The following is a 109,161-nucleotide window of genomic DNA, read 5'->3' as shown; positions in this document are numbered from 1 at the left end:
GAAGAAGTGTCAAATGCTTTTGAATGACATTACCCCAAAAGGTTCAAAATGCTTGAATATTGTTCAACTGCTCCAAAGTTAATAAACATGAGATGATGAAAACAAGATATCTTGTCTTTCTTTATGATCATATATTTGTGTTCACAACAGGTGTAAATAAATGGGAACATTTCGGGCATTATTGAGCAAGTAATCCTTATGTAAATTAGAGTGTCTCCTAACAAGTGTATACATGGCACTACAAGCATTTTACTGAACTTGGTCTGTTTTATTCATTTTTTTTTTCTTTTGTTACTTTAAGCAACTGTTCATTTTGTCTTTTGTTTTATCTGTAAGCACCAAATAATTAATATTATATAGATAAACTGCATTTCCTCGATATTATGAAGTAAGGGAATATGTATAGGCTATTATAGTCATTAATACTCTTTAATTATAAAGTAACTTTAATTATAAAGTTTCTGTGCCAGCACAAGTGGAAGACAAAATTAAAGTTGAATTCCCAGTCTTGCATTGATGAAATAAGCAAGAGCAGTTAATGTATAAATGTTGGGGTGAGGGGAAATCAAAGAAAAGCCCATGAATTTTTGTTGTTTGTTGTTTATTAGCACACTGAGTCTAGTCTCTTTTAGACATGCTGAGAGTCCCAGGTAGTTTCTGATAATGTGAAGGAGGCAAAGATGAGAATTAAGAAACCGAAAAGTGCATTGTTCTGTAAGAAAGTTTTCTTCATATCTATCTCTGAGCCATCTAATACTACTTTCTTCAGAGTCCAATAAACAATACATTTCTGCTCCTTAGTAATGTATTCATTTAGTTGTAGTGATAACTGTCCCATTTCACAGGAAAGAGATAATAGCACAATCATGAGAAGGAGAAAGACACTAATGCATATTTTTCACATAAATTGAGATAATATAACTTATTTTCATTTCCCAAGATGCTTTTTAAAATATTTTAATTAATAGTTTTAATAGTATAGTCATCACTGGACAAAACTATATGTGGACTATGAATTTATGGAAAGCATACAATAGATATAGCACTCTCAATTTTAGCTCTACAAAGCCATTTTGATAATCCCACCCATTCAAAGTGCAACTGATTTATCATTGTTCACAACATAAATCTTAAGGATATAGTACACAAAATAAATGCCACAGTTCCTTTATGCTTGAAATAACTATAGTCTTTAAGCTATAGAGTGAGGAGATATGTCTTGTTCTAGTGTTAATGTTTTTGCATCCAGAGAAAAAACTTTAGATACAGTATTTCCAAAAGCTAGCTAAAAATAAAACAACAAATTACTTATTAGGAAGATATTTGGTAAAACATTAGATTTTAATAATTTTATGTGTGCTTGAGTATGAGAAAGTATTATATATGGGATATTCAATCTGGTACTTATTAGCCTCATGTGGATCTTTCAACTAATAAGAATTAAATAAAACTTGGAAATTCAACTTCTCCATCATACACCACATTTCAAGAGCTCAATAGTGATTTGTAGCTAGTGACTGCCAGAACATGCAGTGCAAATTAGAGAATGGTCTCATCATCACATATAGTTCTATTGGACAGCACTATTATAACTAGGGGCCCAGTGCACAAATTCATGCACCTTGAAAGGAACTGTGGGCCGCAAGGCTGCAGTGGGCACAGGGGCAGGTCTTGGCCCATTCTCCGCACCCCCTCCTGGCCCCTCCCGCTGCGGCCCCTGGTCCCCTGTCTGCCAGCAGCCCTGCTCCTGCCGCCGCCACTCCCATGTGCTGATGGCGTCACTCACACCCACTGAGGGTGCAGAGCGATTGGGGCCAGCACCAGCAGCGGGTACGAGTGGTGGCTGCTGCCCTGATCACTTCTCAGAAGCAGGGGGAGGTGGAGAAGTCTTCAGGAATGATTGGGGTTTGCAGCCACCACTCACACCCTTGATGGTACTGAATAATTGAGACCGGTGCTGGGCACCGGCAGTAGATGCAAGCAGTGACTCCAGCTGTGGGTGCAAACAGGGCCAGTGCTGGCAGCAGGTGTGAGCACCATGTGGGACCATGGCGCAAGGAAGCAAAGAATTTTCAGTAACCACCAGAGGCTCTCCCCAATGACAGCGACCGGAGCCCCGCCTTGGTCTGGCACCCCCGCTCACCTGCTCTAACTTCCGGCCGCGGCTGATGCCCACCATGCTCTGCGCTGTGCCACCTGCTGCCAACACCTACCATGTTCTGTGCGCAACCCCTGGTGGTTAGTGCATGTCATAGTAACTGGTTGTTCAGTTCAGTTGTTCAGCTATTTGGTCTATTTGCATATTAAGGTTTTATATAGAGAGATTTCATAATAAGCCCAAAATATCTGTGGTAGGGATAGGATGCTCCAACTAAACTTTGTGCCTCTCTGCATGTCCCAGGTATTTCCCCAACCCCGTTAAGTTAGGTGAAGATCATGTGCCTCATTCTGGCATTTAAAAGTGAGCTTGTCTCGATTTCTCTTATTCTGCTCCAGGGGCACGTGGTGTAGGCACAAAGAGAAGGAAAATGGCTAACATAATAAGGCTTCATATAAACACAAAATAAATCTTAAAGCAAGTAACATTACTAAGATTTTAAAGTTATTTTATTAATGTACTTTTCCTCATTTATGCCAAAATACAATTTGATAGCTTGAAGTAAGGTGCTGCTCTAAGAAGAACCTAAATTGTGGCACAGTCTCAGCAACTGGTTAATGGCAGACAAAGAAAAGGATATCATTGGCTGGAAAAATAAAGAGAAATTTTACAAAGGAGCAAAATAAGTGGTACAACTGACATCTGTTACAGTTCAGATGCAGATTGTGTTTCTCTTAAACACACGGAAGAAAAGGTTGGAAAATAGAATATTGGCAGTATTTTTAGGTTGATGTTGGGTACATATAGCAAAGCATTGCAAGAAATTAATGAGTGTAGGAAGGAAATGGTATCTTAGCAAAAAAATAAAAAGGGAATAGAGTTCAGAAATAGAAAGTCTTGAACTGTTGAAAGAGCTAACTGTTTCTATATCCCAAACACTATAAAATGAAAATTAAAATGACTAAGTGACAGAGGCTCAGTAAATATCAGCTGGAATAAAGAACACAGGGCAAAAGTCAGACTTTGTAGCCTTTAAAGTATTTTCCAGGTAGTATCAAGGCAACTGCTTCTAAGTTGGGGGTGAGGATGCAAAATAATTAAAATTGTGTGTTTTTTAATCTTGGAAGATAGCAAATAGTTGGGAAGCTTTCTAAATTTTTAAAATTACATTATCGCCAAAAAAACTCTAAATGAAAAATGTCTATGACACTTTAAGGCAAAATAAAACTAACCTTCAACTTTGCAAGAGTAGGATGCAACTTGAGAAAACCATACAATCCTCAAGAAGGGACTATTACCCATATAGTGCATAAAATGTGTCTGGGAATAGTGATGAAAAAGCAAAAACCTCAGAAAGGGTGGAGCCAGCAGAAACAATACAATGGGCCAAGGACTCTTCCTAGACATTAGCAGCCCTAATCAAGAAACCTTTTTCCATCATAGGGTAGGGGAACTTTACAATATCTGCTCAGTGAGATTTCAGAACTGCTGAAGGTCAGCATTCTAGATGTTGTGTGTCTCTGGTTCTTTTCAGTTATGAATGGGATTATTGATTGTGGTTATCCTGTCCCTGATCCTCTGCCAATTATTGGATTTGTGGAGGGTGAATAACTTGTCCTTTAACACATGTGTGAATGAAGAGGAGTCACACTGTATCTGATAAAGACTAGTCAGTATCTCTTAAAGAGCTTGTTCTGTATTGGGTGAAGTCAGAGAAAGGGATTTAGTGTTGTCTCTAATGAGAATGGGTTAAGTAGAGTCTATATGTTTAAAAGGAGATTAAAGGATTGACTATGGTTGAGGAAGTGCTCCCAAGTATCATATATACTTCCTAACATTTAGACACCCAGCCTGTCTTGCCAATATTTTGGTGGCAGCCCAAGTGACTAATTCTGGCCAATGGACTTCAGTAAAAGTGACGCCTATCATTTGTGAACTGAGGCAGTTGAAAATTGGGATGAGTCTTCTCTCCCTCTCCTCTGTCCTGGCAATACTGGAGCAAGCAAGATATAGCAACATTCCAGATGATATAGACAAAATAGAAGAGGGTTGTATTACATGCATTGGACTTTATGTTTAGACTTTATTGTATTAGGCCTCTGATATTGGCTAAACTGACTGTGGAAAGGTCCAATAAATCTCTATTCTGACCCTCTGTAGCACCAAACAGTCTCTTCCTCCAGCTATACATGGCTCAGTAACTGGAAACTGCCCTTTTCTTCTAGTTGCTCAGAACAAACACTTTGGAGTCACTTTTGGAACCTGCCTTTTTAAAATACTCTATGTAATATTAAAGAGCATTTTGTTGACTTTTTGTTCAAAAACATATCCAGAATCTGACTCCTACATATCAATTCACTACTGCCAGTCTAATCCAAACTACCACCATTTATCATCTGGGTTATTAAAGTAGCCTCATTAAAGATTTTTCTACATCCATTTTGCCCATCTTTTATAGTACATTATACATAAAACATCAATAATGATTCTATCAAAATTTCTTTCATATCATTCACTTGCTCAAAACTTTCCAGTGAATTCCCTATGATACCTAGTTAAAGCGGAAGATTTTAAAAATCCTGAAGGTTCCCTCCATTCCATCTTTCAGTTCATCTCCTACCACTCTCCTTCAAGCATTAGCTAAGTGACTTAGTAGTTGGGTTATTTTCAGCATATAATTTAAACCCTCTAAGATATAATTTTCCTACCTATAAAATAAGCCTCATAATAGCTATCTTATGGTGTTTATGGTGAGAATAAAATCATAATTCTAGTAATAATGATTAAAATGATAAAAGATTTTTACATACTACTTACTGTACTAGTATGTTAGATATTAGTTTAAATGCCTTTCATATATTAACTTATCAAATCCTCCCAGTGCTCTCATGAACATTATTATTATCATTTGAATTTGGAGCAAAAAAAAAAAAAAAAGAAAGAAAAAGAAGAAGAAGAAAAAGCAGAAGAAGCATAGGAAGGTATATAATTGCCCAAGGTCACATAGGTAGGACATCTCAAAGTTGTTAAAATTTGAACCCAGGTAGTCTATCTCTAGAGCCTATATGCTTAGCCATCACATTTTAAAATATTAAAATATAAAATATCTGGTATGTGCTAAGTGTTTAAAAAATATTAGTTGATCCTCTTTCCTTGTAAAACTATGTTTTTACAGAAGTGAAATCTGGGAAGAGAAGAATGAGTAAAAATAAAATATGCCTTAGGGAATCTTATTTCATCCCATGAAAAGAGGAAACATACATACATTTTTTCAAATAAAAGAACTAATTCAGCAAGAAACAAAAATTTCCCAGGAAATGTTATGAAAAGTTACAGGCGTTCAACAGATGAGTCTTTCTAAAATTAAATGTTATGAATCAAGCCTTGGTCCAAGCATTAAGCAATGAGGGTTGTCCTTATTTATATGAAATGCTCTAAAATTCTGAATTGACTTAAAACTGTATGATTTCTATTTGTAATCTTCCTAGTTTCAGTGTTTAAGCCAAAATGGCAAGAGTAGGCCACAATTTTAAACAATAAGTGTCTATTTCCGCTTTAACCTGGAATGTGTGACCTTGCCACCCGCTGTTAACATGACAAAGCTCAGATACATTCATAGGAGAACACTTTCATTGTAATCTTTTTTTAAAAAATATGAGCCTTGATCTTGACCAGGATTAAGAAATGTCAGCTTAATTTCTTCTCTCTTAGAAATAATTGCAAAAGTAATCTTTTAGAAGTCAGTTTTAAACTTTGAAATGAAAACTTACCTTGTTTATTAGAATGGGAAGAAGCTAGACCAGATACAGCATAGGACATCTCAACAACTTTTGCCTCCATGAGTTGTTCTTTTAGCTTTTCCAGCTGTTAAAAATCAAATATGATCATTATTAGTCTTTAATAGCAACCATGCTGTTCCTATTGAAGGAGATGAAGGAAATATCAAGACAGGAAAAAGAGAATATGAAAGAAAGGATAAAAAATAACTGAAAAGGAAAGAAAAATAATAAAAGGAAATAAAAACAAGAATTAAATAGAAAGAAGAGGAAACTTGTATTGAGAGACTGTCTGGTAAAGGTACACAACTCAACAAGAAATCAGAAGAAACAGGGTAAGGGTGAAAGAAGTCCACCCTAGGTTTAATTAACCCTTTAAGTGCCAACCAATATCCTAGGAACTATGCTAAATTTGCCAAGGCATTTTTGCTGATTTTACAGTTTAGGAAAAAAAATTATGATAGCGCTCCCGGCACTTTTGGCGAAAGACAGGAGGAGCACGATCGCGCTCCCCGGCACTATAGGGGTTCATGGGGAGCCTGTAAACACAGCTTGTATAGTTGGACTTGATTTTATATTACTTATAATGAGCAGTCCTTTTCCAAGGAGCTTCAAAGAGTTATGTGAATACTTTGATTTTCTCAAATATTGTCCTTTCTAACAGGAAGAGAATAATATTTTCAGGTCTTAGAGTTTCTACCCAGAATGCAATCCATGTGAATTTTTTGTAAACTGTCTAAAAGGCCTGATGACAGAACTACAGAGGAGAGTTCAGCCTGGTCTACTATGTCCTCGCTGAGGGCCATAAATCTTTCTCCCAAACAGCCACACAGTTTATAGATTAATGGATTTGCATGCAGTGGTATTGGAAAGAGTTTGGAACTAATCAAATCCTATGATTTTCAAATTTTCTTCTTAGCATTATCAAGGAGTGGGGCAATAGGGTTGCTAAAGGGATTCCTGTCAGGAGGCCAAATGCAAGTCAAGAAGGCAGCAATTCAGGCCCCTGAACCAGCTGCTACAAGCAAAATACATTTTATACGTTTCCTTTTCTGGGACCATATAAAATTTTGTTTGGGAAAATGTATTTCTAATTTCTAAAATAAAAATAACTTTTGAAAACCACCAATCTAATTTTAACCTCCTATTTCACAAATGAGGATAATACTTAGGTCTAGAGAATTTTAATTTGGCCACAGTCTCACAGTTAGGAAATTGGAGAGGTAGAACTAGAACCCAGATTTCTAGACATTTTATCACATGATGACTTCAACTATAAGTTTTACATTATAGTATTGATAATTTTAAAAACTGTTAAAAGACATTGCCTTATAGTTATTATTAAAACTGAATACATAAGTATTTCACATTCTCACCTGCTCAAATTCTTTCAATTTGTTAGCCAATTCTATATCTGCAAGACACATTTGTCAGGTGAAAATGTAAATTGCAAATAATATTTAATTCACTGCAGAACACATAATCAGGATTTTATGTGGAAGGGAAAGTTAATTTTTATAAGATTCATAATATAAAGTACCCAATAATTTTTCAATGTCTATAATATTGAAATGTAATCACTTAGGTCATGAGAAAATATCTAATTTCTAACACTAAACATAAATTTTTCTAAAATAGACAACAAGGAAATTCTTGTGAAGGGATTAAGCAAAACCAAACAACAACAACAAAAACCCTACTAGACAACAGTATAGTGACTATCAGAGGGAAAAGGGAATAAATGGTGATGGAAGGAGACAATACAATATACTAATAATGTATTACAGAACTGTACCCCTGAAACCTATGTGATTTTATTAACACCCCGATAAATGTCACCCCGATAAATTAAATTAAAAGTAGAAAAAGCAGACCACAAAGCTTATTGATATAATTTAATCAAGAAGCAAATGCCCTCCCTGACCGGTTTGGCTCAGTGGATAGAGCGTTAGCCTGCGGACTAAAGGGTCCCGGATTCAATTCCAGTCAAGGGCATGTACCTCGGTTGTAGGCACATCCCCAGTGGGGGGTGTGCAGGAGGCAACTGGTCAATGTTTCTCTCTCATCGATGTTTCTAACTCTCTATCCCTCTCCCTTCCTCTCTGTAAAAAATCAATAAAATATATTTTTTTTAAAAAAAAAAAGAAGGAAATGCCCAAAAATATTAATAGGAACTCCCTCTACATTGTACATTTTGAGTGTGAATTTTCTTTTTCAGAATTTCATTAATTTTCTGCAATGGGCATATCTTTAAGTTTTAAAACCCTGTATTTTTAAAAAGTATTTATTTAGGTATTATTTTGTCAGTACATTGTCCCATGAATAGACATTTAAAAAAAAATAATTCAGATGTTTCCTGAAAAGGTGATATATTGTCATAAGCCACAATATCTGTCATTTCTTGAAGAGTCTGATGCATAATTATACATTGGATTCCCCTCTTCCTCAAAGAAAAAATATCTCAATTGATGTAGCCCTCATTTTTCAATGGGCTCTAATCCAACTATTTCCAAAATTGAAAAAAAAAAAAGCTGATTTTAAAGGCTGATAATTTAGCTGTCACAAAACTGCAGTTAATTTGTGATATCTTTAGTGGAAATTTACAAACAGATTTGAAGCATTTAATAATATTCTTGAAGAATTTAGTAAAAATAAATAAATATTAACTGTACAGTGAAGGTTCTATATATGAGAAGAAAGTATGAGTAGAGATAAGTATTTTATAACTTAATGATTTCTGATCCCATTAGGGCCTTCTAACTGAACAAAATAGGATATTAATATTTTTAATAGTGTATTTTTAGCACGAATATAAAACAAGAAAAACACATAAGCTTTCCATGAAGCATAAAAAAAAATAGTTATTATTTTATTTAATATAAATTAACATTTAGAAAAGAGCAGCTCAGAAACTAGAATAGATCTATTATTTTTTAATTTATAAAAGCTGTACTTTATTGTTAACTCACCAATGTTGGACAGTCTTTGAAAATCAAAAATTTTATTCAGTGGAGTCAGCAATAGTTCTCCATGATTTGTGTCCTATTTATCTAGAAATAATTCATTTCCTGTAATGATTAACTTCATGTAATGAAACTTCCATTTTCAATCTGTGTCACTGAAATTGTTTCTAATGAAATAGGTTTTACGGTAACTATCAATCTGCATGCTCATAAATAAAAGGAGTGTAGAGAGAGATGTATAATGTAAATAAATGGGCTGTTTTAAAGATCATTGAGTGTATATAAACACTCAAAGAGAGATTGAGAGATTGAGAGAGAGAGAGATGATGCCTGAAGTTCCATCTTAAAGTTTACCTGTGACAGTAAAATTGCAGGCAAATTTTACTTTGTTTCTTTTTCATCTGGTTTTGAAATTCTCTACTATTGTATTTAACATAAAAATATAAATTAAAAATTATTTTTAAAAGAAATATATAAATAGCATAAGACTTGGAGATTTTACTTTATATACACATCTAAATGAGACGTTTTGTGTTCTGGGGATGGTTCCTAAACCATGCAAAGAAACCTTGTGGAAGAGGTGGGATATGTACTTTTGTCAAATGGAGACCTTTCCATCTTGGGCTATTTACCTCGCAATCCATTCATTGATCAGATACCAAACTCTTTCAGCACTCTAAAAACAGAAATATCACTCAAATTTTCCTAACCATTTTTATTATGGAGTAGAGATCAGGGCAATAGACTTTATTCAAGCTATAAAATATGAATGTTCAATAAGATATCTATCCTATGTAATAAAAGGCTAATATGCAAATCAACCGAACTGCAGAACGACTGGTGGCTATGAGGTGCACTGGCCACTGGGGCAGACGCTCAATGCAGGTGCTGCCTCCTGGTGGTCAGTACGCTCCCATAGGGGGAGCACCACTCAGCCAGAAGCTTGAGCCGGGCTTATGGCTGGCAGGTGCAGCGGCGGTGACGGTAGCCTCTCCTGCCTCTGTGGCAGCACTAAGGATGTCCGGCTGTTGGCATAGGCCCATGGGGAGCAGGCCTTAGCTGCCAGTCAGGTATCCCCTGAGGACTCCTGGACTGCGAGAGGGCACAGGCCAGGCTGAGGGAACCCCCCCGAGTGCATGAATTTCATGCACCAAGCCTCTAGTTAACAAATAATTCAATTGAAATAATAGTTTAATACAAAAAAAAAAATGAACTTTTGTGAGGTGGCCTGAAAAGAACCAAACCTTTGTATTACATAATCCTATATAATAAAGAGGTAATATGCAAATTAACCATCACACCCTCACAAGATGGCTGCCTACAACCAGGCCAGCAGGGGGGTTAGTGAGGGACAACCAAACAACTGATCAGCAGGCTGCGTGGGGTGACCAGGCTGGCAGTTGGGGGGGACCAGACCAGTGAAGGGGTGCATTGGGGGTGACCAGGCTGGCAGGGGTGGCAGTAAGGGGTGACCCGGCCAGTGGTGGGGGCAGTTAGGAGTGACTAGGCCAGCAGGGAGGAGATGACCTGGCTGGCAGCAGGGGGTAGTTAGGGGTGTCCAGGCTGGAAAGGGGTACAGTTAGGGGCAATCAGGCTGTCACATAGAGGCAGTGAGGGGCAACCAGGCCAGAGGGGGGAGAGGGGCAGTTAGGGGCAACCAGGGAGGCAGGCAGGCAGGTGAGCAATTAGGGGACAGAGGTCCAGGATTGTGAGAGGCCTAAACAGGCAGTCAGACATCCCCCAAGGGGTCCCAGATTGGAGAGGGTGCAGATTGGACTGAGGGGACCCCCCATGCACTAATTTTATGCACCAGGCCTCTAGTTTTATATAATCGTTCTTCCCTCTCTTTTTCTCTTTCCTTATACCAACTGATAGAGGGTGGGCAGATGCTAGATGAGCGAGATTGATGTTTAGGAATGAGAATATTGTGGTTTCAACTAGAGAAATAGCTCATAACTTTAATAGATTCTTTCTTTAAATCATTTATTTTTGTCTACAAATGTCAGTTAATGAACTTAAGTGGCTAATAAAGTAATAAAAATGTTGTTAAAGAAGAAAATGTATGACTTGGGAAAGGGGATAGCATTTTTCTACATTTACCAAACACAATTATTGCTCAGTTCTTCAATTTCCTTTACTTAGTAGATAGAAATTATCTGTGAAATCCTGAGATTATTTTTTCTGTTGTGTAATTATAATGTTAATAGAATATCAGTGGAACTTTTGCTTAAAATCAATTATACAAAGATCTTCAGTTTATTTTAAGAGAAAGACATGACTATGCAATAATGTAATTTTATTACAGTTGTATATTAAAATTTTAAATAATAGTATAAAATATTTTCATTGAAAAGATAAGGTACATTTATAGCCAGATTATAATCAGTATTTGTTTTAGAAAAAGAATTTCTATAAGAGAAAGATATATTGCCCTGAATTTAATTCATAAGAATAGGGAAAGGATAATTAGGAAAGTATAGATTTGAAGCTTTTATTTACTTATTTCCAGTTTACATCTCTGCATATTTAAGTAGAACATTTTTCGAAAACCAAGTTAATATATTTGCCTTTCTTTATAGTTTTGTTTCCAGTGATTACACCTAAATAACTATCCTCACAAATTCTTGCCACTACTTTTTTAAGACAACCATCTTTTACAGGAATCTCTGAAGAAAAGTATTTTCAAGAAATTTAAAGAAAAAAAAATTTCTTCTTTTTTTAAGTTCAGAATGTCAGCATTTATTGATTGCATTCTTTCACCAAGCATAACATTTATTAATTTAAAATAATGTTTGAACTATTTTAGATAAATAGTATATTTCATTTAAATGAAAACATTCACAGTCTATTGGGGATTTTACAAGATCCCACATAGATATGCTGCTTTATTATGATCCAATAAAATATGTTATAACATCAGTATATGTTTTTAAAGTAAGATATTGGCTAAGAAAAATAATAGAAAATAAATATTTTTATTCTTCTTTTCACTTTTAGGTTTTTTATTACAGATAGTATTGCAGATGCTCCCCACTTTTCCCCTCTTTCCCCCCCTCCACCCTGTGCCCACCCCACCCCAGGCCTTCCAAACACTATTGTATGTATCCATGGATTATGAATATATGTATATATGTTCTTTGATTAATCTTGTTCCATCACTCTATCCCCTCTCCCCTCTGAAATAGTTTTCTAAAAGATATAGCTTTGAAAAAAAAAAAGACCACATGTACTTTAAATACATTTCTATCTTTTAAATAAAAGTTAATATTGATAAAGGATATATTTGAATAAAAAAAATACCTGAGTTAGATGCACCTTTAGAACAAAGGATGCAAAGAGTGATTGCTTTTGCAAATACACACACACACACAAAAATATTGATTCATTACTACTTGAGATGTAGCTGTCTCCTTGCCTGCCATTCTAATATGAAACTTTTTACTAGATATGGACAAGAAATTTTGCCAGAAAGAAACCCAGAAAGCCCCCAAACAATAATATACCACAAAATAAAAGCCCCACAATTGTCTTGGTCAAGGTATTTGCTCTTCCACATTTTGTGGTAGGCATTTGCCCATTTCCAAGGTTATTCGCTGTGGCATGTATTTCTGTGGCCTGGACAAATAAAACTTGGCAAACTGTACATTTGTCTTGCATATTGTCTAACATAGAGAAGAATAATGACCCCAACTTTGTAGTCCGTCAATAGACAAATTAGTATTTAAAAAATGTTTTAAACGATTAAAATCAGTCAAACATTTAGTTGCTTTGAAATAAGTGTACATGGAGAGAGGTTCACCCTCGTCTTGAAGAATTTAGATCAGAAAATAACCTAACTAATAACTCAATCTTCTCTATGTACATAGAATGAAACTGAAATCAAGGGGATGCCAGACAGAAACCATTCTAAAATGTTGCTAGTGATGTATGCATCCCAATGTGTGGCATTCTGGGGTTGGTCAGAGGTGTAATTTAATTGTAATCTACCAAAATGCTTTAGAGTTGGATTTTTCTGTATTTCCCATACACATAAAATCAGAATTTAATGTTACCATTAATCAAGATCTCAAGTTTGCAGAATTCTCTGTGAATGCCACATTTTTCTTCACACATTTACACTGTGTTAAGAACATTGAAAAGTCTCATTATTTTACTGAAAAAACAAACAAACAAACAAACAAAAAACCCAACAACAAACAATAGAGGCCTACCAAATGCTATGACTTTGGTCAAAGACAAAATGTGAGTGCCATAGATAACATCCAAAATGATTGATTCCAAGACTTGTATTTAGGTTTTTCAGACAATTTGTTTCTTAATAGGGAATGTCTATAAATAAATAGCAAGGGTTTATACAGCTTTACTTCTACTGCCAAAAGAACTGCTCTAATTTTCATTGACTTTTAAAACCACACTTGAGACAACATGGTCTAGTAAGGTTGAATTAGATCCAAAAGCAAGAAACTAGATCCCTTTTCCCAACCCAGTGTCCTATAAACAATATGACATTCTATTTTGGTTCTTCCAAATAAGACCAAAGTAAAGGTTAGCTCCCTCTTCCTGACAAGGAAGTCAGTTGGATGATAGATAGCCCTAGAAGTTCAAGCTGGAGTGAATATCAGAGAGTACTATTTTAACTTACTATTTTTAAAACATAAAGAAATACATAAAATTTAATGAGGTTAAGTTGTTTGCCTAATAAGCCAGCATTAAATCTAGCTCCCCTGATTCTCACATTAAGAGTAATTTTCACTACAGAATGCACTGAAAATTTTAAAGAAAGATAAATACAAATTATAATATTACAAGAGCAGGAATGTATTTTCCCTAACTCTCTAGGAACATATCTATAGATGTTACAGACTAAATTATTTCATTTTACATAAGTCCCCTAAATATATTAGAAATCTGGTAAACACAGTCAATGCATAATGTGGATGTTAGTACCATCCTTCTGAATGTACTGGGTAGATTTCCCCATGTATTATTATCCTCAAAATTCTTCAAATGCAACTTTCTATCTTGATGTGTTCTTCTCTGAGCCCCACTTATTTCACAAATAGTTTACTAATAATTTCATTGAATTAAAATTTCATTTTTCTTTTCCCAGGATGTACTTTTGGGATATGCAGAAATTGCATGATTGACTATATTACTATTTATACAACCCCCATCTGGAATAGGCATGAGAAAGAGTTGCCATTTGGTTAGAAAAAATAAAGTGTAGTTGAAAGTAATTTAATACAATGTTGGTTAAAGTTAATTTACTTGAGAAAAACAGCATCACAGATTACTTTTAAGTGAAAACAGCAATTACTAAAGGGATGTTTGATGATTGAATTATATTAATGCCTTAAAACATTATTGCAATAATGGCAGAAAAATCAAAGTGATGCAAATATGAAGATTAGGATTAATTTACTAACCTGTAGGATTTTTTGTAAATATATTTTTATTGATTACAGAGAGGGTGAGAGAGATAAAAACACCAATGTGAGAGAGAATCATCTATCAGCTGCCTCCTGCATACCCCACACTGGGGATCAAGCCCACAATCTGGGCATGTGCCCTGACCAAGGAATCAAATCATGACCATTGAGCCATGCCAGCTGGGCACATCTAAAGGATTTTTAAATTCATATATGTGTACCTTGGATAAGATATAGCCATCAATGTGCCAATTCTAAATGACCATACAGGTAACAAAGTTAGAAGTCTAAAGCAAAGAGTGGTTGAAAGGATCTTGTTCCTATTAAAAATCTTCTGTGCTAAGATGTTGCTGATAGGGGTGGTGGAAATAGTAGGGCACTAGTAATGCTAATAGATATTATTAATCACGACTGTTCTGTCTTAATCAACCTGATCTGGTTGCTGTGTTGCAACGCTGACTGCCTCTGGGAGTTTGCCCCAGGAATGCAGTCCCTTCTCTGATTCTGGGAGTGGGATAAGCTGTTTGCCTGCATAAAAAGATTAACTACCTTGTCATTGGACTTCAAGATTCTTTGAGCAGACACACTGACCACAACCCCGCACCCCTCATCCTGCTATACCCTTCCTCCTGCACGTAGCTTTTCTTCCCTATCCTATCTAATAAAAGAGAAACATGGTAATTGGCGTACGACTGCTACCCTTCCCATTGGCTAATCAGAGCAATATGCAAATTAACTGCCAGCCAAGATGGCGGCCGGCAGCCAGGCAGCTTGAAACTAACATGAGGCTTGCTTGCTTCAGTGACGGAGGACTCCAACATTCCCCGCCTGCCACTGCAGGCCTCTGAGCTGCAACTCTAAGCAACTATGTAACAAATATAGAAGCTAAACAAAACACCATAAACCTGCTCTAGTCAACCCGGCTTCAACCAGCAGGATCGCAACATTGTTTCAAATACAGAAGGGAAACAAAGGCCAGAAACCTGCTTTCAGCAGCGGAGGCCTAAGAGCTGGAGCCAAGCCTCAAAGCTAAAGCTGGCCCAGAATAAAAAAAAAGAAAAAAAGGAGCAGTTGGGAGCTTCAGTCACCCGCCAGCCTGAAAACAGCCCTCAGCCCCTCACCCAGACTGGCCAGGCACCCCAGTGGGGACCCTCACCCTGAAGGGTGTGTGACCAGCTGCAAACAGCCATCATCCCCTCACCCAGACTGGCCAGGCACCCCAGTGGGGACCCCCACCCTGATCCAGGACACCCTTCAGGGCAAACCAGCTGGCCCCACCCGTGCACCAGGCCTCTATCCTATATAGTAAAAGGGTAATATGCCTCCCAGCACCAGGATCAGCGGAGCCGAGAGGCCTACCGGCACCGGGATCAGTGTGACAGGGGGCAGCACCCAAACTCCCTGATCGCCCTGCTCTGTTCGTGACAGAGGAAGGCACCCCAACCCTCTGATCAGCCCTGCTCTGTGCCTGATAGGGGGAGCTCCCCAGCCCCCTGATCGCCTTGAGGCTCTGTGTGTGACAGGGTGCGGCGCCCCAACCCCCTGATCAGCCCTGCTCTGTGTGTGACAGGGGGGAGCTCCTCAACCTCCTGATGGGCCCTGCTCTGTGCATGACAGGGGGTGGCGCCACAACCTCCCCATCAACCCTGCCTTGAGTGTGACGGGGGCGGTGCCCCAAACCCCCAATCGGCGCTACCCTGAGCGTGACTGGGGGTGGCATCACAACCTCCCAATCCTCCCTGCTCTGTGCATGACAGGGGGCAGCACCCCAACTCCCCAATCGGCCCTGCTCTAAGCCCAACCAGGGGCTGCACCTAGGGATTGGGCCTGCCCTCTGCCACCCGGGAGCGGGCCTAAGCCAGCAGGTCGTTATCTCCTGAGGGGTCCCAGACTGCGAGAGGGCACAGGCCGGGCTGAGGGCCCCCCCCCCCCCGAGTGCACAAATTTTTGTGCACCGGGCCTCTAGTCCTATATAATAAAAGGCTAATATGCAAATAGACCGAACAGTGTAACAACCAGAACAACCGAACAACAGGTCTCTATGATGTGTGCTGACCACCAGGGGGTGTGTGTGGAACATGGCGGGCATTGGCTGTGGCAGGATGGTGGAGCAGGTGAGTGGGGGTGCCAGACCAAGGCAGGGGACCAGTCTCCTGTCATCAGGGTGAGCCTCAGGTGGTTACTGAAAATTCTTTGCTCCTGCGCACTCCAGTCCCACCCAGTGCTCGCACCAGCTCCACTAACATCCTCAGCAGGCGCTGGAGCTGCCACTCACACCTGCTACTGGTGCCTGGCACTGATCCCAATCACTGGGCAACATCATTGGGTGTGAGCAGCAGCTGGTGGCCATGATCACCCCTAAGGGCTTCTCCACCTCCCCCTGCTCCTGAGGGGGTATCAGGGCCAGCAGCCACTGCTTGCACCCGCTGACAGTACTGGCCCTGCTCACACCACTGCTGGCACTGGCCCCAGTCACTCCACGCCATCAGCAGGTGCAAGCGGTGCCGGTGCTGTCAGCACATGGGAGCAGCAACAGTGGGACCAGGGCTGCTGTAGAGCTCTTTAAAATGGTGGCAAGTGTGCTTCAACTACAAATGATCTGAACAGAGAACAGAAACTTATAAAATGTAACACATTCTGTCAACATGATTCACTACTGGGAGAAGGGACGGGTTTGAAACTCAGTTAATGACAGGAAGAACCTAATCTATATATATCATACCTGCTCATTTCACTAAAAGCAGGCATTTCTATGCCTGCCCATGCACTCAGCACACATACACAAGCGTAAAGCAATAGCTAGGAATGTAGATCATTTGGTTAGATTTTCATAATTTGTTGTTTAACTTCCTGATTTCAAGAGTAATTTAACCTCAAACCAAGAATGAGGGCATGCAAGGCAGGTAAAATGCCTTTCATATGAGTAATTTAGAGCCAGATGGAGGTCCTCCTGACAGCGATGTTATTTGCAACCATCACTTCATTTTAAACAAACAAATAGATTAGAGTTGGGAAGAGCTCAAATTTGAAATGAATGATCATGGGAACATTAATGTCTCACTATATTGGAGAAGGATGCCTTCATTTTGCTGCAGTCAGCACTTTTAAAAATTAAGACTAAATCTAATTAATTCAAAGTTGGCAAATGTCTAGTCAATTATTCTCTTTAATACTTACTTTAATTATGATGGTTTTCTTTTTAAGTCAAAGTCTTTCAGTATATCTCCAATTCCAATTTCATGGCTCTGAATGTAATAATGACCTCTAGCCTTTGCATTTACTTCTCCTATGAGATTTTAGATACATTAATTCTAACACTGTCTTGGTTCCAAATGCAGCACATAATGATGTTAAAGGGTGCAGTGACTAAACTTTTCACTAACTCATTGCTTTAATAAATTACCCAGATAAAATCTGAACTATGTAGCATGCTATTCAAGCTTGTTTTTCCTTCACAGGCCAATTTTTCACTCCATGTCCTTGTCGGCCAGTCACATTAGACTTCCTTTTCAAACTAATTTGTTTTTCAATTAAAGGTTGACATGCAATCTTATATTAGTATCCTGTGTACAACACAGTGATTAGACATTTATATAACTTACGAAGTGATCACCCCCAATAAATCCATATGGAACCATTAATTATTACAATATTAGAGACAATATTCCTTATGTTGTACTTTACATCCTTGTGACTATTTTGTAACTACCAGTTTGTACTTGTTGGTCCCTTCACCCTTTTCACCCATTCCCCCCAGCCACCCTTCCATCTGCCAACCATTCTCTGTCATCTATGAGTTTGTTTCCATTTTGTTTGTCCATTTTTTTAAAATTCCACATATACGTGAAATCCTATGGCATTTGCTTCTCTCTGACTTATTTCACTGGGCATAATACTCTCTAGTCCACCCATGTTGTGGCAAATGGCAAGACTTCATTAGTTTTACGGCTAAGTAATAGTCCATTGTAAATATGCACTGCTTCATCTTAATCCATTTATCTATAGATGGACACTTATATTTCTTCCAAAAATTGTCTATTGTAAATAATGCTTCAATGAACATAAAGGTACATATATCTTTTTGAATTGGTGTTTTGGGTTTCATTGGATAAATAATCAGAATTGAAATTGCAGGGTCATATGGCAGATCTATTTTTAATTTTTTGGAGTAAACTCCATACTGTTTTCCACTGTGGCTACACCAATTTACATTCCCACTAACAGTGCACATGAATTCCCTTTTCTCCATATTCCCACCAACACTTGTTTGTTGATTTATTGATGATGACCATTCTGACAGATGTGAGGTGATAGCTCATTGTGACTTTAATTTGCATTTCTCTTATGATTAGTGGCATTGAGCACCTTTTTATATGTCTACTAGAGGCCCAGTGAACGAATTTGTGCACAGGTGGGGTCTGGCCAGCCCACCCTGATGGTGGCCGATCAGGCCGGGCCAGCCAAGGAGAGGGGCCACAAGCAGTTGGCTGGCTGGCCTGCCCTCAATCGGGGTTGGGGGCGGGGGGGTTGATTAGGGGCCAGGCCAGCCAAGGGGAGGGGCCATGGAAGGTTGGGGGGGATAGGGGCTCTGATCAGGCCGGTTGGCCACTGCAGTGTGTGTCATAGCAACCAGTCATTCTGGTCATTCCAGTCATTCCATCATTCTGGTCACTTGGCTTTTCTATATATAGATTGGCCATCTCTATATCTGCTTGGGAAGAATATCTATTCGGGTCTTCTGCCCATTTTTTTAAACTGTATTTTTTTGGGGGGTGTTAATTTCTAAATATATCCTTCACCTTCTTCACTAGCAGAACTTTGTTGACATATCTCTGTATACCCGGACTCCTTTATTACACCAGCATTTTACCTTCTCACTCTCAAGCCTATAATCAAATGCTACCAGCTCCTTTTAGTCGTCTAGTTTTTTTTGTTTGTTTGTTTGTTTTTTTGTTGTTTTTTTTTATCTCTCTCCTCTCTTTCTTTCATTACAGTATGTGTTTGTATTTCTACCTCCACTATTAAATTTCAAATACTTTGAGAGCAATTATTGTCATAATCACTTCTGTCCCTATTTGCAAGTATCAGACTGATTTGAAATAAAAATAAGTGAAAACATATTTGATTTTTTTTAATAAATAGTAACTGAAATTTCTGATAATTTAAAGGCAAAAATGAGATAATGTTCTTAAATTTGTTATCCGGTTTTAAAGATACACTAGTGGAAAGAATAGTTGCAGTTCTTTATGTTCCTATTTTTCATTGACCCTAAAAATTCAAGAATAAACAATGTCATTGAAACTTGATCCTCAAAGTTTATCACACTACAGTGTTTCAAAACCTTCTGTCATTTAAATATACCTTGATGCTCTCTTATTATTTATTTAATGTTATTTAGATTAGCTTTTAAAAAATATATATTTTTATTGATTTCAGAGAGGAAGGGAGAGGGAGAGAGAGATAAAAACATCAATAATGAGAATCATCCATTGGTTGACCCCTACTAGGGATCAAACTTACAACTAGGGCATGTGCCATGACCAGGAATTGAACCGTGACCCCCTGGTTCACAGGTCTATGGCTCAACTACTGAGCCACACCGGCTGATTAGCTTTTTCAAATCTATTTTAAAAATTCTATCAGTATGAAAAATGACAAATCAGTATCATTTGATAGACAAAAATATATACATATGATGAAAAATAGTATAATTACAAGCTAAAAATTAAAGAAAATGTAAAAATAAGATATAAGATATATTGATAATAAATCTAATAATCCAAAATGAAGAAATGAGAATAAATTACCCAATGGCATGGTAATGTTAAATATGAGCCAATAGTTAAGACATTTAAAAACATTAAAGCTCATGGTTCCTTAATTTTAAAAAAAATTAAATATAAATATGATTGTTCAATTTTTTATTTTGCTACTAAATAGCACAAGAAACCCTAATTTTCATGGGATTTGTCATTTTAAGGGAGGAAAAATAATTCAGATGCCTTATCTGATAAGGTTGAGTAATGATGACTCATTCCCAAACAAAATGACATGTAAGACTTTTGTTCTACAATCTTTTATTTCAGGAAATCTGACGCAATGTCTTGAATTTTTTTTCTGTTATATTTTAGTTGATGTTGGAAAAATGTTGAAAAATAAGTTCCTTATCCATGACCATTTCCATTCTGGAAAAAAACCTGCAAAGACCTTTTATTTGTTTCTTCTTAATGATCAAATTATTTTACCAAGTTTTTCTCATGAGTGTAATACCAAATAAATTGTTCAACTAAAAACACATTTTCAATATTGATTGTATAAGACAGATAACGAAGTCAGAGTATTTGTTTCTAGAGCCCTTAGTATACATGGTAATATTATATAGCAAGGTTATTATTACCTTTTATTGAACAGTTAGCCCATGCCAGGCCTTGTTCTATATATAGTATTTTACTTAATTCTCACAATGGTCCCTCACAATTATAATTTGTGTGTGTGTACTTTTTCACATTTTACCACAAAAAAATAAAAATAAAAATTGGTGGATCCAAAAGTGAAACCTAGATCTAATCAATTGCAGAGGCACACTTTTTACTCAAGTTGTTTTTGCTCATAATTGGGGAAAAGTAGAGTTGGAAAATATTAACTCAATAACAGATGCCCCAATTTTAAAGAAAATTTACAACAAATATTTTAACTTCACATATTAAAGAGCAATCCTTTTTGATCACTTAATCTGTATTTCAATTATAGCATATAAAGATTTCAATTTGGTAAATGAAGACAATATCAACTTGTAGCACAACTAGAGGCCCAGAGCACAAAATCTGTGCATGGGAGTGGGGTGTCCCTCAGCCCAATCTGGGCACTCTCGCAATCCGGGACCCCTAGGTAGAGTCCTTAGACCTGGCCGGCAGTCAGGGCCTATTAGGGCTTTCCTTCCCCAGGCTGCCAGCAGCTGGCCCCACCCCCGCCACTGCCACTGCTTGCCATCTGTGTGGCACTGCCCACCCCTCCCCTGCCACCAGTTGCCTCCCTCTGCGGGTGACAGGCATAGGATGCAATGGCTTGGCTGGCCTGGGCCTCCCTCTGTGGGGCGATTGCTGGCCGTCCCCACACACCCACCACAGCGTCACTGGCCAGTGGTCTGGGCCTCCCTCTGTGGGGCCATCGATCACAGGGTCCCCAGATTGATCGCCCTGCAGAGGGAGGCCCTGCCCACCCACCTCAGCACTGCCAGCTGGGTGGCCTGGGCCTACCTCTTTGGGGTGATCATGGGGCATGACAAGTCCCCCTGTGTGAGTATGTCATAGCATGGTCATCCGGAAGGTCGTCGGGACGGTCATTCTGCTGTTCAGTTGTTCAGTCGATTTGCCTATGATGCTTTTATTATTATAGATTTGCAGATAACACTAAGATTCAGTTACATCTTAACTCTCATAATGAGTGATAAGAAAAGCACAGATAACCAGGGTCCATATACAGTGAATCCATGCTGACTCAAATACATTTGAATACTTACTTCCTGGATCTATTAAGCACTTAGGCTGTTTTCTTCCAGTAAGTAGAAAAATAGAGAGATGCTACCACTGCTGCCACTGCCCCTACTACGGAAGCTGCTGGTGAGGTGAGCTCTGGTCCCTCTGCCCCAGCCAGAAAGCCAATCCAATGCTCTATCTGGTGGTGGTGCCCAAGGGCTCTATGGGGAATAGCAATGGAAATTCATGTTGAGAATTTCTCTGGCTCAGGCAGTAGCCATTCTTCAGAAGCACTGTGCCATCATCAAAATGTCCAGGTTCTCTACAGTGAACAGTCTCCTCTAAGCCATGACCTCATCCTTAACCTGAGAGAGGATGAGATCAAACTACTGTTTGATGCTTTCAATCAGAGACTTAAGGTGATTGAAGTATATTATTTGACTAAAATAAAGTTAAAATATTGTGGAATACATTTTAACTCTCAGGCCATAGCTCCCACCATGGAGCAGATTGACCAGTCTTTCGGTGCAACCCATCCTGGAGTGTACCACTCCACTGAGCAGTTCTTCCACTCAACTTCAGAGGACTGTCTTCCTCTTTTCAGTTAGACTCGCAGACAGAGGCACCCAAGTATGAGCCCAATGTTGCCCATGGTCTGGCTTCTCTCCAGATACCCCACAGATCAACTGTGAAATAAATGAACATCTACAGTGGAAACAGCCTACAGGATACCAAGGCTCCCGTGATGACCCCGAGCTGTTTCCTGGACACTGTGTATGCTGAGAGTGTAGATGTTCTTTGAGATGGAACTGGACCTTAAGGTTTACGACTTTGCCTACTTGTTGCAGGTTGTGGACCTGGCCTGTTAGCAGATGCCAAGATGTGGGTATTTGAACATTCAGTGTATTTTGGTGATTCTTGCCAAGACATTCTTAGCATGCTTGTTTCTCCACACAAGGTCTTCTATAAGTCAAAAGACATGATGAACATTCATTCTCCTTCCTCTCTTAAACAAGTTCCATCCAAGTGCAATGACTACAATTTAAATAACTTCACTCTCAGAGTGGACATGCTCTTTGACTCAAATATGCATGAAGTGAAGAAGTTTGTCCTTCACACCAATTATTCTGGGCATTATAATTTTAACATTTATCACCGTTGTGAGCTCAAGATCCCAATAGCCATAAAGAAAGAAAATGCAGATGGTCTGACAGAAACATGCACAACCTATAGCAAGTGGGACAAGACCCAGGAGCTCCTGGGTCACCCTGTGGAGAAGCCTGTTGTCCTTCACAGGTCCTCCTCCCCAAACAACACCAACCTATTTGGCTCCACATTTTGCTTTGGTCTTCAGCTGATGGTCTTTGAGGTTATGCAAAACAATCACATTGCTTCGGTGACCCTGTATGCCCCGCCTCCCCCGCCCAAGGCCTGGTGCCCATCTGAAAACAGCAGAGCTTCCCTAGGGACATCACCACCCAGTTCTCCCGTGGAACTGTGCATCACATCCTGCTCAGGGGGCTTTTATGTGACACCTGTGGGTTTTCTTGGACACCTTGCCAGTGTTAAAGGGCTGTTGTGATGTTCTGAGATGGAGCTCAGGCTGGGTGCTCTGCCATGGGGTGAGAGACTCAGCTATTCTTCTGTCCATCTTTAGCCTGGTGGTGCCAACAGGGAACACAGACTATACAAAGAAGCACAAACTTTGAGCCTTGATATCTGGGCCCGAGCTTTCAACCAACACTTAAGGAGGCAGGGTTCTGTCTCTCCTATCCTACACACATTGGAAAACTTGGGACTCTGTGGCTGGGGATACAGACACCCAGGACAAAGACAATGCCCTGTCTTTGGCCCAACATTGCCACATGACCTTTAAGGCAAGCAGGTAGCATGTCTATAGTACTTGGTTGCAACTTTTGCATTACATCCATTTTAGTTACTTGAGCCAGCTGTTGCCAGGGTGGCCCAACTGCCCTTCCTGTTCCTTTCTTGCATGCGATCTCTGCCAGGCCCAGTAGACATATCCAACTGGTTGAAACACAGCTTGCTTTCATCCAGGTATGTGTTCAGGCCTGGTTCCTACCCTTCTTGGAGCCAGCCTTCAATGTTGCCTCTGTCCTACTATGCCCCAACCTGGCTGGCAGGGTTGCATGTTTCCATCCTATTTGCCTCTTTTATTCAATGCCAAAGTTTTAGCCAAAGACATCTTCCTCCTTTGTTGTGTTTCGGCATTCTGTTCTGCACTGTGGTCTGATTCCCTTGCCCCAACCCTGGGCAGTTGTCCCCTGGCTGGGCCTATTCATGGCTCAAGGCCTCTTGGGACTCAAGAAAGCTGGGATGCTCAGTTTCTTCATGGGTCTTGCTAAGGAAAGTAGCATATGTGCTTTAAAAATATTAAACTTTTGAAAAGAATTGAGAAGTGAAATGTATAATTTTATCCCATTTTTAATATTTTGGTCTAGCAACTCATGATACATAGATGACAATTTTGTGAGTTTTTCAACTGTGTGTACAGATTTTTGTGAATATGACTCTTTTATAATTAATTCATAAACAGCCTCTGATGAATGTGCAAGGACCTGCCCCAGGTTCCTATGTGATTCCTGGGCCTACATCCAGGCTTGTGTGGCACTCTGTGACTTTTGTGATTGGCTGGTGTCTTCCCATTTGGACTGTGGCCTGGCCAGTAACACCCCACCCCCACCCCACACAGCACACAACTGGGTCAGCCAGGACTGATCTCATCCCCCTGGAATGGAGGAACTTTCCTCATGTCCTGCCCACACCTCTGCTCCAATAAAAACCTATGCCCTCAGCAAAGGATCACCATGCGCTATTGCTGGGATATTTCTACTAAAAAAAAAAAAGAGTAATTATAGTTTGACCTTTCTCTGACCCTGTTAATTCTCAGTAGAATTCCTAAAACATAGTTAAATTAGTGTATGAAAGTAGCAGGCAGAAGGAAGAAGCTAAAAGCCAAGCCAGAACAAGATTTTTTTTTTTTTCATTTAAAAGAATTCTGAATTATATTTGTCAAAATAAAGTAGAAATGTTTATGTAAATACTAGAGGCCCAATGCACATAATTTGTGCACAGGTAGGGTCCCTAGTGGATGTCCCCTGCTGGCTGGGGCCTCCCTTCCCCCGGCTACTTGCCACCAACACCAGCTGGGGCAGGACTGGCTGGGAGGAGGGGCCATGGGGGGTTGGCTGGCTGGCCAGCCCCACCCCCTGGTGGAACTCCTGGTCGAACTCTCGGTCGAACTCCTAGTTGAGGAGAAAATTTGCATATTAGGCTTTTATTATATACTAAAGGTCTGGTGCACAAAAATTTGTGCACTCGGGGGGAACGGGGGTTCCTAGCCCGGCCTGTGCCCCCTTGCAGTCTGGGACCCCTTGGGAGATAACGACCTGCTGGCTTAGGCCTGCTCCCAGGTGGCAGAGGGAAGGCCCAATCCCTAGGTGCAGCCCCTGGTCGGGCTCAGAGCAGGGCTGATTGGGGAGTTGGGGCGCCACCCCCTGTCACGCACAGAGCAGGGTCGATCAGGGGGTTGGGGAGCTTGCCCCTGTCGCGCACACAGCAGGGCCCATCAGGGGGTTGGGGAGCTCCCCCTGTCATGCAGAGAGCAGGGCCGATCAGGGGGTTGAGGAGCTCCCCCCTGTCACACACAGAGCAGGGCGGATCAGGGGGTTGGGGCGACGCAGGGCCGATCAGGGGGTTGGGGAGCTCCCCCCTATCAGGCACAGAGCAGGGCTGATCAGGGGGTTGGGGTGCCTTCCCCTGTCAAGAACAGAGCAGGGCGGATAGGGAGGTCGTGGCCCCGCCCCCTGTCACACACAGAGCCGCAGGGTGATCAGGGGGTTTGGGTGCTGCCCCCGTCACGCTGATCCCGGTTCCGGAGGCCTTGCGGCTCCACCGATCCCAGTGCTGGGAGGCATATTACCCTTTTACTATATAGGACAGAGGCCTGGTGCATGGGTGGGGGCCGGCTGGTTTGCCCTGAAGGGTGTCCTGGATCAGGGTTGGGGTCCCCACTGGGGTGCCTGGCCAGTCTGGGTGAGGGGCTGAGGGCTGTTTTCAGGCTGGCGGGTGACTGAAGCTCCAAACCGCTCCTTTTTTTCTTTTTTTTTATTTTTTATTCTGGGCCAGCTTTAGCTCTGAGGCTTGGCTCCAGCTCTTAGGCCTCAGCTGCTGAAAGCATGTATCTGGTTGCTTGGGTCCTATAATCGAAACACTGTTTCAACTCCAGCTCTGAGATCCCGGCTGGCTGAAAACAGGTTTCTGGGGTTTTGTTTAGCTTCTATATTTATAACAATGTTTCAAACTGCCAGCTCAGAGGCCAGCAGCGGCAGGCGGGGAACTTTGGAGTCCTCCGTCACTGAAGCAAGCAAGCCTCATATTCACTTCAAGCTGCCTGGCTGCCGGCCGCCATCTTGGCTGGCAGTTAATTTGCCTGTCGCCCTGATTAGCCAATGGGAAGGGTAGCAGAGGTACAGCTAATTACCATGTTTCTTTTTTATTAGATAGGACTAGAGGTTTGATGCATGAAATTCGTACAAAGGGATCTGCCCTCACAGTTCCGCCCTGGCTTTATCCAGAAGGTTGTCCAGATGGTTGTCCAGACAGTCATTCTGCTGTTCAGTCTAATTAGCATATTAGCTCTGGTATTATATAGGAAGATCTTGACATTTTTAATAAATAGGATACTTGTCTTTTTATTGTTGTCAGTGTTCTTTATATTCTGAATACTAGTTCCTTATCAGATATATAATTTTCATACATACATTTGAATTGTATTTGCACTGGATTGTATTTGCACTTCTTTAAAGCACAGAAGTTTTTATTTGGATCACGTCCAATTTATCTATTTTGTCTTTTGTTTTATGTATTTTTATTTCCATATCTAAGAAACCATTTCTTAATCCAAAATCATGAAGATTTATGCCTATATATTCTTTTAGAGTTTCATTGTTTTAGCTCTAAAATGTAGACCTTTGATCCATTTTGCATGAAATTTTGTATGTGGTATGAGGTGGTTGTCCAACTTTATTTTTTCACATGGGGATATTTAGTGTCCCAGCACCATTTGTTTGTATAGCTCAATTGATATGGTTTTATTTATGGATTCTCAATTCCATTGTATTGATCAGTTTGTCTATCTTTCTGACTGCACCACACTCTAGATTGATGTAATTTTATAGTAATATTTGGAATTGGGAAGTATAAGATTTTAACTTTGTCCTTTTTAAATATAGTTTTGGCTTTTTCGGGTCTGTTGCATTTCCATATATAAAGGATCAACTTGCTAATTTCCAGTGAAAGAGGCAGCTGGGATTTAGATGGGAATTGCATTCACTTAGCTGGGTTTAGGAAAAACTACCATTTTGAAAATATTAACTCTTCGTATTCATGAAAAAGGATGCCTACCTAATTATTTAATTTGTTTCAAAACTGTTTTGTAGGTTTTGGTGAACAAGTGTTACTCTAATTTTTTTCAGTTTACTCCTAGGCATTTTTACCTTTTATGCTATAATAAATGGAATTGCTTTCTTAATTTATTTTGCATTGTTCATTAATAGGATATGAAAAACATTTTTTATGTTGATCTTATATCTTGCAATGTCATTAAATTCATTTATTAACTCCAACAAGGTTTTCTGTTTGTATTCAGGTTCCTTAGGATTTTCTATATGGAAGATCATGTCATCTATAAATATAATGTTACTCTTTCCTTTCCAGTCTGGGTGCCTTTTCAGCCTAATTGTTCTGTGTGTAGCCTGCAGTACAATGTTGAGTAGAAATAGTGAGGGCAGAGTGACTTGTCTTGTTCCTGATCTTAGGGAAAAAAGCTTTCAGCCTTTCACCTTTTGGTGTGATATTAGTTCTGGATTTTTTGTAAATGCCCTTTACCAAGTTTAGAAAATCCCCTTCAATTCCTACTTTGTTGAGTGTTTTTATTATAAAAGAGTGTTAAATTTTATAAAATGCTTTTCCTCATCTATTGAGATAATACTATTTTGTTTTTTATTCTGTCAATAGGTTGTACTACATTGATTTTTTTTTATATGTTAAACAAACTTTGTATTTCTGGAGTAAATTTCATTTGGTCACGGTGTATGATCCTTTGCAAAAGTTATTAAATTCATTTTGCTAGTATTTTATTGAGGACTTTGCATCTAAATTTATATGGGATCTTGTTCTGCAGTTTTCAAGTCCTCATTTGTGTGGCTATCTTTGCAGAATCACTTTGGTTGACCATGCTCTTCTCATTGAAAAACTCCCTGGTTTCTTCCAATTTTGCTAGGTTTGTTTTGTTTTGTTTTTTTTACTTTCTTTTATAATATCCTCCTCTTCTGACCTTTAAAAGATGAACTTTCTTAGGGTTTGATTCTAGTTTCTCTTTTCATATCATGTGTAATCTTTTCTAGGAAATACATGACTGTGATCACTATCTACATGCCAGTGATTCCCAAATGACTCCCTAGGTCCTCACCCTTCTTCTGAGTATTTACCTGTATTTCTTAGAAGCTTCTCAACCACATCCAAAATGGAACCACTCATTTCACTCTAATGTTTCACTTCACTTCTAATGTTTACTACCTGAGTAACATGGCCATTTACTCAGTTATTCATTCAAGAAACCCCTTTTTCGCCCTTACTCCCCATTGTTTCCAACCAATTACAAAGTTCTTTCAATTATCCTCAAATATTTTTCAAATCTTTTCACTTCTATCTTTCTTGCCACCTCTCTAGACCAAGAAGCTATCATCTGCACTGCTGAAATGCCCTGATTCCCAAGCTTCTTTTTACCCACTGTTGCTCTCTTTAGAGCTATTTTCCATGAAGCTTTAAAAGTAATGTTTTGTAACTGCACATACTCTTACTTAAAACCCCTCAAATCTTTCTGTTACACTTAGGATAAAGATTGAAAGTCATACAATGGTTTCTAAGGTCCTGTGTTATCTGCCTGTAGACACAGTTCTTTAAGAATGTCAAGCTACTTTCTGCCCTCAAGGACTTTGCACCTGTAGGGAGGCACACTCCACCTCTCTCTCTCTCTCTCTCTCTCTCTCTCTCTCTCTCTCTCTCTCTCTCTCTCTCTCTCCATCCTAAGCTTCACTTAAAATTTTCATTTCCTCAGCAAAATCTCTTCTGATTTTTTCACACTGGGTGGGTCCGTCTATCACTGTCCTGCACATTTCCTGAAGAGCTCATGTCCCAAATCTCAAGTCAATTGCTTATGTGTGCTTTTATGCATTGTCTGTCTGCATTACACTATTAGATTCAATATGCAATGGTTTATGGTTGCTTTGTTCATAACTATGTCCCTATCAACTAAAAGAGGCCCTGGACCATAACAGCCCCTTGCAAAATATCTAATGATTAAACAAATGAAAAAATAAATAGGATAGAGTTGTTTTTCTGGTTGTGCTTGGGTTCCTCCCATTATTGTGACCAATTCAAATTCTACCTGTTAAAGGAAAGAAGGTTCCTGACTATTCTAGATGTAGAAGAGGGCTTCTCAAGAAAAGTGGAAGGAAAGTATCTCTAAAACAGGTAGGACTGAGATTTCTAATTCAAAGTCTTGGTGCCCAGAGTAAAAAAGGACAAAAAAAGCAAAAGTTGGCATATTTTTTTCCTCCTAAGTGGAGGAATTTACTGGCATTGAGCAAGTGAGGTGAAGAGGAAACCAAATATGACTTGGATTTAATAGGAAAATTAACTAATATTGTGTGAACACCTTAATGTGTGTATAGATAGGCAATAAACTGTAATGATGCCTGTTGTGCTTGAGAAAGAATGTCAGTATCTGTGAGGAAGAACAGTACAGATGCCAAGAGATGTCAGAAAACTGGGTGGCATCCTGCCTATTCACTTAGGGTCTGAATCAAAGCTTCTTTCCGAGGAACTCAAGAGCCAAAAGCATTTTTCTGTGGTAATCCCTACACCTGCGCCTTTTCTTCTTGTGTGTGCCTTTTGGATTTGGACTGCAAATTAATCTAAAAGTTTTCCCTTGGGAGTATCTAGCTAATAGACTAATACATCTAGGTGTGGCCATCTTCCCAACTTTACTCTTGTTAGGAACTAATCTCTGGAGTCTTTTTGTTCTCTGACCCTAAGTTCAGCTTTTCCCTTTCTCTTATCCTGGCAGCTGGGTTAGACCGTGCCTCACTTATGCAGTGAAGATAGGAGAATACTTTCAAGAGACTATTTCTTTGTTCACATAGTTCCTCTCACCTAGAAGATTCCTATCCTTCATTTAGTCTGCCTAGAAACCTCATTAAAAAAGTCAGAAGTCCAAGATTATATCTTCACATAAGAATTCCTTTATCTTCTCCTAAGTGCAGAAAGTAGTTCCTTCTTCTTCCATACATTTCTAGCATAAATAAGTTGTGTTATTTCATTTGTTGCATTATATTTGTTACTAATTAAGTCAGCGTATGGGTCTCCCACTAAATTTGAGTTCTTGAGGACAAGGATAGTAATTTCTTATTTTTCATTGTAATATACACGTTCCAGTCTGTGGTGAGAAATAATATGTAAAAATTTAGCTTAACATCTGCCACATTGTTTGTGTGTAATTAAAGGGAATAATTATTCCACCGTTGATTATCCTAATTTAAACACTTTCTATTCATACAAAAAATAATTTTGAAAACATTATTCATCATAATAATGCACTTAAAGAAATGTTTACATTGTTATTCAGCCAAGTTAAATGTTCTTTGGTCACCTACTTTAGAAAAAAAATTAACACCTTCTGTCTCTTCCATATAGCAGATTGCCAAGCTCTGGATTTTTGTGTCTAATGTGTAGGATGTTGAGGTTAATTATATCTGATATCCTTTTCCCTTGAACAGTCTGTGGCAATATTCTGCTGAACACTTTCTTATAACTCACTGTTCTCTCATTGTAGCATGTATAATCATTTTTTTAAAAAAGATAATTCAAAATTCTTGCCATACATTTTCACACCTAACATAGTATCTAGTACAAGAACAGATCCACAGTAGCCTCAGGAAAAAATAATTTTTTTGAATTTTGAAAAAGTCACTGCTTTGTTTAACTTAAAATGGTTATCTTTTTTTTTTTTTTTTTTTTTTTACCTCTGTAAACTTTTTTTAAATGTGTTCTAGTTTTTTACTTCCTTTTCTTTCATTTATAGGAGTGACTCATTGCTTATCCACAATATGTCACCTTCTTCTTGATTGAAGTGTTTCCTCTTTTTTTTTCTTCTGTTTTGTTTGTTTGTTTCCTCTTCTTTACATGGATTCCAGCAAGCCTTTTTGCATGGCCAAACATATATAAGAATCTACATAAGCCTTAGTCAAACCAACAGGAAAATTTGTTTCATTCTATATGATGGCCTAAAGATTTGAAGGAAAACAATAAAGTTGCTCAATCATTCTTTGCTTCATATAATCATTTTTGCTTAGTTCTAGTTGATTCACAATGCTACTGTGCCTTCCACAAATTTTTCTTCATTCTTCGCCATAATATTTTTAAAGATTTCACTGTGAGAAACCTTCAATGTTGTCAATACATTAAGAAATAAATGAAGTTAGATATTGAACAATTTAGTTTTATTAACTAAATTCTTGGTGATATAAATACATCTCTAGATCCTCAGTCCAAAGAGCCGTGCTGTAGGTAGATACCATTATCTTAATGAGATTTTCTCCCCCTTCTGACAGAAGCCATTAGGCAGAGTCAATATTTATGAAGCTTTTATCCTGACTTGTGTAATGTGTAACTCTGCCTGGGTATGAATTTTTAGCTCAGCTCTTCATGAGTCCATTAACTATTATAACAGGATGAACTCAGATTTTTAGCACCACTGGGAGCTTTGTTAACAGGTGTAGAAATAATCAATTTTGTTGGCTGCTGGGATTCATTCAACTCCATACATAGCTTTGGTGTGAGACATCTCCATCAGGCACCCCTTACATACCTTAAACAAATGATTCCTTCTGGGAAGGGAAAATTTAAGACAAGAATTTGTAGAGTTATGTCTAGAAACACATTTCCATTTCCTTTTTTAAAATCTCACAGTTAAGCCACAAAAATATCTCACAGTTAATTCACAAGTACCTACTTATCCCCAAACATGTGACCATCAGTGAGCTAAGTGATATAAGGGATAACATTCAAGAAGCTGGGTTCCATTATGAAAAGAGCCCATTAGCAGAATTTATAATGACTAAATTCAATTAGTGATGCTTTGCTCATGAAAGTCATGATGATTGGTGAGTCCTGACTTTACTGCCTCCTCAGCCAGTGTTCTTCATGGTATTTCAGGCTAATGGCACAATAAGCAGTTGACCATGGAATATTACATACATGATTTTGACCTACACCCAAGTCATTTAGGGTTATAGTTTTCTGAGTAGCCAGACATAGAATTGGATGGAGCACACTCATTTGGACGCAACTTGGTAACAGATCCTTTACTAGAGAAAAATGTATTGTGGAAGAGAAAATTGGATAATGAATTTAAAAGGAAATCTAGTACAGCTCCCTAAAACATCCATAATGCTATAAAAGACAGTGATTTGAAAACTATGCTCACTTCCTTGACCTTGACTGGCACAACTCTGAAGGGTGTTCTTCATTGTCACTCCAAGTTCCCCAGTACTGTAGTTTAGTTTATGCTCCAGTTGCCCATGGTGGTAACTTGCTTGATAACAGACTCTTTGGCTAGTTTCCTTTCCCAGGTTCACTTCTATTCTCCCCATCAATGTCTTCTGGTCTTCCTCTCAAATAAACTACTTGTACTTGAATCCTTGTCTCAAGGCGTGCATCTGCAGAAAGCAAATTAAGACATCTCTACTACCATGTGAATATAATTTTCACATCTTGTTTATAATCTCAAAGCTCCATTGTACAGAAGAAACTCACCAAACGTAGGTATGTTTATGTCACTTATATTTTCCCTCAGTTTCCCTATAAGATAAAGAAAGATGGCATTGCTTAAAAGCTACAAAGCACAAGTTAAGTTCAGTGATATATTGAGTTTGCTCACTGGTTTCATCTATAAATTGAGCATAATGATGATTGAACATAGAACATTTTACAATTTGCAAATAATGTATTTGCCTAGTATTTTATTAGTTGATATCTATTCTTGTTTTAACCTTCCCCTCTAAAAAATTGTCAGAAACATACAATAGCAACCAGATTCCATGTTAGTTTCATAACTTGCCTAAAGCATCATAGTGATATTGATAATAGTACAGAAGACCTGCTTGGGGATTCTTAAGCTGCTTGGGAATCTCCTCTGCTAAGAAGGGAAAATTTGCATGCTTGGATTTGCTGTGGATTTCTCATTAATCAATTCCCTGAAAACACTTTGGTTCACCTCTGGCAGACCTTTTTTCCCCAGCACATGAAAGATAGGCCTGACAGGAACAAGAGTGCAGCCCACCTAATTAAATGAAAGAGATTCATAGAAACTATGTGACAAGAGAGAATCAGAACCCTTGGCTCCCCAGTTTAATTAGCTAATGAATGCCTGGACAGGACCCGAGTCACATTATCGATGCAGAATTCTGTTCCTACCACACTATGTGAATACAGAAACATTGATTCTTGGAACCTAAGCTTACACTGAATCCTTAGCTTGACATGGAAATCTGTTCATGATCTAGCCTCAACCTATCTCTACAGTCTTCTTGGTGACCATGTTCCACATGCACTTCATATCCTATCTAGTACACTGTGTTATACCCTGAGTCCTTTAGTAAAAAAGAAACCTGAGGCAAAATTACATGCCAATGCTTTATTGAAGGGTACTGAAGCATGGCAGAAGATGCTGCCTCAAAATATGCTACTTTGACATAGGATTTTTGATCTAAAGACACTTGGAAAACAGTAGTGCAGTAAGGACTCTCTGACCTCCCCCTTTCCCTCCTAAAAGCAGGAGATCAAACTCCCAAATGAAAGATGTCCTCCCTATACCAGAAAAAATAACATTTTCATTACTGAGAGAAATATATAAAAATAAACCTTGTTAAAATAACTTGTATCTTTCTAGCCACTTCTCTGTCCAATTAACTACCCTCTCCAAACCCCTTTGCCTTGTCATATTTTCAGAATCTACTACTTTTTGTCCAATTCAGTACTGGCAGTCAGTTCTCAATGGGTATCTCACATTTCAGCATATCTTGTGAGTAGGAGCACTGACTTCTTTTTTTCTAGGCTGATTATCTTTCAAAGGATGTTTATTTAGAAAACAACTTTGGAAGACAGAGAAAACATGTCCCTTCAGAGCAAATGGTAGATTTGTTTACAGTACAGTTTAAGATAATATCTCCCATCAGGCAAAGGTCTAGAAGAGGGATCCCTAAGCACCAGGTTCCTCTCTCATAACACACTTCATAGACTATGAAAGAATCACCTGGCCCTATATGCATTATCCTGTGTGATTTGGGACTTGGGGAACTGGTACAAATGTTGATGCTCTGTCTACTGCTGTTTTTGTGAGTAATAAAGTACTTTAGTCTTTAACCCAGGAATCTTGTTTTCTGCCAGTGTCCATGAAAGTGTTATTACTTTAAAGTTGTAATTTTACTATTTTCTGTAATTGGATTTTTTTTATTATTTTCTAGTACACAAAACATCTAATCTGTTTTGATTAGATGTCAGTCATATGTTATTTTTTGTAATGGTGCCCAAAGCATGATTCCAAAATAATGTCTGTGTTTGCATGATTCTCTTATGCACCATACAGTCAGAGCCCATAAAAAATAAGATATTGAGACTTCATTAAGTTTTCAGATCAGGTTTCATAACGTTTTTTATACCTACTTGCTAATATATATATATTGGTTGGAATTGCTGGTCTATAAATATCTCAAAAAATTGGCAGATACCACTGTTCAAAAAATCCCCAAATTGAACTTTCATTGCTTAGGTACTTTTTAACAATGTAGCCAATGTATGGATCATCTCAAGAGATAAATAAGATAAGCAATAATATAAAAAAAGAGAAACATTTCAAGAAGGCCTGTAGGATCATATCTACTACATGAAAATAATTAGCCAGTAAGAGAAGGGCTGAGAATTGACCTCTGAATTTGGCAACATGGAGGTCATTGTTAATGCCAATAAAAACAATTCTTTGGACTGGGGTGAGGACAGAAAGTATGATTGGAATGGGTTTAGGAGAGTGGGAAGTAGATATCATATGAATCGGTGAATATGTCTTAAGATCTTATGGAGAGCATAAGAAATGAGGGCAAATTTAGGAAAACAAAGCAGCAACTCTTTGGCATATCTTATGATATCAGCCTGAGTCTCGACAGGCAATAGAAGCCACACTCAATATGATTTAACTGAAAAGAACACAATGAAGGGACTATTTAGAGAGGTGTGGGTACCGTTAAGGGAAGCTGGGAGAGTAAAAAGCCATTACCATTTTAGGCCTGAAAGGGCACTGGAAGGAAATGATATTAGAGACCCATGAGAGCTGGAACCATGGAAGAGAGACCTTTAGACAGGCATTGTATTTAAAAAACAAAACAAAACAAAACAAAACAAAAAAACACGGTAGGGCCAAATTTTTAGCCTAGCATCAGGAGGAGGGGAATGGAATACATAGGTTGACATTGCTTTCCTCCTTGTTTTGATCTTCTGCCAGTGCGTTGCCTTTGTGGAACTCAACAGGAAGCCATAAGGCAAGGAGGCCCTGGTCATGTTTTCATAAATATGAGCCTCCCAGGGCCAAGCATGACAGAGAAGTGGACAATGGATTTGAGAAGGAAAACAGAAAATACAATACTCTCTATGACCACAAGAAGTTTAAAAAAATAGTCACTAGAAGGCAGGGGGCTTAAATATCCCCATAAAAGTACCTTTTAAAAATCTTACCTCTTTCCTATTAACACATTTTACTGGGTGTACTTTCTGTGTAGTGCACGGATTGTTAAACTTTTTCTGAAAAGGGTCCAATAATACATACTGTAGACTTTGAGACCTAAGTGGCAAAGTTGAAAATATTATGCTGTATCTATATAATCACTTAAAATATGACCAGTTAAACACATAACAAGCAGTCATTCAAATGGGGTGGATTTGACCTGTGGGCCATGGTTTGCTACCCTCTGGCTTAGAAAGTTTTCTCCTACATTTTTGCTAGTTTAAGGTCTGCTTATTTTTTCAACGTCAGGTCCAAATAAAATCTCTTCCATGTGGCCTCTCATATTGGGACTCTGAACTGAGTGACAGAAAAATCAACTTTTACCCTCTTAAGATAGTAAAATTACTAGTTTAAATTGTAGGTTCCAGAACCCAGGAACGGCAGGAACCCCAGCTGCTCCAGGGACCTCCTGGCTTGCTACTGTGGTATCATCAGAACATGTCCTCATCTCCATCTCTCTCTTACCTTCGTTACTGTCTTCAGTTTAGCTTCACTTTCTATTAGTGAGTGCAAACCTTCCCCACAGGAAAGAGAATGCTTATCTGTCCCAGTTCATGTAATAAACATAGGGAGGTATTCTGCTTGGCCTGTCTTGGTCGCACACACCCATCCTTAGCTGCAAGTGTGTGGGTGGGAGAGGAAGGAAGAGTGGTGGAGGCTAGAGGTTCTATGATTAAGCAAGCTTGGGAGAGGAGCCACCGCCGAGGCCGGTTCCCATTGAGAGGGCGCATTCTGTTGCCAGGAGTTGGCAGACAGGCGATGTTGCCTATTTCCGGGAGACAAAAGTCACAATGGTAGTCCAATGTGTGACATGCCACGGGAGAGGTTTCTGACACGTGGTTTTACCAGCCCCCGTGCCTAACTTCACATTGGGTAGATATTCCTGCGTTTTTGATGAATGAATGACTCAGTTCCCCCAGCTGGTGTGAATTGGCCCAGATTTTTATCAGCTGCTCTCTAGTTGTATTAGAATTTTTATTTTTTTTTTTAAATGCACGTGTATTATCTTCCCTCTAATCCTACGAGGCCAAGGGTGGGGAGAGAGGCACACAGGAAGCATCTGGGGAAATGGCCCCAGAATGCTGACCACACCGCTGACAGTGACGATTCTATTCTGGTGACCCGGGTGGCCCTCTGCTGAGGCCTCCAGGACACGGAGCCCCCCCTCCAAAGACACGACCCTCGGTTGGGAGCGAGGCGGGGCCCGGGGACGGGGGCGCAGGGGGGCCCCCCGGCCTCAGACGCGTCACAAGGCACAAAGGAGACAGCAGGGAGGCGGCCGCGGGAGCCGCGCTCCGCTCGCCAGCCACTCGCCGTTGCGGTTTCAGACCTGCAGCTCCCCTCCCCTCGCCTCCCCACCCCGGGGCCCGCCCGCCCGCCTTTCTGTCTCCTCTCTCCCGCCGTACTGGACGGCCCGGGTCCATTTCCGGGAGCCGGGGATTTAGTGCAAATCCGGGCCGGGGGCGTGGGAGCAGGTGGTTGCGGCGGGGCAGCCGAGGGCGCCGGGGCCGTCTCTCTCCGCCTTTGTCGCCAGCGCCCGCCCGGCCCTCGCCCTCCTCCCGGCCGCGCGCGCTGCCGGCCGGACTTTGCGCCGCGTCGGGCGCTGCTGGTGCGCGCGGGGCCGCGCTCGGGGCCGGCGGCGGCGGCGGCGGCGGGGAAGCGGGTGGCCAGGGGCCGCCAAGACCCCGGCCAGACATGGCTGAAGTCAGCATCGACCAGTCCAAGCTGCCGGGAGTCAAGGAAGGTAGGGGCCGGGGCGTGAAGCGAGCGCGGGGGGCCCCTCTCCTCCCGCCGCCCGGGTTCCCCGCGGGCAGGGGCGTCGTCCTGGGGGCCTCCGCGGCCCTCGCCTGGCGCCCACCTGGGGCCGGCCTGCCCCGGCCGGGAAGGGGCTTGAATTTAGGCTCCACCGTGGACCTGGGGCAGATCACTGGGGTTCTAAGCCTCGCTGTTTTCCTGTGTGAGGAGCTGGGGGTGGCGGGGTTGATAGCACCACCCTCATCAAGTGGTTGTGCCAATTTTCTCGTGGGTAGCCAGGAGCTGGGTCTCTCCGACTTGTCTTGAGTTCTTTAAAAAATCCAGGCCCAGCCCAGCGGGCTGGAAGGCTAGGACTTGGGAAGGGGTTGACACTCAGTCCTCAGTGGAGCCTTTGTTTTGAAACTTGACTCTTTTTCCCTCCTTCTCTCGACTTTCCCTAGCCCAGCGTCTGGCTGGCTGACTTTACCACCTTCCCCAAGGTTTAAAAGTTTAGGCTTGGCACTGCCCACCGTGGCATGGCATATGGGAAGCTGCTATAAGCATTTTCTGGCAAAAAGCACTGAGCGAGGGGAAACGGGGGACCTACTGGTGACCTTGATTTTTTTTTTAATGGCTCACTATACTCATGTGCAGGAAAATAAAGCTTGATTAGGACTGGTCTGGCTACCAGCAAGTAGCCCTTTGACTTCCCTTGTTTTCATCACCTGACCCAACACCTAGGATTTTTTTTTTAAATGGAGATGTTGGGTGCTGGGTCACCTTAACCTTTCGTGGTTTTTGGTTCTTTGGCCCATGGAAGCATAGACGTTCCAGAGTGCTATCTGGGTTTGCAAAGGTTGTCTTTGTTGTGGCTGTCATTTACTTCAAGGGAGCATTGTGGCCTGAGGTGTCCTGGGAACGTGGAGTTGAAAAGAAGAACCTTTGCTTTCTTGAAACTGCGTGTTTCTTTGCCAACTTGACTTGACTCCCATAGTCTTGTGGGTGCTCGGGTCAGACTCCAAAATCCCGAGAAAGCTTGACTGTTTTGTTTCCCAGAGATCCAAACACCAGGAGGAGACCGAGTGGCTGGTTTAAGTGGGATTTTTAATGGGGTTGGGCCTGGGCCTGTCTTCTTGTTCCTGAAGGATATTAGAGTTTAGGCCTGAAATCTTAACAGTATTTTTCAACCTTTAGTTCCCAGCCTGGCTTTGGTGAAGATTATGGCATTCACATGTAAATGTAGTTTTCACTTCATTGACAAGCCTGAGTGATTAGGAAAGGCAAATCTACACTTTGAAAGTCTGAGATTTTCGCTTGTCTTTAGCCTTTTGGGTCTGAGTTGTTTGTGTGTATGTGACCTATGTCATTGCTGTAAGGAAAATGACCCTTGTTTATTGTGCAGTGCTTCCTTGAGGGCAGGTGATGAGTAGAATGACAATTGGAGTTCCAACACAACCTTAACATGTGAAGTATTAATTATACAGTGCTGTGATTTTGTCTGCCTTCCCCCCCCCCCCCCCCCCCCCCCACACACACACTACATGTCAGTGACCTGGAAGGAACTTGAAACTCACTTGATATGTATGCATTTATACTACTTTTAGATCTTCTGGTTCCTAACCAAGACATGAATTATTTATTCTACTATATTCATTCACAAGGATTTCAACAAACACTTCCATCTAAAATTGCAAGTTTTTCTATTGCTAAACTCTGGAATTTAACACATGTGAATTGACTTTCAAGAGACACAATATGGTGTTTGTCAACCCAGTTTGCGTAATATGGTGAAATGGTTAGGAAATTTAGTGTGGCTTTTTTATTAAGCTAAAATTAAATCTTGGTTGATTTTGAAGGTGGCCAGAAATTGTTGAGAAGATCGTTGTCTTTATAAGCATCTGACTTTTCTGGTTCAGAGATCATCAAAGGAAATTATGTATTATATACTAACAATGTCCTAATGGTGATGTCGTTTTTGATCTGGGAAATATTCAAGTCTAATAAAATGTATCTTTCTCTAATATAACTCTTAATTATGGCCCAGCTACTCCCTAACAATATCTTTGAACCCGAATTAAAGAGAATGAAGCTTGTGCTTTATGATTGGGTAAAACATACACAAACATTGAGACTGTTCTTAATGTTGAAACTCCAACGTAGTTTGAAAAGGAAGTTTAGTTTGCTGGCACAGATTTTTAAACCCCATTTTTAAAAACCCATCTCCTCCACTTTTTCCCATCTAAACCTTTAGTAGGTTTATATACAATTGCAATTTGGGATCATGGGGTTGATTGCAATAGAGATTGAGAATAATAATGCAGTGGCTGTCTGCCCTTTTCCCACTGCATTATTTCTTCAGGAGGGGAAGGGGAGCCCTGTGACCTTTGTTGTGAACATCTCAACAGAGGTCATGGGTAGCAGCTGACATCAGGGGAAGGGAATATTTGAAAATTTTCTTTTCTATGTTAAAGTCCAGAGCTTGTTTATTTCGTTTTAAGGCAATCAAAGATATTCATCATTTGAACAGACCTTAAAAAAAAAAAATTAGGGCAATTTTTTTTTATCTTGGGAAGTCTCTTAAAATAGGAGACAAAGGGATACAGTTGAGTTCATATGCAAGTGAAAAGAATTAGGTCTAACTAAATGTCAGCACACATCATTATTCCTGGCTTAAAAGCATATTTGGAACAGCTGCATACTTTCTACTGTAGAAATATTGTTGCCAGTGTTTATTAATAATGCTTTATTTCTTCTGAAATATTTGAGGTTCTGTGCAACAAGATTTGAAACCCAGCTATTTTTTTTTTTATCAGTAGATATATGTATAACTCAAATGCATCATGCAATGTGTGAATGTTAGACAAATGTATAGTCAGTTTCCAACAATATTCTGAAAGTTTCTTAGTTTAGATCAGAGCTGGGAACATATTTTTCTAAAAATGAGTACTTTTCATCAGTTAACAAATTTAGACATGTGGTCAATTTTAGCTTCCTTGCTGAATTGTTTTTCTGAAACAACAATCTGGACACCCACTTTCCTTTTTGCTCTCTCCACTTCTATTCCCATATCACCACTTAATTTGAATTGTTCACTTATTTTTGTAATCTTGTCTTTCCTCTATCTTTTGGTTTGAGAGTGTTAGCATGTTCATCAAAGCCATTTCTAGACCCCCTTAAACTTTATTAATCTTTTGCTTTCTTTCCTACTTTTAGCCATGTAGCACTTATAATTCTAACCCTCCCATCCTCTCCCAGTGTCTTCATTTTTTTTCCTTACAGCAGTAGGAATTTCATTATGTATTTTGTACTCTTACTGTTCTTCAGAGGGAAGATTTCACCATCTCCTAAGTTAACTGTGTATGTGTACATAATCACATAGCATCTGAAATCCATGCACCTGGCAGTGACTTATTTCTTGAAGTAAAGGTAGCCAGCTCTTCTGAGAGCAAATCCTTTTTTTCTTTAGTGAAAGATACAGGTTAATATCTTTTCAGAAATACGCCTAGAAAGCACTGATTCATTTTAGGTCCAGGACACGCCAGTTGCATAATGGGGCAAATTGAGTTAATGGTATAAATCTAGTACTTTAAGGGGAAAGTTACAAAATCATATCTGGTGCAATATGTTAACCAAGTAGTCCCAGAGGATCTAAAGCTTATCACAGCACACTAGACATTGAATGTGATGGTAGTCTGTGAGATGTACATTATCTGGCTCCAGAGCAAACTCCCTTTTTCCTTTCTTCAGAATTCTACAGCAGATTTTATTCCCTCCCTTCCCAAATTGATTTTTAGAGAGGGTGGAAAGGAGGGAGGGAGGGAGGGAGGAAGAGAGGGAAAGAAACATCTATGTGAGAGAGACACATCAGTTGGTTGCCCCCTGCAGGTGCCTGCCTGATTGGGGCCCAGGTGGAACCTGCAACTCAGGTATATGCCCTTGACTTGGAATCGAACCCAGGACTCTTCATTGCTCAGGCTGACACTCTAACCACTGAGCACACTGGCCAGGGCTGGTTGTTGTTTTCTTACTAGGAACATGGTTGGATCTCCTTAGGTTGGAAGTTTGTGTCTTAGCTTTTTTATTACCATCTGCCTCCAGGTATCTTATTTAGCTAACAAATATCCATCAAATATTTGAATGTGTGAGTGAATGAATACGTTAATAGATGCTCTCTGTTAGTTCAGTTATTTTATATTTGGCAAAATTATTTCATATTCCTACTCAGAGTATAAGCTCTTGAAGGGCAGAGATAATGCCTTTTAATCATGGTTATCACATACAAAGCAGTATTACATTTATAAAAACTTTTAATTTTTTTATGTTTATTTTCTCATAGGTGCATATTATAGCTAGAGTTCATCCGCTATAGATAGGTATAACAGAAAGTAAAAAAGAAAAAAAAAAGAAAAAGTAATTCCATGCTCTTCCTTCTGGCCTTAAAAGTAGTCATTATTAAGGACAAAATTTTAGTAAGAACATTTTTAAAATGCTGTTTGTGGTTTTGATTTTTATTTGAGTTTTAGGTTTTCTTTATTTCCTTAAGGGTAAAGCAACATTACACAATTTGGCAACTAGAAAGAATCTTAGACACATATTTAAAAAAACAGTTTCTGTGTGATGTGCCGTCTATTGAGAGAGGGTACTTTCACAGTAAAAAAGGCCCCGTGGTGCATGGACATGATCTTCACTGTGGGGGAGAGGCAGTCAGAGAGAGTTCAAGGAGACATAAAGAACCCTGTAAATGAGCACGTGAATCAAAAATGCCTCTCACGTAAGGGGAAAAAAATTGTTCAGCTTACTTGCTATATGTAGGTATGCATTATTTTATTACATGAGTCAGTGATTTTTTTAAAATTTTTCTATCCTCATCCGAGGATATTTTTCCATTGTTTTTTAGAAAGAGTGGAAGAGAGAGGGAAAGACAGAGAGAAATATCTGATGTGAGAGAAATACATCGATTGGTTGCCTCCTGGGTGAGCCCTGACCATGGCCCGGGTCAGGGAGGAGCCTGCAGCCGAGGTACATGCCCTTGACCGGAATTGAACCCAGGACCCTTTGGTCTGCAGGCTCTATCCACTGAGCCAAAGCGGCTAGGGCTAAATCAGTGATTTTTTTAAATAATGGATATAGCTGTTATTTACAAAATAAAAATTCTTTAAGCATTTCTGAAACCTTTAAACATTTTGTTTTGTTTGTTTGTTTTTGTTTGTTTTTGTTTGTTTTTAAATATATATATACTAGAGGCCCGGTGCACAAAAATTTGTGCACTCAGGGGGAAGGGGGGTCCCTCAGCCCGGCCTGTGCCCTCTTGCAGTCTGGGACCCCTTGGGCGATAACGACCTGCTGGCTTAGGCCTGTTCCCGGGTGGCAGAGAGCAGGCCCAATCCCTAGGTGCAGCCCCTGGTCGGGCTCAGAGCAGGGCCGATTGGGGAGTTGGGGCACCGCCCCCTGTCACACACAGAGCAGGGCCCATCAGGGGGTTGGGGCGCCGCCACTCTCACACTCAGGGCAGGGCTGATGGGGAGGTTATGGCTCTACCCCATCACACACAGAGCAGGGCCCGTGGGGGGGGGGGTTGGGGAGCACCCCCCTATGAGGCACAGAGCAGGGCTGCTCAGGGGGTTGGGGCGCCTTCCCCTGTCACGAACAGAGCAGGATGGATAGGGAGGTTGTGGCCCTGCCCCCTGTCACGAACAGAGCAGGATGGATAGGGAGGTTGTGGCCCTGCCCCCTGTCACGAACAGAGCAGGATGGATAGGGAGGTTGTGGCCCCGCCCCCTGTCACACACACAGCCGCAGGGCGATCAGGGGGTTTGGGCGCTGCCCCCTGTCACGCTGATCCCGGTGCCAGGAGGCATATTACCCTTTTACTATATAGGGTAGAGGCCTGGTGCATGGGTGGGGCTGGCTGGTTTGCCCTGAAGGGTGTCCTGGATCAGGGTGGGGGTCACACACCTTCAGGGTAGGGGTCCCCACTGGGGTGCCTGGCCAGTCTGGATGAGGGGCTGAGGGCTGTTTTCAGGCTGGGAGTGACTGAAGATCCCAACTGCTCCTTTTTTTCTTTTTTTTTCTTTTTTTATTCTGGGCCAGCTTTAGCTTGAGGCTTGGCTCCAGCTCTTAGGCCTCAGCTGCTGAGAGTAGGTTTCTGGCCTTTGCATACAATGTTGTGAATCTGCTGGCTGAAGTCCCGCGGTATCTGTTACAATGTTTGAAACTGCCCGCTCAGAGGCCTGCAGCCGCAGGCGGGAACGTTGGTTTCCTCCGTCACTGAGGCAAGCAAGCCTCATGTTAGTTTCAAGCTGCCTGGCTGCCGGCCGCCATCTTGGCTGACAGCTAATTTGCATATCTCGCTGATTAGCCAATGAAAAGGGTAGCGGTCGTACGCCAATTACCATGTTTCCCTTTTATTAGTGTAGATATATATATATATATATATATATATATATATATATATAATTTTAAATTGATTTCAGAGAGGAGGGGAGAGGGAGAGAGAGACAGGAACATCAGTGATGAGAGAGAATCATTGATTGGCTGCCTCCTGCATGCCCCACACTGGATCGAGCCTGCAACCTGGGCATGTGCTCTGACTGGGAATGGAACTGTGACCTCCTGGTTCATAGGTCGACACTCAACCACTGGGCAACACTGGCCAGGCTGTTTGTTTGTTTTAACTAACAGGTATTTAAAGGACAATTTCTCAGTTGTGGGAAACTGTAGAGTTAATTGATATTTTTAGAAAGAGTCTCAGAGTAGAAATCATTAAAATCCACTTATCTAGGCCAGCCTCCTCATTTTCCAGATAAATTCTGAGGCCAGGTTGGAGAAGTGAGTTGTACCAAACCACAAAGGCTAATGAGCTAGGAATTGGGACATTGGGGCCTAGACTTAGGAAAGTTTAAAACTGAATATTCACAACAGATCATTCTTCCCACTTCTTTCCTTTTCCACTTTCTCTGTCTTTTCTCACTTTCAACCTCCTTTCTCACCTTCTCCCTGTCTCTCCCTTTCCACCTGCTTCTTCTCTTTCTTTTAAATTATTCTGTAGATAAAGACGAACCATTCCAGATGTGTTTCTTATGTTTAAAACAGCAGAATGAAAATAATGAATTTCTGAAGTTATTTTAGGGATAATGTTTGATGCGAAGGCTAATGAGTTAAGATAGGTTTTATCCTTTTAATTAAAAACTTTATTTATGTTTTATTTTGATTCAGCAAATGAATTTCTGGGTGGTGGGAGGGGGTGCAACTACGGGGGTTTACACTCCAGCCTCAGTGTTTTTTCTACAAAATGCATTTCTTCTCTGGCTCACTCAGCTTGAAGGGACTAGTGTGTAAGGGTATGGACACTTTAAGATGAAATATATTAGGGGAGTCAAATCAAAGAGTCATAGGCTGTGGTTTTTCCTCAGTTCTTATCTCAGTAAAATCATTAGAGTTTTTATTGAGATAAATGAATTTTGCCTTAGTAACAAAAAGCAGTATGATACTCTATTGTTCATGAAGAAAACAGAGATACCACAAAACTTAAGTAAACTCTGCCTGACATTCTACTTCTCTAAGTACAGGAGCATATTTTAAAATGAACTACCCTGCCCTATAGGGGGTAAACAAACCTTATAACACACATATTTGCAATTTCAGAAGTAGCCAATGGAAGGGCTTTGGGATTAATGTTTTTAACTGATAACCCATTTAGAGATGCTCTGTGCTTCAAACTGTAAAATCAGGATATCCTAGATCTTGGGTAAGACCTATAAAGGATAATTGGTTTTTATATTCAGAAGGACCTTGGGGATTGTTTAGACCATTTATTCCCAGATGTTTGAATTTAGAAACCATTATAAATGGGTTTCTTGATATTACTTTTGAAAGGACATGTCAAGCACACACACACACAAAAGAACTATTATTGCCTTAATTTTATTTAAAAAAACACACATCAAAATTTGCAATAACATGGATGGACCTTGAGGGCATTATGGTAAGTGAACTAAGTCAGACAGAGAAAGACAAAGTATGATCTTTATTATACATTGAATCTAATACACACACACACACACATATACATAATCATACTCACTGATACAGAGAACAGATTGGTGGTTGCCAGAGATGTGAAAAATGGGTGATCTGTTTGTTTTTTAGTTTAAATAAATTGGAAAAATCCACAAACTTAAGTTTTAAATAATTTATTTCTGTTATTACAAAATAATACATATATTATAGAAAATTTAGAGTAGTACAAGGAAGAAACTTAAAATAATGCATAATGCATTATCGGGTGGAGCTGGTGGTCAGAGATGACGTCTGAATGAGCCATGCGTCCCAGTGTGCACACCTTTGTGTAGCCCCTCTCCTTGAACTTGGGCTGGCTCTGAAACTTGTTTGCGACCAGTAGGACGAAGTGGAAGTGATGCAGCATGACTTCCGAGGCTCAGTCACCAGGAGCCTGTGGTTTCAGCCTGGGTCTCCTAGAACACTTGTTCTTGGCTCACGCCCCTGTGGAATCCAGCTGCCAGGCGAGGGGAAGCCAGAACCCCGGGGAGAGCCCACATGAACATGCTCAGGGTGACAGCCCCGCTGAGCTCTGCCTACAGCCAGTGCCACCTGCTAGTAATATATGTAATGTGAGCCTCTAGGTGACTGCGGCCTCAGCTGCCATGTTCCAGTGTCCACATGTGAGACCCCGTGTGAGGACCACCCAGCTACGCCTAGTTGACCCACAGAACCATGAGGGTTCATCATAAACTATTTTAAACTACTAATTTTTTTTGGGGGGGGGTGTTGTTACACAACAACAGATAACTGGCAAGGATGCGGGCTAATTTCAAAGTAAACTCATTTTAAGGGAGCATTTTGAGGTAAGAGAATTTGATGAACATTACTGTTCAGTCACACACTTATTAGCTGTGTGACTTTAGGCAAGTTATTAACTACTGTGAACCTTAATTTTCTATATTTTTTAAATGGAAATTGGGAGATTTATAAGTATTCCAGTGTCTGGCACATTCTAGGTACTAAGTAAATGTTAGTTTCCATTAAAAAAAAACCACATATACACACATTATGGTATGTAGGTATGCATATTACAGTTAGTTGGTAACTGTACACGCATAAAAACTGAAAACTTTCTTATAAAGTAGAAGCACTGTATAACCAGTATTATTTATAAATCAATGTTGTTTTCTTTTTTTTTTTTTTTAGTCAAATTCATTGAGGTATAATTTACATACAATAAAAATACATCCTTTTTAGTATATCGTTTCGGGTTTGACAAATGAATAGTCTTGTGACCACCACAACAATCAATATATAGAACAGTTACATAGCCCCCAAACTCCCCCCCGCCCCGACCTCTGCCAGCCACTAATTTGTTTTCTGCTCTATAGTTTTGCCTGTGCAAAAATATCATACACTAGTAAATGGGATCATACAAAAGTAGCTTTTCGAGTTTGCCTCCTTTCACTTAGTGTGATATATCTGATACTATGTTGTAATAGTAATTTTGTTGCTTTTTATTGCTGAGTGTATGACTGCACCACAGTTTGCCAATTTGCTTATCCATTCAGTGGTTGGTTGCACGTTTTGGTGGTTATAAAGTTGATGTAAACATTTGCATACCGTTTTGTGTTTGTTTCGAGAACATAGTTTTCATTTCTCTTGGGTAAGCACCTGGGGTGGGATTAATGGATATAGGAGTGAGTGTACATTTAGCTCAAATTTCAGAGGGAAGGCTGGGATGGGACGGGTGGGGGAGTGGAAGATAGGGGGTAGGAAGGGAGATTATCCAGGTAATTTATGAACATAGACAATAGTGTGGTAAAGGTCTTGGGGGGAAGAGAGTCAATGGGGGGAAAAAAACAAAAAGCAAAGGGGACATCTGTAATACTTTCAACAATAAAGATAAATTAAAAAAAAAAAATCTGCCAGGCTGTTTTCAAAGTGGCTGTACCGTTTTGCATTCTCACCAGCAATGTATGTGAGCTCAAGCTGCTCTGCATCCTTGTCCACATTTTGTATTGTTGGGGTCTTTTTCTTTAAATTAACACTTTACAGTGGCAATGTTTAAAAAAAAGGGTGACATTTTCCCCTCTAGTAATTGAAAACTGTTCCTCTAAAATAGGGATCTGCAAATTATGGCCCTTGTTCCAATTCAGCTCACCCACTGCTTGTTTTTGTAAAGTAGGCAGGTGAGCTGAGAATAGTCTTTACTTTTTTTAATGATTGAAAAGAGGAAGAATAATGGTTTGTGACATGTGAAAATGATATGAAATTTCAGTGCCTACAAGTAAAGTTTTATTGGAATATGTCCTTGGTCATTTGTGTACATACTGCTTATGGCTGCTTTCATGCTACAAAAACTGGATGAGTAATTGTGGCAGAGACCCTGTGACTAGCAAACATTAAATTTTTACTACCTGGTACTTTATAGAAAAATATGGTTTCTTTCTTTTTAAAATACGTTTTTATTGATTTTGGAGGGAGGAAGGGAGAGGAAGAAAGATAGAAACATCCATTGGCTGCCTCCTGCACTCCCCCCACTAGGGATGGAGCCCACAAGCAGGGCATGTGCCCTGACCAAGAATTGAACCTTGTCCTCCTGGTTCATAGGTTGATATTTAACCATTGAGCCACACTGTGCAAAATCTGTTTTCTTTTAAACCATTTTCAATGAAATTTAAAAAAAACTTCCTCATTTAATCTTTTTTTGATATTTCCGTTATCACTGTGTGAGCATCAGTTATATGTTTTATTTAATAGAGTAGTGCTGGTGGGGACTACTGTTGATAGAACTTTTATGATAGTATATTTTATTTTTGTAGTGACTTATAAAAGTATAGACATTTATTTAAGAAGAAGAAATTTATATATTTCTAGAGCCTTCAAAATTGATTAACTGAGTAGAAATCTTATGTAAAGTAAAAGTGTGCCGCACTGTGGAGTTGGATGAGTGATGTGCATGAGTAACAGATTTAGTTTTTTAAAAAAGCTTGCTTATGATTGTTAGTTATTATTATTAGTTATTACCAACTCTCTTCAGAATGTGTTATTGACATTTGCATGAATGAGGTGTCACTTCATCTTCTTGGAAACTTGTATCAGAAGGAACTAGGCTTATTTACCACCAAACTTTGGAGGCTTGTGTGTAATGCTCAGTTCAGTCCTAATACAGTTCCTCAGTGACCAAATACCAGGGGTGTCTCCACTGGGCATTTTTGGTTTTTATTTTTCTAATGACTCATAAAGGCTGAGTCACTTTCCATTAACTTGACTCTAGGACTTTTAACTACATGTGGTAAAAACCGTGAATGACTTATAAGGAGATCTTTTCCTCTTCACTCCCTCATCATCAACAAATTTTGTTTTCTTTATTGACTCTATAGAGGAGTCCATGATTTTTAAGTGTTTTATTCATTAACTTTTGAGTAGCACCTTCTCACCAAATATTTTAAAATACTAGCTTTCTTTTTCGTATTATGAGGTCCTATAAAATATAGACTGTTAGGGTTGGCAAATACTGTCAGAAAATCATTATCTAGATGGGAAACCTGCAGTAGAGAAAGAGAAAGAAGGAACTTGATGAATATCCCCATCCTCCCATCTGTACATTGTGAGTTTGGCCTAACATGTGGGCCAACAGCTTTTTTGGAAAGGACTGTTCACGCTCAATGTCTGCAATTACAAATCACTTTCAGGCTTTGTCTACAAACTGTTTCTTATCCTGTCAGTGATTGCTGGAGTCTAACTTGACATGTCTGCTTCTATTGTTTTCCCAGGTTTCCATGGTCAGACCTCTTTATTTCAAATTAGGCTTAAGTGTACCCACAAAGCATTTCTTGTCTTTTCTTTGTATGGTTACCCCATTAAAGCTCCACAAAGTTATCTTTGAGAGAGATAATTTTGGCCCTGTGTATGTTGGAGGAGACAGGCTGGGGATTTAGAAGAGGATTAGGGAGCTATTGATAGAATCCATTTTATCATGCTTTTAACATCTCTGAATTCCAAAAACTTAGTTTCAAAGGCTCTCAAGCTCCCAAAGTAGGCTAACCACTGAGGTTTAGTGGCAGATTTATTAAATAATTTGTGGGTCAAACTCGAACACTGTGTGAGTGAAAAGGGTGTAATTCTAATAATTTCACCAGAATAGGTGTATACTGATGACCATAGAGTTAAAGGGGACATTGCTGAAATACTAAGGGCAGTTGGATATGATGACTGAGTAGGGTCTTTGTTATAAAACCTTTCTGGATATGTAATGTAAAATTTTCATTGGCACTTAGAACCTAAAGGACACCTGTCTCCCATAGACTGTCTTGAGGTTCTTAATTTACTTTCTATTTAATAATTGATAACTAAATGAAACATGATATCTGTCTTGCAGAATGTGTAACAGACACTAGGGTTTTATTTAGCTATTTATGTTTGGGTATCAGAATTCTATTTTTATTTCGTTTTCTTTTTGATCCCTATTTATGGTTTCTCCTCATGTATTCTCCCCAAATGTGGGGAGCAGATGTTGAAAGGATTTGTGCAATTGAAAGGAGGTAAGAAATTCATGTACTTCTGATTCCTACTTACTTGGCAGTGTGGAATATAACTGTCATTTTCTTTGCTATTTTAAATAGAAAAAGAGGCTACCTTTTTCCCCTGTATATTCTGCTGTGCATCTCTTTTTTTGGTCTGCTATGCATCTTTTCAGTAATTGAGTTCCTTCTAGAATTTTATAATATTTGCTCTAGTTTACTGATACATTAAAGAGTATATCTAAGTTGAAACCAAGCTTGGAGTATAAAACTGAACTTCAGCAGTCTAACCTCTTTGTAAGGGGAAAAACTTGAACCTAGACTTGTGAAACCTGGTTTTACACATCTCCTTTTTACCACTTACTAGGTTTAAGGACTCAGAGAAAACACTAAATATTTCTGAGCTTCAGTTTCTTTATCTGTTTATTGGAGATAATATTTACTGTGCCTAATACAAGAGCTTGTCATGAGAGTTAACTCAAGAAATGGATATCAAAACATTTTGTAAAACACTGTGCTATACATTCAGTCTCTTTTGTTATCACTGTTCAAGTTGCCCTGTAATATTCCTACTTTTCCTTCTTCCAGACCATTGTTCCTGTAAATCCTCATTCTCTGCCTAGAATTTCTGTCTACACTAGCCAAATATAGGCTACCTGTGCCCATGCCCCCTTCCCCTCATCTAGTTCAAATGCTGATTCTCTGTCAAGTCTACCCTGCTTCTTTCCTATGTGTGCCTTCAATCCACTTTGAAGTACTTCATTAAGTAACACGTTAGTCTCTGTATTGGTCTACTATCTCTCTCTCAAGAGACGTTAGCAGACTGATCTCAGTATTTCTTGGGGATCCTTACACATAGCAGGTACTCCAGAAAACTTGTCAGACTATTTGACAGCTTGTGCTCAGTAGGCCGACTGACCTGAGCTAACTGAACATGGGATACCAGAATAAGAGCTATGATCATTTCCATAAATTCACTAGGGTAGGAACAGAGGACTAGGAAGTCACTTACTTTTTCTCGTATGAGTTTTTCCTATTTCTCTAATTCCTGTAAGAGGTTTATTGGTATTAAGCTTGACTCAGGACTTAAATGTATAGTAGTCTCCTTTGGAGACAATGATCTTACCTATTTATGGATCTACTTTAATTATGTAAAACCCTATTGATGTGTGCACATTTCCAAACAAAGTGATATGGTGTCATTTTGTCACTGTTCCTGGAGGATGTGGTTATTTTCTCTGATGGTGTTGGGATCCATTCAGAATTTTTTATGTTTACTACTAGAGGCCTGGTGCATGAAATTTGTGCACTGGGGGGTGGTCCTCAGCCTGGCCTGCACCCTCTTGCAGTCCAGTAGACCTCGGGGGATGTCTGACTGCTGGCTTAGGCCCACCCTATGGGGAGTGGGCCAGAGCTGGCAGTCGGACATCTTTAGTGCTACTGCAGAGGAAGGAGAGGCTCCCGCCATTATCGCTGCACTCCAGCCATGAGCCTGGCTTCTGGTTGAGCTGCACTCCCCTGTGGGAGCACACTGACCACCAAGGGGAATCTCCTGTGTTGAGCATCTGCCCCCTAATGGTCAGTGCATGTCATAGTGACCAGTTGTTTGGCTGTTTGGCAATTTGCATATTAGCCTTTTATTATATAGGATTTTTCTCCTTTAGGTTTGTTTGTTTATTTTGGATTAAGGGGCAAGATTCTTACAAAGTTTTAACTAAGCAGATCAAACATAACATGTATTTTTAAGTTCTTGATTCTGAGGAGTACTAATTGTGAAGAATCAGAAAGTTTTGAGTTGGAAACTAAAATGATGAATACACAGATTGCAAACTTGGAATGGTTTATGATCAAAAGAGGATTGGAAAGCATGAGCTCAAAGGTTTTTGCTTTGCAGATGGATATATTTTAATTTGTACTTATTTTAGGATAGCTTCCTAAATTAGGGCAAACTAGCCTCTTTTACTGGTAGCTTCACATAGTGCATTAGAAGTTAACACTGCTTTAAAAACATACAGCACTACGAAAAATATGTACTTCTTAGTAGATATTATAGCAGTTTTTAAAAATCATCAAAATAATTTTGACTCTTTAAAAAAAAGTGAGGCAAATGAATCCTCTGGAGCAGAAAGGTATTTGGTCAGCTTGTCTTCCTGTTTAGATGCAGGCTGCTCCTGATTTTCTTTCACTTCCTCTGCAGGAGACCCACATGAAAACCAAATATACTGTAGGATGTACCTAAGCCAGTCTCAATAGTAGTACATACACCCGAGGCATTTAGAACACATTCCAGTTAAACATAAATAATTTGGCAATCTTCAGGAAACTTTCTGAATATAGAAGGTGTTTACCTTCCCAGGTTGTACTCTCATCATCTGACCCCAGGTAAACCTTTTAGTAAATGGCACAGGCTACATTTATATTCACTAGACTAGACAGTAAGTGACTGATAACATGGTCTCCTTTTACTCTGATACTGAACGCTCTGTGAGAACTGCTAGCTGAAAACAGGAAAAGTCTACCTTTTTATAAAACATCAGATTAAATGAAAAGCTATTTTAAGATTTATGAGGGTTAAAGCTACTGACAGATGGATAAAAGCAGATGTTAACCATTTTTTTGTGTGTTATAAATAGTAAAATCAACAGCAACAATGAAGAAAGCAGTATTTGGTGCCAGAGAAAGTTAACACAACAGTCATCCTATATGGATAGTTTTTCATATAGGCTGTGACTGTCACATTTTAGATGACATGCTTCTATCAAAGAGATATACTCAGCTATATTTCTACAACTTTATATTTGAGTTGGTTGTGTTCTTAAAGCAAATTTGGACTATTTCTTTATAGGTTGAGTTTCTGATTTGGAAAGTGACTTGTTAAAGTTCACTTGGTGAGCTGCTGCTGACAGCCAGAACTAAAATTCTGACAGGTATCTGGGATTAAAACAGGGTTCTTTGTACTTCAACTGGTTTGTTCCTTACATGCAATGTTAAAGCTATAACATTTCTATAATTTAGAAAAGAAATATCCACCTTTCTTACAGGTGGATTTGATGAAAAGCTTTTACTAGAGTGACTCAAATAATAGGAAAATTGTTTAGTTTTGGGCATGCAATATTTTAAATCTTCATATTACTATGTTGTTTAGATTTTGATTGGCTATACTTCGACTCAATATTCTACCCTCCTGTCTTTCTTGATGGTGATACTTTGATGTTTCTTCTATCTTCATAAACTATAATTACATGACTTTCACATAGAATTGTACTTTGCTGTCTAATCCTGGACCTTCAACTGAAAGAAGTTCGGAGTGGTGGAGCTTATTAAACAATTTAGACAAACTGATTTCCCTTTCACTCAGGCCCACGTCTATATGAAGCTTGTTCACCCTCAGTTGGACATAAAAGGTTAGAAGAGTTATAGAGATGCGTGACCTGTTGATTATGTTGCAGTTCCTTTCCAGGAAACATTTCCAGACATTCATAAGAGGAAGTAGTGACTGCATATTCCAGTACCGATTTTATGCTACAAAAGTGACTGGATCTGTGATAATCAGTGACTTAATGGGACCTGACTAGTAGAAACACTTAGTATAAAATAACTAATTGTAAGAATTCACTATCTCTGATGATGCTGATATAATAGGCTCTATTTCCTGAACTACTTCTTATTGAATGACCGATGTTTTCTTTGGCCCTTCACTTACCTAATTTAATCTTCACAATATCTACCTCATTTTATAGATGAGGAACCGGAAGCTCAAAGACATTACATAACCAGCCCAAGGTTTTTAGTGTATAAGTAAACAATATTTGAATCTTGATCTGTAAAGTTGTTTTTCTTCTCCGAAACACTCTTTAAACACCAGGCAAAATCCAAAACAATCAAGTTGCTACTTTATGCACTCTGTTAAATTTTGTAGTATTGAAGACATCTCAGTTTCCTCATTATGGAGTTTACCACTAAGTGTCAGTTTTTGCTTCTTTCTTCCCATAGCACCAGCTGAGTTTCCAGCTTTTTTGGGAATAGAGAACCATTTAACTTAAATACCACTAAAGTAATACAGATTTTTTTCTCAAAAAAAAAAATATCCCCATTTAATGAACTACATAGAGAGTCACAGTGGTTATTGAGAGAATTGGTTCTTACGATCAATGCCCAACTCCCTGTTGTTTGCATAGGAGTTTTCTGGGTGTACTTTGAGACATCTTCCAATGTATTGTTGGGTTGTTTCTTTCTTCTGCATAGACTCTATTTGTAGGAGAGGGAGTCTGATTTTAATGTAAGCCTATTTGCATTATAATCTATATATATAAAGAGCCAGGGGCCATCGCAACCGAACGAACAACTGAACAGGCTGAGTGGGGCGACAAGGCCAGCAGGGGGGTTAGTGAGGGACGACCAAACGACTGAACAAGCAGGCTGTGTGGGGCGACCAGGCCACAGAGGGTTAGTGAGGGACGACCAAATGACTGAACAGCAGGCTGTGTGGGGTGACCAGGCTGGCTATGGGGGGTAGTGAGGGACGATGAAACAACTGAGCAGCAGGCTGCGTGGGACAACCAGGCCGGCAGGGGTAGGCTGTGAGGGGCGACCAAGCCGGGGGGGGGGGCAGTTGCGGGTGACCAGGCCAGCAGTGGGGGCAGTTTGGGGCTACCAGGTTGGCAGGGGGGGCAGAGGGGCGACCAGGCCGGCAGGAGGGGCCTTTGGAGGTGACCAGGCCGGTGCAGGGGGGCCTTTGAAGGCGACCAGGTTGGCAGGGGGGTGCAGTTAAGGATGACCAGGCTGGCAGAGGGGAGTAGTAAGGGGTGACCAAGCTGGAGGGGAGGCAGTTAGGGGCAACCAGGCTGGTAGAGGGGGGCTATTGGGGGCAACCAGGCTGGCAGAGGGGGGGTGTTGGGGGCAACCAGGCTGGCAGGAGGGCAGTAAGGGGCAACCATGCTGGCGGGGGAGGCAGTTAGGGGCGACCAGGCCAGCCGGGGGAGGGGCATTTGGGGGCAACCAGGCCAGCAGAGTGCAGTTGGGGGTGAACAGGTTGGCAGGGGGGACAGTTGGGGGTGACCAGGCCGGCAGGCAGAGGTGGTTAGAGGTGATCAGGCTGGCAGGGGGGTGATCAGGCAGGCAGGCAGGTGAGCAGTTAGGAGCCAGTGGTCTCGGATTGTGAGAGGTATGTCTGACTGCCAGTTTAGGCCCGGAAGTTGGACATCCCCTGAGGGGTCTGGATTGGAGAGAGTACAGGCTGGGCTGAGGGACACCCCACCACCCCCCCCCTCCCCGTGTAAGAATTTCATGCACCAGGCCTCTAGTCCTATATAATAAAAGCCTAATATGCAAATTGACCAAACAACAGAATGATTGGTGGAATGACCAGTTGCTATGACGCACACTGACCACCAGGGTGCAGAAATTCAATGCAGAAGCTTCCTCCAGCCTGCAGGCCCCAGGCCAGCTAGGGTGGGTGCCAGCGGGGGCCCTCCCCAATTGCCCCGCTGGTCGCCCTGCAGATGGGGCCTAGGGACCCTACCCATGCATGAATTTCATGCATCAGGTCTCTAGTTAGGAAGGTCAGTTTCCTGATCTTCAGGGAGGCATTCCCTTAGATTATTGTAAACTGAGTTGTTCTAGGAGTGTGCCCATGATCTCAAGATACATTTTAGAAAAGATACATTTCTAGTCACTAAACATCACCACTTATTGAGCATATTGGAGTAGAATTCCAGAAATCTCAAGATTTACCCACTTGTTTCCTGTTCATACTTTAGATTTACATAATCCAAGATTACTGGAAATGTGTGTAGAGGTCTGACAAAAGGTTACCAGAGTGGGAATGTGAGTGTTGCAATTTTCTTGATGGTAGCAAAATTCCGAGAGAATATTTTACCACACTTACATATCCCATGACCACTATTTATAATAAAGTTTTGTGTGTGTGTTTTAATTTTTTTTGGGGGGGGGGATTTTGAGTATTATCTCAAAAAATTTTTTGAAATTGTAATTAATTTACCTAATCTTAATAGGAAAGAAAGTGCTAGCTAATGTATCTCTTCATGGAAGATGAGTTGAAAGTGGAAATATCTGACTCAAGGATAAATAGAATTTTCAGTAGCTAGTACTTAAGGAAACTCTGGTAATATGAAGTCAATAAACCAAAATGGTTTTTCTTCCCTTGGTGTAAACTTGTACTTAAGTTGGGTTGGATGTGATCTTTTGGGTTTTAATGGGCATGACTGGGTTTATCCTGAAGAGGTTTAAGGAGATGGGTGGCTTTTCTTTCTAGGTTAAGGCAAACAGAGAAACCAAACCATTTGAGGGCTGCCAAACCATTTGAGGGCTTGTTTAAGTGCCAGGAAAAGTGCCATTCAAATAGTGGAACAACAGAAGGTTGGAGTTTCTTTAGGGTTACATGGAATCAAAATAAAAGACATAAATTCTTACTATCTGGATTTTCTTAGTGGAAAATTGCTTTGAAAAAACTGTCTGCTATTGCTTATATAATGGTATTTATCCTTTTGAGGACCCCATGTGGTTATCAATGGTCTATTGTTTTCTACATAGAATGTCTGCCTCTATCCGAATAATTTGTGAGTACTTTTATTTTATATATATATATATATAATTTCAGAGAGGAAGGGAGAGGGAGAGAGAGAAACATAAATAATGAGAGAATAATTGATCGACTGCTTCCTGCATGCCTCACCCTGGGGATCAAGCCCACAACCTGTGCATATGTCCTGACTGGGAATCGAACCATGACCTCCTGGCTCATAGGTTAATGCTCAACCACTGAGCCATGCCTGCCAGGCTAATTTGTGAGTACTTTTAAAATTTATGTACAATTTTTCTTCAGTGCACAAGTACTTACAATGACTATTATAGGTGAGCAAAAATGAGTGATATTAATTTGTTAAGATTATTCATCCTAGTGAGTGTTAGTGTCAGAATTGAACTCAAAGTAAGAGTACTCTTGGTTACACCATATTGCATCCTTGTGCAGTAAGTAGTAACTGAATATCTTATATTACCAGGGCTCTGTGCAATGTACTACAGAAAAACTGTATGAGTTTCACCTTTTTCTAAGTATAATTCTGGTAGCCATTTTTTAATGTTTAATTATGAAAATTTATAAACCCATTAAAAATAGCTGAATCATTTTAAAGCACTCTTCCTTTTAATCATTTTTGTGGCTTTAAGAGTAATTACTTATTTAACTTCTGTGTAAATTCATATATCCCTAAATTGTTCTGAAGTGGAGCATCCATGTAAAATGTAGTTGTTCTTTAAAGAAGGCACCACAGGCAGTAAATTTCAGAGACTGCTTCTCCATCTGTGATCAGTTTAATTTTCAAGGCCAGTTGAAATTCACAAATGCACACATTTGCTACTCAGAGTCCAATTCTTTAAGATTTGGTGTAAATTATTAGATATCTGTTGGGTTTATTCAGTAGCAGTTATATTTCCCAGAATTGAATTTCTTTAACTGCATCGAATACCAGTTCACTTTCCTTTCCAAGTGCAGGTTTGACCTCTGGGTTTCTGTGACTGTGTGTACACAGTGTTTGCTTGGTAAATGTAGAATAACTCGATCTTTCCACTCTGTTGAAGTTAGCTGAACTACCATTCCTTTAGGGCTGATGAAGAAGAAGAGCATAGGAGAGTAATATATAAGCACACTTTGAAGATAAATCAGTGGCTAACAAAAGACCAATAATAATACAAGGTGTCCCAAAAACATACATACACACTTTAACAGCTGATAGCTCAATTGATGTTTCTTTCTTTTCAGCAAGACTAAGCTTTGAACAAAGGAAATTCATCCGAAAATGCCATGGAAGTTTGAAAATGCAGTTGAAGTACAAACACTGCCTTTATAATTACTCAACATGTGTACATATTTTTTAGGGACACAGTGTACCCTCCCCCTAAAATGTATACACACTTTAACAGGTAGTAACTCACTTAATTTTCACTCTTTTTTTAGGTTTAACTGATTTGAAATAATGGGTGAAGCCAAACTAAGCTTTGAACAAAAAAAATTATGAACTAAACTTTTTTTATGGGGATATGTAAAATATAAAGCTTAAAGTACAAAACTGGAAACAATTGACAAACTGAGGGCTCACAAACACTGAACGAAATGATTCTAGATGTTTGTGATTTCATTGCTTTGCATTATCATCAGTGCCTAGACCAGAAGGGTCATCAGTTTGAAAACAGGCATTGACCAAAAAAAAAAAGAAAAAGGTATTCATTTCTGTAAATTCTTTTAAATTTTGAAAATGAACTATATATTAATAAACACTTTATAATCATTCAAAGTGTATATACATATTTTGGGGATTCCCTATATATATTCAAGACCTTTGGTTGTCCATACTGGCAAAGTGAGTTATATCTGTTGGTTAAACATAAGCACACATGTACACTGACATACACATGCACACGCAGTTAAGGTGGTTTTAAATGCTACTGAGTGTTCTCTATTCCACACTGTCCAAAATAGTAGGCACCAGTCCCACAGGGCTTTTTTAGCACTAGAAACGTGGCTGTGAGACTAAGGAACTGAATTTTTAAAAAATTAATTTTAATTAATTTAAAGAAATAGTTACATGTGACTAGCGGCATCAGTGTGAATTTTCTGTAGATGATTAGGTAGGTGGAATAATGATGGGCCGATAGAACATACAGATTGGTCCAGTTTAAGGAAATCTTTTCTAACATCTACTTTATCCAACATTGGGCCATGTGGAGGCACGGTCACTTGGTGTTTTGAGGAGAGCCTAGTGATCCTTTGGTGAAAATGCAAATGCAGACCCAAGCATCAATTTGCTGGGAACTCAGACTAAATGACCTGGAGATTATGAGATATTTCTTGAGAAGAAAGGAAGCTCGATTTGAGTGATTTGTGTTAATATCTGCGTCTGCATTTTCTAAGAATAGACAAGATCTGAGTTGTTACTTTTCCTGAGTAGCTTTTTTGTTTTGTTAATGCCAGTACAGAAATGTTTGGCTTCACAAGCAGCACTCCATACAGTTTATGCTTGCAACACAGGAACCTTGTGAGGTTGATTGTGTTTGTGGATATATTTTTTTGTCATTTGTGATAACTTAAGTCAGATATTTCTTATGGGAAGTCTAATCTCTATCCAGCAGTTCTACCAGCATGAGTAAAAATTGCTTTTTCCACCCTGCTACCTTCCCTCACCCTCCTTTTCACTGTTCCACTCACTCCCAGTCTTTTACCCTGTCAGATGGAAATTTCTGACTCAGCCATTTTCACTTTTCCAATAAGTTGCCCAGTTACTCTGTGGTCTCTGATAATGATGTAGATGGTCTGTGATATTAAAGTAGTACTTCTGATTTGAAGACTTATATTATCTCAGCATTTTCAAAACCCACTTGCCTACAAACCTAGTGTGTCTGTGGTTAGCTATAATATATCTACTTGCCAAACAAGTGGTTTGGGTTGCTGGGATTTTCATTTAACTTTGAATTTCGGGGATTAGAAAAAACACACTTAGGAACCTATTTTGATAAATTGCATCAGATTGAATTGTTGGGATTAAATCAGTTGTTTTGTGTTTGAAAATGTCTCTTTACTGTGCTCAGTCTTGTGCTTTTGTTGAAGGTAGGGGTGTGTGTGTGTGTGTGTGTGTGTGTATTTGTGTATATATGTATAGGCACACATTTAAAACTAATGGCTTGAACTATTGATGGTGTCCTTTATATAATTTAGTTATTTCTTTTTAAATTCCAGCATGATAACTGAGCTCACTTTCATGTTTGTTACTAGTAAAACACTTCTCTCCAGTGAAGAACTAGTGTTATTTCTCTTTTATGATAATGAGCAACTTTTCATATTTCCCTGCTTGCTTTGTTTCTCAGGACGATCAGATACAAATTTGGGGCCTTATGTAGACTTTGTTTTTGTTAGCATACTTTTTTTCATTAAAAAAGCAAAACAGCCTGGCTTGTGTGTCTTAGTTGGTTCAGCTTCAACCCAGGCACCAGGAGGTCACTGGATTGATTCCAGGTCCTCAGAGCACATGCAGGGGGCAGGGGTTGTGGGCTCCATCCCCAATCAGTGGAGTGCAGGAGGCAGCTGATCGATCGATCTCTCATTGATGTTTCTATCCCTCTCTCCCTTTCTCTCTCTCTGAAATCAATAAAAACATATTTAAAAAACAAATCAAAACCTTTCATTTTATAACCTTAAGGAAATGGTATAGTTAAATTGAATCAATAAAACAGTAATACTATATAACTCATTTTTTCCCCTACTAAATACAGGGTGGGCAAAACATAGGTTTACAGTTGTGAGGACACAAAACAGAGTTAATGAAGCTATTGTAATAATCATAACCTGCACATCCTTTTTTTATACAAGCAACTGTAAACCTCCTTTCTTCACCTGAGAACATCCTGAGAGGGAGGGAGGGAGGGAGAGAGGGAGAGAGAGAGAGAGAGAGAGAGAGAGAGAGAGAGAGAGAGAGAGAGAGAGAGAGAGAGAGAGATGTGAGAGAGAATCAATCATCAATCGATTGCCTTCCATAAGTGCTCCACCCAAGGATCAAACTGGCAACCTTTCAGTGCACAGGACAACGCTCAACCAACTGAGCCACTCTGGCCAGGCTTGTAAACCTACTTTTGTCCACCCTATATTTGTTGCTTCAATGTTGAGTTGCTTAAATAAGATTTAAAATATATATCTTTTGTTATAAAATATTATGAAAAGGATTATAGATAATAAGATTCCCCTTCATGGTAGATAAATTGGGAAATAGAGTAATGTTTAAAAATGAAAATTAAGCTACAATGTAGTCATAGAGTACATAGTGTTAGGATTTTGATGTTTATCTTTTCTACTATTTTCTAAATAAAATTTAAGTTGAAAGGTATTTCAATTATAGTCAAAGTATACTATAGGTTTACAAGGTTGGTGCAGGATCATGGACAGTACCTTTAGGATTTTATGCTTGGCCATTACAATAAGCCACAGGATTGGTCATCTTTGTGGTGGATGGACAGCATGTTGAACCTCCTCAACTATTTAAACCAGCAATAAATTTAAATTGTAATTGGGTTCAGCTTTTCTTTCAACATTTGTGTGTCTGTGTAGAAAGATAATATATCTATACCTATCTATATATAAAAATCCCAGTTTTCATTCCTGAAACTTGCTTGGCTTAATGTAAACTAAATTACTATTTATATGTACGTATTTGGATTTAAAAAGCTCACTAAAGCTGTATGTCTTTTCATGGGAATAAAGGAGGTTTCTAATTTTTATTTAAATGATGTTTGAAAACTTTTGCTCGTCTCTGTGATGCCATTGCAAGGGCAGAACTTAATTCTGTTCACAATATTGTTTATTTTCTTTGTCTATGGGACTCTTACTGTTCTTTGACCTTAACCACCTGTTTGTCTTTGTTTTGTTTTTTCTTCTTTCCAATCAATGTGCATCTCTGAAAGTGTTTCTATATCCTCTATTCCAGTGGTTCTCAACCTTCCTAATGCCACGACCCTTTAATACAGTTCCTCATGTTGTGGTGACCCCCAACCATAAAATTATTTTCGTTGCTACTTCATAACTGTAATTTTGCTACTGTTACGAATCATAATGTAAATATCTGATATGCAGGGATGTATTTAGGCGACCCCTGTGAAAGGGTCGTTCGACCCCAAAAGGGGTCGCGACCCACAGGTTGAGAACCGCTGCTTCAGTCCTAATTGTGGTACAGAAATTAGGCCCACAGGGCCCTGCCCTGAAGAGTTTGCAACTGGATGGGCGGCAGCTGTGTGCTGAGTTGAATGATAAAGTGTGCATCTTTCTGTTGATGATTTTCTAAACAAGGAGGCAGAGTTACATGGTTTTAATGGTGCAAAATAGACTTAGCTCCACCATGCTCTAACTTTGGGGAAAATCTTTGGGTAGGAAGGAGGAGGCCACACACCATTGAGGGCTGGATGTGGTTCCCTTAATCGCAAGATCAGCCTGAGATTGGAGTAAGTGGAATTGCACACAGGAAGGAAAGCTTGGGAAGTGGGAGGGTGAAAGCCCAGGGCCTAGTGGTTTATCTTAGGTTGAGAGATGAGTTTATGCTATTTATACTGTTTACTTCAAAGTAGAGTAGATTAGAAAAGAAGCAAACATCAGGGTCTGAACTTGGCCTGGCTGTGAAATGTGTTCAGTAACTCCCAGCCTGGTTACTGTTTTACAGAGGTGGGTGGATGTGTGACTTTTCCAGCTCACATTAGAGTAGTGATGCAGAGAATGCAGAGGTATATCTGGAAGAAAACTAGAGCCATGCAGAAGAAATTGTAGATTGAACAAATAAAATATCAATATAAATGAGATTATATATTTGGAAGTTCTTATTTACTCTGCAGTGCTAAGTCCCTGTACTAACAATACCACTCTCTGTGTGAGTGTGTATGCTTCCATGTAGCTTTTGAATATTTTCTACCTTGCCTTCTAGCCCAGGCCAACCCATATTTTGTGGATACCAATTCAGCTGCTGTTGTAAGAGAATTTAGGGACAAATCACAGTAATTGAATATACTTTAATCTTAATATTTAAATGTTAGGAAATTAAGAAGAGTTATTGTTAAGGTTAACTTGTAATATATAAATTCCTTGAACCTGTTGATGATCTGTCAAGCATCTTAAATATATGCTGCTGATGAAATAAAAGATGTGGATTTAAAAAATATAATATTTAATTATATAATTAAAAATGTGAGTATCTATAATAATAAAAGCGTAATATGAATATCAGCCAAACAGCAGAACGACCATCCAGACGACCTTCCAGACGACCACGCTATGACACGCACTGGCGGCAGGCCAGCCAAGGCGGGTGCAATGCGATTGGTCAGGGGGCCCACCATGGCCCCATGATCGCACTGCAGAGGGAAGCCCAGGCCAGCCAAGCTATTTATCGCACCCCATGCCTGTCACCCGCAGAGGGAGGTGACCAGTGGTGGGGGAGTGGGGGCAGCACCACACAGACGGCAAGCAGTGGCAGTGGCGGGGCAGGGCCAGCTGCCGGCAGCTGGGAGAAGGAAAGCCCCTATAGGCCCTGATTACTAACCAGGCCCAGGGATCCTACCCAAGGGGTCCTGGATTGCAAGAGGGCGCAGGCCGGGCTGAGGGACACCCCTCCCCATGCACGAATTTCATGCACCAGGCCTCTGGTCTAAACATAAAACATTACAAAAAGCACAGTTAATGTAGAAACCCAGGAACTTATTGCCTAAATTTAATAGATGTTACTGTTTTACCTTATTTGCTTCAGCCTCCTCTGCTCACTTATAAAGCAGTAGAATGCCTACCTTATCTGGCGAAGGCACTCCTGTTCCTTTGCTTTTCTCTAGCGGTACCCACTATTCTAAATTCAGTTTATGTTAGTGCCATATATTTAAAAGTCCATATTTTTACTTCAGGTGTGTGTATTCGTAAACACTATGTTTTTTATGACATTATCATTTTTTTTAAAAAAAATTATCTTTATTGTTCAAAGTATTACATATGTCCCCCTTTTCTTCCTCCTTGGACCCCCTCCTGCCTGTCCCCTTCCCCTGCCCCCCAGGCGTACTGCACAACATTGTTTTTAATGCTGTGCTGAGTAAAATAAATATAAAGTTATTGCAGTTCTTCACATGGTTATCCCATGGAAAACTGCAGTAATTTTATAATTATTAATTTTAGTCAGCACATTAAAAACATAAAATGCATTTTTCTGGTGTAACTTTCTACCCCAACAACATAAATTGAAGTGACTTTTAAACTATTTGAGTGTAATCCTCAGTGATGTGTATTTTACATTGTGGCATAATACATTTCATATACACGTGTGTATACAACTGAAAGTGTTTCTTCAAACCGTAGTTTCCTGTAGATGTGTGATATCCTCTATTTTCTAGCCTACCCATTTGTAAATGCTTGTCCCAGACTTAGTAAACTGATTTTCTGACCTAATAATAGGTTCCTGCCCATGGTTTGATAAATAATAAGGTTATTCTAAAATTAATATAATCTTAGTTAATCTGAAATTAATACTGACTATAATATATAAACATAAGCCTTTGTTGTATAATAAAAGTGCTTCAAATAATAAGACATATATTAAAATAGCATTTTTTTTAAAATATATTTTATTGATTTTTTACAGAGAGGAAGGGAGAGAGATAGAGAGCTAGAAACATCAATGAGAGAGAAACATCGATCAGCTGCCTCCTGCACGCCCCCCACTGGGGATGTGCCCGCAACCCAGGTGCATGGCCTTGACCGGAATCGAACCTGGGACCCCTCAGTCCGCAGGCCGACGCTCTGTCCACTGAGCCAAACCGGTTTCGGCAAAATAGCATTCTTTTGCACAAGATGTAACTTTAGCTAATTCATTCTGAGTATTCATTTTCTATGAACTAAATCCATACATATTCTAGCCATTTAATTAATGTTAGTGAGCTAAATGTTTTTAGAGAATTCATGTTAGTGTAGAATAACTTCTTTCAGTCTATTCCCACCATGGTTTCCCTAGAGTCCAGGAGGGTGTCACGTGTTAGGGAAGGAAAGAATGCTGGTTGGCTCAGAAAAGGACTCCCAGTCTTATTACCAACACACTATATAGCAGCCGTGGGCAAACTACGGCCCGCGGGCCCCAGCCCGTTTGAAATGAATAAAACTATTGAAAAAAAAGACCGTACCCTTTTATGTAATGATGTTTACTTTGAATTTATATTAGTTCACACAAACACTCCATCCATGCTTTTGTTCCGGCCCTCCGGTCCAGTTTAAGAACCCATTGTGGCCCTCCAGTCAAAAAGTTTGCCCACCCCTGCTATATAGCATTAATAAGCTCTTTCTTCCTTCTAGCCCTAATCTTTCCCTCCTACTAAATGGGAGAGTTAACCAGTTTATCTTGTAAGCACTTTCATCCTATGAAGTATTGGGTAATACATCTGGGCCTCAAGTTCGAGTTTGGTGAGAATATATCTAATCAGGACTTCCTATTGGAATTACTGGTTTTGCAGTTGCATTTGAGCAAGGGGTAAGCTAAGGTAATACTCAATTTAATATGGTTTTGGGGAAAAAAATGATTCCTCCATCATAAAACCATTTGAGACTAACTTTGACTTCTCTAAGCTCTGCCTACTTTTTTGTTGCAGTAAGGGCCAGGGCTGTATGAATGTATGTAGTACACATACATAGTGCTAAGCATGACAAAGGAATGTTTCTTCATTTCAGTTAAATGTCCTTACAGGCAAATCCAAAGCTGTAGAAAGACATCTATAACCTCTGGTAAGCCCTAGGGGACATTTTCATAAGTCCTACACATTACAGTAGTCTGAGGCTTTGGGGAATTTTCTTTTTTAATGTCAGTTACACATTTGGAATAGAATAAAGACATATCACCTAAACTACACACCCTTAAAACAAACAAACAGAACATCACTTTTTATGAGTCCTGCCTGTATGTTTGCTTTAAGAAGCAGGAGTTCAAATTGCAATTTGGGGTAGAATGGACCTTGGAGACTCTCTCTTCTCATTTGCTTCTAAGAAAATAGGTCAGCAAATACTTTGCCTGGATCTCCAGGTGGAGGCAAAGTTAGGGGCAGGATTCTGGTATACTCTGAGGTTCCCATTTTCTTTTGGTTTGCAAATTCTTTTTAGACAGTTACCTTTAGAGAGATCTAGAGAACTAGTTCTAACTCATGTCTAAGGGTGTGGACCTATTAAAGAATGTGATTATCCTTAGAGATCTGCTGCTACTGGAGGGACTGATGAAGGTATGTTTTTCCTAATGACACCAGGATAGACATAAGTCTATGGGAGAGGATCCTCTGGACCCCAGGTGGTTGAAGCATTGGCCAAGGTTTATTTAGCTCCTCTGACCACGTGACAACTCAGTTTTCTGTCAGCTGCAATATGCAAAACATTCTTGTCTATTGGAATTTCCTGACATTGGGGTTCTGATTCTGTGGTTAATATCTTTAGGCCAAAGACCAGAACTAACCATTATTTTGTGATACCCTGTGCTTGTCACTGAGCAGGTACTTATGTGGTTTTTTGTGTGTGAAAGAAGACTATGCTAACTAGTCACTGTTTTGTGCAGTGCAAGTTATAAAGTTGATCATCTTAAATATGAGAATTGACTTTTGAAGTAAAGAACATGCTTTTCTTTTTATGTTGCAATATTACTAATGAGCTTTCCTATCTGCCTTTCCCTCTCATCCTCTGCAGTGTGTCGAGATTTCGCTGTCCTGGAGGACCACACCCTGGCCCACAGCCTGCAGGAACAGGAGAGTGAGTAATAGACCTCATCCCTGCTCCTTCAGTTTTCTTTTTTATAGTGGTAGCTCGAGGCAGGTGTCTTAGAGTGAGTCAGGGAGAGAACACAGTCACCAGGCTGCAGGCTGCACCATCCATCCCTGCGAGCGACTTGTCTAGGCCCAGGACACCTGGGTGAAGCATGACATTCGGGTATTTTGAAGTATAACCACTGCCAGGTGTTAGATGACTGTGGGTACACTGGAGTAAAAGGGGGCCTCAAAACCTTAGAGTGTTGTAAGAGGGACTGGTTATACATGTGTCAACGTGAGAAACATCCAAACCTGTAGAGAAGTTTTATGAGTTTATTTGAGCCAAACTGCCAATTGCCCAGAAGCAAAATCTCAACAGATTGAAAAAAAAATGCTCCAGAAAATGGCTGTTTTGCAGTTTATTTTATGCATTATAGTCAAAGGAGGAAGCATAGGGAGGGTTACATGACATCTATTGATGATAGTTTAGGGAGGCAGGAGAAAGCAAATCAAGGAAAACCTCTGTGATCAGATAAAGAGTAAAATGGAGACACACATATTTCTTTTACATTGATGGGTACAGGATAGTTACTAATTAACTTTGCAGCACATAGAGATGGTATGCAGGGGAACAAGATAACAAGGGGTTTTGTGGTCTTCTGCTCTGGTAAAGGGGAGCTACTCTGACATTTCAAAGGTATGTTATCTTAGATGCAGAAAGTCAATAGACAGGCTTAAAATAAAGATTGACCTTTGTCAGGGAAGATACTGGCCTAGGACATGACTAGCAGTCATCACTCACTTTTAGTTAAGAACATGAGTTCAGTTGCAGACCATCCTTTGTAGTTACATCCACCACGCAGGCCCTCCCTGAGCTTATCAGGTTTAGTATGTGGCCCCTTTTTTGTCCACACCTGGATTTGGGGTATGTAGAAGTCTGGCTTAGGGAGCTATTTCTTCCCCTAGAAATAGGGGCAAAAGACTTTTTCCAGGCAATGAAGGTATCTAGACTGTGGATTTTTCTGAATATTTAAGTATATAACTATGAAAAATAAATCGAAGCTGTATGTGTTGTGCAAAAGTACATATTTATGAATATGTAATTTGTGAATCATTAATTGGTGTGGCAATATAAAAGTAAGTATTGAAAAATGTAGTTTATAAGTAGAGTGATAGCTTGTGGAGCAGAGAGAGCACTGGCCCTGGCTTTCGAATATTTGTGTAGAAGTCCTGACACTGCCACTGTTTTGCCATGTGACCAAAGGCAAGTGACTTAACCTTTCTGACCCTCTTGTTACTTAATGGAAAGATGGGGATAATAATTCCTGTGCTGCCTATTAACCGGCGTTGTTGAGGCCACACAATAAAGTGATGGGTATGAAGCTCTTTAATGGAAAAGCTCTTTTTAAGTTTATTAGGAAGTTTATTGTTAACAAGCCAAAGCATTGTAATTCCTCTCCTCCATCTTTCTGTCCAGTTGAGCATCATTTGGCATCAAACATTCAGCGGAACCGTTTGGTCCAGCATGATCTCCGGGTGGCTAAGCAACTCCAAGAGGAAGATCTGAAAGCTCAGGCTCAGCTTCAGAAGCGCTACAAAGACCTGTGAGGATTCTGGGGAGTGGAGGGAGTCAAGCCAGGACTGGTTTACTGGTTTCCTCTGTGGAGCCAGCAACCAGGGCAGGGGAGGAGGAGACTGTCCTTCTGTTCCTCTTATTCCTGTCACTGTTATATTTAAAAAATTGTGTGTGTGTGTGTGTGTGTGTGAGCGCACACGTGTGTGCACGTGTGAACGTGTGTGTGTGTGTGTGTGTGTGTATGTATCCTTTTCTTTGATTTGAAAACTTTGTTTTTGGAACATTGACTTGGTTTAGGGATGTGTGCATTCTGATGTGAATGAACTCTTAGCATTTTCACTGTATGACTTTGAGAAATGTGGTCCACCTATTTTCCTTCCGTACAAGATGGGAAAAGATGATCTCTGCCTCACAGGTTGGTTGTCTGGGGGAATCCAGTGATATGATAGAACTTCATGACTTGTATCGGGTTCCTTTACTATGTCCTATCAGGGTTTGCTGCTCCTATTTTCCTCAAACCCCTTACTTTTCAGATCCAGGAAGAACCTTCTGGAAAGCTCTGAATTGTGCACTCAGTTCTCTTCATAGCTTCAGTGTCTGACAAACATTCTTTTTCAGTCTCCTCTTTTACAGTTAGATATGACGAGATCATATCTAAGTTCTCTTACGGTACAATTACTTTTTATTTTCAATGCCCTAAAACTCCCAGGGTACATTTCTTCTTTGAGAGTAGCTCTAATACCTAGATCTCTAAGAGTGGATTTAACCATTAGATATTGTTTTGAGGAGAAGGGGTAAAGGGAGAATCAAAGGGACCCCTTAGTTTTTTTAGTTGTCATGTTCATATAAACAAGAGAGCCTATTATTTTTGCTGCCTTTAGGGAAGGGTTTGATTTTATATTTTATTATCAGTAGACAGAACTTCATCATTTTTTTGTTCAGCTTCCATCTTTTGTAAATAAACATTCTTATTGACTCTTGCTATCCCTGACACCATGAAAGGCACTGGAGACCACAGATGTGAAGAAACATAATCACTGCCTTTAATGGCCTTAGGGACATATTCTGAACACTTTATATGTACAGGTACATGCATGAAGCACATATAATTGAACAGTCAGTTTCATGCTTATGAAGAGAGAAGAGATTGAGAAAACTGTCCCAACATAGGTGATATATTTAATCTGAACCTTGATGGTTAATTAGGAGTTTATAGTGATAATTGAGGAAAACCATTCTAGCCAGAGGGGGAAGCATGCATAAAGGTAAGAGGTAAAAGGACCTGGGATCGCATGGTAGCTGCAAGATGATCAGTATTGCTGCAGTGGGGGGTGCGATTAGGTAGGAGATGAGGCCGGAGCATACTCAAAAGCTGGACCAAAAGGTCACATAAGTTATGTTAAGGAATTTAGGTTTCATAGATTTTATATTATAAGTAATAGAGAACTAACTGTTGGAGTTTTAGAATTTTCATTTAGGGGCTTACTCTGGGGACTGGGAAAGTAAAGGAATAGAGGTGGCAAGATTGAAGGGAGCTATTCAGCAGTAGTCAAAAGCATCGATCAGACCATCCAACCTCAGAGGGAAGGCACAGAGGGTGGGGGAAAGGGGAGAGATCAACCAGAGGACTTGTATGCGTGCATATAAGCATAACCAATGGACACAGACACGGGGGCAGGTGGTGGGGCAATGGGGGGATGAGGACACCTATGTAAAACCTTAACCAATAAAGAAATTAAAGATAAAAAAAGAAAATAAATAAATAAATAAATAATAAATAAGAGATGGTGAGACTTGAATGGAGGATAGTGGGCAATACAGATGCAGAGAGGAGCGATATCATAGAGCCTAAATGATAATGGAGTTAGAAGAGAGAGATTGGAGATGTATGGAGGTTTGGTGTCACAAACCCAGTAAAGGTGAGAGCCAGAGGTAGACTATTCAAGAATAAATCATTGCCTTTTACATTCTTCACAATTCTCTGTTATGAAAGCCAGTTCCTATGTTGATGCGGAAGTTTAATATCCTGAATGAGGGTAGTGATAGTGAGTATAACGAGGTTGTTGAGAGATGATTGAGACAAACCACTGTAAAATACAAATCAAATCTGATGAGTGATGGGTTATAGGTCCTAAATGAGAGAAGAACCGGGTATTATATACCTGCTTGAGACTTCAGGAGTTTGGAGGCATTCCTGGCTGAAATAAGTAAGTTAGAAATGAAGTTTTTTGATTTTTCACATCCTGGCAGTCTTGACTGCTGAACAGCAAGAGGAGGATTACATACTTAGATTTGAAGGAATTAGAACCTTCCACTCATTCTGGATCCCAGGGTTCCTGTCCAAAGTCAGGCTTGAGAAGATTGTTGACTACTCTTTTTTCTTTCTTTATTGATTAAGGTATTACATATGTGTCCTTATCTCCCCATTGTCCCCGCACCCCCCGCTCATGCCCTCACCCCCCTGGTGTCTGTGTCCATTGGTTATGCTTATATGCATGCATACAAGTCCTTTGGTTGATCTCTCCCCCTTCCCCGCACCTTCCCCTACCTTCCTTCTGAGGTTTGAGCATCTGATCGATGCTTTCTGTCTCTGGATCTTTTTTTGTTCATCAGTTTATGTGTTGACTACTCTTTTCTCACTGGATTTTGCTTCCTCAGGAGTCTATATAATTAGCTAAGTAAAGTAGAACTGATTTAAAATCATGAAGCTCAACTTAAACTTCATTTCTTTCTTTTCTATACTAGGACATTCATCTTCTATGACCCTTGTGACCTTTAGCACTTCATTTGGATTTCCCTTCTCTACTGTGTCCTGCTTTCTTCCCATCTGTTATCACCTTATGTGTAGGTCATAGTTGCTTACTCTTAATCAGATTTTATGTTAATTTGGAAGATCCAGGTAGCACAGTCTTTGAAAACTATGATTTTGTGTATGATCCTTAATTACTAGAAGTGAGTGAATGAAAGGAGGGTCTAAGTATAAGTAAACATTATTCTAAGATTTTTTGCTTATTTTCAGTTTTTGGGTTTGGAAGATTACACATCCTCGAATATAAGGCCAGAAATATGAAGTCATTAAATCCAAAATCTTTTATAGATGATTAGGTGACATGAGCGGGCATATGTCACTGGGAGGACCAGAAATCTGGTCTGAAGACATTTTGCTTTTCCCCTTGATTCTGAGAAAGACTTGCATCTCTGATCTGTGCTCTCTATCTTGTATTCTCACTTTCTGTCATGTGTGCCTAATCACTCCTATGTGTGCACACATCTATTTTCACCTACATCTACCTATTTCAAAATATGTTGAGAGTGACTGTTTCCTTGTGTAAATGAGAATAATTTTAATTATTTTATCCCTCAGTTTTGTATAGAAAAGTTAGGATATTGCCACTCTCCTCTATCCCCACAGCACTTTTCAATTACAAAAGACTGCCATTAAACAGATTATACAGCGGGGGTGGAAGGTAAAGGAGGGTTTGGGGGGTTAAATGGTACTGGAAGGAGACTTGACTTTCGGTGGTGGACACACAATACAATATATAGGTGGCGTATTATAGAATTATATACCTGAAACCTATATAATCTTATTAATCAATATCACTCCTATAAACTCAATTAAAAACCATATTATACAGCCAACACTGAAGATTCCTTGAGTATTTTAAGGTCAACTGGCTGAGGGAGAACTAAGAAGATATATTTGTTTAGCAAACAAAGTACTTACATAAGTCACTATTGTAACTATTTCAGCATTTTTTTAGATAGTAAACTCTAAGCATGTATGTTCATCTTTCTGAGCTCATACTGTGTAAAAGTTGGCTCCCCAGATCTATCCTGTTCTGGAGTTTTAAGCTGCCCATTGATTTTTCTTGAAACCTGAAGCCAGAAGACTTGTAGCCGTTTCTGAGAGATCCAAACTCAATTTTCTGTTATAACTGTTTTATGGGTGCTGTTTTAAAGAATCTGTTTCTCCAACCAAAAGTGTATTAGCAGCTTCTGAGCATAGGAGCAAGACTAACTCATTTTTGTATCCTCAGTGTTGAGCATAGAATGTGCATATAGAAAATAGTATGTTTAAATCTTTGTTAAATGCCCGCATGCCAAAACAAACAAAACTATGGTAACAGCAGTTGTCTCAGTGGCCAGAGTATTAAATAAGCTAGAATCAGCCAGAGAGGTTTTTACTGGGAACTGAAGCTGGGGAATATACATGTTTTCCCTTTTTAAAAACATTATCAAAACAAAAAAGTATATACAATTAAAAATTTATAAACACCAAAGTCATACTACCCCCCCTAGGTGATCACAGTATTGTTGACATTGAGTGATCTCACTCCCAGTGTTTTTCTGTGTACTCTCTACGCATTTGTGGAGATTGATCTTACAGAAAACATGCCTTTGCAGAAAACATGCCTGTCTCTCTGTAGGTGGTCCCAGTGGAGTGAGGTGATATGGTAGTGTGGAAAAAGCATGGGGCTTTCCATTGTAGTGTCCGGATCAAATTTTCGCTTAGTTTCTCTGTGACCTCAGGGAGGTGATTTCATTACTTTGGCCTCAAGTTCTTCATCTGTGAGTGGTGACAACATCAAGCTCTGCAACACTGTTGTGAGGATTGAGATAAAAATGTGGACTGGCTCATAGTGAGTAGTCAGTACATTGTTTCTTATTTTCTGTACTCATGTTGTTTTGACTTTTGTTTTTTAGTGAACAACAGGACTGTGAAATTGCTCAGGAAATCCAGGAAAAGCTGGCTATTGAGGCAGAGAGACGACGCATTCAGGAGAAGAAGGATGAGGTTGGTTAATGCCCCTCCACCCAAGGGAGGAAGGACTGCTCAGCTCTGGAGCAGTTCGTTTCTGTGTTCCTGGGCTCATTGTATGGCTGCTGCATGGGCAGTAGAACTCTCCTCTTTGGGGTTCGTAGTCCAGGCGTTGCCCTCCATAGACCATTGCTTATTGCCCACCGATTAGTTGCATGTAGTGAAATCTGAAAACATGGTAAGTTAGTTTCCTAGGGCTGCTATAACAAATTACCACAGACTTGGTGACTTAAAACAAGACAAATTTATTCTCTTGCAGTTTTAGAGGCTAGAAGTTGACATCAGGATGTTGGCAGGGCTATGCTAGCTATCGGGAAAGATCTTTCTTTGCCATGTCCTAGCTTCTGGTGGCTCCTGACAGCCTTTGGCGTTCCTTGGCTTGTCGCTGCATCACTTCGGTCTCTCCCTCCATTGTCATGTGGCCTTCTTCCTTGTATCTTTGTGTCCTCTGTTTTCTTATAGGGACATCGTCTTTAGGTTGAGGACCTACCCCAATCAAATGTGACTCCTCTTAAACTAATTACACCCTCAAAGACCTTATTTCTAAATAAGGTCACATTATGAGGTCCTTGATAGAAATGAACTTTTAGGAGACTCTATTCAACCCAATACAGGGTGTCTGTCTATAGAGTATTCCCACAACTTTAATGTGAGCAGAACTTAAGTGTGGCCTGAGCAGGGGTCAGGAGCAATCATTGCTCTCTCTTTTTTGTTAATTGTTTCACTTCCCTATTATATGTTGACTCAAAGCACTGATCTGTTTGATTGTGTATATATTTTTAAATTGTATTTTTTTTAAAGCCAAAAATGCCTAAAATTAGCAATAGTATTTGTTTTTAAGATTTGAATATGCAACTCTTACCTGCATTTGTGTTATGTTTTCTGCATTTGTTAATTTCTTTTCATACCTATTATGCTATTCTTGGCCACTATCTTGATTTATAATAAGTAAATGATTTATCATTTTGAATAATATAATGGTCATATGATTTATTATATAATTATAAATACTTTGTAGGGTTACAGGGGGCACTATTAATAATTTACATAATCTGGAATTGCCCTCAGCTAACTGGCACATATGATTGCCCTATTAAGTAGATATGGGCAGGGTCACCAGTATACTAGTCTGTACACATTGCTACTCTCACTGAGCCATCCTGGTTCCCATAGAACTGTTTGTTCATTGACAGATGAGTATGGGACACTCACTGTATGAGTGTATTTAGCTGTATCTTTAAGAAATAAACCACGATTCTGTGGCCATCCGAACTGGAAGTAGGAATTAGGGATTGCCTCCTATCCTTCCTGTTATCAGCACAGGAGCTCGCTCTTCCTGCAAAATGTGTTGCTTCTCTATAGTTAAGACTTTGCTTTGGAATGAAACTGGGAACTGAAAGAAGTGTTTATATTTTGTAGACAGGAAAGCTTTTTTAAAATAACAGAGTAATAGCTTGCTTCTGATAAATGCTACTGGTGTCTTGTGATTTTCCTCCCCAGCCCTGCCTCATTCAGGGACAAATGATTATAAGGAGAAACCAAAACACTTTCTTTTACGCATTTAGAATCTAAGTAGCAATCTCAATAAATAACCCGATGGTAATATATATAAACTAAGCAGTGTAGTGAAAAAGTTCATTTTTCAGATGTAGAAGTTGACTTGAAGAAGAAAGTGACTGGTCCCAAGCTGTAATAAGGTAACAGAGAAATGGTTGTACATATAATACAGATTTGACTGACAGCGTCTGACTTAGTTATATTGTGACATGACATAAAACATGTAGACTTTGAAGTTAACTGCCCTGGGTTTGAATCTTAGCTGTTTAACTTTTAGCCTTAGTTTCAGTATCTTTCTTAAACATGTAGAAACTCAGGTTCTGTATTGGAAAAGTCATGATAGTTGTGCATAATTTAAAGAGCTGTTATGAGGTTTAAATGAGATCGTGTACAAAAGACCTGCGATACATATTAATTTAATAATTGCTCTTTTTGCTTTCTTGCAAGGTGTTTTTCTCACCATTCTGCTCTTAAAACAACTCAGATTTCTCTTGTAGGGATATGGATAAGTTAGTGGAGATATGTGATAAGTTAGAGAGTGGGACAAATATATAGGCTTAGTATATTTCAGTATGCTGAGGTTTGAGGGATCTTCAGGAGTTTTCTTTTCCTTAAAGGCCTCTCACTACCTTGCCTTCCCCACTGTTTGACCTACTGAAATGTTTCCCCTGCCCCTGGACAGCAGAGAGGTTAAATGAGAAACCCAGTTGTGGAGATTTAGCTAGGCTAGCCTTTAAAAACTCCGTTCAGACTTTTTGAGTTTTCAACTGATACCTTAGATTAGAAAGTTTCTTTTATGGTAGAAAGATGTGACTCTCAGCTTACAGGTATGTTGTTAATATTAAATGAACAAAATTTGCATTAGTAAAGTTTGTCCTTGAAGGATGTATGATAATGCTAATTGGTTTATTTTCATCCAAGCTGGCTCACAAAGGAGACTGAGACAGTAGTGCTCATTTCCCTGCCAAATATTCCAAAAGCCTTGCCTGTTAGTCATGAACTGTCTTAATTCCTCCCCCCCCCCCCCTTTTACTTCCCTGTAGAGTCCGGTCTGCTTAGCTAATGAGTTGTTATTCAACAGCAGGGATGTGGAAAATTCCTCTCTGAATTTTCACCCAAATCTCTTTTAGAAATTTTTGGGGTCAACTATCTTGGGTACTTTATAAACAACCAGATGTAGAATTCAAAACCCCTTTAATCTTTATACAGATTTTCTTTTTCTGAACAACATTGTGCAGGAGAATTAAGAGTTATACAACTTTGTGGGTGAATCAGCATGTCTAGCTTTTTTCTGGTATAATTTTATTATGATTTTAACAGAGCACAGATGAAGGAAAGTAGCATTTCCTTTCAGGGAGACAGCTGTTGAAAAATTTAAAAAAAAAAAGGAAAGGAAAATGTTGCTAGTTATGAGGGTTAAGAGGGTGGGAACATAGCCCTTAATCATTAAGCCCCCAGGACAATGAGGTTCTGACCCCCATCAAATACATGTAGACCTCAGTTGTGCTTCAGATGGAGTCCCAGAAAAGCAGCAAAACCTTTTTTATCAGCACTGTGGCCTCTCCCCGCTTTCCTTCCCTCTCCCTTTTCCCCTCTTTTCTCTCGTTACTCCTCTCTCCTCCCCTCCTTTCCTCCTTTCTTCCTTTTTTAAAAAAACTGTTAACAATGTCTTGAATATAGTATCTGCATGTATTTCTAGGTGTCCTGTTGAAAGGGCTTGTAGCCTTTGGGAAAACCGTACTGCATTAATTTGTGATTAGTACAAGTGGACTAATTTCACTGGGATCCCTCTCTTGATCACAATATTAGCATTTGTCAGTGCCCTTTAATAAGGCTAAGGAGTGTGTATTTAGTTCATTTAACTTAGTTATTCTTAAATAAAACTCTAAGAGAGAAAGTGTGTGTGTATCTATCTGTATGTGTATGTGTGAGATAGAAAGAGAGAGAGACTATCCATAGAAATACATATGTGTGTCTTTGAACTTAGGTTTGTAGTTAGACAGACATGAACAGAGCAAAGATGATGGGCCAGGTATAGAAGATCACCAGGATGGGAAGCTCCAGGTGCCTGCAATGAGCAAAACTGGGAAAACAAAGACCTCGCCCCCAGGGTAATCTTTCCTCCCCTAGCCTATCGCTGGTCATCTGGTTTAGACCCACTGACCTTTCATATCGCTGGTCATTCGGTCTGGACCCCCCTGACCTTTCCTTCCCTGGCATGTTGCTAGTTATGAGGGTTACGAGGGTGGGAAAATAGCCTTTAATCATTAAGCCCCCAGGACATTAAGGTTCTGACCCACATCAAATACATGTAGACCTCAGTTGTGTTTCAGATCGAGGCCCAGAAAAGCAGCAAAAACAGAAAAGCGTCCCCACAGGCTGACCTCAGGACCACTTGCATTGGATAATGACCCCCTATCTTGGTGCCAGCCAATGAGTGGAGACCATGGCCCTGAAAGGACACACCTAGAAAGCTGATGAATATTCTGTCAGGATCCTCCCCTGAGACTTCTCATAAAACCTCTGCCCTTAAAGGCTCTTAGGACAGAGGACCTAGGAGCATACCCTAGTCTTTCTCCTCTTTCTCCTACCCCAGGCATGTTACCTTTATCCTTCTCATTCCTAAGCCCTAAGTGCCCTTCTTTTGCCTCTGTAACTGGTTTCCTACATTGCTTGTACCATTCACTTCTACCTCTGTGACTTTCCAGATAAACTTCCTCTTATTGAGTCTTGGCTCTTTAAACTTTCTCTTATTGAGTCTTGGCTCTGAATTCTTTCCTAGCCAGAGCTCAACTACCACGGTTGCTGAACCCAGGTTTGGTCTGACCCAACCAGTCTAACACCTGTTGCCATTCTCACAGCCAACAAATCCAAATATATGTGGCTGTTAGAAAAAAAAAACTTTTTTTTTTTTCATAAGTAAACAACATAGCCAACCATGTTATAAAAAGTCTGTGGCACTAGTCCAGAAATTTAAAGTTATTTATAATATGCACTGCTCATCCATATTTAGTAACCAATTTACATTAAAAATTAATCGAGTGTGACCATGCTACTTTTTTCATAGCATTTTTTAACTGATTAGAATTCCATGGTCTAGAAGAATTTTTATATAAGTTGGTGATATTTAGAGAATAGCTCAAATAGTAAAACATTTTAGTTACTAAAATTTTTCCTATGTTTTGGCACTAAAAATATATATACATATGGCAATAAAGGGATAGTGAATGGGAAACACTAGCTAAGAAAAAGTCTTCTCTGTTTTTATCCTATTTATACTGATGTTTTTGCATCCATAGTATTGGAATGATCTTGTTTTCCTAGTATTATACGGTAACCCTTTTGGGATTATACCTGCTATGAGTTCCCTACTGAGTTAGATGGTAAAGTTATTGCTAGTTGGTAAAAAATTCAGCAATCTAATGGAATGGCTTTCTTTTTTTTTCTTTCTTCTTCCTGACAGTCATTTGACTGTCACAACTTTAGATCTCTTTTAGGTTGTTGTTATACCCAAGATTTCCCCAGGGAGAAATAACCCTGTTATGAAATCATATAAACCATAAAAATACTTAAGGAATCCAACACCATGGTTCAGTAATTTGTCAGCTGCTTGAGAAAAATGTGCCAGGCTCCTGTGGGCTCCAACTCATCTTGCTTGTATTAATGCCTCGCGTAGGGCACTTATCTTTGCACATCTTACATTATGTAATTATTTGCTTCTAATACTTGATAGATAAGGACTTTCAGGATAGTGACTATGTCTTGTTTCTCTACAGGCTTCTAACAGTATGTTTGGCCCATTGAAGGTGTTCAGCAAATCTTTGTTTTCATTAAAATGACTTTCCTTAACATTCTAGAGATTTTCTACTGTGCCCTTTCTTATGCTCACAGCTTCAGATTTTCCAGTTGGGTGACTTGGATAACAAAAAGGGGAGAGATGAGATATAATGGTAAATTGTCATTCCAATAAATGGCCAGAAAGTCTTCTGTATCACAGTTATTCTGTATGTGTTAGTCCAAAGAAAGTCTACCTGATGAATATGATTAATTTAAAAAAAAATAAACTGATGAACAAAATAGATCCAGAGACATAGAAGCATGGAGCAAACTGTTGAGTCTCAGAGGGAAGGTCGGGGTGGGAGGGTGGATGCTGAGAGATTAACCAAAGAAGTTATATGCACATATGCATAACCCATGGACACAGACAATAGCGTGGTGACGGCCTGGGGAAGGGTGGGTGTGGGTTGGAGGGGATCAGTGGGGAAACAAAAAGGGACATCTGTAATCCTTTCAGCAAAAAAAGATACTTTTAAAAAAAAATCATGGAAAATTACTTCAGAAGGGCTTATGAGTTATTTTAGCTTTGTTTTCCCAAGTTATGTTTTATGGAACACTAATTCTATAAGGTTTATATTTTTATGTAAAAAAAAGTCTTCTGCCACAAAGTAAATTTAGAAATTCATGAATTATAGGAAGATAACAGGTCTCTTTTATCAAAGTTTTAAAATATCCTAATGCTCATTTTAAAAAGTTAGCTATAATACCTGCTTTCCATGGAATGTTTTGAGTTTTTTAGGAGAACCTTGGAGTCCTCTGTATTTAGGAACAGAGCTTGGGAAATCTTGTTCTAGATTAACCTTTAACAGGAAGAAGCTGAAGACCAAGGAGGTTATTAATGTCGCATCCAAGCATTGTGACTCATAGTTGCCATTGTAAGCTTTTTTCAGGGGAAATTTTTTATATTGAAATCACCCAGTTGAACTCATTGCACAGTAATAATGTTGGAAAGCACGGGGGAGAATTGACTTAAGCTAAACCACTGTTATATTAAAGCAGTTATTTTTCCATTGACTTTTATTCTTTCACTCCTCAAGCTTAGGTAATCTTTTTCTTACCAGGTAGAATCTTACTCAGAGAGCCAAGAGCTTCAAAAAGGAAAAGGTTTGGGTGCTAAGGTGCATGAGACATGATTTTTTTTCTACTTGATTAACATCACTTCTTTTGACTAGCTAAGGTGTTGTGGTAAAGGGGCATCATCCTTGTTTCTCTGCTGGGTTTTCACACTGAGAAAGCAACTTATTAGTAGGCATTTATTAAGACTAAGCTCAGTAGTAGGACAGCAATTATAAGGTGTCTATGGAGTGTGGTTTAATAATTTCTGCTGACATTTGGAGCTGATAATTATTCCTTATATTTTTTACTCAGTTATAGCAAGGGAAATTTTTCGTTTTCTGTAATGTAAACCACTTAGGAAAATGTAGTGTTGGGTGCTTAATAAACATGGTGACTTAGGGAATTGTTAGCATTTTTCCCTACTTCTGAAGCAAAAAGTATAGGAATTTTGGAAATCCTATAACAGATGATAACTGTGGGAGAACAAGTTGTCTGTCCCACCTCTCTATTGTCCCAATTGACATATTGCTTTGTAAGGCATCAAATATAATAAACCTGGCACGGCAGCTGGTACCTGGTAATACTCAGAGATTTATTAAAATGGTACTTAAGGGAGTCAAGATATTTGACTTTAAGATTGAGTAGTTAAAACTCTTCATTGTATAGATAAAGACTTGAAGCCCAAAGAAACTCATATTAGTGGTTAATATTTCTTTCACAGTGTCTCTAGAACATCTCTGGCTTGAACTGGAAGGAAAAAGGAAATCATCTTAACTTCAGACTTAGGGACCATTTCTTGGCATGAAAATGGTGTGTGTTAAGTAGGATTGTGTTTTTTACCTCTCATTCTGAGTAGCAACATTTTGTGAGTGCATACTCAAGTGTCTGACACTATAACATGGGCTTTTATGTAGATTATTTATCAAAATATAAATATGTACTTATTTATAGTTCTCACAGTTTTATGAGAATCTTCCAATGTAGGTAGCACTCAAATAAAGGCAACAGTGTATTTATAACTTTGAATTTAGGCATTATTTAATATAAAGTCAGATTTGTAAGCCTATTTTGGTGAACATTAAATATTGAGTATCTGGATAATCATTGCTAATTTATCTAGCCTCAGCATCCAACTTATTTCTACACTGATGTGTGAAAAAAATTATTTAAATGACATTTTTTTTGGTCTTCCAGTCTTACTATATTCTTCATTTTGACTTATTCAGAAAATTGCAAAAGGAAGAATAGTAATTGATTCTTCAAAATTTACACTAACATTTAGGCACTTCTGTATTTCTTGTTATAAATGCAAAGAAATAAGCACCTCAAACTACCGTTGTTATTACTGTTTGCACCATGGAGTGTTGTTGCTGTATTTGTATGAGCCTTTAAGAGTCTGGTGACAGCTATGGACCTTTTCTTCAAAAAAGTGTACACAAACAAAGTTTATGTGTTATTTTATGGGGCTTTCATAGAAATAATCTTCAGATTCAGAACACTCACTTTTCAGCTCAAAACATTTAGTAACCCTTCATTTATTACGTTGTATACTCCAGACTTCTTAAAAATTGTCTTCAAGGAATGCCTGTGATTCAGCCTTAGACTATTTTTTCTAGCCTTACCTTTCTCTGCAACACTCCACATTCTAATTGGACTATTGATCATTCTGTAGATTAATATCCATTAAGACATAATTTTGCTGATGATGCTCTCTCTTTTTACTTTACCTATTGGAATCCAGTTCTTTGTTCAAAACTAAACACAGATGCAAAGACTTGCACTAATTCCTTTAAGGAGAAATAATATTCTCTTTTTTGTAGTCCCATAGACATTTTTATCCTTCTTTTGAGGTTTTATAATGTACTTGTAGTTATTTGTATGCACCTTTCTTTTTTTAGGGAGATGGTAATATTTGGGGGACAGGGTTAGAATGTTGTTCACCATCCAGTAATTGCTTAAATCTTGCCTGGAGATGAAGTAGAGGGGAGACAGGAGGAAGACTGTTTTCTCTTTTTCAGTTAACTGATGCAGAGCTCAAACAGGATCAGCCAAAAACTCTTAACATTAAATTATAAATACAATTTATAAAGTTTTATAGATTACTGCATCCTTCCCCACCCAGACTTGCTGAATTATTGTCTTGGGAAAAGGGCTCACAAAAACGAATTTTTGTTGTATAGCCAACTTTTGGTATACTACGTTTGAATATCTTCAGATTAAGTTTAAATTTTAAAAAATACCTTTCTCTGTCATCTGGATCTTGTGCCTCTCCTGTTGAACATTCATTTGTGCTATTTAAATTACATGCGTTTAACACTAGAAAGTCTGCAGAACCACAGACAGAGCCCGCCTACAAAAGCTTAGCAGTGGAGTGTGGAATCATTGACCTGTGGGGTCATCGTATGGAGTTTGTTTGTGTTTTGCTAATGTTTATTTTCATTCTGTCTTTATTTGCAGGACATAGCTCGCCTTTTGCAAGAAAAGGAGTTACAGGAAGAGAAAAAGCGAAAGAAACACTTCCCAGAATCCTCTGGAGCCAATGCTTATGGAGAGAGTTACTATTATGAAGACGGAGGTAACATTGCCTACATCATGACCTACTCTGTCCTTAGATTCAAAGCTTTTTCCCCCATTCAGCTTGTCTTTTAAACATAAGCCAATGGTGACAAATTACAATTTATGATTCTCTGTTCATTATTTTGCTCTTGATGCTTTCTTTGCTATTCAATTACCACATGGAAAACTTTCTGGGGGAAGGAAGTCCCTTCAAAGTTTCTCTTCCTAGTGCCTGTGCTTGCAGTGGTGGTGGGCAATTTCGGTGGTGGTGGCTCTTCACCTTCAGTGTGTTGGGAAACGAGTATTTGCAGGTTATTGCTCAGTCCTTTTTAAAGATCTGTCAAAGGAAGATATTTCCTATAGTTTCTAGTATGAGTGTTTATTGTAGTTCAGCTCAGAGGCCATACTTAGGATAACAAATAAATAAAATCTAAAGGCTGCTTCTAGAGAGTAAAGATTTAAGTTTGATGGTTTTAAAGACCCTTGCAAACTAATTGTCAGTTGCTTCTCTATAATTTCATTAAGAAAGGTAAGTGGGTGTTTGTTTTTATGAGTAGAATGAAAGGAATGTATATGCAGATGATGGAATTATCACAGTTTGGGTGCATCTTGCTCAGTCACATTGTTCCTCCAAATTGATCATAATCAGTAGAGCTCAGCCCTGTGGCGTAATTAGTAAGCAGGTTGATTCTCCATTTATTGCTTGCTGTGTTCTTCTTCCATATGTAAAGTGCCCAGCTCTTTTTGGATACCCATTTTTCTTAAACTGATTTTTCTAATGCAGACATGTAGTACATCATTTAAAAAGAGACATTATGGCCCTGTTGTGCTATCCTAGAGACCAGAAGGTAAAGAGTTACTCTTTAGACTTAATTAAAATCTTAGGAATGTGTTTTTATTTTGTTTTTATTTTTAATTTTACTCTGGAGGCATGTTCACTGCAAATAAAAATATCTAAACTTTCAAGTCTATAAAAACCATTAGGATGGCAATGAGTATACTAAAATATTAATTTTAGTCTCTCTCTTAAAACCTTATACTAACTTAAATTGGAACTCAAACATGGTTGTTTTGATCACAGTGCCCTCATCCTGATTCATATCATATGTTAAGAATTCAGTGGATTTTCAGGGATATGTAAAAGTTAAAAAAACAACAACACCCACTATCCTATATATACCTTAACTGCTTTTGTAAACTTATAGAGAGTGGCATATATGCCACTTTTGGGGGATTGGGAATATGAAGTAGTGACCTCCTTAGCATATGCTTGTAAATGTTGGAATTTGTCTTCAGTTGTGTTGTTGTTGAGAGGTTATGTATTGCTGAGCATGTGATCCTTACTTATATGCCCCTGAGTTAGACCCAAGTTGAAATCAGAGGAATCACATTACAATTCAGTTTGTATTTACAAAGTGGTCCTTATGTTCTTTGCAGTGGTCCTTTCCCAACACATAAGAGATATTCTTTCATTGCACTTCTCTGTCTTTGTGTAATATGATTTTTGCCTTAATTACATAATAATCACAGTATATTATTACAGAAGCTTTCAGGTGGTTTTACTTAAAATTTAATAAATCTTTTAAAAATGATCATTTATAAATTTTATACAAATCTATGATTATACCAATATCTGTCAGATTTATATCAACTGAACTAGTATATCTTACTCATTTGTGAATCCATGTTTTTCTTTCAAAGCCACTTACTTACCTGTATTGCAGGTATATTAGTGATTTTTTTTTTTAAGTTATGGTCTTCGGAGTCATACGATCTAAGGAAGTTATCTATTATAATCACTCTAAGCCTTTTTATCATTTGTAAAATGGGGATTATAATAATATATTCTCCTCATGGATGTTGAGAAGATCAAATAATGTAATTTTGGTGAAGACCTATAAACTCTCAAGTACTATTGTTTATATATATACACATTAATGTTATGTATGTATAACAAAGTACTTCTTATATCTAAACAAACATCATCTTATTTTGAAAGACAAACATGGAGGCACCAAAAAACCAATAACTATATATATATATATATATATATATATATATATATATATATGTATATATATATATACACACACACACACACACATATATATGTACATATGCATGTATATGTATATAAGGATGTTAATTATATTTGCCAAATAACTTGGTCTCAAGAAATGTACAAGTCTCAGTACTTAACTGGATGGGTTTTTAAAGGATCCAGATTCCTCAACCCCTGTCTTTTTTTTTTCTTTCCCATATTTAAAGATGTCACAGCAAATTAACTAAACAATAAATATTTTTATCCCATCAACTCTGAAAATGTAGTGACCTGCTTTCCTTCTTGTAACACATTGCCCTACTAATTAGTAAAACTACTAATACCATATAACATTTGAGAAAGAATTTAAAAACACCAACAACAAAATAATCATAGCCTCAAAAATCCATGTTGAAAACAAAACGCTTCTTGTTTCTTTTGGCCTTAAAGGCGGACTTCACTCATGCAGCTGTCTTTGGAAACACTGGTACTAACACTGCAAGTCATTGTTCCCTGGATGTGGTCATCATTCAAATAGCTGTCTGTATTATATTAATTCACAGCAGTAGTCAATTGATTCTTTCTCAGTTGTCAAGATACACTTAAAATAAGTGTTTGGTTAAAAGAGTAGGTGCTATTTTTTTTTTAAATTACAGAGTAATTGTTCTGTTTCACTTTTGCTGTTATGTAAAAAATAAATTTAACAATAAATTCTGAAGATGAGTACTTTTACTGACTTTTCAGAAGACATCTTAATTTAGATGTCATCTTTGAAGCAAATTTTCTTAAGTTCAAGAAGTAGTTCAAAATGTTTGAGAAGCTTATGGCATCAATGATGCATTTACCATATATCTTCCCTTCCTCTATTCCTTTATTAGATTAACAATAACAAACCTAAAAAACAAACAAAAACCCAAAGCAAACAACAACAACAACAACAAACAAACCCCAAAACCACAGTAAAACCTAGAAACTAAAAAATGTATAGTTCTTTTTCTTTTATATCCTGTCAACTTAGGGTAGCTGTTTCAAATGCAATTCAGCAAATGACTAATTCCAGCTATCTTCGCAATTTTCCATGGAGTTAGGGTCTCCTTTTATTATTTTGAAAATGTATTGAATGTTGTATTATTGGCTTAGAAATGTTAAAATAAATACACTCTTGCAAAGTGCATATTAATATACTTCCTTTGTTTCTATACTATACTTGTGCCTAAGTGAGACCCAACAAAAGCACCTATCTATTTTGCTGCTTTTAAACATGGTATTAAACTTAGGGATTTGTATATTTAGCACATACTGTATATTTATATAAATAATATAGAATCATAAGTTTTAAAAATGAATTTAGGAAATAACTATTTTTTGTGTATTCCATGATGGCATCTCTTTTTATTTTTTTTCTCTGCCATGATTAAAGTAAGATTGGGAGCAGAATTATCCAAAGATAACAGGGTCATTGAATCACTTAAAATTCTCCTCTACTTCACCCTCTTTCACATTGAACCCAGTATGGCTGGGAATGTTTGCTTTGGCCACCTAAGGGGAAAGGATAGAGGAATACTAAAATCCGTGGATCATTTCTCTGAACTACATGGAAACTATCAACATTCTGATCTTGATTTATTGTTATTTCCAAGAAGAATATTTGAAAGCCTCTGACTGGAATCACGAAGCTTAGTTTTTTCTGTTTTATGAGATTTCCTCAACCCCCATTTCCCCCCTTATATAGTTCCAAATTGGTTTTATAAGTATAATTTAACATTTAATGGCTGTAATTTCTGTTTTTGGCAAATATTAAAGTACTTTGTTAACTCTTCCTAATCATGATCAAGATCTTTCAGATTTATTTCACTTGATTGAATGAATTAATTACTTTATTTCTTTTACTTCTTTGGCTATGTACCCAGAATCCTTCCAGTAGATGCCCATCTCCTACTTTCAGTTTGTTAAGTTGAAAAAGTGGTCCTCTTCATTTTAAAACAGGTTAGGTTTGGATCCTGTCTCACCTGTGTAGTGAGTTCATAATCTGATTAAGTTAACCTGCATTTCTGTTTCCACATTCCTCTACCGCCACTCAGACCAGCCACGGTCAAGGAGGGCAAGGGAATTGGGTTCTGGATTCTCAAAGTCTTGTAAACTCCAAAATGATGAAAAGACTGTGAGGCCGAGAAAGGAGAAACCCAGACATCCACCGGAGAACTGGGAAGAACTGGAAGAGCATCGTTTATCTGAGAAGTCTCTGTCCTCTAGCTCACGCAAAGTGAGGGATGATCCCCAAATTATCACTGAGCTGTGTGAAAGGAAAGGGTCTGGCCATGAGAGGCCCCGGAGACCTCCTCTTCCCAAGATCAGCGGTGAAGTGTTTCTGAGCACGGAATCTGATGACCGGGAGGCTAGCAGTAGCCATCGGACTCGGAATTGGGAAAAACATTCCAGACACCAAGACAGGCTTTCCCCGAAGTCTTCTCCAAAAGCAGGGATTCACTGCAAGGAGGCTGCGTATGGGAGGGAGCGTGGGCAAGGGGAGCGCAGAGAGCGGAAGCACAGGCCCAGGACTCCTCCCTTCTCAGAGAGTGAGGAGCAGCTCCACCTCCATGACACAGGTAATAGAGGACGTTGTTGCAAGGCCTGGTATTGTGTATACATACAAGCTAATGTCTTTAGTAAGCATCTCCAGTAACCTGTTCTTATGAAATAAACCTGGAGCCAAATTTCACATAACATGTTTCCTTAATCTCAAGTAAGCAGGAAGAGAATCCCAGCAACAACACAGCACTGGTAACTCTTACGCAGCCAGCTCTGGGCAGTGAACTTCCACTGGACAGAGAGGCCCTGTAGCCTCAGAGGCCAACCCCAGAACACTGCCACCCAGAGGCTGACCCACAAACTGACTCTTTGCTAAACACAAAATAAGGCAGTCTGGGAAACAAATGCGGCTTGCTTTAAAATAAGGACTGTGGTTTACAACACAGAGGAACAGTGTATCGCAGGGAAACTCAACACTCTCCTGAATACCTGGCAGGTCTAAGGCGAGCCACACTGAAGAATAGAAGAACCGAAGGACCTTCACTACTGCAATTTTTTTTTTTTTTTTCACCTTTTAACTAAGAAACCAATTTTTTTCTTTTTTTTTCTTTTTTTTTTTCTTTTCCTCTTCTTCTTCTTTTTTTTTTTTCTTCTTTTTTCCATCACCTGATTTTACCCTTTTAATTACTACCTTCTTATTTTTAACCAGTATTATTACTGCTACCATTTTACCATTTTTTTTAAAGTGCCATTTTATTTTCTCTTTATTTTATTTTGGGATTAGTGTTCTCCATTCTATTTTCATCGTTATATTATTGGTTGTTTCTAGTTTGCATTTATCTCCAGGGAGCTGTTGCTGGAATTTGTTGGGATTAATGGCTGTTCTATAGGAATATTCTCCTCATATAAAAAGTCTCTTCCCCTCTTCCACTTCATTCTCTCTTTTCGCTCTTTTTTTTTCTTTTCCTTTCTTTTCTCGCTTTTACTTTCCCCCCTCCTTTTTCCCACTTTCATTTTTGCACTCCTTTTTTTGGTCCCTAATTTTCTTTTCTTTTTTCTCTTTTCTCTTTTTCTCTTCCTTTTCCTTATCCCCTAATTCTCTTAATTCAGGTGGTCACCTTTATTTGGGGTTATTAATATCGTGAATATATTTGTGTATAGTGCCTGGTACGTGGTGCCTTGTTGTGTTGTATTTTGTGCCTTTAAATCAACACAGCAGATCCAAGCAACAGCAACCTCCTGAGCACCACACCCTCTGCTGAGGAACAGCAGCTGTACGTGAAACCTCGCCCCACCAGCCAGAAGAGCCACCACAGCTGTGAACAGCACCCACCAGAGGAGTTGCTGCCAACTGAAGAGCAGCTGCTACCGCAACTGCCCAAAGAGGAACCGCAGACCAAGGAGTCACTGCCACCAAGGGAGCAGCCACTGAACGACTCAACGTCTAGATATGTCAGTGAGATCAAACATGGGTAGACAAAGAAACCCCCAAAGGAAAGAGAAAGAGGACTCTCCAGAAAAGCAGCTAAGTAATACAGAGGCATGCAACATGACAGAAAAAGAATTCAGAATAAGGGTCCTAGAGTGCATAAACCGGATGGAGGAAAAAATCGACAACCTCAGCAAGAAGCAAGAAGAAACAGATGAAAAAATCGATAACATATGGAAGAAGCTAGAAGAAACAGATGAAAAAATCGATAACATATGGAAGAAGCTAGAAGAAACAGATGAAAAAATCAACAACTTAAGTAAGACCCAAGAAGATATGAAGAGTGATATAGCTGCAATGAAAAACTCCATTGAAAGTATCAACAGTAGACTAGGAGAAGCGGAGGACCGAATTAGTGATTTAGAAGACAAGGAAGCAAAACACACCCAAAATGTACTGCAATTGGAGAAAAAAATGAAAAGACAGGAGGAGAGCCTAAGGGAGCTTTGGGACAACATGAAACGAAACAACATACGAATAATAGGGGTACCAGAACAACAGAAGGATGAACAAGGATTAGAAAACCTATTAGAAGAAATAATATCAGAAAACTTCCCTGAGGTGGGGAAGAAAAAAGTCACACAAGCCCAGAGAGTCCCAAACAAGGTGAACCCAAAAAGACCCACACCAAGACACATCATAATTACCATGGCAAATGTTCAGGACAAAGAGAGAATCTTACAGGCTGCAAGAGAGAGACGGAAAGTTACATACAAGGGATCTCCCATTAGATTGTCAAATGATTTCTCAACAGAAACACATCAGGCGAGAAAAGAATGGACGGAAATTTACAAAGTGATGCAAAGCAAAGGACTGAATCCAAGAATACTCTATCCAGCAAGGCTATCATTCAAACTTGAAGGGGAAATAAGAAGCTTCACAGACAAAAAAAGGCTAAGGGAGTTTATCACCACCAAGCCAGCAATGCAAGGAATGCTCAAGTAAGCAGGAAGAAGAAAAATATTGGTGACTTTCCCTTTCTGTCTTCCGAGAGAGTTACCCGGTCCTTCCAGCCCTAGACGGCAGTGGGGGTGCCCTTCCCAGATACAGTTCTTCCCTTGCCAAGATCCTACATCCGAGATTCAGATACCAAAGCAAAGCTCCCGAATTTCTGGTTTTGCTTCAGTGAACCCAGAAGATCTGGTGACACTGCCTTCATAGCATTTGTTTAACTAGAAGACCAGTGGGGCTGGAGGTTCTAGATTTTCTTGCCCTTATCTTTACCATCTTTAACATGAGAGAGTGGATAGGCAGTCTCTTATGACACTGCTTTGTATATTGGGAGCCTTAACCAGTTTTCATCAGAAGCAGCTGAACTATTTCATAAAAATGCAGATTTTGGGTCTCCCATATATTATCATCTCTGGAGGGTGACCTGGCAATTTGGGCTTGTTTTAGACCTGGAGACAATTGTGTACTTAAAGTTTGAAAATCCTTGCCTTAGGTTCCTTTCTCTGCCTAATGTTCTTCAACCCTAACTATAGTTGTTGTTCTGAGGTGCCCATATCAGGTAAGTTCCTGGTGCAGGCCCTTCACTTTATTGCACTTCGCAGATGTTGCATTCTCTACAAATTGAAGGTGAGACCCTCCTCCAGCAAAAAGGTTATGACTCGCTATATTGCCACACTCGCTCTATCGAGGTGGTCTGGAACCAAATCTGCAATATCTCTAAGGCACACCTGTACTTTTATAGGAATGAAGAGAATGTTAGATTTAAGCTTTCCATTTCTGGCACCTCTGAGATTTAACTCTGAAGTCCATCATTGATTCAGTGAAGGTTCTCTCTATTTTTGTCTGGAAACCTGTGGCTGTAACACTGTCAGTCCTAGCACTGCTCTATCTGGTAGTAGACCACACTTACCTCCCTGGATCTATTTTACTCCTACTGAAGTTTTTTTAGAAATGCAAAGGTTATTGGGAAAGGGGTACCAAGGAGGCATCTGTTCTTGTTTTCTTCTTTAGTGCCTGCTCAGCCAACCTCTACTTCTGATCTGGAAACTGGTTTTGAGGTTGCAGATTCAGGTTGATTTAGTTGCTGCTTCCTATCAGGTTAATCCTTTAAGTTGTTAAAGGACTTGGTCAAAAAGAAAGTGAAAATTCAGTCCAGCAAGCCATACTGACACCTGTCACAGATATTCTTGCCTCAGGCTTTGTGTTCGGGGGCTTATGCTTAGATCTGAGCCTCAGAGGGTTAATAACTGAAGGCAAAACTATGGCTATGTAAACAGCAATTGCAAATTAGATATACTTTGAACAGTGAGCTATGGGGAGCATAGAGGAGGAAGTGATATATTCTATCTGGAGTAGGCTTTATGAGTGAGTTATACTATATCCAGATTTAGAAAGACATGTTGGAGTCCTAAAGGTTTGGGGGAGGAGCGGTGATTACACCAACCTCTATATTTTTGATTCTGTGAATCTGACCTTATAAGTGTGCTCCAAGGGCTAGTTAACCTTTATGGCTTTTAGTTATACTTGAGGAATGTTAAACAGGCTTAGGAAGGGTGAAACTGATATAAAGCTGGACACTGAATCACAGACCCGACTACTGGAGGTATAGGTAAATGTTTATTTTTATTTTTTTTTTTATTTTGCCAGCACAGGGGTTTAAAAAACAATGTGGCTGGGCAGGTACCAACATGGCTACTAACATAGGTGCTGTGTCTGTCATTTTGTATTCAACTTATTTTACAGATTTTACCCCTCTAGGCTAGGTTTTCCAAATCCTCTGGAATAGGTCAGAGGATTTCATTAAAATATAGTTACTAGGCACAGGTGTCTATTCTTAGTTATTAGCATTAATAACTTCCCTCATAATTAATAATCAGGAAACTAGCAGGACAACAAATAGCTTGTTCTAAGTAAGCATTTGCAGGACCAGATTTTACAGTCAGTTGAAAAGGGAATGCAAAATAAAATTGCTAAATTAAATATAAAATTGGTTAACCTTCTCAAGGCCAGGACACCCATACCACCTTTGAGGGTAACTTTTCTGTTTAGCTGTTAATATCATGTCAGCCTGTTAATTTTCTTCAGGTTAACCTTCAGCCTCTCAGGTTCATAAAATTCTTCACCTTTCTGCTATGACATCCCCCAAGTGTCAGACTGGCTTATTACAAAATATTCTTGCATTATAGTAAAGATTCTGTCACCATCATTTTACCTTGTTCCTAGCAGATTTTATTTAAAGGTAAGTTTTATTTTATTTTATTTTTTTACTGAGGAAGGGTCTTATGTTCTTATACTGGAGAATCATAAACAGAAAAAAAAAACAAAAAAAACAAAATCAAGCAAAATTAGGTTAAGAAATTGATGTGGTACTGTTGAAAGTGAGTTTTCAAAATATGTTTAGGCTATTAAAATGAGGACAGCCTTTCTGTTAATTTTCTTCAATTAACTGTGCCTTTAAAGCTTTTAAAGCATTCCTGTTTTCTGTAATGATAGCCTTAGATTGCACTGGCTGAAGTTCCGGAAATTATTCTGGGCTATGGAAATTTCTACTAATGAGACATGCAAGTTCCAGTGTATAGCAAGAGAACAAATAAACTGTTTTCCCACTATATATTTGGGACTTAGGGAGATAGCACTTCAAATTCTAACTATTTTTATTGAGGTATAGTTGACATATAACATTATACTAGTTTCAGGTGTACAACATAATGATTTAGTATTTGTATATATTGTGAAATGGTTACTACAGCAAGTCTAGTTAACATCTATCACCATATACAGGTATAATTTTTTGTGAGTATGATAAGAACTTTTAAGATCTGCTCACTTAGCAACTTTCTAATATGCAATACTAGGGGCCCAGTGCAGGAATTCATGCACCTTGAAAGGAACTGTGGGTGGCGAGGCTGCAGTGGGCACAGGGGTGGGTCTCCGCCCATCCTCCATGCCCCCACCCAGCCCCGCCTACCACGGCCCCTTGTCCCCTGTCTGCCAGCAGCCCTGCTCCTGCCGCCACCGCTCCCATGTGCTGACAGCACTGGCCCCACTTGCATCTGGTGACAGTGCAGAGCGATTGGGGCCAGCAGCGGGTGTGAGCAGGGCTGGCACCAGCAGCAGATGCGAGTGCTGGGCAGGACCACGGCACACAGGAGCAAAGAATTTTCAGTAACCACAGAGGCTCGCCCCAATGATGGCAACCAGCATCCTGCCCTGGTCTGGTGCCCCCGCTCACCTGCTTCACCATCCTGCCGCCTGCTGCTGATGTCTGCCATGTTCCATGTGCGTCCCCTGATATGCTCATAGCGACTGGTTGTTCGGTTGTACTGCTGTTCGGTCTATTTGCATATTAGCCTTTTATTATAAAGGATAGTATTATTAACTGTAGTCAACATGCTGTATATTACATTTCCATGAGCACATTTTTTCTTTTCTTAGGTTTTACATATAAGTGAAATCATATGGTGTTTGTCTCTATCTGACTTGTATCAGTTAGTATGATGCCCTCAAGGCCTATCTGTGTTGTTGAACATAACAAGATTTCATTTTTTATGGCTAAGTAATATGCCATTGATTGTTGCCAAAAATGACATTTTGGTCACAGGCTGTATATATGATGATGGTCCTATTAGAATACAATGGAGCTGAAAATTCCCTATTGGCTAGTGACATCATAGCCATCTCAGTGCCAGAGCACAAGGCACCTGTTTGTGGTGATGCTGGTGTAAACAAACCTGAGCTGCCAATCTTATAAAAGTACTAGAGACCTGGTGCACGAAATTTGTGCACTTGCGGGTGGGTCCCAGGAGCCCCTGGGGGATGTCCGACTGACAGCTTAGGCCTCCTTCCTGTGGGAAGCAGGCCTAAGCTGTCAGTCGGACATCTTTAGCGCTGCTGCGGAGGCAGGAGAGGCTCCTGCCACTGCTGCTGTGCTCACCAGCCATGAGCCCAGCTTCTGTCTGAGCGGTGCTCCCCTGTGGGATTGCGCTGACCACCAGGGGGCAGCTCCTGTGCTGAGCATCTGTCCCCTGGTGGTCAGTGCGTGTCATAGCAACTGGTCGTTCCGCCGTTCGGTTGATTTGCATGTTAGCCTTTTATTATATAGGATAGCACATACAGTTATGTATAGTACATAATACTTGATAATAAACAACTGTTACTGGCTTAATGTATCTACTATACTTCTAGCTGTTTTACTTACTAAAAAAAAAAAAAAAAAAGACTTTGCTGTAAAACAGTATATCCCATTATGCCAGCAACAGCTTCCTACATCTCGTGTTTACTCTATCTTTTGATTGCATCGTTTTCTCTAATATTTTTGATCTCATGTTGTTTTGTACAGTAACATGCTATGCAGGCTTGTAGCGTAGGAGGAATAGGCTATATAGTATAGCCTGGTGTGCAGGTTGTACCATCTAGGTTTGTGTAAGCGTTCTCTATGATGTTCCCACAATGATAAAGCCACCTACCAATGCATTTCGCAGAACTATCTTCCTTATTAAGCAACACATGAATGTATTCCTCAGCTCCTTTATTCATTTATCCATCAGTGGGCTCTTAGGTTATTTCCATGTCTTAGCTGTTGTAAACAATGCTTTAGTAAACATGGGTGCATATACCTTTTCCAGTTAGTGTTTTCACTTTCTTCAGATCAATATCCAGAATGGGAATTGAGGGATAATATAGTAGTTCTATTTTTAATTTTTCAAGGAACATCCAAATTGGTTTTGATAATGGTTGCACTAATTCAGTTTACATCCCACCAACTGTTCATAGTGGTTACCTTTTCTTCACATTCTCACTAACATTTATTTTTATAATAGCCATTCTAACAAGTTTTTTTATTTGTATTTTCCTGTTAATTAGTGATTTTGAACATCTTCTCATATACCTATTGACCATCTGTATGTCTTCTTTGAAAAAAATGTCTATTCAGATCCTCTGTCCATTTTTAATCATATATATATGGTGTTGTATGAGTTCTTTATATATTTTGGAAATTCCCCCTTATTAGCTATGTGATTTTCAAATATTTTCTTCCATTTGGTAGGTTGCCATTGGTTTGGTTAATGGTTTCTTTTGCTGTGTGGAAGCATTTTAGTTTGATTGGTCTCACTTGTTATTTTTTCTTTTGTTGCCTTTGCTTTTGGTGTCAAAACCAAAAAATCATCTCCAGGACCGATGTTAAGGATCTGACTGGCTATGTTATGTCTAGGAGTTTTATGGTTTTGGATCTTATGTTTAATTATTTAATCCATTTTGAGTTAATATTTGCATATGGTGGAAGATAGTGGTCCAGTTTCGTTTTTTTGCATGTGGCTGTCTAGTTTTCCTCAACACCATTTATTGAAGAGACTGTTCTTTTCCCATTATATATTTTTGGTTCATTTGTTGCAAATGATCATATGTTAAAAGTTTTTTATTTTCTTTTCTTTTTTTTCTGGGCTTTCTATTCTGTTCCATTGATCTATGTATCATTCTCTCTTTAACTGCCAAGAGGTTACAGTCTTCTCAAAGTGTCAAGCCAATTAAGACTATTGTATTTGAATAACTTCCAAGTGTCTTTGATAGATATTAAAACATTTTCTCAGTTAATTCCGTGATGTAGAGTAGGAGGCATAATAGTGGAGAAAGTTGAACATATCCCACTATATTGTTTCTTTCACTGGATGGCAAAATTGAAGGGGCAAGGGCTAAGGGTAATCTTTCCTATTGTCCTCAACTAGGCCTTGGGCTGCTCAATGTGTCTTTTTCCTATAGATAGGAATATGATACAGCAATCTACCTTGTCCACTGACTGCTCAATACGAACTTCCTTATATAATTTTATTTATTTTATATAAAATATTCCTTTCTAACTATGACCACACTAATCATAACTCAGGGAGGTTTATATTCCACTTAAATATGGTCCACTCTTGGGAGTGTGCTACTGTTTTGTGATTGTCCCAAACCACTCAGAAATCTGGATTAAAACCAGGCCCGCCTGCATAAGAGTTAGTAGCTCTAGAAATGATGGGAAGTTGAAGTGGATTCTCTTTTGGGTAGTCATGTACTAATTGGCCTGAAGCTAAGAAAACCATGTTTAATAGTCTTATTTTGTGTGGGAAGGGCAGATGAGTCTGTGGCTTTAGGATTTACCGCAAAGCTAGGTTCAAAGCTCTACTAAGAAAGGCTTCACCAGAAAACTTAAACTCTCTTCATCTGCCCAGAATTTAGTTGTATTTTCTTGTCTTTCCTTTTTTCTTTTTTTGTTTAAAGCAAGCAAATCAAATGTGGTGAGGCATTTTGCTAAAAGCCATTTTAATGTGTGGTTATTTTGATGGAGGTAACACACTAAACTGGTAGTTCTAATGGTAATTGCAAATAATCAACTGTTAAAGATTTTTAAAAAACAAAATACTAAAGGCAAGATCTCTCCAGGCTACTTAAATTGGAATCCCTGGGATTTGGGTCAAGTTTTTTTGTGTTTTTCTTTAAAGCACCACAAGTGATTCTAGTATACAGCCATGGTTGAGAACCACTGATATAAAGAAATAGACAGGAGTGACTTTGCTTTCTCCCATCAGCAATCCATTTACTGAAGTCGCTATTTCAGATAGTTAATCTCATTCACTGCATTCAACATTTTTATTATTTCTGAGTATAATGTATTCACATTGTTGAATAGTTGTAATTTAGAGAGGGTACAAAGAAGGAAATATCCACAATTTTGAAATGACCATTAGCATTTATCAGTCTATTAAAAGTTATAAAACGAATGTATGTGGCATTTAAAATTTCAAAATAAAAAGCCAAAATCCCCCCTCATCCCTGCCTGTTCCTTTCTCAGAGGAGTAAAACTCTAGAGTCATTGTGGTCTGTTTTCTTTATGTTATACCGTCCATAAAATTTCACAACAGTAAACTGATCAGAGCTATAGGGAAGATAGGAGAAGCAAGTGGGCTTGTTGGCAGTCAGAGCAGAAGCCACAGCAGGACTACTGGGTGCTAAAAGATACTCGGTCACATAACTCCCCTGGGATGCTGTTCTAGTCTCTTGGAGGGAAGGTGTACAAGGCTGAAGCAAATAGGAGGAAGTCTCTCATTTCCTCCAGTCTTGACAGCTTAGCCTCTTTAAAACCTCAGCTCTGTACCTTTCTTTCCTCTGAACTCTATTTATTTCATTGATTTACCCTTTTTTTAAATTTAAGATTTTTTTAAAATATATTTTTAGTGATTTCAGAGAGGAAGGGAGTGGGAGGGGGACATAGAAACATCAATGATAAGAGAGAATCATCGATCAGCTACCTCCTGCATGCCCCCCATTGGGAATTGAACCCGCAACCCAGGCATGTGCCCTTGACCGGAATCGAACCTGGAACCCTTCAGTCCGCAGTCCGACGCTCTATCTGCTTAGCCAAACTGGCTAGGGCCCCCCCCCCCTTTTTTTTTAACTTTCTGTTTTGCAAAAGCCTCACAGTCTCTAGCCTAATAGCCTGATTTCCTGTTCTTGAGGAAACTGTGAGAGGGGAGGTTTTACCAGGAAGGGTTGGGTGGGTAACTTTAAGTGTGTAGATTGTCTGCATCACCACTTCCATGTTTTAGGGGAAAAATTATTTCCAGTGCACCCTGCACTGAATTTTGGAGTGGCAGCAGTATTGTCAGTGTTAGATAGCAAAGAAAGGTAACTTTAAGGAAAAGGTGGTGTTTTTGTGTTTGTTTGTTTTTACCATAAATTTTGCAACTATTTAGAAAACAAACTTGGTTGCCTTACTGTATTGAGTTTTTTCTAGGAATGAAGCCAAGGACAATGAAAGAATCAGTTTCTACTCCATCGAGAGTGACCCCCAGAAATCAGGAATGGTATGATGCTGAAATTGCCAGAAAACTGCAGGAAGAAGAAATTTTGGTGAGCAAATTTTAATGCAGAAGTTCAGGTGAATAAGGTTTTTTGTGAATTGAGTCATTCTTGAGATTATATAATATGCATTATAGTCCTTTATCAGTTAAGGAACTAATACCCCTTTTTTTTATTGGTGGAAAAATCAAAAAAACAGGATTAGAGTATGTAGTTTTATTTACTGAGCAAGTGTTAGCAATAGAATTCTATATACATATCTCTCCATTATTGAGTTCTGATAATTCTCTAAGAATCTGCTACAGAATTTGGTTAAAAATAGACCCCGCTTTAACTGGCAAATATATACCAGCCCTTATCAACTTGAAAGATGTTAATCGCAACTAGTTTTAAATACCAGTTTATTTTTATGTAGGATTTTAAAAAATGGACAGCATAGAATCCAATTAAATTTTTTGTTTGTATTTTCTGTACTATAGGCTACCCAGGTGGATCTGAGAGCAGCTCAAGTGGCCCAGGATGAGGTGAGTTCATGGTAGTTAATGACTTTGTTTAGCCAATATTCTTTGGAAAGTAATTTTCTACCTGCAACTCTGTAATCAATGACAATATGGACTCCATTTGTTTAGGAAATTGCTAGACTTTTAATGGCTGAAGAAAAGAAAGCTTACAAGAAAGCCAAGGAGAAATCGTCATTGGACAAACGAAAACATGACCCTGATTGGAAGGTAGGGTCTGTTTTTTGTCTGTTTGTTTTTTTAAATGACAAGTTAAATTAGAACTGTGAAGGGGACTCTGCTTTTAGGGTAAGCTCTGCAAATATATTTAGGTAAACAAATTATCTATATCACATGTGAATCTGACTTGTGAAAGTTATTTTACTATAAAAAATCATACTAAATTCTTGAAAGTAACTATTTAAAAGCTACTGCTAAGATTGAAAAACTCATTTCATTCATTTTAAGACCAACCAAAGTGTGAGTGCCCTCTGGTCATGAGCAATCTTAGTTTTACTATACTTACCTTACAGGAGAGCATAGTGTTTTCATGTGCTTTCAGATGGCCTTTTCTTCCTCTCTGTCCTTTCCCTATCTATATATATAAAAGCCCAAGTGACCATTACGACCAGTCACTATGACGTGCACTGACCACCAGGGGGTAGACAATCAACACAGGAGCTGCCTTCTGGTGGTCAGTGCACTCCCACAACAGGAGCGCTGCTCAGCCAGAGGCTGGGCTCATGGCTGTTGAGCACAGCTGTAGCAGCGGGAGCGTCTTCCACCTCTGCGGCAGCTCTACCAAGCGGTGGCAGCAGACGCAGCTGGGCCAGGATGAACGGGAGCAGCACAGCAGCATCAGCTTGGGCTCCTACCTGGCCGCCTGCTGCTTCACATATTGCTACATCCCTCAGGGGATGTCGGATTTCCTCTGAGGGATCCCAGATTTCGAGAGGGCACAGGCCAGGCTGAGGCACCCCATTGGTGCACGAATCCATGCACCAGGCCTCTAGTGTACTAATACTGTTCTTTATCTCTGGTTATGTACCCACAGGGGCCCGGTGCACGAAATTCGTGCACTGGGTTGGGGGGGGGGGTCCCTCAGCCCAACCTGCCCCCCCCCCACATACTGGGAGCCCTCAGGGGATGTCTTACTGATGGCTTAGGCCTGCTCCCTGCTCCCCTTGGAGCAGGCCTAAGCCGCAGTCTGGCCTCCCTTTGTGGGAGGTGACTGGGCTGATCAGGGGAAGGCACCAGCCCCATCACTCCACTGCTGCAGCCACTGCCAGTCACCACAGCCACCAAGGTGTTTTCATCAACACGGACTCCAGTCCCTTCACCATGAAAAAATGACAACTTTCTTTAGGCATTTTCAAGATGTGTCTTTCATAGGATATGACTTTTCTTTTCTTTTCTTTTCTTTTCTTTTCTTTTCTTTTCTTTTCTTTTCTTTTCTTTTCTTTTCTTTTCTTTTCTTTTCTTTCTTTTCTTTCTTTTCTTTTCTTTCTTTTTTCTTTTCTTTTTATTTCTTCTTCCTTCCTTCCTTCCTTCCTCCCTTCCTTCCTTCCTTCCTTCCTTCCTTCCTTCCTTCCTTCCTTCCTTCCTTCCTTCCTTCCTTTCTTTCCTTTCTTTTCTTCCTTTTCTTTCTTTTCTTTCTTCTTTTTTATCCTCACTTGAGGATATGTTTCCATTGATTTTTAGAGAATGTGGAAGAGAAAGGGAAAGACAGAAACATCAAAGTAAGAGGAACACTTTGATTGGTTGCCTCCTGCTTGAGCCCTGACCTGGGCCCCGGCCAGGGAGGAGCCTGCAACCTAGGTACATGCCCTTGGTCAGAATTGAACCCAGACCCTGCGGTGGGCAGGCCGAGGCATTATCCACTGAGCCAAACTGGCTAGGGCAGGATATGACATTTCTTAGCCCTCCAGCAGCGGACCTTCATTTTTTTCTCCAGGAGTGTGGTGGAAAAACCCTAGATCACCTTTTTGGATTCTTATTATCCAAGTTACTAAGAATATTACCAGTGGCATACAGGGAGCTTAGACAATGAGCAGTCAGAAAAGGTGTTTCCTTTGTAGTTCACACCGATCACCGCTCAGCCCCTGCCCAGGCCTAAAGCCTCTGGCCAAGGCTTTAGGCCTGGGCAGGGGACCCCAGCTCCCTCCGATGGTCGGCTCCAATGGCCAGCTCTGATGGCTGGCTGCCTGCGGCTCTGATGGCCAGCTCTGCCCCTGCCCAGGCCTAAACCTCTGGCCGAGACTTTAGGCCTGGGCAGGGTTCCCCTGGCTCTGATTGCAGGCTTGGCCCTGCCCAGGAGCCCCCTGGCTCAGGCCCTTCCTAGTCTGCTCAGGGCCCACACGGGACCTACCTCGGAGTGACCTGGGTGCCAATGATGTTCCCGGGACCCAGGCTGCTGGGCGCCTACATATGCAAATTAACTGCCATCTTTGTTGGGTTAATTTGCATACACATTCAATTGGCTGGTGGGCATAGTGGAGTGACACCAATTTGCATGTTTCTCTTTTATTAGTATAGATTGTTTCCCTTCCTCTGATGACAGACATCACCAGCAATCATTGCTTATGTCACAGTGCAAGAACTGCCTAGCATGCGCTTGAGCTGTTACCTTCCCATTGTTAATTCAAAACTAGGAGGCAAAATAGTGACCTCAGTTCATCCTATTATAAAGTAATCTAATTGTTGTATATGGTGGTTGCAAATTCAATTTAATGGATTTTACAAATTAGTTACTGTGTGCAAAGCATCCCTTTGGACTTAGAGGGAAAGACAGAGTCATATATTTCCTCATGATAATGTAGAATGTGGACAGGGAGACAGACTATAGACAGCTAACAAATACAAGGTCATGCTGGCTGATGAGAGCATAATGGAAGAACAGAGGAGGAGGGAGAGAGTTCATTTGGTAAAGTCTTTCTAGGGAGGGAGTTTGTACTAGACAGAAGGATGCAGTGATCGTACTAGTGAGGGTATCCACCTGTTCTCTCTAACAAATTCCTCCCCTGGATCTCCAGTCCTCTCTGATTCTTGACCTTGAGGAAAAGAAGATATAGAAAACATGATAATAATACTACTTTATTTCCTGTTGCTGAATTACCCAGTTGTCAGTCTAAAAGCAAGTGAAAGGATTATTCCATGTTAATTATTTATATTCATTTCCCTTTTTTACCCTCTTTGTAATTCAGGATTTTTCCTAACCTATTTCATTTTTAGTAGAAAGCTTCCCACATGCTTCTCCATTAATTAAGCCACAAATAATTTCCCAAGAGTTATTCCATTTCTTTATTAACCTGACTGTGAAGGAGTAGGTATTATTAAGGATTATTAATCAGGAAAGTAAGAGGCAGGCCACATTTCTATCAAGTATCAAAACTTCTGTGCTGTCTAGATTTTTTAACTGGCGCTGATACAGTTTTACTCCTGGGAAAAATGCCATGAAATGGGCCTTCGTTTTCTGGTTTGGAAATCTCATCCCTAAGTCAGGTGTTCAGAAATAAGGGTAGGAGCACAAACCCGCCAGTTCTTTTCAGCTGCTGTGCACCTGTTCTGTTAATAATGGGTGGCCAGGCACAGCCGTAGGGGAGCATGTTCACCTGAGGTTAGTTAGCCCACTCACCTGACTACTCTGACAGCCTCCAACATACCTCCTTTATAACTTCTTTTAAAATCTCTGAGTGATTGTATTTAAAAATATTTTATGTTCTTCAGTTGAATGTAAGTAACCTGAAATCATTAAAGGAGAGTAGTGTGGCATAATTTAGATATTATCTAAACCTAACCTTTTTCTTTCTTTGTTTACTGGATGTGTTCTTCTTTTTCTTTCTTTTTTATAGCCCAAACCAGCTAAATCACACTCAAAGACAAAAGACAGTGATGAACCTTATCGCTCTAAGAATGACAGGCCTGCACGGTAAGTTGGTACCCACAGCAGAGAGTGAGGACTCGACTTTTCCGAGAGTGAGATGCTGTTGCCTGAGGGGCGTGTTTGTTCTTTGGGGAGGAGATCCAGGCTGCTGCCATTGTGGTGATATCAAGTCTTTCAAGGTATTCTCAAACTTTTGTTTCCAGTCTTTTAAATTGAGTTTGAACAAGTCAAATCAGAAAGACAGGGAATTTCACCAAAGCTGGGGCATAGAAAGGAAGGATGTGCTTTTTGTTAGGACCAGTTCTTGCCTCTGACATCACTGAACTGATGATGCCCTCCGCTAAGAAGAGACGAGGTTAAATTGTTTCCTAAAATCTCAGGTTTTAATTTTTTACTGAGGTTCATGATCACATTGGTGGGGTCCTGACATTTACACATGCTTAAATTCATTTTTGTGTGAGTCTCAGCATCCTAGGCAAATACTCCCTTTAGAAAATTTTATCAGGTTTGCTCTTAGTGCAACAGTGGTTTAGTTTATCTAATCACACAAAATAAGTTATTCTTGTAGCTTTTAGTTAAGCACATGCCAAACAATTTTTAAAGCAGATTTTAGTACTACATGGTTTAGTTTTATTTACACCCCTAAAATATCCAAGTAAAATAACAGCTAACTAATCTGTTCTCAGTAGGTCCTTAGATGTGGGTTATGCTTTTTTTAGTCAAGTGAATTAAAATCTTTAGGATTATTTTGCCATCTTGAAAGTCCATGGGCTCTTTAAAACAGTAATATCTTTATAGCAGATAATGTAGAACAATCAGGAATGGCCATTAAGAAGGTTTATTAAAGTTGAAAACAACTTTTTGGAATGTAATAGACACTCTTAAAAATATTTGGCATATTGTAAGAATAAATAATCAAATGAACATGTATTAAAAATGGCTTTTTTATTTTTTTTATTTTTATTGATTAAGGTATTACAAATGTGTCTTTATCCCCCCATTGTCCCCTCATCCCCCCAGTCCTGCCCTCACCCTCATCCCCTGTTGTCTGTGTCCATTGGTTAGGCTTATATGCATGCATATAAGTCCTTTGGTTGATCTCTTCCCCTTACCCCCACCCTCCCCTACCTTCCCTCTGAGGTTTGAGCATCTGATAGAAAAATGGCTCTTATAAATAAGTGAAAAGTTACGTAAGACTAATCAAACTGAAATCTTATTTGACCAGAGAGGAACATTTATCTTTAAATATCGTTTACACAAAGATTATATATATATGACAAAACAAAAATGAAGGATTTTATGTAACCTGTATGTTCCCAGTTAAAAATTAAAGCCTGTTATCTTGGTGCTGTCTGTGCAACTAATATCAGAGTGTATGCTTTCTGGTTAGAATCTATGTATTCCTCTTTCAAAATTAATGGTATTCCTGGCCAGGTTCCTCAGTTGGTTCAAGTGTTGTCCTGTACACCAAGAAGTTTCAGGTTTGATGCCCAGTTGAGGCGCATACAGGAGGCAACCGATTGATGTTTCTCTTTCATATTGATCTCCCTCCCCCCTCCTCCCTCCCTCCCTCCCTCCCTCCCTCCCTCTCTTTCCCTTTTTCTCTCTCTAAAATCAATAAAAATATGTCCTCAGGTGTGGATTAAAAAAAAATAGTCATAGTAGAAACGTTTAGCCATTTGTATAGAAAGAAATGGTTTCAATGATTGAAAAACGTGGATCTGCCTAGGTCAAGATGTTTACTTCAGTGCAGCAATGATAGTAGCAGAGGGGATGCAGAGTCTCAGAGCTTGCAGCATTTATGCTCAAAAGTTAATTTCTTCGTCTAAGATTTTCTACTCTTTCTAAAGAAGTAGGGAACCAGTTGGCAATCTGAATGAATTATACCACTTTGTAATTGGAAAAAGTTTCAACCCAAGTTCCAAATTCTTTTAACTACAGCATTTTATAGTGGTAGTACTACTTGGTATTTTATTTTTCTCATAGTTTTGAATGAAGACACAGCCACTAATACAAACCTCTGTGGCAGAGCATAGTATGGTGGTTAAGAGCACTAATTTTGAAGTCCATGTGAGTTTGAGCCCTGTCTGCCACTTAACAATTGTGTGAACTTGGACAGATCACTTACCTCATCTTATCTAATCTGACTCTAAAATATGTGTATGATAGCTACTATGCAGGCTTAGCTTGAAAGTTAATTAATTGAGATATATTCATATAAAATTTATAGTGGAGTCCTAACTATATATATAAGTTTACATCCCTTGCTGACCTCTTGTAGATACTGAATATACAGGCGAGGCCTACCGCTTGGGGACAGGGTGAGAAATTTCAAAACACTTGCATTTATTTTTATATGACAGAGACCATTGTACCTAACTAACTGTAACTTTCCAAACTTCAGACTACTTATGCCTTCCAGATTGTATATTTAGTTCACAAAACATCCTACAACATGGTTATATGTTGACAGATCTTAACCTTATGTGGTTTCATGATTTAATGCAACATTTGAGTATACCTTTGGGAAACAATGGAAAATAAGAGTTTCTATTCTTCATCTTCATTAAAGCCAAATGTTTGCAGAAATCTGTGTTACATGATTAAAATAATAAAAAGTTTAGAGCAGTACAAATTTTCCAATGTTTTTTCCAATGTTTTCTTTTGACTTGAAAAGTTGACAATATATGACTGCCTTTTCCTTCTCTAAGCTCTACTTTGCCACCTAGTGGATTAAATAATTTTGCAGTAAATTTTGTGTGTTAAAACAATGTCCCTTCTCTTCCTCTCTCCTTGGTCCTTCCTTATCTTTCTTTATTACTTTCTTCATTTCTATTCTTTTCTGTCTTCCTCTTTTTCTTCGTAAAACCTACCAAAACAAAGTAAATTTTTCATTAGGGACAGTGGTCACATCACATTAATCTTTGTTTCTCTAGTTCTTAGCACAATGCTTCACACATATTGGGTATTCAAAAATATGCATTTTTATTGAACTATGTGCATAAAAATAAAGGAACAATAAGATAAAATAATTTATCCAAGGTCATGCAACTGGCCAGGAACTAAAGTGAGAATTCTCAAACATTCTGACTTTGCATTTGTACCAAAAATGTTTTTACCATGTGATCCAATGAGCAGTAGAATTGTAGTCACCAGCACTTAGAATATCTCTAAATTCAGACCTCCCTCCAGGCCGCCACCACCTACCATGACAGATGCTGAGGATTTGGATTACACTTATTCCACACGTCATTTCTCAAAATCAGAGTCCTCTCATAAAGGTAAGAAAAATATATATGGTCAAGTGTAGGATCTTTTTAAGTAATCCTTGTGGTATGGTGGAAAAATCAAATGCTGGATTATAGATCACTAGAGTGGAAAAATTAGTTATCCTTCCTCTCCACAGAGCATTATAATATTCTTCATTTAGTAAAGATAATTTTTAAAAATACAGAAACGAAACACCTTAAATTGAATGCAAGATTTCCTTATGTATTTCCATTCTCCTGCAGAGAGATTTCATTGCTTTCATTAGATTCTTAAAGGGTAACGGTGGCCACAGCTTAGATTTCCTGGGATTTTTGTGTTTTAGCTTTTATTCCCATCTGCCCAAAACTCTAGTTATTGGAGTTAAAAGTACACACATGTATATACACAGCACATAAAACACTTATGCAAAAGAAAAATGGGACAAAGAAAATGAGGAAAGAATATGAGATTTAAGTTGGACCAGATCTTTAAAATGAAAGGAATGGTTGAAATGGTTGAATGTAGTTCTTTAAAGTATATGCATTCACTAAAGTATACTTTTAAGATAGTCTAAAATGAGATAATGAAGTACTTTCTTACATTAATTTCCTCATCTAAAAATGGAGGTGATTTTAATAGTATCTGTGTTGTTAGAGTCATATAAGTAAAATATCTGAAAGCAGATTGCAGTTGACTTGCTAGATATTGATGTTTATTATTTCTTATGGTTTCTTCAAAGATTTATTAGGTAATGTTTTTATTATCCTTTTCCAGATCTAACTTTCCCGAATATCTTTAACTTTTTTTTTTTGCAGTCATTACAAAATACCAATGTATAGGTGCCACTCCAAACCAATTACGTAAGAATTTCAAGGGGAGGGAGGTTGCTGGTCATTGGTATTTTTTAAAGCTCTTTTGCCCCCAACCCCTCCATTCTGATAATCATCTAATGTTGAAAATAAGACAAAAGACATTATTTAAAAGGTGGGATTAGTTGGACTTTATCAAAACAACCTATAAATTACAATTCCCATTCTTTGGTGGCCTTTTTACCATCCTTAGTTTAATGGGAAGTAGCTAATGATTTGGTGGCCTTTTTACCATCCTTGGTTTAATGGGAAGTAGCTAATGATTTCTTTTTTCCTTAAACTATAAACCTGCATTACTTTTAAGGGGTATCTTTCTGTTCTCGACATATATTTAGTACATAATATTAAAATAATACATTGATTCTTTTTTTAAAAGAATATTTTTATTGATTTCAGAGAGGAAGGGAGAGGGAGAGAGACAGAAAATGTCAATGATCAGTGATGAGAGGAAAACATTGATCAGCTGCCTCCTGCATTTGCCCCACACTGGGGATCAAAACTGCAACCTGACTATGAATAGAACCATGACCTCCGGGTTCATAGGTTGACTCTCAACCACAGAGCCACATGGGCCGGGCTACCACATTGATTCCTTATGTAAATATTTTGTAATCAAGAACAAAGAAAATATGATTCACTTGAAATACATATAAATAAAGATAAATAATTATGCTTAAGCAGGGAGAAAAACTGAGTTTCAAGTTTTATAATTTTTTATTTTTTATTTTTTAAAGTATTTTTAATTATAGTTGACATACAATGCTATATTAGTACCAGGTGTACTACCTAGTGATTAGACATTTATTTAACTTACCAAGTGATCACCTTAATAAGTATAGTTCCCATCTGACAATATGAATAGTTATAAAATATTATTGACTATATTTCCTGTACTGTACTTTAATCCTTGTGACTATTTTTTATAATTGCCAACTTGTACATCTTAATCCCTTTACCTTTTTCACCCAATCTCTCAACCTCCTCCCATCTTGCAATCACCAATTTGTTCTCTGGATCTCTGAGTTTGTTTCTGCTTTAGTTTTTTAGATTCCACATATAAGTGAAATCATATAGTATTCGTTTCACTCTGTCAGATTTATTTCACTTAGCATAATACCCTCTAGGTCCACCCATGTTGTCCCAAATGGCAAGATTTCTTATTGAATTGTATATATGTACTACAGCTTTTTAATCTACTTGTCTATAAATGTACACTTTGGTTGCTTTCATATCTTTTTTTTTTTTTATTGCTTAAAGTATTACAAAGGGTATTACATATGTGTCCATTTATCCCCCCGCCCTAGACAGTCCCCTAGCCTCCCCTATCCCCCAATGTCTTATGTCCACTGGTTATGCTTATATGCATGCATACAAGTCCTTTAGTTGATCTCTTACCCCCCTACCTCCTGCCCCGCAACCCTCCCCGGCCTTCCTGCTGCAGTTTGACAATCTGTTTGAGGCAGCTCTGCCTCTGTATCTATTATTGTTCAAAAGTTTATAATGGTCTCTATTATCCATGCTTTCATATCTTGACTATTGTAAATAATGCTGCAGTGAATATAGGGTTATGTATATTTTTTCAAATTGATGGTTTGGTTTCTTTGGGTAAATACCCCAAAGTGGAATTGCTTCATCTGTGGTAATTAACTTTTTGAGGAATCTCCTTGTCATTTTCCATAGTGGCTGCACCAATCTTCATTCCCACCAACAATGCATGAGGGTTCTCTTTTCTTCCCCTCTTCGCCAACACTTGTTTGATGATTTATTGATGATAGCTATTCTAACAGGTATATGAGGTGATATCTCATTGTGGTTTTAAATTGCATTTCTCTTATGATTAATGATGTTGAGCATCTTTTCAGATGTCTATTGGCCATCTGAATGACCTCTTTGGAGAAGTGTCTGTTCAGGTCTTCTGCCCATTTTTAAATTGTATTATTTGTTTTCATGGTGTTAAGTTGTTTGACTTTCTTATTATATATTTTGGATGTTAACCCCGTACGAGATGTATCATTGGCAAGATTTTCTCTTCATTCAGTAGGTTGTCTTTTTCTTTTTGTTGATGGTTTCCTTCATTGTGCAAAACCTATTTACTTTGATGTAGTCCCATTTTTTTATTTTTTTTATTTTGTTTCCTTTGCTTAAGGATATATATATATATATATATATATATATATATATATATATATATATATAGCTAAGAATGATATCAAAGAGTTTACTGCCTATGTTTCCTTTAGGAGTTTTATGGTCTCTAGTCTTTACATTTAAGTCATCAATCCATTTTGAAGTTATTCTTGTATACGGTGTAAGAAAGTGATGTTGTTTCATTCTTTTTCATTTATCTGTCCAATTCTCCCAACACCGTTTATTGAAGAGACTGTCTTTATCCCAATGTATATCCTTGCCTCTATTGTTATAGAGGAATTGACCCATATAGCCATGGATTTATTTCTGGGGTCTCTATTCTGTTACATTGATCCATACGTCTGTTCTTATGCAGTACCATAATGTTTTGATTACTATAGCCCTGTAATATAGTTTGATATCTGGTAGTATGCTGCCTCTAAATTTGTTCTTTTTCTCTAAGAGTTTGCTGTGGCTATTTGGGGTATTTTGTGGTTCTGTATAAATTTTAGGATTCTTTGATTTAGTTCTGTGAAAAATGCCATTGGTATTTTGATAGGGATTGCATTGAATCTGTAAATTGCTTAGTTTATTTTTATTTTTTCCATAAACCTATGTTTATTGATTGCACAATGGTAAATCACTGAGCAATGAATCAAATACTAAGAATGACATTATAACATTATTAAATTATCTATAAAAATTACTTATTTAAACTACTGTGGTTTTTTATAAGATACTGTTGCAGATCAAATATATTCACATTTTTTTTTCTTTTTCCCCCCTTGACCTCTCCCTGCCCACCCTCACCTCCTTGCTTATTTTCAAAGATTTTTTTTTCTTAATGTTGTTTCTTCTTTTTTTCTCTCTTCCCCAGGTTTCCATTATAAGCAGTAAAAACCTACGAATCTGCCTTGAAAACGGACTCACTGTAGCAAATATTACTGGATGATGCAGAATGCATTCCACATTTATTTTTTCTTCCTATGTTTGTACTCCTGGGATTTATCCTCAAGGGTTTTTTTGACCATAAATAATTTTAATGCATTTAAAATGTTTTGGTTATTTCTGATCACTTGGGCAGTACAAGAAAATCTAGCTTCTGAATATTGACCACCTCTACACTGCTTATACTTCCATGGATACAGTGTCTAAGAGATCTATAAAATGCCATTTTTTCTTAGGTATGAAATATTGGTATCTAGGGACTATACTTTATTTAGCAATTAGAATTTAGTGAAGATAATGATCAAGGTAAATAAAACAATGTTTGGATGAAATGGAGAATAGAAGAGTGTAAGAAACAGTTTTTTGGGGGTTCATTAGTATATGATATATTGAAAGAGCCTTTTGCTTTTTGTACTTTCTAGGAAAAGAAAAAAAAAATCACAACCATAAAGTATTTTAAAAAGATCATACCTGGAACAATTAAAATGTGTTATTCTTACTATCAGGACTATAGAGATTTTGCAGATACTTATACACACCCTCCAGGGAAAATTGACGTAGATGGCATTCTCTAACACTTTCTTGCTATTGCTTCATCAATAGGTCAAGACTTCTGAAGCCTCTGGGCATTGCACATTGATTAGTATTAATTGGAAAAAATTAATTCTGTAATATCCTAACTCAGGTCTGTGTAAAGTCAACTAAAAATGAAAGCTTTTTATCCCTTCTCTTATTTTACATTCCTTTATATAGCCAAGGCAAGTGGAATTGGAAAGAGGTGTTTATAAATGATGATTTCATCATCCCCTCTGGCCATAGATCGAAGTTTTCCTCTTGCTTAAAACACATAACAATATTTGTTGACAGCCTCAAAAATATTTTATGTACTTCTCAATAAATAGATAATTCAACATCAAGTCGAAATTAATAAAGTACTTCTTTATGCATGTATTTAGTTCTACACATGGTTAATGATATATGGTCATTGGATCCTTTATACAAGACCTTTAAACTCCTCTTCAAGAAATAGTCTTTGTCTAACTTCAAACCTTATGGAAATGCTTATTTTCCTATACTAGTTAGTTAACACAAATGTCAATCTCTCTTTCACACACATAT

General features: G+C 39.0%; 1 protein-coding gene and 1 pseudogene across 5 annotated transcripts; both read left to right on the top strand.

Moving 5' to 3' along the window:
* The first annotated feature begins 21,931 nt into the window (after nucleotides 1–21,931).
* LOC118677367 lies at nucleotides 21,932–23,207 on the top strand (annotated as a pseudogene).
* A 13,842-nt stretch (nucleotides 23,208–37,049) lies between these two features.
* Nucleotides 37,050–108,959, top strand: CCDC50 (coiled-coil domain containing 50). 5 transcript variants are annotated; one of them, XM_036347266.1, is made up of 12 exons: nucleotides 37,050–37,403; nucleotides 66,161–66,223; nucleotides 67,697–67,823; nucleotides 72,503–72,593; nucleotides 81,525–81,642; nucleotides 85,746–86,270; nucleotides 96,405–96,520; nucleotides 96,949–96,993; nucleotides 97,099–97,197; nucleotides 100,818–100,894; nucleotides 104,030–104,130; nucleotides 106,648–106,706. In XM_036347266.1, exons 1-12 carry the CDS (start codon nucleotides 37,355–37,357, stop codon nucleotides 106,683–106,685), a joined length of 1,449 nt encoding a protein of 482 aa, XP_036203159.1. In that variant the 5' UTR covers nucleotides 37,050–37,354; the 3' UTR covers nucleotides 106,686–106,706. The 5 variants fall into 5 exon arrangements, with proteins under 5 accessions (XP_036203159.1, XP_036203157.1, XP_036203156.1 ...); XM_036347264.1 differs by lacking the exon at nucleotides 106,648–106,706 and adding an exon at nucleotides 107,972–108,959 and having other exon boundaries at nucleotides 37,214–37,403; XM_036347263.1 differs by having other exon boundaries at nucleotides 37,214–37,403; nucleotides 104,042–104,130.
* Nucleotides 108,960–109,161: the final 202 nt, after the last annotated feature.

The sequence above is a fragment of the Myotis myotis genome, unplaced genomic scaffold (genome assembly GCF_014108235.1).
Source record: "Myotis myotis isolate mMyoMyo1 unplaced genomic scaffold, mMyoMyo1.p scaffold_m19_p_2, whole genome shotgun sequence".
NCBI classification, from domain to species: Eukaryota; Metazoa; Chordata; class Mammalia; order Chiroptera; family Vespertilionidae; genus Myotis; species Myotis myotis.
The sequence above is the reverse complement of the archived record's forward strand: the minus strand, read 5'-3'. Positions and strand labels throughout refer to the sequence as shown.

Excerpts from the sequence above, each read along its gene's own strand:
- CCDC50 (XM_036347266.1), top strand. The coding sequence starts at position 37,355 with ATGGCTGAAGTCAGCATCGACCAGTCCAAGCTGCCGGGAGTCAAGGAA. Across the intron at positions 72,594-81,524 it reads TTCAGGAGAAGAAGGATGAG|GACATAGCTCGCCTTTTGCA; the intron begins GTTGGTTAATGC and ends CTTTATTTGCAG. Across the intron at positions 97,198-100,817 it reads AACATGACCCTGATTGGAAG|CCCAAACCAGCTAAATCACA; the intron begins GTAGGGTCTGTT and ends TCTTTTTTATAG.